This window comes from Leiobunum rupestre, chromosome 1, assembly GCF_980474605.1.
Source record: "Leiobunum rupestre chromosome 1, qqLeiRupe1.1.hap1, whole genome shotgun sequence".
Classification (NCBI taxonomy): Eukaryota; Metazoa; Arthropoda; class Arachnida; order Opiliones; family Sclerosomatidae; genus Leiobunum; species Leiobunum rupestre.
Window position 1 is genome coordinate 26,510,964 of NC_143384.1, and position 144,179 is coordinate 26,655,142.

At 37.2% G+C, this 144,179-nt stretch overlaps 2 protein-coding genes and 1 long non-coding RNA gene across 4 annotated transcripts; 2 read left to right on the forward strand and 1 right to left on the reverse strand.

The window, feature by feature from the left end:
- Positions 1 to 3,081: 3,081 nt before the first annotated feature.
- LOC149961987 (uncharacterized) lies at positions 3,082 to 56,247 on the forward strand. 2 transcript variants are annotated; one of them, XM_090173137.1, is made up of 5 exons: positions 3,082 to 3,165; positions 4,123 to 4,456; positions 5,008 to 5,228; positions 6,187 to 6,452; positions 55,844 to 56,247. In XM_090173137.1, the coding sequence occupies exons 1-5, from the start codon at positions 3,127 to 3,129 to the stop codon at positions 55,875 to 55,877; spliced, it is 894 nt and encodes a 297-aa protein (XP_090029263.1). In that variant the 5' UTR covers positions 3,082 to 3,126; the 3' UTR covers positions 55,878 to 56,247. The 2 variants fall into 2 exon arrangements, with proteins under 2 accessions (XP_090029263.1, XP_090029204.1); XM_090173078.1 differs by lacking the exon at positions 55,844 to 56,247 and adding an exon at positions 7,446 to 7,687.
- Positions 46,665 to 50,790, reverse strand: LOC149961988 (ATP-binding cassette sub-family C member 1-like). Its single transcript, XM_090172970.1, has 4 exons — positions 50,680 to 50,790; positions 49,090 to 49,415; positions 47,909 to 48,103; positions 46,665 to 46,843 (listed from the first exon to the last, which is right to left on the reverse strand). The coding sequence occupies exons 1-4, from the start codon at positions 50,686 to 50,688 to the stop codon at positions 46,723 to 46,725; spliced, it is 651 nt and encodes a 216-aa protein (XP_090029096.1). The 5' UTR covers positions 50,689 to 50,790; the 3' UTR covers positions 46,665 to 46,722.
- Positions 56,248 to 60,351: 4,104 nt separating the features above from the next.
- On the forward strand, positions 60,352 to 69,965 carry LOC149961989 (uncharacterized). The gene is made up of 5 exons (XR_016480617.1): positions 60,352 to 60,506; positions 60,561 to 60,634; positions 69,590 to 69,619; positions 69,674 to 69,826; positions 69,883 to 69,965. It is a non-coding gene; the product is annotated as an uncharacterized LOC149961989 (long non-coding RNA).
- The last annotated feature ends 74,214 nt before the right edge of the window (positions 69,966 to 144,179 follow it).

The window sequence follows — 144,179 nt, forward strand, 5'->3', positions numbered from 1 at the left end:
TGAAAACCATATGCAGTCACAAAAGGACGAAGAACTCCAATTCGTAGCCGAAGATGCGCTTGATTAGATTAGTTTTTCATATTTTATTGTCTTAGTTTGTATGATAGTTGTTAGAGAAATAGGTGCACCATCGAGTAGGATTTCATTTTAGAAGTCCGTTCAGATAATTAACAGTAATTTTCAAAATTAACCATTTCATGGCAAACTTCATAGTCCTTCTTATATTTAACATTTAATTCAGTAATTAATATTATCGCAGGCCCCATTAGTGAAAGTCTTTTGTATCTGTAGCGTAGGGTTAGTAATTCAAAGTTAGACGCACGTCGACTTTTACTTATTACTAAAGCCTATTCTCATACTCAAGTGCTACAATCTTCTTTTTTCGTTTTAGATAGCGAAATTCTCTTCGCGGTACTGATGAGCTTCAAATATAGCGAAACCGATCTACCGCTGAAAATTCAGGCTATTTTAGGGCCCGTTGCAAAAGTCATTACGAAAAACCTAGCCGATTGGCTAGAAATCGAAAATCAGCTCGGTCGTTAGCGGATCGCAAAACGACATTCATGTACTAGCCGACGCGTCTACTTAGGCGTTTAGCCCCGCTTACTACTCAACAAATGAGAAGCTGTTATTTAGGCGGAAAAACCTATGAAATTTATAAACAAGGCCTAATAAATCGTGAAATGGGATGCGGTAAGAAGTACAGCAGCCACGAGCAATTTACCTAGGGCTGGGAGGTTTCAGCGGTTGGCTCTGGTTTCAACAAATTAAAGACAAATGGAGAGATCTTAAAAGTAGAACTAAAATGTGAGCACAACGTCTTCGAAAGAACCTAAAAAAACGGGAGGAGGTAAGCCTAAGCCACCTTTAACCCCTTTAGAAGAACGCGTGGCTGCATCAATTGGTGAAAATGCCCTTTATGGTATTGATGGTGGTTATGACAGTTTCCATAAAACGCAGGTTAGCTAGCGCTAAGGCCAAAACTCCATGACAGCTAGCTTCAATTAATAAAAATGCGCGTTAGGCCTAACGTATTTTTTTTTGCGTCGCCCCTCGCAGTCATAGCGATTTTGTCCTATATATAATATATATATATATATTGAAAACCAACCCTTACTCTACGTTTCGTGGTGACACAGGGATTTTTTTAGAAGTTAGTCCTTAATATTATTCAAAATTAAAAGTCCTAAGCATTAATTGAGTCGTTAAACCTTAGAAAGTTTCTGTCTGGGTAAAAAACGGGTTTCTTCGTCTTGAACCGTGGCAACGAAATCTTTGGCAGATAAAAATATGGATAAATGAACATGGCCTGTAATACATACATACATACATACATACAAACATTGGCATCTTAATAAGAATAATAGAATACACCTGCCCGCCAGCGCACCGTACTACAAAAATAAATAAGAATTCATTAAAATTTCAAGGTACGCCGTCGCCTACCACCTTGGCGCCGCCACTGTGTGCGTTTAAGTATGCACCTAGCTTTATATTGAAATTATCTACTCTTTCCATTTTAAAGCCAAAACCATTAAATTAACCTTCAAAGATAAAACATGCATGTGGAACTTTAGAGTGGGTAATTAGTCCCAAGAATAGGTCAAATTCCAAAATTAGCACCATCAACTCAGGTCAGTTCGTGGTATCTCCTAGAGTAAGTGACATTGCTATTGTTCTGAGTACATCCAACACTCGGATTGGAGGTAAATAATTAGTTAAAAAAATCTAGCCATTTATTTAAAAAACCTTCATAAGAAACTGATTATTTATCTAGACGTTTTAGGGTGCACGTGTACCTTGTACCATCCCTGACGTTGTCACCGGGTTGGTTTTACGGTTTGGACTCAATATTTTAAGGGGACCCCAATTCTTCCGCTCAAAAGATGTGGAAAAAATTACATTTTGTTTTAGGTTTCGAGTGGGAAGGAAAGGGGAACCAGCACTCGCAATGCACCTAGCGCCTTAAGTGGTATAGAATGCTTTCGTCTGATACGATTTTAAAAACTTGTAACGTCACCCAACTTAAAATAAATAATTAATTAATTTAGTAAAATATATTGTAACAGTACAACACCTCAATTCAAGAGCCACTAACCTCAGAGAATTTGGAAGATCCGATTTCGGGCCTCCATGTATAAATTTAATACGTTTTAATTTACTACACATGAAACTCTAACCATGAAATTGTAAATTACGGATAGTTCTTAACAATGCCGAAGCGATTGCTAGCGATGTTAATAATAGAAGTAAGGATTAGAGCACAACTTCAATTGCCTATTTCACTGCAAATTAAAGCAAGTGTCGGCTCTAGTATAATTGCGTTCTTTATCGACAGTTGTCGCCACCGTGCAAATTTAAACAAGTTGATTAGGCACATTACCCAGCATAATTTACCATATGACGTGGCCCAATAGCATGCCTTTAGGTCATTGGGTAATCGTAATCACCTATCAGAAAAGACTATCTGTAATCACGCGCTCATTCGACCTCGCCTTGAAAATAAACAATAACCCGTTTTTGAAAGTCGATACTAGGTGGAAGCACCTTCCCGGCGATCTGAGGAACCATAGCCATCTTTGATATATAGACCCAATCAAAAATAACGTAGGCAATGATAGAGCCGACACTTGATTTAAATTTCACTTTAAGAACAGCAAAATACACTTCGAGATCAATTTATAGTCGTAAAACGATCTCAATTTGATCGTAATGTCCTTTTAATTTTTTTCGAGCTTTCTTATGTGTTCTGAAACTTTTCGGTGATCTAAATGAAGTATTTTAGTATGTTAAAAACACGTGCCATTTTAAGATCAGTTCTAGGACACTCAAATATAAAATGTCATCTAAAAGTGAAATATTTATAATCTTACTATTTTTATATTTTTACTTTAAATAAAAAATTTCAATTATTTCCTAAATTAAAAATAAACTTATAAATAAGCTCTAAAACAAAGATGAATAAAAATAATGAAGTTGCCAATTTATATTTTCATAAGTTTAGTCGCTTAGGCTTAGAAATAAAAGTGACGGTTGTGGGTTTGCTACCGTTTGAATTTACTTCATTTGAGATTGAACTATTGCGAATGCACTTTGTAGTAAAATTTAGAAGTTACAAAATTTCTAATGCTTTTCAGACTAGTTTACACGGAGGGAAGGAACGCTGTAAGTACTGTTTTCATTTTTAATCGTATAGCCGCCAGCAATATGCGCAAATAAGCACGCTTGTCTTTCTTGTCAATATTGGGGACAGCTTGAAAGGGCTTCCAAATTTTGAATAAAGGTCCCGATTTGCGCCTCCAAAATTCGAATAATTTCAATTTCATTGAATATGTTCATGTTCTCGATATACATAAATACAATATTTTCTACCCTAAACGTGACAAAAGTCGTCGAAGTTTGTACGGTAACATTCCTTTATTCAGAAATTTGTTCGGTCCACACTATAAAAGAACAAGATCAAAAATGAAATTTTCGTGGAATGAAAAGTGTAGTGATTGTCGCATAAATAAATAATCGCGATACTTGTTTTACCGTGGATGTATTGCCCCCGCGGTTCGGAGAGGAGGTATTTCCCTCTCTTGTCTCTTTCTAAGCGCCCGCAAACTGATACCCGTGCTGTAGTTGCTTCTTATTTAGGAACGCGACAATCTACCAGTTTGTAGTTGCTCCAAGATCCACGTAAGTAACCGGACCATAATGTATAACTTCGCTTACGCTACACTCATCATTAAAGATAAATACCTTTTGACCTTCTGGGTAACTTTTCAGAGGTTCACCCTACGTTGAAGGTAGAAGAAAATTAAGTCAGTCTTTCCATATCCTGTTAAAAAGTGTTAAGCTATGCCACGTAGCACGTGGACAACACGTTTTCAGAAAGATGTTTCAGAGCTCTGAAAAGATTCGGACCACGTCTACGAGATAAATCAAACGTCATGAAAATGGCTCCCTTTAAGTAGTCAACAATATTAGGAAAAGCTTTAATCGACGAGTTGCAGCCTTCGCCCAAAAAGTAGATAATTGTAAAAAAGCATGGAGGTGCTACTAGATTTTCCCTTTGTATTTCGTATACTTACAAATTCTGGGTTAATGAATTAACTAACCCCGGGATATATTTATTAGACCTGTGACGTTTATTTCTCTTGGATTTCGGTGATGACGGATTTGGAGGAATATTTAATTACACACGGGAAACAACTAACTCAGCCATACCAATGGAATTTCAATCATATCTACAGCTGTTTGGATGAACAGAAAGAAGGAAATGAGAAGGTTATGCTGCCTCACCAAGCCTTGGATCGAGCCAACTGGAATCTGCTGCTGTTCTGCTTCTTCTCGTTGGCCACCATCGCCGCCTTCCTCTTCCGCGGAGGAACCTCGAGAAGCAACTGGTTCAGGTCCATCGCTGAGAGCGCCTTCTTTCTATACTCTCACCTTTTCGGCAGTCCTTGTACTGGTACCGTTTCAATCAAAACTATAATTTGTGTTTACAACATTAAAAAATTACACTTTTAACATCATTAGCAGTTTTCTCCATTACTGGGACATTAGGTTAATAAGGCGTTCAGTTTTACGAAGCTAAGCTGGTCTACATGACCTATTCACTTTTAAGCCATAGAAATATAATAAATGGAATATTATTACAATCAATGACAACTCAATATTTGACTGTATTCAAAGGATGGTTTTAAAATCTCACAGATAAATGAGTATAAAATATTTAACATCTGTTCAAACATTCAGTCCCTTCTATATCAAAAGGGGGGAGATCATCAGGTTGACTGAAGGTTAACATTAGTTTCATTAAAGAAAGTATTCCACTCACCTTTTGCTATTTATAGCATTAACTGTGTTTTCTCAGTAACAGGGAAAGCAAAGCTAACGGTTCAGTTTCACGGATTATTTGCTGTCGAACAATTTCCTATCTTATTCCTCCGGCGGGAAATGTTTCTCATTTTCAGAGGCATCAAAAAAGGAAAACTGAGATTTGTTTGGTTTTACTTATAGCTTTCGTCGGAGCTCAGCATCGTCGCAGAGTGTCCTGGAGACTGTTCCTGTCTGGATGGCTTTTGGGTGCCACTTTCGTTTTACAGAAATGTTACCTCTGTAATATGAAGGGCGAAATGATGACAGCAAAAATAAAATACATCGAAAGCATACAAGACGTTTACAACAGACCCGATATTGATGAATATTATGTCACCGGTGCAGTAACCTACAGGATGTCGGTAATTTACCAATAAAAAAATGTCACGAGCAGGATTGGAAATAAGAGTTATCCTGTATCAAAATATTTATCCCTATTTAAAATTTTTCTGATCATCAGTTTTACGTTGAATAATAGTAAATTTAAGGTACCAATGCTTTGATAAGCAGTTTTCACAAATGCCAGTTTAAGTAGTATAAAATAGCAAATTGAAAAATCACTAAAAATTAGCGTTGAGATCAACAAAAAAGTTAAAATCACATTTAAAACGTATATCAAATTTCGTATAAGGCAAGGGACTGATCACTGTCCGTAATTGGTGTAAACGCCTTCAGCTTTGACTGTACTAAAGTGATAACGTAATCGATTACATATTTAGCACTACCAAAGGCTGTACTCGCTGAAGATAATTAAAGATACATTATTGGATTACTTTGCACTAATAAGGGGAATAAACACTATTTTGAGTGAACTCGAGCCTAATTGAATAAATACGTCGTAATTTTATGTATAATACAAATATTTGAAAGATATGCTGTGATAACTGCCGATGAATTTGAAAATTTCGATATGACATTAGCTGAACAATATAAACAGTCTTTTAGATTTCGATAGAAATACGATGCCGTTTTATAAAATGGCAGATAGAAAAATAAATCATGGTGCGATAAGTTTTGTAATTTGTAGCAAAATTTCGTCGGATTATATTGGAAAACCTATTGGGCTAATTCGGTCGAGACAGTTAATGAAACCTAGAAAAATTCAAATTAATCGACGAATAATTGCGGAACTTATCGAACCATGAGCAAAATGGCGTCGGATTTCTATGAAAATCTATAGTAATTATTTACTCGGGCAGATAATGTAACGTAGAAAATTAATTGGATTCAATTTATGATTATAATTAGTTTATATTCCTTTGAGTTATAATTTTGTCGTAAAATATTTGCCAATCAAAAACAGATTTCACCGTTTTATAGGTAGCGTTCAAAACAGAACTAAAAAGATTCCTTGGACCCTCAAGAATATTAAACCGTTCGGTGGGTCGACCAAATTTTGGATTCGAAAAAATAATTAATAGGAAGTCGGCTTTTCTCGCGGGGACGAATTTGTATCCCTTTCTCGTTAAAGAAAGCGTGTGTTGCCAACACATTTACCAGAGCAAGAAACATTACTACCCGGAGATGGCCTCGCTTATTTTATCCGTCAAACTGCCATTTCTCATCCAGATGAAAATTCGATATCGGTGAGTATTTATCATTCTCAATATACGCCTATGTTGGGAGTAATACCGTTTTGGATTCGAGACGTTTTAGTTAATGACGGTGCTTAGTAAACAATGATCTCGATCTAGAAAGTTTCTAATATATGACAATACAAAAATTAAGAACAATTATTATGCCTATTTTATAAATTTAACACTGGGGCACACTTGTCCAGCTGTCGAGGGAAGAGTCTAGGGAAAGTAGCATCGGGTATTTCTGTGACCTCTGGTTTTTCACATTTTCGGTGGTGCTTGGTGCTTTGTTGTGGAGGTATATTCACTAAATCTGTTACGGTTTTCCGTGAAGAGCGCCTTGGACGTCCTATTTCCTTTAAAGCGTGATTATCAATGTATTCGAATCTAGTACGTTACAGCATAAAGTAAATACAAATCTTGAATTTGAAAATTTCAAATTTTCTTAAACAAGCGTCACAATCAGACAGTTTGTAAAAATCAGGCACTTTAAACAAACTAAAATTTTTCGAGAATATTCTTAATTAAATTAATCGATTTTTATGTACAGTTCGTATTCAGTCTAACAAAGTAAGTGTGATTATAGGGACCTTTGGTTTCGATAAGCTCCATTTCGGACCATCTTATTTGGTTGTTTGGTTGTTTATTTAATGAAATCCCTCTTATTGCATAGGCTTGATTACTTCGAAAAATAATCTAGTATCATTCGTTAAATGATAATATTGTGATCATCTAATTTTTGTTTGAAAATTTTTATAATTTCACTAAAGATGGAGAATTGTAAATCCCGATATTTACCATTGTTTTAAGTTCTCGTTAATTAGTTTTCAGTGATCGAAGAATGGTTTTCAGTTTAGATTTTATAATTTTCATTCCAAGTTTAACACGGAGTTTTCTGAGCCACCATAAATATGGAGTGCCACCCTTATTATTATTAACTTTCGGTTTAATGGGTTTCAGGTTCAAATTTAAGAGATTCAATTTCAATTTAACGATTTTCAGTATTTCCAAATACGTGGAGACCCAACAGAGTCGAATAATAGACAGGTTTGAACAACAATATATTGAGATGCTCAAAATAAACTCGCATATTCCGTCGAAACGGATCACAATGTTCTTCTTGAAGCCCGTATTCCGGGTGTTGATTTGTGGGATAGCGCTCTCGATCATCGTCTTTTGCCTCGAAATGACTCTCGGACATCCGACCCGAAAGAACAGAAAATGCGGCCCAGCACAAAGATAAAATTGGCTTTGGAAGTAAATTGCCACAAAATCAGAGGCAAAATTGCATCCAGACAAATATATTTAATACATATATCTAAGTGTGTTTTGACTGCACTTCTTACTTAATACCCTTATCAAAACAAATAAAATATTTTTAAAATAGTTCACAAAATAAAATAGTGATTATATTAATTATCCCGTCACCTACCGAGTAAAAAAGGAACTATGTTTTAATGAGATTGAAGCTGTTGCTTAAAAACTAATTTACAAAGTGTACGTCTTGTAATTAAAATGCGCCAATCACTTCAAGGGCACTTGAAAGAGTAGGAATAATAGCAGACATAGTAAGGGTTCAAAAAGCCGCTTAAAAATATTACAAAAATATATGACAATCTTATTCATCACGGACCATTGTCAAGCAAATTTGACTCTTGACGCTTTGAAATTGTAGAGTTTAAAGAATTTTCAAAATACACTTTTTCACTATTGTAAACGCATCATTTAATATTGGCAATAAGAACTTATTTCTAATAGCGATTTCCACTGTGAAGCTCCGAGAGCACCCCGAAATCGATTTCGACGTCACAGCTCGTGTCGAGATTTCCAAGGATCGTGGTCGACCCAGTCTCCCAGTGAAATACAACCTCGTTTTAGGAGCAACTCTCGGGGCGAGTATTTTCCAGCGAAATACGCGGAAAGTCATGGCGGACAATAATATTGAATTCCATAAACTTTATTAATCATCCATGGTTAGGCCTAGGCGTAAAGAAGAACTTACTTCATTTTCAGAGTAGGAATAAATCACATCCTCTATTTATCATATTATTTTAGGCCTTTATACTATTTCCGGCGTTTGCCTTAAAAGAATTGCCTCTATTTCTTCGTCGGAACTATCCGAAGACGATTCTATAAACAAATAAGCATCCCGAATATTTATTGTCCTATCTAGTTCCGCCATTTTTAAAAATCACGAAAACCCCTCGAAATCTGTCGATCCGTAGAATTTCTCGGATCAAAATTTTCGCTCTCAGAGCACTCGCTGTGAGAGCGAGATTGCCAGTGGAAGACACAGATCTCGCCACGAGCTGCTCTCGATTTCCCAGTGGAGGACGAAATCTCATCACGAGCGCTCCCGGAGCGCCCGAAATCCCCCAGTGGAAATCGCTATAAGATGTAAGAAATCTAATAAGCGCTCATTCTACGTCAAATCGACAACTCATTATCACTCGATTTTAATGAAATAGTCATTGACGGTCAAATCTTAAATATTAAAGGAAATAATAAAGCGGCTGTAAGACAATCGCCATTTGAATGGTGGAGTTGCGGAGTGGTTAGCAACGAGAGGAGCCCAGCTTGTGGTCGTTGTTGAAATCTCGAAAATTCTTTTCGCGCTTAGTTTGCCTTAGTGAAGGCTTTTACCCAAGTGCTTCGGTTTCCCCTTTCCGTAAAACCTTGTTACGAATAATGTTCATAGTGAGGAAAGGGAGCTGTTGGCATGACGGGCTCGCCACCACCCTCATGGTCACCTGATTTAAAAGTACTGGGGCCTTGGGTTTTACCTTAGATTACCTTATATAGGAAATACAATTTTAACGGGATCAAGATTCGTTTAGGCAAATAATTTAGTATATCAAATTAAAGCCATATTATAAGCTATTGAGAAATGTATTCAATTAAATAACCCGAAAATTGTTTTTGAAAAAGTAATAGTTCAACTTCGAAAATCGTGGTAAATTGTGTTAAGAATAAATATAAGATATTTGTTGAAATGTTTGGACGTTCAAAAATCGACTATTCGCGATCTTAAAAGAGGGGCTTATAATCCAAGGTATATAATTTAACAACCACTTAATCATTAACCTTTTATATCAGAATTGACTATTACTTTGTTAATAGTGAACGTAGTGAAAATGTCATTAAAAATGTTTAATCTTTGTTTGCGTTGAGTGTTCAATTTGAGCATATCTGAAAAGAAACGTTTTATAAATTTACCATAAAATCAAAATAAAGTTAATTATTAGAGAATAAATTAAAAGTTGTCACTGTCAGCATAAATCTATAACAGGGATGCCCATATGTATTGTATTTTTTAATTGGCGATCCCAACCCTGAAATTAGTCCCTCGAGTTTTTTGGTTTCCCCTTCCCATAAAGACTTGTCGAGGTTAACGGTAATAGTTAGTGTAGGGAGCTTTTGGCTCGCTTGTCATGAAGGGCTTACCACCACCCTCCTACGCATTGTAACCCGGCCACCTGCCAAAAGGCATTATAAGTCGCTATGTGACTTAATTGGGCCTAAGGTTGTGCCTTGGGTATTAGCCTAGTTGATTATTAGTGTCCCAACCGAACAAACAAACGGGAATTCTCTTTCGAGCCGACACTAAATATCGTCAACAAAATGGGTTACACACTGTTAAGATTTTATTCCGGGTTTCATTCATTAAGTACTGTAGTTAGCAAAGTTTAATTAAACATGGTCAGTTGTTGTTTATAGGTATTAATATTTAAAGGCTTATGCTAAACTGAAAACGAGAAACTGAGAGTACCAAAAGGTTTAATAATAAAAATAAAAGTATAATCAAAATTAAACGTTATGAAAACCAACATAATTCGAAGTACTTCCCTTCGCGACTATAACACACTATTAATCTCGCGATAAATATAACATGCAGGTAATGGGACATTATTATTATTGTCATTAGTTACAACATAATTGTCCTTTGTCCAGTTTGATTATTGTGCTAGTGGAAAATTCTAAATTTTCTGACTGATGGGTGGGCGCTGATGCGGACGACATGATGCGATGTCCTTTTAAGGAGAAGGTGGCATTTTAGGCACACCTGCACTTGACCACACGCGTGACTCTTGCTAGCGTGTTTTTAGAATCGGCGTCTCTTTTTCAGAGCACCCACATTCGTCCTCGTTAAGAGGGGCAGAGACTAGTTCTATCGTCTCAACTCTCTCCTGGCTCCACGATCTTCTCTCTCTTTGGTGTCAATTTTGGTCCTATTTTTAATAGCCCTGGTCATGTAATCATTCCCATGTTAGCCACTTACAACTCACCCACGCTAACTTGTAAATTAAATCTCACCCCAATTAAGCTTACGAGTCCTTTACATCAACTACATTTATAGTGGCACTTTTGGTCTCTGTTGGATCCATGGTGCCCTTTTGGATGTCTAAAGGTCTAACGTCAACGCCGCACACAAACATCGCAGATAGGGAACACAAACACTCGACGAACAGTGGACACAACAATAAAACAATGCTTTAAATAAAATAAAACTGGTTTTGGTTCTCACTTGGCACTCTCAGTCATAAAATGGGGGTGGATAAACGGGGTTATAATCAAGATTTTAATTTGATAATACATATTAATTTAAATCCTGTTTACTTAATCACATCATTTCAATTATTATTATTATTATTATTTTTCAGTGGCGTAGACAAGGGGGTTGTCGAGGTCCAGACTCTCTCTCTCATTGGGCCTAGCTTTGACTGTACAACATTTTCACCCCTTCTCGACCCCCTCTTCTCATTCAAATACTGAGACCCCCCTCGGTCGAATTTCTGGCTACGCAGTGTTGGATAAAATATTTAATTTCGGTATTTAAAAAAATACTCAAATGATACTAAATGCTCCTACGGTATAGTATTTGAAATATAATACTAAATACCCACAGCATAAAGTATATAAAATAAATACAATACATTATTTTAGTATTTTAAAATACTACAATACTCAAAATACAATGATTTCTTGAAAAGCGGGAAAAATGAAAGACTGTTCGAAAGATTGAAAATATTCCACTTTTATGCGCGATTAAAAAGATTGTCTCGTAAAGCCAGGCGCTCACTGCTCTTCGTAACGTCTCCGTCCTACCTTTCATAAGGCTTTGCTTCGTAACGGAGACAAACCTTGTGGAAGGCAGGACGGATACGAAACGGAGAGCCAGTGGGCGCCTAGCCTTAGTCTCGAGTCTTCGCTACTCCAACGCCACCACGTGCGATAAACGGTATTTTTCACGAGTTTGTGCGTGAATATGAATTAGGCGTATTTCCTCCGCTTGATGGTGTAGTATTGGTTCAAAATACAAAAAATGTATTTAAAATAAAATACAAAACACTTAAAAAGTATTTGAAATAAAATACAAAATACAGAAAAAGTATTTAAAATACTACCCATACTTACTATGTAAGTTAATGTTTAATTTAATCTTCCTTTTGAACTAGAAACAAGACTTTTCTAATGTAGTCAAATGCATATTTATAAAATTTTTTAACTGGTAAACATCAGAAGAGCCAATGCACTCCCTGCCCCACCCGAATCAAATTTCTGTGCATATGATAAATTCCCTATTGAAAATATAATGGTTTTTTAGTATCCGCCTAATTTAGTAGTAGTTACGATATAGCGACCTCTTTTATGGCGTTAAAAACCTACACTTTAAATATTTTTATAAATGATAGCTTTGAAAATACCACTTGAGAAATAATCTTGATAGTCATACGAGAAATGATATCAGTAGATTAAATTCTGATTATAATAATAATGGGAATTTTGAACGGCTACTTGTTCGCAATTCCAGTGGTAATACAATGAACTAGGGCCGTAAATTTGTTCAGCAACCAATTAAACAAATGAAAAGAAAACATACAAAAAAATTAACCTTCCACCCCTTAAAAAAAGGAAACTGGCTTTAGAAAATCAAATATCGTTTGAGTGTCGTCAGTGTCCTATAACTAAAGCTAATAAAAGTGTTACAGAAGCCCGGGATTTAGAAATGACTTTACATAATTAGAGAAATTCAGATGAATCTTTGGGTTTATTAGATATTTCCTATAAAAGAAAAACAAATTGTCATTGAGAGTTCAGAAAACTTTGTTGGTAGAAAAAAATGCTAAAACGCGAATTTGAAGATGGACCAGGAAGATTTATTTCTAAATGTTACCCCAAATATATTGTATTAAAAATTATTTACAAATTATTGTCTAGGAAACCTTAAATTATAAAGTGAAAAGATTTGATACATTATGTAAAACCCTATCTATATTACATGTAAGGAAGTTGTTGATCGTTTTCCTGTAACTGTAAAAGCTGATCATTTGGTTGATTCATTTGGCGGTAAAAGATATCACAATGCTACCAGTGAATCGTATTTTTGGGAAAGATCGTATCAACCATGCACAAATATGATGGATGAAAAACCACTTGTATTGATGTGAAGGACGAGTATATAACATACTTCCTCTTATTGTAAATGCTGATGAAGGGAATGGTGAAAAATGGAAAGAAAACAAACATTCTTGGAATTGTGGCGCTATTTGTTATATTAGGCCTGTGTCTGTAGAATGAATTGTAGAAATTTTACAGACAATATGTAATTCCAAAAAAGATGTTTGGCTTGCAATATTTAGCACTATTGACAACAGTTCTGTTTCTCACCAAGTTTGAATGGGTCAACCACTCTACTGCCTTGATTTTAAGAAATGTCGAGTTATTTGACAACTCTGAGGAAATAAGCTCCACATTTTAGTGCGCTTCGTATTCTTCTAAAAGATATTTACAAGGCTTAGCTTGGTCTGACCTTTATCAAAAACTGTGTCTGGCTATTAAAATAGGTAATTTTGATAAGCTAGAGTGTCTAATAAAGTACATTGCGTCGTTCAAGATAGGTTTACGGAAAGCGAATATTTTATCTGACTGTGACGTAGTGCAACCTTCATTAGAAGAGGATGGGGCTGCACAATGGACCTCTGGTCCTAGTGCTAGGTTGGGTCTAGCCCAACCACCCAAACTCTTACTAATAATAATAAGAAAAACATTTGATATTCGATTTCATGGTCTTAATCATGATTAAGACCAGGAAATCGAATAAGGATTTGATAGTAGAGCCTTCAAAGATTCAATTATTGGAACATATTCCATTTTGCAAGGTTTTTTCCATTTATCGATGCCAAGATTAATTGTTACTGGACTTACATAGCTAAATTTTTCTTGGAAATAGGTTTTTCTTCAGTATTCAGTTTTTAAAGTTGAACTTAAAACAGAACCAGCTATGAAATTTTAGGAAAGAAGAGTTTTAAATTTATCAATTTGGTCATCAGTGGCATTAATACCAACCTCTCTGAAAATATCATTAACAGAATTAAAAATAGATTTCTTCTCAATATCACAAATTTTATTCAGTTCATTAAATATTTCTTGAACTGTAATAGATGGAATTAAATTTTTTGCCTCTAGTTTAAGGAGAAATTGTCATAATATTTCATTTGGAACACTTTTATCAAAAACACAATCGGATGAGCAAACTATATCTATATTACTACAACTAGGTTCTGTACTTCCCTTATAGAACTATTTAATGCTTCAGGACCCAGCTCAGCAATTTCACTGAATTGATGACTCCTTAAAACACGAGCTGTAAATGTGCTGTTTAGTGTAAAAAGACGAGTACTTTTATCATCACAGAAAGGACAACTAAATACTTATTTATTTCTTAAATGCCATCTCATATGATCCCTAAGCTCTTTCGTCGAAGAAAAAAGTTTTTTACAAAGGGAAATGGAACATTTAAATAAGTGACTATTAGTAACTGTAGTTAACGACACAGCTTTTGCAGAGTGATGTCTGCTTATATGACTAGTTTCTCTAGACACGGCACTGAAGCTTCTCTTACAGTTCTTCACAATACACATAAAACTGACATTAGGAGTATTGCTGTGGCACATGTAGTGGGATAACAGATTGTTCTGAGATGAGAAAGCTTTTAAACACATTGAGCACATATGAATTTGGTAATTCATTTCACATGTATAAATATGATCACAATTTAATGTAAAGTTAAGTCATTTTGTTCTGAAGATGAGGAAATTTCACTCCATTTAATTTTCACAAAAAAATTAGAAGTTAGATTTTAGATAGACAATTGAAAATACTTTAAAAGTATGGTAAATAATATTTATAATAGTCAGGACAACTTTGGCAGATCCAAACTCGAAAAGTTCCTTGTGGATAAATTCTAATATGCACTTAAAATATACACCTTGGAAAATCCAAAATATTTAAAAACCTCAATAGATGAAAAAACTGACAATTCAACTTAATTTTCAACATCTATGCAATATTTTTAAAGCACCACCTACAAATTATAAAAAGGAGCGTACTCGCTAGCACCTCTTGAAAGAAGAGCTCAAACAAGTCATTATCGCAGAGGAAAAGCCAATAAAAAGTCATTCTAGCAGAGGAAAAGCTAAAAAAAAGTCTAGGAATGCGACATTGGCAAATCACCACCTACAAATTCTTAAAAGTAGGAGAGGTATAGTAGGAATATCATTTATTTGTCGCAGTATTTAATGGGTAAAAAACCCAGACAACCTTTTTGGCTATTGAAGTAATTTTATTCACGAAATGAAAGAGCTTAAAAATAGTTAATAAACGTACAATAATAATATTATACAGCTAGGCTAATACCAAGGCACCACCTTAAGAGTCCCTTTATTTTGAACAGTATTAGTAAAAAAACGCCAAAGGCCATTCATTATCTTAGGTTTAAGGGAAGAACTGCTTTTAAACACAATCCTAAAGGATTTGTGGGTACTGGGTCCACGTACAATGTAGCCGATGTCACCGTATTCCACAGAACTCTACAGGGTGTTACGGATAAGAGTACCGAAACTTTCTATATGCTTTCTATGGGTGATTCGTTTCAGAGATATGGGTTCCCAAAAAACTGCCTAAAAAACGGACACAGCCTTAAATCTGGCAAACAATATTCTTCCTTGAACCAAATTGTTTTCATTAAACTATCAATTGTATCTTTAGATTAAATAATTAAAATCGTATCAATAAATTAAAATGGCTTGTATTTGTCTTCAATTTCATTTTACTTCTAAAAGGACATTAATGAACTTTTGGCACTTGTTATTAAAGTTTCTCGCCTCACGGATAAAAAACAATTGATATTTAATGAAAACAATTTAGTTCGAGGCAGAATATTGTTTTCCAGATTTAAGGCTGTGTCCGGGTTTTTTGGGTATTTTTTGGGAGCCCATATCTCTGAAACGAAGCGCTTTAGGACCCCTGTTTATTGGACATTTTTTTACTCATAGAGACTCATAGAGACCCATAGAATGCATATATAAAGTTTCGGTACTCTTATCCGTAACACCCTGTATAAGTATAAGGTTTAGAAGGGCCTGGGATATCTAAATCGAAAGAAAATATAATGCCCTTGGTAGCTCGTTATGAATTTCGGACTTGGTTTAAAATTCCATGTAAGTTAGTACTGATCATTTCTGAACTACGTTTTTGATTTCATTATAAAATAAAATTTTTCATATAGATTAAAGGCCGATTCGCGGGGCCCCACAACCCCCATACCCACTATTATTGATGCAACGGTTCCACTTTTTCGATTATCTCGGTTCCGGATCCGGTTCCGGTTCCGACATTTTTAACCGATCGGTTCCGGTTCCTATACGGTTCCAGTGTGCTTAGTATTAATTAAAGTTAAAAACAATTCAAATGAAGTTAAAGATAAATAAAATCCACCACATTTATTTATTTAGATTACAAAATTTGTTTTTGATAAATTATATTTTAAAAATAGTAGTTTTCTCAGTGACGTAGCTTTGGGTTCGGGGTACTCCCGTGAAACTGTTTTTGGGGTCCCTTATAATCATTAAGGCCGAGTCGCGATTATCGCCATCTAGAGTTAGGGCTAACATGTATCGCCTTCTACAATTAGATTTAACACGTACTTGCATGTTAAATATATAAAATGCCCTTACAAAAATTTCATGGCTGGAATTTAGCTGCAGGACAGTCATATTACAGACTGCCAAAGCCATTCTTTTATAATCTGTAAATAGTTTGTAAGGGAACTGTTATTTGGCTGAAAAGTGATTAATTTCAGCCACTTTGTAGTCTGCGATTTACAGACTACAGCAGCAAAAAATAACTTCATTACAGTTTTGTTGAAGTCTAAATACAGCTAAATAGCAGCTGCTTTACAGCAAAATTACAGTGAAAACAGACCTGTACTACAGGGCCATTGCAGTCCCATTACAGATATTTTGCAGCTTACTTGTAGTAAACTTGCAGCGCTAAAGCAGTGAAAAAATAGTTTCATTACAGACTTATTGCAGTTCAGCTACAGATAAATAACAGCCCACTTACAGAAAAATGAAGTAAATAAACAGAATTGTATAAGTGATATTTCAGGGCAAATGCAGTCCCGTTACAGCTATTCTGTTTGAAAATGTGATTTTTAAGAAATAAAAACAAATGAAATAAACATTATTTTATTTAATGCTGGCAGTTTTATAATCTGCAAATGCAGCTTCATTACAGTCGTTTGTGAGCCATAAAAATATTTTAGTTATATAAGAACTGATTTTGCAGCCAACTTTCAGTACTATTACAGCTCATATAAGACTATATTTGTAGGCTATTTACAGTCAAGTTGCAGAATTCATCAAAGCAATTTTTTAATTTATTTTTAGGCTAAATTACAGTCATATTACAGACTTTGTGTTATTGCAGTTAAAAATCTGTAATTGAAGCCCAATTATAGTCTCAATTTTTTTGTTAAATCTCAACTGTAATTACAGACAATCCCATCTACTTGGCAATTTACGTTTTGGACTGTAATTTGACTGTACTCCATTGCAGTTCATTGCAGACCAACTGCAGCTAAATTTCAGACCAGCAGCCATATAAAAGCCCAACTGCAGCAAATATACAGCCATAAATGTGTTCGGGTTTCGCTTCTTTTTTTCCAAAACCAGGAATTAATGTGTTCGCGTTTCACTTCCTTATTTCCAAACCAGGTATTAAGGTGTTCCCGTGTCGCTTCCTTATTTCTTAAACCAGGTTAATCGAAAAAAAATTGTTTTAATTTAAATTTTATATTTAAATTATTTTAATACATCGGGGGCACTGTGTGTACTTGAATGTCCATGGTATCATGATTGGAGTGAAGATGAAGTCATTTTACGCAAAAATAATTCATTCAGAACTGAAGATGATGAATGGTACCAGTTATTCAAAGGATTAACGTTAAATATTTATAAGGGGATCAAATTTCCATTGCACTAAATGCGCCTTTTTGTGCCAAAGCACGATGTAAAAATAAGTTGGAAACTGGATTAGCGGGCTATTGAATTGTTACTTGGTAAACTCATTCTTAAATAAGAAAATTGTCTTCGATGTATTCCTTTAAAGTTTGCACGTCAACGGCAGTCTTTAAGACACATTGACGAAGCCATGACAATTTCTTCTTTAAACTGGCCCAGAAGTTAAAATTATATTTTGGAAGAAACACTATTGAATCGATTAAGAGTATTTCGTTGTGCAATTTATATTTTTGCACATCTAAAAAATAAAAAAATCCAAAGTTCTACTCAATTTGGTTATATTTTCGTCTTTAGACATTGAAGGACAGGAATTCGTTGTTATGAATGTACACTCTTTTGAATCGATTAAGAGTATTTCGTTGTGCAATTTATATTTTTGCACATCTAAAAAATAAAAAAATCCAAAGTTCTACTCAATTTGGTTATATTTTCGTCTTTAGACATTGAAGGACAGGAATTCGTTGTTATGAATGTGCACTCTCTTTTTCATATGACCAAGAGATGTTAAGGCTTATGGGAGGCTAGTTGCATACAGTGCCTTTTCTTTCTAACTCCTAAAGAAAGCACTGAGAACCCCCAATAGAAGATAGCTGGTTTAAACTGGAATCAGAAGTTATTGTTGTTGCTCGTGAAATCTACCAAGATGGAGAAATGAAAATATACATGCAGTACCTAACTTCCAACCAAGTGGGTAATTTATTGGTTTATCCTGAAGAATCAACCGAGTTAGGAATTGTTATTGGGTAATTGGGAACTGGATCCACCATTTTTCCCTAGACTAGTTTAATACAGATATTTTTACGATTACCAAATGCAGCTTAAAACTTAAATATAATTTTCATATGGAACATATCATATTATTTCAGTACTGCACCATTCCGAATAATTCAATATTCTTTAAGATTAAAGCGATTATCATTTAAAGAGTGTAAACCTTTGATTAGAGTATTGTACTTTTAGCGTCAACATAAATCAGATAAAATATATTCTTATTTAAAAATAGGCGTAATCTATCGTAGAAACAAGAAGGTTTAATCACATACAATATAAATTTTCCAATATTGTTCCAACGTCCGAGGGGGAGCCAGCTCCATCTCGGAATCAACGCTCGCCGCCCTGACGTAACAACTCGTCACTTTTCACCAACAGAAAGTAGAGATCCATCTGCCACCTCTGACCATCGCTAAATACGACGGGGATTACACCAACTGGAAACATTTCTGGGAAGAATTCAAGGTCACCGTACGCGACAGTACAAAAATAGATAAAGTAGATAAATTAATTTACCTAACATCCTACTTAGTTGTTTAAAAAAAAACAGATTAAGGAATACAGAGTTAGCAATGCATTCCCATTTAAAAAACCTCAGAGAAATTCAGCTGGTCACTAGTTCCAGATGTTCCCGCCGTAAATCAATTAATAATCACTTGCGAAGTTAGCGTTTTGAGCTTAAAATCCATGGGATAATAACGCCAATATCGATATTAACCAAGCGAGGGACATAGAATTAAGTAGTTACAACAGCGAGTTGGACGTACTAAAACAATGCACAATTGAATTTAACCCTATTTACAGAACAAGTTTATCAGTAAAATATAATAAGAACTAATTTTAATGAAAGAAATATCTACAGATGGTACTTGTATTTTTCTCGCTTACGAAATACTTGCCGCATCTTTAACCATCATTTTATTTCAACACTCGCCCTTGATGAAGATACCGTAGAATAGCTATATTCGACAACTGGTAGTGGACGACTCGTACACTTCCTGTGGACGTTGTGACACATACCGGATGAAAAAGACCAATTCCGTCCAATTTCCAATATCATATAATGACTCGCACACCCAGGAAATCAATGACTGCATTAGGAATCGTAGATGTACAAATATCCACACCAATAAAAATTGTATTACCAAGAAGTGAAAAACTTACCATTCCCAAAGTACAGAAAGCCACTTGACTACACGGCAGCTCGTATATCAATAAATGACCGTAGACGGAATAGTTAGGGCTCTTTATAAATAAAAACAAGCGAACCCAATTGATGAACTGTATTAAACATCTTAATCAGTCGAGAAAACGTTTAAAATAAATTACGAAGTAATGACGTACCAGTTAAAAACCAGACCAACATAAGTGTAAGAGCACGATGTATTTTCTTCATAAATGAACCCTTCTACTTGAAAACTAATACGCTAAACACACAATAGATAAAAATATACGACTGAAAAAACCAAATAAATTACAAAAAACTAACGGGTTCTACCCTTTAACCATCTTATCTGCTGACTGCACTAAAATAAGATTTGACCTTCAAATTTTCATATGTAAAAAATTGAGACTTTAAATACTATATATATACTCTTCCGCTTAGGCTGACCTTATAATTTTCAATAAACCGTAACATGTATCGGTGGTTCGGTGGTAGAACACTCGCCTGTCGCGCAGGAGGGCTTGGGTTCGAATCCCGCGTGATGCGATCGCAATATGATACTTAGACGATTACCGTAAGCAATTAGTGGGAACCCTGCCATTCGGACGTTGAGACGTTTATCGTTGCCCTCAGCACTCGGTCTGTCCCAAAAGTCAGTAAGAAAAAGTAGGAGAGAAAACACCCATACATACTAAACGCATACACAACAAACTCATCACCCACAACCGCCATAACACAAATTCAACATTCCCACACTACACATAAAAATTACAAAAAACTATTTTTCCAATAAAACTGAGTTGAAACCGTCGCGACGGTGAGCGTTAACGAAAAAAAACAACCGCACCCAACCCAACCGCAAATCACCGGTTACCGCTCACCGTCGCATGGTGGTTTTGCCTCCATTTAAACTGTAAACACGGTTTTTGACTTTGCCCCGGTAACGCGTTCGCAGCACACAGACACAACGACACACAGACAGATAGACACGGTGATTGTAAAACCCCTACTAAGTATACCTTAGAATACAAAAGAAATAATCTTTAGGAAAGTGGCAGATGTTTAATCTGTCTGCGTTTTAATCACAATGCCGAAATTTGTAGGTCATATTTTAAAAATTGTAGTTTGTGAGAAAAATGAGTCGCACTTAAAAGAACCCGAAAAGAAAATAAACACACCCATGGTACAAGCGATAGCCATAGTGATTAACCCTTCACTCCAGCAAAATAGAATAAAAGTCAGGTGCGTTTTGGATGGGGGAGTCAGATATCGGTAATTGAGGAGGCACGGTCGAAAAAGCTTAGATTGCCCGAAGTCGGCCGACAATGTTTAGATATTTAGAGCCGGAAACGGTTAATTGTCGAACCGTGCGGGTTAAGCCACAAAATAGGGAATTCCCCGAACAATTCATTGAATTCATAGCCGAAGAATCGCCTTACATTTTCAATTAAGTATTTAGCATGGGTTGTAAAGAAATTGAGGCATATATGGAATAGAAAGGCCTACAAATTTCAGACGACCCGTCTGATTTGATTAACGATAGAACCGAAATAGACATCTTGATCGAGGGAGACATATACTGGAAAGTAGTTAGAGATGATATTGAAAGGTTTAGCGAAAAGGTGGTATGCGTAAAAACTATATTTGGATGGGTACTACATGGTCCAGTGGGAGAACCTACAAATCAGATTAGATTAGAATGCATCGACAAAAACGGTAGATGACGCGTTACAGAAATTTTTTGACCTAGAAACTATTGGTATCGACAGCATAGAATTAAAAGAAACTTTAGATGACGAAACCGAAATAGCTTTTTCCATGAAATCAAATTTAATGGAGAACGGTACGTTGTCAAACTGCCATGGAAATGCCAAAAAGAATTATTGCCCACCAATGAGCTCTTAGCTAAAAAACGGCTTCTGGGGTTAATTAAAAAAATTTAGAGAGACCCAGCCTATTTTAAGAAATACAAATCTGTAATTGAGGAACAGATTGAGACGGGAGTAGTGGAAACGGTACACAATGAAGATATAGATAACCGCCACCCTGGGACTTACTACGCGCCTCACCAGGGGGTGCTTAGAAATGACGCGCTAACAACCAAGCTTGGCGTAGTGGGGGACTCGTCCGCCGGTAAACTTTCCCTTAACGAGTGTCTAGCCCCCGGACCTAGCCTAAATCAGGACATACTCCTACAAGCTTTAGGTTTTAGAACTCGTAGAATCACCATAGTTGCGGATATAAAGGAAGCATTTCTCCGAATGGCGTTAGACGAGGAAGACAATGACTCTACCAGATTTTTTTGGGTAAAAGAGGAAGATGGGAAAATAGTCCAAAACAAATTCGAAGTACTCCGAATGACACGGGTACCCTTCGGTGTTACCTCCAGCCCCTTTCTTCTCTGGTACACATTTAAATTCCACCTACGAGCGACGGAAAACCTAGACCCTAGAGAATAACAAAAATTAGATAACGACTTATACGTCGATGACTTAACTAGCGGTGTAGACAACGTAAAGGAAGGTTATGAAATATCCGTTGAAGCCGCGCGCGTTAGTTTTGCAAAAGGCAGGCATCAGGTTTAGGAAGTGGGGAACTAGATCGCCAGAGTTAAAGAATCTTTGAGAAAACTACCCTACCTCGGAAGGTGGAGAACTATTTGAAAAAGAAATAGATATGAAAGAAAGGTAAGTCTTAGGAATTAGATGGGACCCCACCTCGGACACCTTAGCCTATAATTTATGTTATTTAATAAAAACCCTCGAACATCCCAAGTTGTCAAAAGGTTGATTTTGAGTGCAGTATCGAATATTTTCGATCCCATGGGGTTAATATCTCCTTTCACAATTAGAGCAGAAATATTGTTTCAAAAAAATATGGATTGTTAAAGTACATTGGGACACCGACCTTGGGGAAGACTTAAGAAAATAATTTGAAAACTAGGCCGGAGAGGTATATTACCTAGAAAATTTTAAAGGCCTAGGATTTCTTCTGCCAGTCACCCTTGAATTTTTGTTACCGGCCGTACTCCCCTTGCATTTACGCTTCCCGCAAAACAGGTTTTTAGAAAAGGTCCGCTCTCAAAATTTTGGTTCGCATCCGCGCATTTTCTGCCAGCCTATTGACACCCCGCTGGCTTTCGACAGCGAGCGTTCGCTCGCCCTTTCTCTAGATTTTCTTCCCCAGGCCAGACAATACAAAAGTATTATCTTATCGCCCTCGCGTTAGTATCAGGTGGAAACAGATCGGGGATAGGAATAACATTGACTTACTCGTGTTACTGATCACAACGAACTAAATCCTTTATTAGGTGACTTGAATCACTTGATAAAGGCAATCGTTCTGCCACGAATTCTGCGTTTACTTGTATAGGGTAGTATCGCTCTGTAGCTTTGGGCTATGGCTGCCATTTTGAGGGCAGTTTTTATTTATATGAAAAAGTATGGGTGACGTCGACATACGATATTATCTAAGTATGCTGGAGTTTATTGTTATAACCAAAAATGTATTTCCTTATATACATATACATAACAGTGTAAATTCAATCAATCAACTAATCCATAAATATAGTAAAAAAATATTTTATTTTGATGAACATTAGTTGAGTTACATCAAAGTTACTGCCACTTGTGGCCCATATACGGTACCCCTTCCAAATTAGGATATAATCTTCTGACTTTTTCTAATACGCATTCAGGAATGATTTCTCTTCGATGGTAAACGTTCGTAAATTGGCTCCTCTCAGTTCCTTCCTCTTTTTCGTCAAATATCCAGAAATAACCGCACATAGTTTTCCTCCTTTTGCTATTGCGTGCGCTAGCTGATCGACCATTGCCTAGCCAAACGTTAGGTCGTAGGGTTACGCAAACGTTTTGCAAACAACGAGGGCATTCTATAAAGAAATGTAAAGTAAATGAAGGAAATTCCGTGAATATCAATAAAGTAAACCATGTCACGTAACAATTAGGGAATATAAAATGATTATATATATGCCAATGTTTTCTTACCCACGACGGTTTCTGACATGATTATAATTTGTAACTTAATGATTCAGTCCTTTGTTCTGAAAAGAACAACTAATTTCCAAAATACTTTCTATAGCGCGTTATCCCCTAAGGCTGGATACCAAATATATGTCGCAAGAGCTCGCTAGGAATCTACAGGGTTTTCCCTTGGGCAAAGTGGTAAACCCGTATAATGAATTGTATAGGGTAGCGAGGACAATGGACTAAATTCTTAGAAATAGAAAGACCTCCAACCTTTTCTTGAAATGAACCTTTCCAAAATACTTTCACCGAGAAAAAATATAACATTATGGTTTCGAACAGAGAACGAAAAGTGGATTTTTCAACAGCGGTGGAATGAAGCCAAATTAGCGAAAAAAGAGATACCAGTTAGTGAAATTATATTTAAAGTGGTCAACATTTTGTTGCGCAAGATAGCTACGAATTTCCTAACGTTTCTAACCACTTTCACACCGAATACTCGACTAAATTAGGTCTAGCTGTCTCATTCAAAAATGAAGCTCAAAAAAGCGAATTCGAGCAACGATATAATAATGCTAGAGCAATTCTGAAAAAAAAAACATTTTAGCGTTAGCGAAATGTTCCCAAGCTGTTTAAATTATTTCTTCATTAGCGATGAAATTATTTTAAATCAGCTTTCTACAGCTCAACAGGAAAATGACGACACGAGCGATACCGTGATATACGACCAAAGTGTTTACGAAAATGATGAAAGACCACTTAGTTTCTTTCCAGTTTCAGGAAACCGCAATTCAGATCTGTCTCTAGAAATAGAAAGTGAAACCTCTATATTTGAAGAGAACCATTACACAACTAAACGAATCATTGGGAGATTTAGAAATGGAAAGTGAAACCTCTTTATTTGTAGAGAATCAACAACAACCAAACGAATCTTCGGAAGAAATAGGTAACGATTACATAACAAAGGACCGAATGGATGGGAAATTCTTCGTTGGAGAGGTTGCATCAATTTTTAATTTAGTGACTTGTGTTGAAAGTCACGCGAGAAGTTGCGATTGTCCTTTCGACCTATTCAATGAAAATATAGGGGCCACGTCCTGGAATTTGTTTTGCATTGCGGTAAGCATCACGAAATGATGTGTGCAACCTCGTCTAAGATTGGCGAATTATACGCTGCCAATTATAGACTGAACCTCGCCTATATTGCCAGCGGAATGTTAGCTTGCCAAAATACAACAAATTTACCAAAATAGGTAAGATAGGAACTACAGATAGTTCCGATTTTTCCGTTATTCAAAACACCATAAAAGTGGCAATTGATGTTGTACTCATTATGTCTACCTCAGAAGCTTTACACGAAGAGTGAGAAAGGACCAAAGACATAGACGGAGTTAGAATAGAGACAGACGCCAGACACGCCCAAAGAAAAAATTATTTCCACACCGACGTTGTGGCACTTAGTATGGAAACTCAAAGTGTTGAACGTCCAAAATGTGTGTAAAACAGACGACTTATGCAGCCAGCGTCACGAAGTCATCGGCGCGCGTCGAATTTATGTACATTTCGATAAACTGAAAGTCGCGGTTGGTGAGCATGCGCACGACCGAAATTTATCCATAAATAAAATGGTGCGGGAAGAACGTTCGAAAACGCACAATTCTAATGATATATGGCACGTGGCTAAATCCATCGGAAAAGAGTTGTCAGTCATTGTCATAAGTCCACAAAAACGTCACGGAGTTACCTGGCACAGCCAACTCTCCGATAAAGCCGCGCCAACAAGAAACCAATAAAACTGGGCGATGGACCACTGCATAGGAGACCCAGATGTTTTGAAGCGATTACTTCTCAATATCGTAGCTCACTTTCAAAATAATCACACGGAATGCTATGAAACGTCACGACAGTCGTTAGGGGTGTTAACCACTGAAAATCGTCGTTATTGTAAAAATTCGTCGTTAGTGAAATATTTAGCAATTCTAAGGCGATCGGTACGGATAATAGTCGCTAGTAGTGACTGAAAATAGTGGGTAACGTAACGACTGGTTTAGAGCAGTCTTTAGCGACGCTACCCACCGATTTTCATCATTTTCAAAATGGCAGCGAATAATTTGAGGCTTGAGATTTTAGCTTTAGCGGCAGAAGATGACGAAAATGAATTATTTCGACGTGATTTTCGTCGTCAAAGAGTATTGAGAGATAGAGCTCAAGCCTTTGAACTCTGTGATTATCGATTTTAACGGCTATTTCGAGTCAAGAAGGATTTAGTGTATGGTCTTACTGAGAGATTGGCGGATCGTTTGTCCGGGAACAATGCCCTGGCATTACCTGTTGATATCAAGGTATTATATTACTGTCTTATTTGCTTCTAATTTATTTCAACGTTTAAACGTATTATTTTTCTTTAGATCCTAATTGCTTTGCGTTTTTACGCGGTTGGCTCATTTCAACTTGCTGTGGCGCAAGATTTATATCTTGCAGTTGGTCAGCCCACTGTAAGTCGATGTGTTGCACATGTAAGCCGAGCTATTGTTGACATAATGATGCCACATCACATAATTTCCAAAAACAGATGCGAAGCAATTGGAAATTAAAATAGGTTATGTTTAATGATTTAAGAACCATAATTAAACAAATGAACTAAACTATAAGATTTAATAATTATGGATTTAGCCAAGTAGCGGGATTCCCAGGAATAATTGGAGCAGTGGATGGGACACACATTGCTATTGTTGCTCCACCGACTACTGATGAAGACTATAGAGAGCATTTATATGTTGATAGGAAAGGCTTCCATTCCATAAATGTGCAACTTGTAAGTTCTTAAATGTGAGTAATATGTGTACAATTATCATAAACGGCTATTTAATCTATAGATTTGTGATCACAATCTTCAAATTTTGAATACAAATGCCAAATTTCCTGGATCAGCTCATGACTCTCACATCTTTAAGATGTCCCAGGTTTCAACATACCTTGAGCAGTCGTTTTTAAATGGAACAAAAAACTCATGGCTACTTCGTAATATTAATAGAATAAATTCTAATATACTAATATTAATAAACGTTCTTAATATGCCGAAGACAGTGGCTACCCATTACTCCCATGGTTGTTGACTCCTATAGTTGGAGCTCCAGAAGAATCCGCAGAAGAACACACAAGCTCACACTAAGACTCGTTGCCTTATTTAGTGCTGTTTTGGTGTCCTGAAGCAAATCTTTCGCTGCCTTCTACAACATAGAACACTCCATTATCACCCAACTGCTGCGGCACGAATTATCTATGCATGTTGTACATTGCATAACATCCGTCGAGATGGGGACCACCAGCCAGAAGATGACGAATTCTCTGATACAGATAGTGATGGAGGTGAGAGCGACGAAGAAAATGGACCTAGGCGAAATCATCAAGGCAAGAACGACGACGAAGGGCTATAGATGTGGATGTGCCAAACTACATTCTAAGAGCTAATGAAAATTGGCTGGCCCCGGGCCAAGCAACTCGCAATCTAATTGTCAGAAGGTTTGAGAGACCAAATAGATAAGTTTCTTGAAACAAAAGGCTTTTATCAAGGCCATTAAATATATAAATAAAAATAATATATTAAGAGAACTTCCTTAGTATTAATATATTATTTTCATTCATCTATTTAATGACACTAGAAGTTTGAAAATATTCGAACACGAGCGTATTTACCTGCTTCGACGTTGCCTAATGTCGGCAACATTGTAATTAATACAATGGCTAAAGGTACACGTTTACTTGCACCTAAATTTTAAAATATCAGTATATAACTAATAGTTTCCTTATCCACAGTCAACCTACTTCCTATAAAAAAATTAATAATTACCGGTATTATTTGAAGTACAATTATAAAACTGTCTGATAATAAACCAACAATAGCGAGTATTTAAAAGCATTTTATTAAAAAAAATGTAATATTGTTGAAAGACATAATTGCGGTGTGGTATACTTATTCTTTTGGTTGAAAGTAACTGCAAAATGGATCAGCTATTCTAGTTACTGCATCAGCAATTTGACGAAGAAGCTTAATTTTTTCATGCTCAATCTCTTTGATGGTTTCACTAGCTTTTGCATAGTGCTCAGTTCGTGCTTAATATATCAACCCTATATATGTATTTTGTTTTTAAATCAAAATATTTTTCAAAACTATTACCCTTTTTTTAGGCCTATTGCCTTCAGGTGATGGTGAAGATCTCTTATGACTAGAGCTTTTGACAGTGTTTGTAGCATCTGCATCTGAAAATTTACATAATTAGTACACAAAAAAAAGATTGGTTAATTAAATTAAAATATTACAAACCATTTTGTGTTGATAATGATTTTAAATAAGCTTACCAATTACAGACGAGGTTGTACGAGAACCTACTTCAGTTTCAATGTCTTTTTCATATACTAAAAAAAATGACTGGCCAATTGACCCTTTAATGCCTTCGGCTGGAGAGGTGCTAGGCAGTGACTCTTCTTGTTCACTGAAGTTTGGTTTTGATGACCATTAATTAAGGGTGAACTATGTTGAGGAGGTGACCCTAAATTATTAGGAGAGTAAACAAATTCATTCGTAAATACGTCCAATCTTTCTGTAGCTGAAGATTCCGCAGTCTGAATTTCTGATGGTGCTGCCAGTGATGATACTGTCCTACCATTTCCACAATGCTGTAATTGATTTGGCATTAATAACTTTTGAAATGAAAATATTTCATTACAAATTGCTTCTGTATTTAAGCATGAAGTTGATTCAAATACTTACGAATGTCTCATTATCATCCGAAGCGAATCCAGCCTCGACAATTTCAGGATCTCCTTCCACACAAATTGTTCCAACAGAGCCAATAACCTACACTCAATATGATTAAGATCAATATCTTTGGGTCGTTGACCACCACCCGTTGGCTTTCTTTTCGCCTGCCCGCTTTAGATTTGGTATCCGATTTCCATTCGATCCATTTCTGAAAATAAAATGTACTTGATCATTCATTTCGATTATTATTTAATGAAAATCTATACATACTCGTTTCCAACTGGCACCGTCTTTGTTAGGTCCAGCACCGTAACTATTTAACTTTAAAGTTATTTCTCCCCACAATTTCTGGGACAATCGTTTTGTGAAGCTATGGCTAAATTTCCCGGATACTAATTCTTTGTGAATTTCCATGAATTCTAACAGATTAATGAATTGCCTTTCGGTAACTTTAGGTGCAGGTTTCGGTCCCATTTTTGAAAATTTAAATCTTATTTGAAGAAGAAAATCCGAAATACCTAGGCTAAACAATAAGCTAAGAAAGAAAGCACACGGCCGTCGTCTGTTGAATCACGTGGTTTATTTTAACGAAATTATATCCGATAAAATACAGCTCTTTGATTGGCTCGTCTATCTCACGTGATGCAAAATATTTAGGACGAAAAAAACACTAAAACTCCGGTGGTAATCCCAAGTTACCGACTTTTCTCCTAACGACCATCCTATCGACTATGCTTAGAATACGAAAATTTTGATCGGTAAAATAGTGGTTAATATTTTAGTCGGTAAGGTAGCGACTATCTCAGAATAGGGCCCCAGCCGTTTTCAATTATTGCACAATGGTTTTTAAATTCCAAACGTTAAAACCGAGGCGGGTCCCAAAGGCGGGGAATTCATTTCCTCGCCTTAAAATTTTCGTTGATTTCAAAAGTAGATTACGAGTGAAATAATTAAGGGAAAATTATGAAAGTAGTCTTAAATCAAACCTGGAAACTTACTAACAATCATATGAAAAATTCATAGTTGAGTACAAACACTAAAATTATTAAAAAGTCTCAGAACTGCAACACAGTTAGGAAAACCAAGTCCAACCAATTTTCCCGAAAATTCGTCCGCTGAGACCGAGGGGTCCGTCACTTCGAGGAATCGTGTACGAGATTCCGAATCAAGGAATTTGGAATCAAGATTCTTGATTCTGCTAAGTTTCTAGACTCTAGCCAGATTCCGTGATTCCGCCATGATTCCTTAATATTCCGTGATTCCACTCTTGATTCTTTGATTCTTATTTGATTCCGTGATTCTTGTTCGACTACACACTTTTACAAGGTTCCTTGATTTATCTATTCGCAAACCAAAATCAATCTAGGTGTTCGAATATTATAGAAAAGGCGGTGTGACTAGACAAATGACCAATTAAAAATTATCTAGGTTAGTTTAAAAATTAAATCAAAGGTGTTCAGTTGAGGATCAGTGGTTCACTGGACCACTAAATAAAAGGGTCCCACTGGTGTTTGAAAAATCTAGCCCGAAAATCGAGTAGCAGGTGACTTTTCATTCCCTGCGTCATACATTCGCGCGCGAAATTGTAATAATCATTGGTTGGGAATAATACTAGAGCCCTAGTTCAAATTTTCCCCATAGGCTTTAACACAGCATTAGTGAAGATAGGAACGAAAATCATGGGGGGGTTATCAACTACGACAAAAGCCACCTATGAGCGAAAAATTCAACTATTTAAATGAAAAATTCTTCGATGGCCCCTGCCGCCACCTATTAGCGACTTTGTGAACTATTATTATTTTAACTTTTGAATTGAGAGGGAAAGCGACGCGTTTTTAAGAAAAATTTTGAGAACGCGTTTTTTTTAAATTAAAGTCATGTATATCTGAAAACTCTTTATTAACACAATAAAGGTTTCTTTTGTGAGTTATTTACTATTTTGTTATAGATTTTGAGTGAAATATTAAGCATAATGGGTAGGAAATGCGCAGTTTCGTCTTGCGAAAATAATGGAAGAAACCAAAAAAAACCTTGGCATAAGTAGGATCAGCACTAATATTCCAAAAAAATAGAAGACATTTTTATTCAAAATTATTTAAAATTACAATAAGGTTTCCAGGTAAAGTGAATCCTTTGATGCAAAAATGGCTCAAAGCCATTGGAAGATCAGACTGGGTTCCAAACGCAACAGATTCAGTTTGCGGTGATCATTTTACAGAGGAAGACTACAGGAAAAACACCACTTTTATAATGCTTACAAACACCGCAACACCTTCACTTTTCTTAAATACAAATTTTAGAGCTGGCATGGTACTATTTAAGAAGAAAATAAATTATTAGACCATTACTTAGATAACTTTTTACAGAAAACATACAGTAGAAAGTGGGGTGGCGGAGTGGTTAGCACTTTCACCTCACAGCTAGTGGGCCTGGGTGAAAATCCGGAACCACTCCTTCTGCGTAAAGTTTTTATCTTCTCTCTCCACTGGTTAAAGGGTTTTCTCCCGAGATCTTCGGTTTCCCCTTCCCATAAAACTTGCTGAGGTTAACGGTAATAGTTAGTGTATATTCTTTATTATTTATATTCATTATTTATTTATTTATATTCATTATATATTTATTTATATTCATTATTTCTTTATTCATATTCATTAATTATTTATTTATAATCATTATTTATTTATATTCATTATTTATTTATTTATAATCATTATTTATTTATAATCATTATTTATTTATATTCATTATTTATTTATTTATATTCATTATTTATTTATTTATAATCATTATTTATTTGTTTATATTCATTATTATTTATTTATAATCATTATTTATTTTATAACTTGATACTCCAAACTAGTGTATATGATATTAATAAAAATCACTCAAAAACAACGTTTTTTCGTACACTATAAAACTCTTTAATTTGCCTTAAAAGAGGCGCGTGACATGTTTCGGCATTGGCGAATTACGCCGCCGTTTTCAAACGCGTACAAAATCGAATGACATCGAGCACCCGCTCACCGTTCGTCATAGAGCCATAAAAAACACATTTTATTTTTTGTTATATTAATGCTTTATACATAGACTATTTATTACCTTCTCTGGTTGAGGACAAATTTCCAGAAAGTTACCAACTCGGGGCTCGGGCCTAAGTCACGGTTTAACACCTTGTCTTTAAATTTCAGGATATTAAACGATTCTATAAAATTGAGTTCTGTTTGAAATTTAGATTTGTGTATTAGTTCTGTTTCGTCCCAATTGATTAGGTGGGATGGGTTTTCTTTAATGTGTAGAGCTAGAGCTGATTTATCTGATTGCTCATTGGCAGTGCTTTTTTTATGTTCGTTCAGGCGAGTCAATAGTCTTCTTTGTGTTTGTCCAATGTATAGCATATCACAATTACAGTTGATCTTATATACTCCACAGTGATCTAATTTACTACGTTTGTCTTTTAAATTTAGGAAGGAACTGCCAATTTTATTCAACGGTTTAAATGCTACCCCCCATTTCGTTTCTTTCACAATAACATTACTTATTTTTGACGAAATACCAGGGTAGTAGTGTTATGTTATTCGGCGTAAAGACTTGTTTTTTTGGGACTCTAAAGTTGTTGCATTGGTGATAGTTATTTTATTATTGAATTTTTTAGTGGCGCGGACAATAATGTTAGGGTTAAACCCTCTGTCAACGGCGATCTGTTTTAAATATTCTAGTTCTCTATTGAGTGCTTCTATCGAGTTACATATATTAAGGGCCCTAAAAACAAACGTGTAGAAAGCCGACATTTTTTGACTAAGTGGGTGTGCCGAAGTTACATGGGGTGGTGTACACACTGAAAAGGGTTTTCTAAAAACAGAAACTTCTTTTTTGTCACTAATATTTACTTTTGTGTCTAGGAAAGGAAGGCATTTCCTGTTGTCGGTTCCGTATTCGATTGTAAATTTAATACATTGGTTAAAATCGTTAAGGTTATGAAAGAAAACTAAAAAACTTTCTTCGCTTCCACCCCAGACGACAAAAGTGTCATCTACATACCTTATCCATAGACGTAAGTCTATGTATAGTGTATTGAAAAGTTGATTCTCCATGTCCATCATGAAAATTTCGCACAAAATTGGTGAAAGAGGAGATCCCATGGCTAAGCCTTGTACTTGTTTATAGAACTTATTTCAAAACGTAAAAAATGCATGACTCACGCACAGTTCTGTCAGTTTCAGGAAGTCTTGTCCTATGATGGCTGGTACACTGTTTCTAATTAGTGTTCGTTCTAAGGCTTCCAGTGCTTGTTTAACAGGTATGCTTGTGAACATTTTACGTTTTGAAATAAGTTCTATAAACAAGTACAAGGCTTAGCCATGGGATCTCCTCTTTCACCAATTTTGTGCGAAATTTTCATGATGGACATGGAGAATCAACTTTTCAATACACTATCCATAGACTTACGTCTATGGATAAGGTATGTAGATGACACTTTTGTCGTCTGGGGTGGAAGCGAAGAAAGTTTTTTAGTTTTCTTTCATAACCTTAACGATTTTAACCAATGTATTAAATTTACAATCGAATACGGAACCGACAACAGGAAATGCCTTCCTTTCCTAGACACAAAAGTAAATATTAGTGACAAAAAAGAAGTTTCTGTTTTTAGAAAACCCTTTTCAGTGTGTACACCACCCCATGTAACTTCGGCACACCCACTTAGTCAAAAAATGTCGGCTTTCTACACGTTTGTTTTTAGGGCCCTTAATATATGTAACTCGATAGAAGCACTCAATAGAGAACTAGAATATTTAAAACAGATCGCCGTTGACAGAGGGTTTAACCCTAACATTATTGTCCGCGCCACTAAAAAATTCAATAATAAAATAACTATCACCAATGCAACAACTTTAGAGTCCCAAAAAAACAAGTCTTTACGCCGAATAACATAACACTACTACCCTGGTATTTCGTCAAAAATAAGTAATGTTATTGTGAAAGAAACGAAATGGGGGGTAGCATTTAAACCGTTGAATAAAATTGGCAGTTCCTTCCTAAATTTAAAAGACAAACGTAGTAAATTAGATCACTGTGGAGTATATAAGATCAACTGTAATTGTGATATGCTATACATTGGACAAACACAAAGAAGACTATTGACTCGCCTGAACGAACATAAAAAAAGCACTGCCAATGAGCAATCAGATAAATCAGCTCTAGCTCTACACATTAAAGAAAACCCATCCCACCTAATCAATTGGGACGAAACAGAACTAATACACAAATCTAAATTTCAAACAGAACTCAATTTTATAGAATCGTTTAATATCCTGAAATTTAAAGACAAGGTGTTAAACCGTGACTTAGGCCCGAGCCCCGAGTTGGTAACTTTCTGGAAATTTGTCCTCAACCAGAGAAGGTAATAAATAGTCTATGTATAAAGCATTAATATAACAAAAAATAAAATGTGTTTTTTATGGCTCTATGACGAACGGTGAGCGGGTGCTCGATGTCATTCGATTTTGTACGCGTTTGAAAACGGCGGCGTAATTCGCCAATGCCGAAACATGTCACGCGCCTCTTTTAAGGCAAATTTAAGAGTTTTATAGTGTACGAAAAAACGTTGTTTTTGAGTGATTTTTATTAACATTATTTATTTATTTATTTATATTCATTATTATTTATTTGTATTCTTTTTTTACATACTTTATTTTGTTTTAGTGCAATTTATTCTTTTAAAATTATCTAAATTATTTCAAAATGAAAAATGATTTACCAAGAAACTTCGTTGTTTTGGTTTTTAGCTTTAAATTATAATAGTTCACAAAGTCGCTAATAGGTGGCGGCAGGGGCCATCGAAGAATTTTTCATTTAAATAGTTGCATTTTTCGCTCATAGGTGGCTTTTGTCGTAGTTAATAACCCTCCCATGATTTTCGTTCCTATTTTCACTAATGCTGTGTTAAAGCCTATGGGGAAAATTTGAACTGGGGCTCTAGATAGTATTATTCCCAACTCAATGAATAATTCGAAGGCCGGTGTGGCCTTTAATTCAACTTGGTCAACGGATACCTATTAAGGATCAGCTCAGGTATTTCAGGGCACGGGGTCGAAGGCTAAGTCGATGGTCACTGCCACTCACTGGTTAACTTTAAAAAGTTCCTTATTTTCCACCCTGTAAAGGGGGTCACTTTATTTTCCGTCCGCATGAAATTCAAACCTCGCCTTCAAAATTCCCAATTCGAGCCAACCAAATTGTTATTGATTGTAAATACGCCCGAGAATACGACGAGCCAATACGCTCGGTAATACGAATACGATTCAGCTATTGCCACGTTCGCACATACGCGTTTCGTCTTAAAAGGTTTCGAAGCTCTTCAAATCGTTTTCGACCATATGTGTGAACCTATTTAAATCAGAGAGAATTTATAATAAAACATTCTAAATTATCTCTGGTTAAATCGCTTAAAACCGTTTCAAATCACTAAAAAAACCGTTTTCGGACCTTGAAGCAAATGTCGGCTCGACGGCAAGTAGCTCTTTTTTCAACAGACGTCGCTATCGTTGACACCAAAACAAGATAGTTAAGTTACATTTTGACCCAAAAGGTGATAATTATAGGTACACCTCGCGTTGATTGGATCGTCTGTAAATTGGTAAATAACATAAATTACAGCAGTTATAAACAATATTTTTACATGTGATATATAATTTAGGTTAAAGTCCACTAAATACAGTATAAGTTGTTTAAATATAATACTAAACAAAGGCTCTCTGACGACATTATCATTGGGGGGGGGGGCAGAATAACGTGTAAAAGGTTAGTGTATATGGCTGGAACCTTCACATCATGCAGACAGGAGAGGGACTCATTCACTACAATACAACCAAGTAATACAAAAGGCCCAAACAAATGTCCGAAAAGAGTTATAGTCAAGCTTGAATGGTTATACGTAAAATGTCACAGGTGGCCGCATTTCATTGCCCGGAACTCCAACATGAGCCGGACACCACAGGAGAGTTATGGGCCACTGGTATCCATCACAAAGGTCGTGAATGATGGTGATCACCGGGTCCGTAGAACGAGAGTGAAGCTGCGTTAGAGCGCTTTTCGAATCCGAGCCAATAACCAAAGTTCCTTGGAGGTTGACCGACGCGTAAGACAAAGCCATTTGAATAGTGAAGAGTTCGATCCCATTTATGGGATGACCGGAATCCACAAGACGCGTCGCGCCGACATTGATAGCCGCACCCGCCACACCCGAGCCCTCAACCAACGAACCGTCGGTATAGATGACTTCAGACAATTGTATTTATATACCCCGTGCACCGCCTAAGCATTACAGGGGTTTTTCATAATTTTTCCCGGCCGAGCCGTCGACCTGTATACAAAATTAGGAAACACTTTCTAAAAGACGTACACAAACAGATATACACCCGTATATTTGTACCACCTACTCACGACTCACTCGTGAGTTCGTCAAAATTCACAGCGATATAACGCATTACGCGTTCAAGATCGTTGATCGTTTCGTTATCCAGATTTCGAAGCCCATCCATTTGAAGGGGTCTTCTTATCAAATGATTCGTTTTGAGACAATTACGAACATAGTTCTCTGAGTCTGCTTCCAGAGCACCGCATATGCTTTTGGGCGATGCAATATGACCCAAGTTGAACAGGTAGAGTGGGAACTTACCGTGTCCACTTAGGATTTGCGTCAAATAGTAGTTAGTATTGAAACTATATTTGACCTGAGGAAAGTACTTTTTAGTTACTTTACCTTTCTCACTAACATCCCACGACTCCTGCCACCTTTGAGTCGTCACCTCGTAGAGCCACCTTTTAATCACCAAATTTGTTCACTTCATTTCCTTCTCCTCTGGAATTTCGATTGCTGACTTTGCAAGAAAGTAAGCCCTCTCATTCCCTGCACATCCCGTGTGCGACTTTGTCCAAGTAAAAGTGACTTGCGTCACCATCCGTTTCAACACCTTACGGATATTATGACATAGGCCATGACTGTTTTTATGATTGCATACTGCGTTGATAGCAAAAAGACAATCCGTAAAAACCGTTGCACCATCACCAGGACGTTGACCTTGCGTCCTTAACCAGCAAATACTCTCATGTATTGCTAAAAGCTCCAGAGAAACCACATCCACCTTACCATTAATGCGAGTGACCTCGTTATACACTTCTACACCATCCCTGTACACAGCAAATGCCATCCCGGCACCTCTACTGGACAACGAACCGTCAGTAAACACCTCTACCCCATTACCATTGGTAGTTGCTCTTTGATGTTTATGATACCCCTGACCGCTGGGTGGTCCTCCCATGGGTCACCTGGGTAGAGGTATTTACTACCTCGATGACTGTAGCGTTCTTTCCGTGAGGTTCTAGAGCCGCGAGGAAAAGTTGTCACAGCATATCCGAACTGTTATTCTCCTTAGCGGTAGTGAGCCAAGTCGAGAGAATCGTCTCGGTGGGCGGTTGCGTGACGGCGAACCCTTGAAAGACAAATAGCGACGGGAGGTATTGAAGAGCCAGCTCAGGTTAAGAGCCTGTGCCAATCGCCAAGCCCTGAGGAGGAATAGTAAACGTCCCAATGGGAAGCAATGTTCCAAAGTCTCGAGAGGAGACAATCCATCCCTCAAAAAGGATGTGTAGTAAGAAAGAGAGTCCGCCGAGGCGCACGGAGCGAGGTTGAGAGGTCCAACAAATCGCTTCTGAAGCACAATGGAGGAAGCACTGCTTCCGCCTCCATGAGACTAATGGCCAAGGATGACTCTGAGCCATGCATTTTGAGCCTTGTCGAGCTTAGCAAGAGCAGTGTAGGTGGCTGACACATAGAGAGAGCTGTAATAATCCATCCTGGACCGAATGAGATGGGTGTAAAGCAGTCTTAGCCCCCCCCCCTGTCAGTGGCCGAAACCGCCCTCAAAATATTGAGACGCTCCAGAGAAGTCGAGATCAGCCCGTCGATGTGGGTCGCCCATGAGAGATTGTCGTCTAAAGTAACCCTTAGATATCTGTATGACGTCACCCTCGACAGGATATTACGTCCTAGCTGAAGTTGAAGAGCTTCCAGAATTTGTTTGACCTTGGATAGAACCATGTATTTGCATGTAAGCGGCTGGAAGTTTAAACCCCATCTTTAGCCATAGGACGAAACCTTGTCCAGGGCGACCTGCATGGTCGTATATTGACGCTCGAAGTTCCGACCGCATATCCAGGTAGCGATATCATGTGCGTGTTCACCTTCTTCGACCGCCCTGGGACATAGCAAGGGAATCCCATCCACCATGATGCTGAAGAGGAGGGGACTTACCGAGATGTCCTGAGGGACGCCCTGCTTAACCATTGACTCGCTCTTGGGAGATACGATCTGTCAAGAAGCTTTCCACCCAGCTAAGAAGGTTGCCCTCGAAGCCGCAACGTTGGAACTAATAGAGGAGCGCGTGGTGATGAACACTCCCGAAGGCGTCTTATAGACAATGTTGCTTGGTTGCTAAGGCACACTGTGCCACCCTAGTCAACCGGAAAGCATTATCCGTCACCCGCCGACCCTTCCGGAAATCTCGATCGGTCTTTGGGTTGTTGTAGAAACTCAGTAAAGCTGTGCGGAATGTCTGAGTAGTATTTTTGATAATAAGATTATAAATGTTGTCCACGCCCAGAGCCGTATTGCGTAACCCGGGGATGACCCCATATGGTTCCTGTGCCAAGAATGGGGCATTGTACATGGTGGTAGGTCGCGCGAGTAATGGTTCACGGACATACACCGGCGGGGGATGTATGTCGCGCCAGCTGAGGATGCCAAAAACTCCACAACCTTTTTCTGTTCAGTGAGTATTTCAGCACAATTATGGAGCGTGAGGAGCTTCCAGGGGCGGCTCCCTGTTTTGCACCACCTAACCTGGTGTGTGCATGTAGCCTGTCGCATTAGGCCCTCCAACTAGCACGCTTCGTGTCACTAATCAGTCGTTTATAGACAGCCTTCTCCCTTGTGTAAGCAACCTGGTCCAACAGGAGTCCCAGCCGCTGGGCCCTGCGACGGGTCGGACGGACTTCCTTGGCCTTGTTAGAACAGCGTTCATCCCACCATGGAGACTGACGAGCGCCCCCCGCCCTTATTGATAGGAATCGTAGCCAGGGCAATCTGGCGGAGAAGATTTTCCACATAGTATACTGATAACGGAGCGTCCCCCAAAGTGTCATCCAAAAGGATTCAAAAACGTTTCCTGTCCACCGCTGGATAGTGCCAATGCATACCACTTTCCGTAGAACGTGTAGTGTGTGCTAGGCATACGAGGGCAAACCTCCGGTGTGAACTTCGGAGGGATGGAGGGCTTAACTTTAATTTCAATGAGGCCTTCAAATCCCTCCGGAGGTTTGCCCATGTATCATGCTGGGTCACCTATAAAAATAGGGAGATGATCATTTGTTCCTCGGTTTAAGACTGTCCACGGGAGGGAGATAGCCAATTTGTAGCTTACGAAAAGCAGATCGAGGGCAGCCTCTGGGCCCCGAGTTGGGCGGCGGTTGGCGTTGAGGTGGTGTTGAGGAGGACCAGAGGGTCCTGGGCTTCTAGCTAACTCTGCTGATCCGTATGACTACTACCCCAGAGTGTATTGAAATCGCCTAGGATAATGGCTGGTGTGTCAACTCCTAGGAGAAGATCGTCGAAAAATTGTCTTGAGGCTACACCACCCGGTCATAGATGTTAAAAAGCGTAATCAAGCCTGTGGTAAAGCCGATCTTAAGAGCAAGCGCTTCCATCCCGACACATCCCGGGGAAGGAAGCTGTACCGTCGGAAGAGACCTAGCAACCAGAATCGCAACGCCGCCCCTGGCGCGGGAGAAAAATACGGTCCACGCGGAACACATCATAAAATCCAAATTAATAGATGGCACCGAGGTCTCCACTAAAATCGCTTATTTTCGAAGAATCGGATAGATTCATGGCCATCTCTAATAACAGGGGCCTTTTCATAATACAGGTCACAATGATAGAGCTGACAGTTGCTGTGTGACCGAGGCTTATGACTGTGATTCCTTAAATCAATATTAGATTCCGTGATTCGAACGAGATTCCGTGATTCGTATGTGATTTATCGATTCGAGTATGATTCCAAGATTCGAATATTCCCAAGATTCCTGATTATATTCTTGATATTCGGAGTCACGGAATCAAGGTCCGTACGAGATTCCTCGAAGTGACGGACCCCTCGGCTGAGACTCAGTTCGTGTCTCCGCCGTTCGACAGAGCCACTTAATTTTTGTACCCCTACTCTTCTATGGAGATGTCCGCTCCTATTGACTGAAGGCAATATCAGTCACGTGCTTCCTCCATGGTATATCCGTCAGGTGTAAGAGGAAAGGATTTAGTTCGTTGTGATCAGTAACACGAGTAAGTCAATGTTATTCCTATATCCGGTCTGTTTCCACCTGACACAAACGCGAGGGCGATAAGATAATACTTTTGTATTGTCTTACCGGGGGAAGAAATTCTAAAGAAAGGGCGAGCGAACGCTCCCTGTCGAAAGCCAACGGGGTGTCAATAGGCTGGCAGAAAATGCGCGGATGCGAACCAAAATTTTGAGAGCGGACCTTCTCCAAAAACCTGTTTTGCGGGAAGCGTAAATGCAAGGGGAAAACGGCCGGTAAGAAAAATTCAAGGGTGACTGGCAGAAGAAATCCTAGGTTTAAGATAAATACACATTATTTTGAAGGAGCAAAAGAGGAAATCACAGGGTTAGAACTGCATTGCTTCTGCGACGCCAGTAAAAGGCGTACGCCAACGCAATTTACATTAGCTTCAAAACTAAATCGGGACAAATATGTCTAAATTTAGTAGCGTCTAAAGCTCGAGTAGCGCCTCTAAAACTAGTAAAAGACCAAGATCTATCTCTGCCCAAATTATAATTAATGGGCTGCTTTTTAGGAGCGAGGCTCACTAATTATGTTAAATCAACCCGTACAAAAATCATCTATAGAAAATCTATAGAAATATATAGAGGTTTACACAAACATCTATATATTTCTATAGATTTTCTATGGACCATTTTTGACCGGGAACATTTGGCCCCTCTCTAGAAAAAATGTATTACTGGACGGATAGCACCATCGCCTTAGCTTGGACGACCGGAATCGCGTAAAATTGGAAACCGAGCTAGCGAAAAAGCAAACCTTAACCGACATCAACGCGAGGGTTCACTGTCCAGGCATACAAAACCCTTCAGACTTTCGAACAAGAGGGATAAAGGGGGAAGAGTTAGAAAACTTCACCCTTTGGTTTAAAGGACCCAAATGGTTAGGGGGAGCTCGAACACAACTGGCCAAAACATTTTCCACCGTTTCCCATGAAAGACAAAAAGTTACGTCATTAGCTCTTAAAACTAAGAAGAAAATGGAATACATAAAATTATTGATTTAGAAAAATTTTAAGAGTATCTGTTTACGTTACGCGTTTTGTCAGTAAAAGAAGCAGGCCCATAACAGCCGAAGAACTGAGATTAGCTGAAATTACCTGGATTAAGTCCATTCAATCAGAAATTTACGCACCCGAAATAAACGCAATAAGAAATGGGGGAAAACTGGACTCCGATTCTAAATTAATCTCGCTTAGCCCTATCCTAAACGATCAAGGACTTCTATGCGTGGTTGGCCACTTGGAGGAATCGTCCTTTATGAGTTATGGTGAAAAACACCACATACTGCTTGATAAAAAAGAAAGATTTGCAAAATTACTTATGATCAGAAGTGACGAAAATGTGAAAACTCCACTCTTACAAGTAGAGTTTTTAATTAGGGAGTTGAGTGAGAAAAGGGAAGGGTAATACCACTCGCCAAAATTATCTCCCAGTTTTGCCCAACTCTGTCCGCGGGTTCAAATACTACCCCAGCTTTTACAGTGCTACAGAGGTGTTAACAGTTTTTTTTACCTTAGCATGCCTGTCAAGTAGAGCGTAGCGTTATATAGTCATTGCTAGCGAGGCAGCGACTGCGAGGTGAGCGCACGAAACACACAGACGGGTTAGTTAAAGAAAGGACAAGATTTTCGATGAAAACCGCAAAAAGCGCGGGGCAGCATTTTAGACAGATTTAATCGGCGTCGCGCTGGAAAATAAACGGTGGCGACGGCGGCGGCGGGCCGACTAAATTTTAAAATCGAGGGCGGCGTAGAAAAAAAATCGGCGTCGACCGCGCGTACTTCGGCGGCGTTGGGGTCTATGGTATAGTTTGGAAATATATAGTTGAAAGAGCCGCCTTCAACGGTGGGTGGTAGGAAATTTAAGGGAAATCGACCTCACTTATCCTGAAATTCAAACCGCTGTTTTAGAAACTGAAGCCATTATTAATTCTCGCCTCATCACCTACGTATATAATGACGTAGGTGAGCCCGCCCCACTGTCCCCAGCTGAAATTATCATAGGACGCAGATTAACCGCTTTACCACTATTAAATCAAATGTAACACTTGGAAATTACCAAAATATTAAAATATAGAGATTCGATAACAAGTAAATTTTGGAGTAGATTCCGAAAAGAATATCTATTAGGTTTAAGAACCGCACACCACGGTGAAACCCCTAAAAATTGTGATAAATAAAAGAAAACGACGTTGTACTCATTGTAGACGATAGACTAAAAAAGCACATGTGACAACTCGGTCGCGTGATTCAAATGGAAAAGGGTCGCGATTCGAATTATAGATGTTGTATAGTTAAGACCGCAAAAGGGTCAACAATTAAACGATCAGTAAAGCACTTGTGTAACTTAGAAATAACCGATGACGCGCACAAATCTTAAAAGGACTAATAATAATAATCAGCTAGGCTAATACCCAAGGCACCACCTTAGGCCTAAGTCATCAAGCGACTTTTGAAGCCTTTTAATTCAGGTGGCCGGGTTACAATGCGTAGGAGGGTGGTGGCAAGCCCTGCATGCCACGCGAGCCAACAACTCCCTACACTAACTATTACCGTTAACCTCCACAAGTGACCTTTCTAATCAATATTCAGGTATTATAGGAGTGTAAAATAATCCGGGTCATGTTCTGTATAACAAATTAAGCATTGTATACCTAACGCTAATTAAAATGTAAAAAAATAACTAATAACCTACATTTAAATAGTAGCCCCTTTTAAGCATTTCTTGTTAGTATATTGTATTCTTATAGTGTTAATGCCACATGTATTAAAAACTTTGTAATTCGAATTTTATACAGCGCGCGATAAAAAAAATGCAAAATTTTAATTACGTAATATCGCGCTTTTTGAGATGCAATAATAATAAAAAACGGTTAGACATTTCAAATATTCAAATGTTAGCGGTTTAGCTGATTTTGCTCTCTCCCAAATTCGTTTAAAATTAAGTTGTTTTATTAAATCCGAGCCCTAATTCTTCGCTGTCGATACCCGATAGTAGGTCATAGTAAATAGTCATAGTTCAGCCATCGCAAACTAACGTAGAACCACATATTAGCATTCTTATCCAATTGTTTTCAATCCTGTTTGATAGTATAAAAGTAGCTATCCCAAATATAAGAACAGGAATATTAAGAGAAGAAAATTAGCAGGAGGTAAATATTGAACTTGAGAAAAAAAGATTTCCGATATTCTACAGTCGAGATACGACTGGCCTGACCGTTCGTGGAATCCGTTGCCACTTGCCAGTCGCCTGATTGATATTCTCTTCGCAACCATGTTAAGAATTATTATTGTATTTGTAGTTTATTGTTTTTTGGAAAAGCTCTGTTACCAGCATCTAGCGTAGATCGTGATAGATCGGACCACGGGTATTTTACATTGTTGTCATGCCGCACGTAACCCAAATACCAAAGGGCGCCGGACACATGCGCGCAGGCTCCGAGTGTTCTTCTAGCGCCTGACTTGCAAGTACAATAATATCCCAATATTGGACCCTCGTCATCAGCGGCTTCTTCGTCCCCTCCATCATCGTTGACTCGATAGGAAATCCGCAGCTGATACCTCGTTGCATCCCTAAATCTAGAAATTATCCTTATCCTTTAAAATCCTGGTTCGCCTAGCATTTCGTCGAATTCAAAAACCTCTGCGTTTTCCCGCTGTCACTTATCTTGTATATATGACGACACTAGTTTTATTTGATAAACTCCGATGGTGAGATCTCTTAAATATTGTAATGGCAAACGCGGAAATCCTAGCTAGTGGTTAGGTCTTAATGCCACCCATTGTGCATTTCTTCTTTTAAGTTGCTCTGCTTCAACTCGGGCTTCAACAATTTTAACCCTGTCGGCCTTTTCAATAATAAATCGCGCTCTCTCAACGGTCGCGTTCTTCATTTCTATGAGTGGGTGGTATTTATTAATTATTGCAGCAGCAATACGATAGAAATGGCCTATATTTAGCACGTGCGCCATCGGTAATATACCGGAAAACAGTTAAAACTTACTTTTGATATGACCATTACGGGCGTCAATTATCCATCTGGTAATTGTAATCAAGCGAGACGCGTTAGCTTCTTCAGTTGGCTATATTACTTTTTTAATTGTATCAAAGAAAAATTGATGGGGGGAGTCAAAAATTGGGTACATCAATCTTTTGTTTGTTACAATTAAAAAAGTAATATAGCCAATTAAGTTATATAAAGTGTTATAATATATTATGTCTCTATCCAATCTGATTATAAACTTAAAACTTACTGCTCTCTCCACCTTATTTTATAATGCAACTGAATAACGATACTGATTAACGGACCTGATTTACTGACGTGTTAACCGGACCTGAATTACTGACTTGATTACCTGACCGGAACCTGAAACTGATTGCGGACATTCCTGACGGACTTAATTACCTTGTTACTCAACTTTTTGAGAAACTGGAGAGAAATGCCGAAAAGAAATAGAGGCACGTGCTTTACGTGTCAATCAATGATGGTCAGGCAGCAAATTGCAAGGATTTATGGGGAAGGCAATAATCATAAACGTGAAATTGCGGTTGGAAGGCGTCATGCGGCAGGTCTGCCACATGTTGAAGTTACCGAGCATACGCGTATTTGCATCAATTGTAATAGATCAATAATTGATGAAATAAGAGCATATGAAGAAAACCCTTCCTGTTTAAAAATGAATGTCTTAACTTAAAGCGCGTGTCAGACACGCGTGAAATGCAATGCACCCAGCCTTTCCATTGATAGCAGAATTCACGTTTCCCTTGCAATAGAAAACACTAGATGCCGCCCGTTCCATCTTGACGAGAAGGGTAACATTTTATCTTTATTACAAACCGTACGAAATTAAAGGAGACCAATTACAACTTTTTTAACGAAATTGCGATCTGCGGCCAATAATTGTTAGGAGTTGAATTTAGATATTATAGTAGGCAAAATACCAGTATGCCCATATATATCTAACGTGCGAAAGTCGTTAATGCAACGATTTGTACCAGATAATCTGAGTTTTGGGGCTATCATTAAAGATGATTTTATTCAGAGACATAACGCCTTTCACAAATGAACTATACAATCCGCAGCCTGATATTCCTAGAGCCATTGCTTACATGGATGTTCGGAACGTATTGCGATATATCAAAAAGCATCAGTTTTAGGGTTCTACGGCAATATCAGCTAAGTTATCACTTTAATAGCTGAAAAACAATTGGCTTGATTACTATATTAGAGTACTTTGTCCCTTTTGTAGTTGATACATACTAAGCACAATATTAGATATATTGGGTGCTTTCGACGTTTTGAAATATCTTTATTTTTATTCAATCAAATTTAATTTTATTTGATTAAGAAAAAAATACCATGATGTTAGAAGGCTACTTGTAAGCCCTCTTTTAAATATATTTAAATACAATGTAATTTTTTGTTAAATCAACGGTTTTTATTATGCACAATATTTAAAAATAATATATTTAAATTTATAAAATTAAAAGATTATAAACCAAAAAAGAAAATGCACTCAAGAAATATTTATAAAATCAATAATTGATCGAAACAGAGGAAAATAAAAATTATTTTTTACATATGAGCCTTATTCCCTTATAATTACATTTTTTTATTAACATTTTAAATTTTAAACTAGTAGGGGCATTTTGTATATCTGGTTTCCAAGAAATATAGGCATTAGCACCATGGTAAAACCATGATCTTAGTCCAGTTTTACACTAAGGAATTTTTAAACTTTGTGAAATGTTAGGTTTGGTTCATTTAAACCCATTATAAATATCGTTTTATAATGTAATTAGACTTTCTCGAGAATAATGAAATTGCTGTTTGACATTTAGAATATTAAAATTTAAGAAAATGTGTTTGCCTTTTATACCAAATTTATTAAACGCTCATGTGTTACACTGTCGAACGCTTTGCGCAAGGCTTAGAATAACCCTTGCAAATAAAGTCTATGTCTAAAGTGTCCAGGATTTTTTTATAAATCCTTGCTAGAGCATTCTCAGTTCCACAGTCGGATTGGAATCCAATTTGATAATCTGATAATCAGTTAAATATTTTTTTAGCGAAAGAATTGTGTCTAATAAAAAATGCTTTATTAAAAACTTTGGCAATAAACGATAGTAAAGAAATTGGTTTTTAGTTTGTAGGGTTATTAGAATCTAGTTTTTTTAAGTTGGGAGAATAACAGTGTTTTTCAGTTTTTTGGGTACTTCCATTAACGGATCACTACTATTCCAAACATGAATCTCTCCAAGTAGGATACCAAAAAATAACGAAACTTCTAATAAAGTTTCGCTTTTAACGCTCATTGCTTTACAAAAACTTAGTAAAAGAACAGTACTAATAAAATCTTCCTAAAGAATTTTCAATGTTTTGCATAACCACAGTGGCCTATATGTATCTCACGCAAAACGAGCTTATGTTCAAAGGAATAGATCTCTATAGATTTCGTATTTTTGAAAACAAAATTCCTTGATATTTAGTATAAAATATGCATAACTAATAATTTTAATTGTTTAAAAAAAATCTTACATAAACATCCCATATGATTTTCAAAGGAATATTCGCCGTTAGAGTTGTTAAAGCAGATGTTAAAAAAAACTTTAAAAGGGATCTTGGATGAATGTTTAAGGAGAAAGACTCAACTGATATTCTAGATTGATTTTTAAGAAAAATTTTATAAAGGTTTCGATAATCGGTTTAAATAAGAATAATAACATAATCTAAAACACCAAATTATTAAAGATTTGGCTATAACGCTTGATATTGAAAATAGTTTTGTCAGAATGATACAGTTTTAAAGAGTTTTATATTTAGATATTGCTTTGAAGTTCTGCGTGTTTTGATAGTTCAGAAAACCATGACTTGCTATCTCTTTTAAGATCATGAGGAGCGCCAAATTCGACGATTTTCCCTTGAGAGAGAACCATCACCCTGAAAATAAATCCATATCTTATTCAACTGTGAAATGAATTTTTAAATTTAAAAATTCGGATAGTATAACATAATTACACTCTGATTAATTTTTGCAATTTTTATTGTTATTGGCCTACGATTTACGGAGTGAGTGGCTGAAATTATTTCATTTGGAAATATCATGTTACCTCTATAGCCGCACTACCAGACATTTTGTATTTTATAATTATTAATTTTGGCCTTTAATTTGTGAAAATGAAAGTTACTTTAACATGTTTAGTTTCAAAACCTAACGATATCTTTTCCAGCTCATGTGATTAATATATTTGAATATGGAATTTTCCAAGTAATGGAGCCCCCGTCTAAAAATCTTAAAATTAAATTTAAATAATTATTTCTCAAATCATGCCTGATAGTTTTTCGAACATATCATTAAAAACAATCTCAAACCTTTTTTTAATTGCATAGGTTATGAAGATACTTAAAATATGTTAAAATATATTCATTTTTCTATGAGAAATCACAATGAAAACCATCAAAGTTCGATATACTTAGTATCTGGAAAACCTTAAAAAGTAAAACAGCCCTTTTGGGATAAGTAGCCAGCACTTGGCTAGATGATGCAAAATTGAATTGCTATCGGTTGCTTGGTATATAGTTACAGTTCAAACAATTATATCGTCTTTTACGATTGGATGAAAGCTTTTCCCAAAATAGTTTCATTTAGCAAGGGTGACAATTTTTTTCAAATGTCTCCAGTTTACTCCAGAAAGTTTATTTGAGTTTGGCAGATTGTGAAAATACTAAACGCGCGTTGCCCTGTGGAACACCAGAAACATTTGGCTATAGGACCGTGCTTTGATTGGTTCCGCTTGATCACCGCGTGCGTTCCGCATATAGTTGCAAGTTGACTTTGGATTAGTGTGGTTCCTTAGGTAGTAACCAAACTGATGATGATTCAAGTTGACGCGCGGCAATATGTCTAAGAAATCTTTGAGATTGTAATTCTTGAAATAAAGTGTATGTCTTTGTTTTAAGGATATTCGAAGAACATATTAATAAGTCAATTGCGTGTATTTTTACCTGTCGTAGTCCATGATAGTGTTTATTCTATGCGCAATGGTGATTATTGTGCAAAATTTAAATTGGTCCCGAATTGTGGCTTGAATGAGATTGTCCGTTTCCATGTCCACAGAAGCCGTCGCTTCATCCATCATCAAAATCTTCGTCTTCCTTATAAGCGCTCTTGCCAAACAGACCAGTTGGCGCTGGCCAACGCTAAACACATAAATAAATCTATCCTTATTAATAATTACTATTTCGTTGTTCCCAATATAGATGAAACAAACCATCATACAAGTTTGAATTATTTCATAAAATTTTGAGTCATGTGACAAACAATTTCATTAAATGATAGACCAAAGAATTAATCATGATTTTTACTATAGACGACTTTAAGCATAGCTACACCAACTTAGCCTCTAGAGCCCAATAATATTTATATTATTTTACCGAATAGTAGGATAAAATAAATCGATGAGTGTGGGGTAACAGCTCTGTATTTGAAATAAAGTAAAGTATTTAAAATAAAATATTTCAAAATTCAATGATGGGCATTCTTCAAAATTTGGTGAAAACTCACTCCACCTCATTCACGTTTCTAAAATTTTATACTGAAACTCATCTCCTCTAACCACCGTAAAATAACTTTTTATCTCATCTCATCTCACAGAATTTGGCTAATTTATCTAACCAAGCACACACTCCCACTAATTTTGTTGAAATTCTTATCTCATCTCAGATCTTTTTCCGTTTATGGAAGTCATAAAATATCTCCTTTCAATCTCCTCTCTCTGAAATGCTCATCGACTTTTAAGTTTCGCCGTTTGTTCCAGGTTAAGGTACTTTTAAAGAACAATGAGTTTTAAAAGGCAAAACATCCAGTGAACTTCAGTTAGTATGTAGCGCCGTTCTTCCGGGTACTTAAGTTCATATAATCACCTAGATTGAACGTCGCTACATTGAAGAATTTCATAGGCGTTAAATGATTAATATCAAATAGTATGCGTTTAAATATGAAGAGTTTAAAGTCGTTTGCCACGCGGAATATTACCAAACAAATCTGGTCGAAACGCTTTCTGGTAAGAACTGGTGAAATTTCGCTGAATGAGTTCCAAATATCCCTTTTTTAAAAGTATTCCCAAACTGCAGACCCGTATCAAAATCGTTATTCACAAAGCTAAAAATTCTGAAAAAAATCTGACCTTAAATTCTGTCCACCTTCCATCATTTCGTGATTTAACCCATTTGTGTACGTCTTCACGAGAGTTTTCAAATGAGCTAATTCTAAAGCTGTCCAGAGTTCGTCGTCACTGTTTAAGTTGAAAGGGTCCAAGTTGAATCTGAGGGTTCCGGAGTAGAGAACAGGATCCTGTGGAATGATGGTGATTCTGGATCTCAGATCGTGTAGACCCAGTTTGCTGATATCTTGCCCGTCGATAATAATTTCTCCGTTTGCTGGCTCAATCATCCGAAACAGAGCCAATGCCAAAGAAGATTTTCCAGCGCCTGTTCTTCCTACCACTCCAACCTATTAATTAAATAGATATTGCTTTGAATATCTTGGAAATGCTTACAATCTTTGTAATTTTCATAACAAAGGTCACAACAAAGTAAAAAACAAATGTGAAATTATACAGGGTGTTTCGAAATGCTCTGACTGGACATTTTTTTCAGAAACTGCAAAAGATGGAATTTTCATGGTATTATTTCTAGTGTGGGATCGCTTTAAATCCTTAATTTCAGAAATATCAGAAATAATTTCGGGTTTTTGTAAAGAATGATTTTTCACCGGTAGGTGCTAGAAAAAACGTTTAAATGATAAAGTTGTAGAGTGCTGTTCAAAGATATGCATTTCATTGGAAAATAACACTTTTTCACGAAGATATGAGCTGATGATAAAACAATCTGTCCATAGGGGCCAATAGCCTTCGCATTTTGTACATAAATGATAGAAATGTCTTAAAGATTTAATTTAACAATTCATTCGAATAAACATAAGAATTTTACAAGTGAGGTTCTATGATACATCCGTTTGCCGCGATACATGTTTGGGCACGATGAAGCATTTTTTGAAAAGTGCGTCTGATCATATCAGGAGTGAGAAGTTCGAAGGCTGCAATGATTCGGTGACGCAAATCTCTGGTGCTTTGATGAACCCCCACAAGAAAAAGGCCTTAATTGGCGTTTTGGTAAATTACATGTACATTTTTTAAGGAATTTAATCTTTCAACGTGATTTCTTTCATTTACGTACAAAAATTCGATGGCTATTGGCCCTTATGGACAATTTCTTTTCATCAGCTAATATCTTCGTGAAAAAGTGTTCGTTGCCAATGAAACCAGTTTCTTTGAACATTTTCTACAGCACTCTACAACTTTCTCCTTGAAACGGTTTTTCTAGCACCTATCTGTGAATTTTTTTTTTACGAAAACCCGAAATTATTTCCGATTTTTCTGAAATTTAGGATTTAAAGCGAACCTACTCTAAAAATAATACCCTGAAAATTTCGCCCAGTCAGAGTAATTCAAAACACCCTTTATAGCAAAATCAACTATTTATATTTCAATATTATTTGGGTTTAACAATTATTTTAATTTTTTAGTTTTGTTTGGTTATTATAAGCTACTATTAAAGAATAGAACGAAAGACCATTATTTTTTGAAGTTTTTAGCAGGTTGACAGATAATGTTAAGTGTTTGTTTTCACAAAAAATTAATTTACGGCTTTCAGTGGTTCTGTAGACCATGCATCTTAAATCTTAATAATAATTTTTAAACTACCTAATTACTTACTTTTTCCATTGGATTAACAACGAATGATATGTTATTTAAAACCAGATCCAGTCCTTCTCGGTAGCGAGTTGAATAATTCCGAAATATAATTTGACCTTTCTCAGGCCATTGTTTCGGTAGACGCGCTTCTGGTCTATTCCAATCTGCCTGTTTGGGACAAAAACGTCCATGATATTATACAGCCATTAATACACTTTGTGACGCTTGTACTCAAGACTAATTCTTTGTTGAGTACTTAACTTATTGTTTTGTAACATACACATTTTTCCTTCAAAATCACGCGCATCTTTAACATTACTGATCAATAATGAAAATGTGCAATTTATTTTATTTACTAGAATGAAACGTTTCCGAGATCTTTCAATTCCAAATGGAATTGTCGGGCATGGGAAGGCCATTAGTTTTCAGATCCGTAGCCCATGTGGCATTGATAAAAAATAGTTGGAAGGTACCTTGAATTCTGGCGAAGGAATGAATCTGACTGGGGTTCGTCGCTGCTTTTACGGCGTCGATTAGTTCTTTATTTGAGTATGGATAAATAGCGGAGTCGATTAAAATACCGTGTGCGGCGGTAAACTTCTTGTTCGTCGAATTTGAAGTATTCGGCTTCGAGTGAATAACGTATTTTTTTTGTTGAATGCGGTTTGGGCGATTCGTGTTGGGTTGTCGTACATTCCTAGCGGCGATGTTGGCGAAGGATGATCGGTTCATGTTGGTTGAATTCAAGTTCGAGTTGAGTGGGTTAGGCTTGGCGGAGTCCGCCGAGATAGAGTCGGGTGGCGCGAGACCTTTTGAAGCCATCGGCGCGAGAATTGAAAGTTGAAACTCCGCGCGCGCGCGAAATTAAAAACTTTCAGAAGGCACGAAGCCTAAAAAGCCGAAAAATCGACTTTTTCACGAAAACTAGTTTTCCGAAAAACGCTCGGAAAACCGAAAATATCGGTCCTTTTGGGAAAATTCTTTCACCCAAAGGAAGCAGAAACCTTCACGAACCGGAAATATATAAAAATAAAGCCGTTACGGCACTTTAAACTATAGAAATACTCTTAAAATCGGGAGCGTTTTTTAACAAGGAAGATATAGGAGATCTTCCTTGTTTTTATTGAGAGATAGGGAAACTAGCAATGGTACTATAGGCAAAGTCATTGACATTATCTATACTTCCACCGATACTCGCGAGTATTTAAACGAGTTGCCACTTTGGGTGCTTGTTAATTTTCCAACATACTCAGGTCCGTCGTTATACAACAATCTGATACCGATCCCACCAGTCACCGTTTCGTTTAAAAAGGGGGCGGCCACTTGTATTCGTAAGCAATTCCCACTGCAACTTGCTTACGCAATCAGCATTCATCGTTCCCAGGGCTTAACACTTGAGCAAGCAGTTGTTGATCTCGGACCCAACGAATTCGCTCTCGGCATGGCATACGTTGCCGTTTCGCGCGTAAAAACATTGGACGGCATAATTTTCGATCCTGGATTTAAAGGCCTAGGTTTTTTGCTGCCTGTCCCCCTTTAAATTAACTTAGTGGAGCACAAATACCCTGGTGGTAGGCCAACCGCTGAACATGTTGGCCTAATTTAAAGAGTGACAGGCAGAAGAAAACCTAGGCCTTTAACGTAGAACGACTTTTGAAAGTCAATAGTGAGACCGGGCTAGCTTTCAAAAAAAAAGAACTGGAGAGGCTGAAACTACTATGATATGTATGTCATAAAAATAAAAGTTATTACCTTAATTTCTTTAAATGTGTGTTCAATATTTGAATTATTTATATTGTCGCTAGCTCGTCAGGCCCGTACATGAGGGGCGCCAGGGGATGCTCAGCACCCCCAAATGAGTACTTGAGCATCCCCAATTTACTAATTTCAAAGGTGGGGAGATAAAAATGACTAAAGGCATTGGCACCCTCAAAAAGAATTTGAGCGCCCCCGAGTTTTGACGGCTGTGTACGGGCCTGTAGCTCGTTCCGCTCAGGTTTTTGTCAAAAATCCCCGTTGGGGTTTTGTGACGCCCTAGTATTATAGTTGTTTTAGGTTATGATTCAAATGAATTTGGAAAAAATTTGCTATAGCTTTTAAGTATATTTTGCACGATGATGGATACCAAAATTTCAAACCTAAATTTAGTAAAAGGTTGCTCAATGAAAATTTTTCACTCGTTAACATATTCAGTGGGTGAACAGAAGACTTCGCTCTCAAAACACTGAAGCTTCCATCAGTCCAGTAACTTAACCATATGCAAATTTTTCATCAGTTCAATTGAACCAAAAACATTTTCTACGTTATTAGTACTTTGCACAGCTATTCTGACTTGAACCTGGTTTTTTAATGCTTGTTGAATTAAATGGATAAATTACTTCAGCTTTTATATAAATTATATAGGTAGGATAGAAAAAAATCTTATTCAAAAGCTAAAGTATATTTTTTTATTTAACACCATCACTTAAAAACAACCTTGCCCAAGTCTGATAAGCTGTGTTGGGTAATTTTTCGATTTAATAATTGTAATTCTGGAAAAAAAATTGCATGCAATTAAGTTATCACATTGAAAGAAGCTTCAGTGTTTTCATAGTGAAATGTAAGGGAAGTTGACTTTAAATATAGTGGAAAATTACCTTTGTTATTCTATGTTCACCCACTGAGTAATGAGTATGGTAGCAGATGAAAAAAATTAATTAGCCAAACTAATACTGTAATATATGCAAAGTTTTCACTCAGAATCAAAATTATTGAATCCAAAAATATTTAGCTATTTTATTATTACCCTACAGAGCTAGTCAGACTTAGGGAAGCTTGTTTTAAGATAAATTAAAAATGAATTTGGAAAAAAAATAGCTTGCGCTTTTAAATTTACGATACAGATTGGATCACATTTAATGTGATGATTCTGAGTGAAAAATTTGCATAAGTCAAAGTTATTGGATTGCAGGAAACTTTAGTGTTTTCAGGGTGAAATTTAAGGGAAGTTGCCGTTAAATATAGTTGAAAATTATCTTTTCAAAGTCTGTGTTCACCCAATGAATATGTTAGGAAGTGTAAAAATTTCATTTAGCAAGCTTTTATTAAATTTTATTTTGAAATTTTGGTATCCACCCTGTATCGTATATTTAAAAGCTCAAGCATTTTTCTTCCAAATTCATTTTAACCAAATCTTAAAACAAGCTTCCCTACACATAACTGAACCAAGAAATATTTATCTACGTTATTAGTCCTCTACACAACTATTCTGACTTGCACTAGGTTTTTAAAGTGATGGTTAAATTATAATCAAAAAAATAAATTATTTCAGGTTTTATATAAATGATATAGGGTGGATCCAAAAAAATCTTATTTAAAAGCTGAAGTAATTTTTTTTAAATTGCACACTATCACTTAAAAACCACCATGCCCAAGTCTGATAAGCTGTGTTGGGTAATTTTTCGATTCAATAATTGTAATTCTGGGAAAAAAATTGCATGCAATTAAGTTATCACATTGAAAGAAGCTTCAGTGTTTTCATAGTGAAATGTAAGGAAAGTTGGCTTTAAATATAGTGGAAAATTATCTTTGTTATTCTATGTTCACCCATTGAGAATGGTAGCAGGTGATATAAAAAATAATTAGCCAACCTAATACTGTAATATATGCAAAATTTTCACTAAGAATCACAATTATTAAACCCAAAAAATATTTCGCTATTTTATTATTACCTTACAAAGCTAGTCAGACTTAGGGAAGCTTGTTTTAAGATATGGTTAGAATTAATTTGAAAAAAAAATGCTTGAGATTTTAAATGATACAGGGTGGATACCAAAATTTAAGAAAAGCTTGCTAAATGAAATTTTTTCACTTCCTAACATATTCAATGGGTGAACACAGACTTAAAAAGATAATTTTCAACTATGTTGAAAGGAAACTTCCCTTAATTATCACCCTGAAAACACTGAAGTTTCCTTCAATCCAATAACTTTAACATATGCAAATTTTTCACTCGAATCATCACATTAACTGAACCAAGAAATATTTATCTCTGTTAATAGTACTCTACACAGCTATTCAGACTTGCAAAGTTTTTAAAGTGATGGTTAAATTAGAATAAAAAATGGTATGTAAATGATATAGGGTGGATACAAAAAAAATCTTATTTAAAAGCTGAAGTATTTTTTTTTAAATTGAACACCATCACTTAAAAACAACCTTGCCTAAGTCTGAATACCTGTGTTGGGTAATTTTAAGGTGGTTACGTAGTTTTTCTCTTCAATAATTGTGATGCTGGAAAATAAAACTGCATGTAATAAAGTTATGGCAATGAAGGAAGTATCAATGTTTTTACAGTGAAATGTAAGGGAAGTTGCCTTTAACTATAGTTAAAAATTATCTTTGTTAGTCTATGTGTGACCATTGGGTATGGTAGCAGATGAAAAATTTTATTTAACCAACTCAATACTGTAATATATGATTTTTTTAACCCAGAACCACAATTATTGGACCAAAAGATATTTAACCACTTTTGTATTTTAAAAAGTTGGCGAAATGAAAATTTTACACCTGATACCGTATTCAATGGGTGAACACAAACTAATGATGTTTCTTTTCAGCTACTTTTAAAGGAAACTATTTTATTTCACTACGATAACTTTAATATATTCAATTTGTTTTGCCCTAAATCACAATTATTGAATCCAAAAATATTTAACAACCCTTTTATTACTTTACATAGTTATTCAGATGGTATCAAATTTAAAAAAGCTCTAGCGTGTATACCACCAAAATGTCACTTATTTTAAAATTTAGGTTATTGTTTTAAAACCTCTAAAAACCACCTTGCCCAAGTCTTGAAGTAGGGGATTACATTTTCTTTATTCAATAAATGTGATTCTGGGTGATATGTAAGAGAAGTTGCCTTTAAATATCTTCAAAAATTATCTTTCTTAGTCTGTGGTCACCCATTGAGTAAGCTAGGTGAAAAAAAACAATTTAGATCCCTTTTTAAAATTGAGTTTAAAATTTGGTTATCTATTTAAACGTTTTTACTAAAAATAATTGCAATTTTATTTTAATCACTACCGCTGAAAGATCCTACCTAAAATCTTAATGACTATGCTTAATGTGCATATGTTTTTGGTTCAATAATTGTGATTTTGTATGAAGAATTTCCAGTTATTAAAATTATTATATTGTTTAGCAGCAGTACACTCATAGAAGACATTGAACACTGATGAAGAGTTTAATTCAAATTGAAAAACATTTTGGCTGAATTTATTAAAATCAAGATTGAGAAATGGAAACAACTGGATTCCAGGATTTGACTAAAGTTTCATCTCGAGTATCTCCATCAATGGCAATCAGACAAGAAAGCTGAAGCTGATAATTTCAAAAAACATCAATTGTTAAATTAAATTAAAGGTCTATCTTTTTTCTGCCTGTTACCCTTTAAATTTACTTCCCTGCCGCACAAATAACGTTTCCTGCAGTTGGCCTACCACCAGGATATTTGTGTGGCAGGAAAGTAAATTTAAAGGGTGACAGGAAGAAGAAAACCTAACCCTTTAAGTATTAAATAGCATAAAATTATCGTTTATTATTTAATTTCACCGAAATACAAGTGTTAACGAAAGTTGACAGATTTTATTTTATTAATTGATTTGAAAATTTGAACTTTAAATTTTATAAATTGTATAGGTATTTTTAGTGAAAAGAATCTTGGTGAGGTGTATGCACTTTTTGATGTTTTAAAAATTTTGTTCACATAACCTGATTTGATTAAATTGCTGTATCATGTTATTCAAATAAAAAAGTTCATCAATAATTTAGTTTTATCTATTTAAATTTAAAATTGCCATTCATGTAAAACTATCATGTAGTAATTAATATTTTGAATTAATTTTGGGTAGGCCTATAGCCCCAGCATAATTTTTGCGACAACAGGATAATAAAGTTCTATTGTTAAATTACCGTAAACGTAATGGGAAATTTAATGTTGGAACAACAGCAATTTAAAATTTACTGTTAATGGTACTTTATATTTCTCGTGTCTAGAACAGGTTTTTACTTGCTACGTTTACATGAAAACATACCTGTAATTTTACAGGAATTTTCCTGGTAATTTTCTACCATTTAAATTCCAGTAAATTTTAACAGCAATTTTTAACAGTGTAGAGCGTTTAATTTAAAGCATTTAATTTATTATTCCATAAGTATTACGTCACGTTGGGTAAATTCCGAAGCACGAACGGTTCAACTCTGAATCTTGCATAATAATGAGACATCCAGGCTGCTTTGACTTTTTCCTGTAAAACCAAGATAATTTCAAAGATGTATTTAAATTTGCGATGACAGTTTTCAAATCGAATCGTAAACACAAAATTTCTTATTCGTGTTTAAATTGTAAATAAATAAAAAAATCACATCGTAAAGATCTAACCTTGAAACGTTCTAGTAGAATTTGACTGTTGTGTTTGATTACCGTTTTAGCGTTGTCGTTCATGTCTCGCGGATTAATATGAGGTTTGGTTTTACGATTACCTGTAATTTTACAGGAATTTTCCTGGTAATTTTCTACCATTTAAATTCCAGTAAATTTTAACAGCAATTTTTAACAGTGTAGAGCGTTTAATTTAAAGCATTTAATTTATTATTCCATAAGTATTACGTCACGTTGGGTAAATTCCGAAGCACGAACGGTTCAACTCTGAATCTTGCATAATAATGAGACATCCAGGCTGCTTTGACTTTTTCCTGTAAAACCAAGATAATTTCAAAGATGTATTTAAATTTGCGATGACAGTTTTCAAATCGAATCGTAAACACAAAATTTCTTATTCGTGTTTAAATTGTAAATAAATAAAAAAATCACATCGTAAAGATCTAACCTTGAAACTTTCTAGTAGAATTTGACTGTTGTGTTTGATTACCGTTTTAGCGTTGTCGTTCATGTCTCGCGGATTAATATGAGGTTTGGTTTTACGATTACCACATCAAAGACGGAGGAACACCTTTATGCCGTTTCAATTAAAGCTCCACCAAAATTATTTTCGCACACAATTTCAACGTCAGTTATGTCCATCGAGAAACTAAGAAATCTCCAAATATTTTGCATTATATTTATCTGAAGAGTTACGCTTTAAGAGTCGAACGCATTGAGCTCATCAACCGAAAAGTAAATATACTTTGTCTTCGCTCTAGTTATTTCTGTCATTGTTTTGGAAAATATAAGTGCTTGGTAAACGAAACTTAACTAACGTTCAAAGTTTTATTAAAACTTTTGTAGGGCAAAAACCATTACTAACTTTTACATTACGAAGAGGGGCTCCCAAAGACGTCGTTAATAACTATCGCCAAAACCATTAACAAAGTTAAATAGAAATTTCTACTGTAGTCATCGTTAGTACAGTATAATTCTTGTTTTGTAGTCTAATGTTTTGTGAAAGTGCTATTAAATAAATTTATAAACTTTGTGGCTCAAATTTAGTGTTAGGGAAGTAGACAGTTATAGGTATAAGTTTGTCTGTGAAATATGTGGTAAAACGTGGGCTCTATTAAATTATTTTAAGTAACATCAACGTGCTCATGAGATCAATGCACCTGGCCCTTTAAATTCTACGATTTTACCTGGCACACAGTCTTCCGTCCCAATGCAACATTCACTACCGTTTCCTCACCCATCTTCCACGATTCAAGTCCTCCAACCTAATCCAACCTACCCGAGAACTTTCGCACCTACTCCACCAACCCTTGCCACATGTCCACCAGTTTGAACAAAATTTGTCGATGGTAGGGTGACAAGAGCTAGATCAATCTGTCCTGGAATTACCCACGCGTTTTTTCCAAAACCATGTAATCGCATAACTATGTACACAAAGCGCAAAAAAAATATACGTGGTTTCAAGAGCAAATAGGGGAGAATGTATCTCTACACCGAACGTGAAAAAATCCTCCAGAATAGCTGTCGTCGTCGTCCCCCCCCCCCCGCGCAGGAGCCTCTTCTTATTTTCATGAGCATTTCGTTTTTGTTACCGTGCGCTCAAAAAAATAGTTCGTTTTTAATTTTAATTTAAAACCGAGTAAATTATTGTTTTAGGTAAGTGATATATTTAACATCAAAAGGCGTGTTAAAAGTAAAAAAAATTTCTTTTCAAATACGAAATTTAGATCAAAGGTATATATCAGTAGTATAGTACCGTCTTCCTGGATACGCGTGGGGGGCGTGGCTACCGCGCCCACAGCTGCGTGATGGCGGGGAATGAAGCGTGGAATCGCGTTGCCTTCCCCCCTAGGGCGCGTATCACGCGCGCGTGACCTGAATAATTAATGAGGTGTTAATTAATGACCTGTCAATCAAGTAGGTAAGCAAGTGTTTTAAAAAGGGTGAATATTAATGAGCGTGTTTTACCGTTATGGGTCATTGACCTGTTATTTGGATAGTATTTTGGGAATTTAACATGTGTGTAAGGATCAACAAGTAGTTACACTTGTTTATTATATGTTTGAATATTAATTTTTGGCGGGAAAGTGTAAGCGTCACGTGCATAAATCAACAAGTGGTGAAACTCTTTAGGTTTATTAATGTACACTTATGTTTGACATGAATATTAATATATGGCTAAAGTTTGTACCTTTATAATTAACCGTTAGGGGTAATTGACCTGGTAGCTATATGATTAACAACTCATTTTTGCGCGAATTTAATATGTGTTTCGGTTAGAAAAGCGCGGGAAATTGTAAGCCTCGATTAACAAGTGGTTAAACTCTTTAGGTTTATTAATGTCTGACATGAATATAAATTTTTGTTCTCAGCTTCAGAAATATAAAGAGAAACCATAGACCATTTTTTATGTCTAGTCACCACAAACTCTATAATCAGTTATGAATGCCTATTGAACTTAATATACCAGATGACCATTTTTCCATAGGAAAGCGCCGCGTGGTTAAACTCTTTGAAAAGGTGTATTAATGTACAATTATTGAATATTTTCGGTTTGCCCAACACCGAACCATATATCTCTAAATATAAGACTCCTTCAGATGTCCAGAGTCTAAGATCCGCAATGTCCAAATATTTAGTTGTTGAAACTCTTTTGACTCCCATAGAACTCGTATTGAATTCATTATACCAGATGGCCATTATTCCTATTATACAAAGCATAACAATAAAGTTTACGATAAATAACTTAACATTTTTATATGGACATTTCGAATTTACCGCGCCTCCACGAAAATCCCTACTTTCCAAGCGCACTAGCGCCATCTATTGTACTAAATCACTACCATAAAAATATGTTTTCGGGCTGTTAAAAATATATAAAATAAATATCAGTCTAATTTGTTTAATATATACCAATATTAATAACACTTTATAATTAATATAATATAACATTTAACCTAACCGATAATTTTAAGCAACTCGCCTCCCGAAAAATTGCCAAAATCTCTCCTTTCCAAGCGCACTAACGCCATCTATGTATTACGTTGCAAGATTACCATAAAAATATATTCTCGAACAAAACTTTTTAAAATATATAACATAAATATCAGTCTCATTTGTTTATTATATACCAGTATTAATAACACTTTATAAATTACTATATTTTTTATATATATTATTTAAGTTAGATGGCGCCACTTTCTTCATCCAGAATCTTAAGCAACGCGGTCGAAATCGCCATTCGCCATAAGAAAGTTAAGCCAGGAGTATTGTTAAGACAATGTTTAAAGTTTTGATCGTTTTAAATAGGGTTTCGGGCACTCTAGTTTATGCTAATGGGAACTAAATTGTGCTAAGTATCTAACCGCGTAACTTTTAACATTTTTAAGATTTCTAGGAATTATATTGGCCGTATACTTTCCAGGTAAACTTTTAGGCTTATAAATGAACATTTTTTTAAAATATTTTAACGTTCTAGGATGTACGCCATTACTAACGGCCATTGGTAACGCTCAACGAACAGTAACGTACTCATCAATGCCATTTGACAAGGTAAAAAACTATAATTTTGAACTAGTATTTTGTTTTTTTGGGCCGTATATATATATTGTATTATTCAATTTAAATAAGATGTAGTATTATGATAGAAAGATTTATGGGAGGTCGGGGGGGTTAAACTGGGTACGAGGCCTCGTCAAAAAGTTTCTCCAGCGCCACCAAGTGAGACGTTTTAGAACGTATGTCGGGGAAACATTAAGTTGGTTTAAGGTTAGCTTTACACACATTTTTGGTGGAATATTTTAAAATAATTTGAATGCTATTATAAGTATATTACCATGTCGAGAGGGATTGTTGATTTTTCATAAGGAACGTAAGACTTTTTATCAGAAACATTAACGAATTGTGAGAATACATGGAAAAAATCCCGTCTTTTTATATCAGTAAATCCAGGAAAAACTGGAAATCAGAATCAGGTTATCGATAACTAGAGGTGAATAACCCTATAAATTAGAAAGGAATGTCATAGTATATAACCAGTTGTTCATATCGTATCTAATTAAAGTTTACGCGGTGGTTCAGGCTAGTGGCCATATTATTTTTGCAATGGACGATCTATTTTTAACATTACCGAGTAACGCTTCGAGCGATTTATACCCGGAAAATACAGCGTCTACTTATAAAGTAAATTTAGGACGACCTTTAAATGTACCTTCAAATTTTGAAGTTGGAATTAGCGAAATTATATTACCGCCAACATGGGAAAATATTACAGAAAATAACCGGTCATTTTTAGCAGTTTCCACGACAACCGTTAAAAACGTGCAACCGTTTACATACTTTAAAATATCAGTGAAAGTGGGTAAAATTGAAGCGGAGAAAGACCAGAATGGAAATATCCTTCGATATAGTGTCGTGCGAAAACTTATTGCAGCGCTTAATGAAAGTTTAAAAGAATTCGGGCTTGATAATGAAATTAAAATTGAACTCCACGCGAAACCAAACGGGCTCTGTTGGAATTTGATAACCACCAATAACTACCATATTAGAATTCCCAATGGACCAATTAAAGAGCTTCTCGATTTTGAACCTAACATAAATCCCTATTGGAAAGACGGGTTTCATATTGGGTCATATTTTTGTACGAAACCCTTGGCTGGTTATATAAAGTCCTTGTCGTTAAATAGCTTTAATTACATTGAAATTAGAAGTGATAATGTACAAGACGCCGCGTTTAGAGTCGAAACTCGAATCGATTATCAAATACCGACTGGTGCTTACTCGGGTGTCCAAGACATTTTAGACGCAATGATGTTAACCTTGGATGAGGAAATAAGGGATAAATTTAAATTAACCATAAACCATAATGGATCCGTTCACATTGGAGCCGCGGCCGGGTTTGCAATTATATTTCATTCATCTGAGAAAGGTCTCGGTGAAATGCTAGGCTTTACGCGCTTTAGTGAACTCTTAGCCAATACAGATAGTCTCTACGCTGCTGATTTATCAATGGGAGCCAGAACACTATATATATATTCAAATTTAATATTCCCTCAATATGTAGGTGATACGTTTGCCCCTTTGATGAAAATAATACCGCTAGCTGGAAATGATAAACCGTTTGAAAAATCTATTATTTTTGACAAAATTGATTACTATCCTCTGAGAACGAATAATACAGAAATAGTTGACATTGACATGAAAACGGATTTTGGCGAAACAATAGCCTTTATAAATGGTAAAAGTGTCGTTAGACTTCATTTGAGACGAAATGGCCGACAGTGAAAGTTATTTCAAATATTACCGCGAACAATATGGTAGCGGACCATTTTTTGCCGGACCTGTTTATCAACGGGGGAGAGGCGTGGGCGGAATTTTTAAAAAGCTGATAAAATATATAACACCCATTATCAAACCCGTGACCAATGAGGCTTTTGGAGTAGGCAAGAGATGGTGGCAAGATTTAAAACAAGGACATGACCCTAAAGAAACGTTAAAGAACAATTTAAGAATCGCCGGTAGCAATTTATTACATAAAGCGGCTGATCGATTAACGAGAAATCAGTCTGGCAGCGGCTGCCGTAAACGACGAACGGGTCCCATAAGGAAACGAAAAAAAGTGTCCAAGCGGAGAGTTACAAAAAGAACCAAACTTGACTTTTTAGGATAATAATGGCGGTTTACGAGGGAATGCTAAGTCAGCTGGATATTTTTCAACGCCCATTGGTCAATACTAATGTAATTTCCACAACGGAAATAAGATATTTACCAACAAACAATTTATCGGACAATGGCCCTCTGGAATTTTTTATTCCCGCGTCGGAAGATTTATATATGGATTTATCAAAAACTATGTTAAAATTGAAACTGAGACTTTTACATAATGATGGATCGAATGTCCCAGCCGTTGAAACAAAAGTGGCACCAACGAATAATCTTATAGGGTCGCTTTTTAGTCAATGCGATTGTTACCTCGGATATACTTCTACCCAGTCCGCGAATAATTGCTATGCGTACAGTTCGTACATTGAAAAATTAGTCAACTATGGAGAAGATGCAAAAAATTCGCAACTCCAAAATGGCCTCTTTTATGTGGAGTCCACGACCAAGCCATCGGAGATGTGGTTAGATACGATCAAATCAGAGCTAAATGGTGCGTTAAAGCGAGGCTCAAGATCAAAAGAATCGCAATCCTTTGAAATAATGGGGCCTTTGTCTGTTGATATTTGCAAAATTAACAAGTTTATGTTAAACCAAGTTCCGGTACGATTTCGTTTAGTTAGAAGCCCGCGTCTAACTACCGTCATGTCTATGGAAGCTGGCAAGGATTATAAATTAGTTATAGACCAAGCGTACTTGTACGTGACAAAAGTTAAAGTTAATCCTTCAATCGTATTGGCGCATGCAAAAATGCTAGAATCAGATATTCCAGCTATCTATCCCTTAACGCAAACGATTGTTAAAAATTTTAGCGTAGCTAGAGGCCTAACGAGTATAAACCGCGATAACATCATTTTAGGTAGATTACCGAAACGAGCTATTGTGGTTTTTGTCAAGGAAGATGCGTTTATCGGCTCATTGAATACTAATAGTTTACAATTTGACCATTTAAACGTGACCGATTTGTCCCTCTCGGTGGGTCCTGATCGTTATCCTCCCGATGGGTTCCAAATGGACTACGACGAAGGGAATTATTGTTTACCTTATCAGAGTCTATTTTCCGCGATGGGGATCGATGGGGCCGACCGTGGTAATTTCATAAGTTTTAAAAATTTTAGATACGGGTATAGCATGTTTCTGTTCGATCTAACAAGCGACAATAATGCTAGTGGGGATTATTTGTCTCTTAGAAAGGACGGTAGTTTACGACTCGATGTGCAATTTAAAAACGCATTAACCCATAATGTGCCATGTATAATGCATTTTGAATTCGATAATGAGATTTTGATAACACGCGATCGCAAAGTAATTTATAACGCCGAATAAAACCCATTTAAAGCACTTTACCTTAAACCGTTTAACAGTTCCTCGCGCGCAATCGTTCAACCATGTCACGCTCTCATTATCTCTCTGATAAACTGGAAATTTTTCTTTCAAATGACATTCCGGGTACCGATCTTAAAATTAAACGCCAAGGGCATAGAAAATACGTTTCATTTAATCTTAACGTTTGGGAAAACTTATGGACATTTTCCGATGAAATTGACACATTCTTTGACTTGACAAAACCCCCAACCCGATTTCATAGTTGGCTAACCGATTACGTAAAACTCGAAGGATTTATATGTCAAAGAGGTAAATTTATTGATTTGCGTTCGCACGTCCGCGGAGCTAATGACAAGTATAATGTCTTGTACTCGACTTCAAACGGTTTTGCAATGTGTAGAACAAGCTGGGAGCGGTTAAAAATTATTCGTTTAAGTCTTAATACGGAAATTCAGGAGATAAAAAACTGTTACAAGTGTATGAAGAAATGTATTATAGACGAATTAACCGAGATTCTAATGTCGTTAACGGGATCCTGTGAAAATACAGCTTGCTACTTTCAATTGGCTCATGACATTACGCATTGGTCTGAAAGGCTTGAGGCTAATGTGAAAAGAGCTCTTCCTCTGGTCAATTATCAAAAGACTAAATAATTTTAACGAAAACTACCCACATTGTTCTTTAAACATACATAATTTATTTCATGCAATGGTTCACGATGTAAATGAAATTATTACAGAATTTTTGTTTTAATAAAATGGTATAAATTTAAGAATATGGTTTGTTTAATTTTTATTACAAGTTAAAAGGTCAAAGCGCGCGGCCATGAATAAAACTATAGGGAAGGTCTATTACGATCCTGAAAATCCAGGGGGATTAGGCGGTGTCAAGCGATTAGAAAAAAGTTTGCCCTTAATTCCAAAGACAAAAATTCAAAAATGGTTATTACATTGCATAGAGACCGAAAGCTTAAATTTGCACGTACACCGACATACGTGACGTCACTGAATTAAATTCATCAAATGGATTTAATAGTTTTGGACGAGTTGAAACCGGATTATAATTATATTTTAATTAACATTGACGTTTTATCGCACTTTTTATCCGCGTTACCTTTGAAAACAAAGAGCGGGAAAGACGTTCTACAGGCACTCAAAAAAATTCACAAAGTTAATAAACCCATGAAAATTAATACGGATCAAGGGAAGGAATTTCTTAATAAGACCGTACAGGATTATTTAAAAAAGATCGATATAAAACCTTTTGTAAGTTACGGGGACATAAAATGCGGAATCGTAGAACGCGTCAATAGAACTCGAGAATAAAATTTACCGTTTAATAACTAAAACCAAGAAACCAAATTTCATTAAGGATTTACCGAAAATTGTTAGATCGTATAATAACAGTGTACACAGGTCGACCGGGTTCAAACCGAGTGAAGTAACTGTTGACAATGAGCATTTAGTTTGGAAAAATCTTTACGGTAAAAAAGCAATTAGGGAAAAAGCTAAATTCAAAGTCGGTGAACGTGTTCGATTAACAAAAGCCCCGAAAGCGTTTACTAAAGGCTACAAGGGATACTGGTCGAAGGAAGTGTTTACTATTAAGAGAGTGATTAATAGACCTCGTCCTCTTTACGTCATACAAGATAAAAATAAACAAGTCATCTTGGGTTCATTCTATCCCGAAGAACTACAAAAGATTCTATCATGAATACTAATCAGCTTGATGAATTTTTGAAATGTGATTATAGAACGCGTCCATTTTATATTGGTACATTTTCCAAAGACGCGATTCCCAAAAAACCGCCGAAACAGAAAACGTATTGTTTTATTATAAATACGGACGATTCGACGGAACCAGGTACTCATTGGGTCGCTGTGTTTATTGAATCGGGAAAGGGATAATTTTTCTGTTCGTTTGGAAATTCGCCTGTTACGTACAATTTTAACTTGGGTCATTTAGCTAAAAAGTGGGTATATAATAAAAATATTATCCAACCGATTGACTCGGAAACATGCGGTGCGCAATGTTTATTTTATATCGTATGTAAATGTTCGGGGTATACTTATAGATAAATATTAGATATGTATAATGATACTCTATATATCAATGACATAATCTCGTTATGGAATATGTGTCTGCATTTAATGAATCACGAAAATACATATTGCAATCAATAATTTTTTTATTGTATCAATCTTTCCATTTTTTAAGAGGGCTTAATGCGCGACGTCAGTTTTTAGGTGTCGGATAAGGTTTGCGAACATTTAGTCTCCTCTTCACGTGCTTTTCATTCGTTTGTAAATATTTATCCGAAAATGGTAGAGACACAGCCTCCGATAAATTCTCCATGCTTTCAGCCGATGGCCTGTACGTTGCGTCGCTGTCTCGTGTAGTACCCGTCGCGCCTTCAGACGTATTGAAGAGGTTCCTTATGTTACTGGTACTTTCGGAACGGCGTGGTGTACTACTTGAAAGAGGATCAAACTCGCGGCGGAGTGCTTCATGGACGGCTTCGGGAATATTCGGTGTTGACTCCGCTATCAAATGATCCGGTAGTAATGCCGGGACTGGGGGAGTAGGTCGAAGAGGGGGTCTCGGTTCCGCGTGTAGATAAACGGGAATCGGATCGGGAGAAATCAACGTAGTACTGAATGAAACGGGGGAACCGCGAGAGACATTTCTCGGAGAATTTGTTGGTGTAGCTACGGGACGTATCATCTGCGCCGGTGCGAGAAGAGGGGCCACGGGCCGTATAATCTGCGCCCGTTATTGTCTCAAAATCAAATTAACATAGTCGTTTCTCATTTGATTTTATTTCTAATGGGCGGACGTGACACTCGTTTTTGGGATGCTCAATTTTGCAAAAAGCGCATTTGTTGTCGCAATTATGATTACCTTCATAGTCTTCCCCGCAATTTAAACAGCGCCTTAAAACCTGACAGTTTCCTAGTTCTACGTGTTGGGAGAAACAATTTGGTTCGGCAAAATACCGATTACAGTCATTACAACGGGTAACCTGCTCTAAACTAGGGTGGAATTCCGGGCCACGACAGCGGCGGCATTTAAGATTGGGTCCGCAGTCGTGGCTCTTTTTCTGTTTGATACTATGTAACAGGGTAAGACAAAATTTACAGAAAGATTGCGCTCCAAACATGGCCGAATAAGATCGTACGACGTGGGTGTGGTCTTTAATTTTTAAGAGGAAATTTTTTTTCTTTAAAGGGCCCAATAAACACTTTATCGAAATCATCGTCCGCCGAGATTAATATAATTTGGTAGTCGGGTAATATATTTTGGAATCGGTTAATGTCTATTATTTCTACGGAACCTTCGGGAACCCCCGCTAGGGCGTGTAATTTTTTAGCTTCAATTTCTTGTTCGGGTTTTTTCCCGTTTCTAATTGTCTTTAATTGGTATTCGTTAAAACTAGCACCCTGTCCTAAATGTTTTAAATGCTGATAGTCGGCCAACACTCTTCCCACCGCCAGGGCTCCCGTAAAACATAAATTGTCCGTATTTCTAATGGGGATAAATGTGTTACCTTGGTTGATATACTGATCTAGACATTCATAGCTTCTTGTTCTAACGGTGCGAGGGAGACCTCTCATAGGGGTATCTTGAAGAAATATTAGGCCGAATCGGAGGGGTGAATCTAGATAAATGGTTTTTACGGACTGAGCTACCTTTTCAATCCCCGTTAGAATTCTCTCAGCTGTCAACTCATTGATATTCATTAATTGGAAATTTATTGGATCGTGCAGCTCATCGAAAATTACCACCACCCTGACGCGCGTGTAGCCTAAATTATCGGCCGTAATTCTATCTAATATTGATTGGAAAATACGGGTCAGTTGGTTACTGATATCCGCGTGGTTTAATTTGTCTAAATTTTTAAAATTACACTCGAATAGCATAGATTTACACCTATACTTCCGAGAAGAACTGGCAATGATTTTATCTATTGAGTAAAAATTTTTAGGGTTGAAACGGGTGCTAAGATCGAGGGCCATTGTTTTTTTAAAGTCTTGCGTAAATATTTAATACGGTTTGAATCGTTGTCGCGACGTCGTAAACTTCGCCGGAATTCTGCAAGTTTAATAGTTTTTCGTAGTGACGTCCACGGTTCTTGTAAACTAGAAGTTCACCTCTCCTACCCGCTAGAATTTCAACCTTCTCGTTTCTTAGTTGATAATCACCTTCTTCATAAACTATCTGTTCTAGATACTCTTTAACTCCCACGCCGAATCTAGTTTGACGCAAACGTCGTCTTTCGTCGCGGTTGGTCGATCGCTATTTTTGACGTAACGCCTTACGTCTAAATACAAGTTATTTTTGAAACTTGCAATTTTTATCCCGAAATTTTTATGGCGGGAAAACTCTACGACTATATCCGTCCAGCCGTCGTCTACTGGCTTAGATGGACCGGCTTTAGATGGACCGGCTTGAGATGGACCTGGTTGAGATGGACCTGGCTTGGATAGGGTGCTTTTAGGTGGCTCATCAACTGGTTTGAATGGTGATTGTTTGGAAGGGCTATCGAGTACCTCGTGGCATGTTAAATCTATGATATCAGGTTGATTCTTCGGGATGTCTACTTCGAAACGAGTTTTCTTAATATTTACTTTATTTCCGAAATCTAATCGACGACGGACCTTATTGACCTGGGAGCAGGGGGTGTTTCGGATTAGTTCTAAAAATTAAACTAAATTAAATGGTGTAAAAATAGACTGAATTAATAAACTATTACTTTGGGGTCAAAATCCATCGTGCCAGAATAATTTCCTAACAATAAACGGTCATTTAAAAACGGTAATTCCCCAAATTTTAAAATGTAATTACAATTTCTTCAAGTCGAATGCAAGTTGTGAAATAAATGCAAATAAAGTGCGTCCCTCTATTTATAGTCGCAAAACCCCCTAGCGGGACGCTTAGGAACTTCTATAACACATGCTAATTTATCTAACGCTTTTTATTAATACATGCGTAATTTTTCGTAATAAACAAAAATCCCCTAGCGGGACGCTTAGGAACTTCTATAACACATGCTAATTTTCATAACGGTTTTAGGTACTCGTAATTTTTCGTAACGGTTTTTTATATCAACATGTGGTAAATAAATCGCCTAGCGGGATGCTTAGGAAACTCCATTTTCTAATGGTTTTGTAATAATTTTTACGTACTCTATTAACGTAACGGTTTTTTTTAAATAAATCAATGTTTTCTCGAGAAAAATTCCATACACGAACTGAACCTCGAGCTATCGAAATAGTAAATCAAATATTTGGGTTAAGATTACCGGGTATAAAAGGCGAGATTTTTTATGTTTTATCACATTTCGTTCCTGAACTACAATGTAAGTTGTTAAACGTCTTAATACGAACCTTTTCAAAAAAAATAAAATTTAGGGCCTCCAACACTACGGCAGAATTTATTAAAGTAGTGAAGGGGAGAGGACGCGGAAGTAATGTACTTTTGATAATATTCTGTAACAAGTAATTGATAATTATTAAATTATAGAAGAAAACGCGGACCTAGGACCAGTTCGAAGTAATTATTTTCTATTTTATATTATACTTTTATAAAAAAAAAATCTAACAATAGGACCCGACACGTTGCCACCACCGTCCACGCCTTCGGACCCACCAACACCCGGGAACTCCCCAACGCCCTCGGCCTCTCCCACAATTCCATATCGGGAGATATTGATAAACCCATCATTGTCGGAGGAGATCCGAGTGCTGGACTTGAGGAAAGGTAATTCGTTAAATATATTTTAATACGTATGAAATTATAATATGAATTTTTTCTAGCGCCGGGGATCAAAATCATCGTGGAAGGGGGTAATATATTCAACATGTTTTATTATATTAGAAACTAATTTATGTAATTTTAGGTGGCGCCCTTAAAATTTTAATTTAAAATAAACTTTATATTTATTTTTGTCTCTTTCTTAAGCTTAACGCACGTTAGTTGTATCATATAAACTATTTTCATGCAGATTGGTTAAAACGTACCATTCCTAATAAACCTTAACTTGTTAATCGAGGCTTACAATTTGCCGCGCTTTTCTAACCCAAACACATGTTAAATTCGCGCCAAAAATGATTTGTTAACCATATAGCAACCAGGTCAATTACCCCTAACGGTTAATTATAAAGGTACAAACTTTAGCCATATATTAATATTCATGTCAAACATAAGTGTACATTAATAAACCTAAAGAGTTTCACCACTTGTTGATTTATGCACTTGACGCTTACACTTTCCCGCCAAAAATTAATATTCAACCATATAATAAACAAGTGTAACTACTTGTTGATCCTTACACACATGTTAAATTCCCAAAATACTATCCATATAACAGGTCAATGACCCATAACGGTAAAACACGCTCATTAATATTCACCCTTTTTAAAACACTTGCTTACCTACTCTAGTTGATTGACAGGTCGACTAATTAATTAACACCTGTGCTCGTTACGCATGAGTGCACGCGTGACAAGCGCCCGAGGGGGGAAGGCAACGCGATTCCCCGCTTCATTCCCCCCGTCACGCAGCCGTGGGCGCGGTAGCCACGCCCCCCACGCGTATCCAGGAAGACGGTACTTTACTACTTATATCGTCACGTGTTTGCTTAAAGAGATCCTTCCATAGACTTTAAGTAAACGATATTGTAAATATGCTGAATAGGGAGACCTCGATATTCTGATTCCAAAAATATATTTATATCATATATTTAAATTAATTATATTATTTAACAAAATACTTTTAAAACCAGTAATTTCGTCGACGCGCCTTCTTTCGGATATGTGTGTAAGCATGGCTGTAGATTAAAACTCGCCGCGTTTTGCTTCAAGGTAAAGGTAAAGAAAAACATGAATAGGAGCTTTGGTACTAAGATAGTAGTTTTAACTCTGCTTTCTGAAATAACATCCGTTTCCACATCCCGCTGTTGTTGACAGGTGTTATTTCACGTTATTTCCAGTTGAAAAGTTTTTAATAATAACTTACTGTCATGTTATAGATTTTAGGGTCTCATATTTTTTTGAATTTGTATTTGGTGAGTTAGTTTCAAATACGAGTCTTATTTATATTATTTCGTATTCCGGGTATAATATTATGGCATTTAAGCCTCGGTCGTCTGTCTCGAATCGCTGTGTAGGTCCAGGTTGCAAGAATGATAGAACAAATAAAGGCGTTTCGTTCCATCATTTCCCAAAAGATGTAGAACTTAGAAAACAGTGGATTTAAAATATGGGTGTTTCTAACTTCGAATATAAGCCATATATGAGGCTTTGCTCAGAACATTTTACATCTGACTGCTTTGAAAAACAACATTCAGTAGTAGCACTTTTACAGTCTCAAATAAGAATCATGCTAAAATGAGGAGCGATTCCCACAAAATTTATATATTTAGAACAAAATCCACATGATTCTGTCCCACTTGACCCCCAAGTTTCAACATCAACTGCCAAACCAACACCACCTTTCAAAAACCAGAAAACTTAGGTAAGGTGGCCTACATCTCCATATATGACTAAGTTTAAAATAATGATAATTTTTTAATTGGAAAGTATCACTACTATAGTAGAAACAAAGGTACTGCCACTCAAACAACTCATCTAAAAGTGTTAGGGTATTATAAGGACGGTGCAACCCAGTGTGTTGTCAGAAAAAATAACACAGGTAGGTATTGTTTTGGGCTATGAGAATTTTTTACTAATTACATGAATTGAAAATATAACCACTAGCGTGTCAAGCTACCCCATCAATGAGTGATAAAGCTAGTCAAACAGATTTTGGTTCTCCACAACCATTTGAATTTTTAACAAGTCAGGAGGTAAAAGACTTTTTGGATGAGGAGCCTGATGAAGGATAATATATTAATCCTTTAGACACTAGTTACACTCCATCAGAATTACCACAAGATGATGTTAAGGAGTAAGTTAAATATAGATATAGCTCCCTAAGTTCCAAAACAAGGTAAATCAATTTATACAAATTGCTTTTTTGAAAAACCAATCCAAATCTTCTGTCCCCATATTATGTAATTAGAATTTTACATTATTATGGACTGATGTTGGATACACGATGATGATGTTGTGTTTGGACAATATTAATTGGTTTAATCATCCTGGCCTATCTTAACTTGGTAAAAATTTACCATATCTCCCGGATTTTTTTGGAACAAACGGTAATAATTTTTATTATAAAATGCTTAGAAGTGTAGAGCAGTCTTAATTTGTACTGAAAATATTTAAAATAATTAATTTTTAAAAATATTGTTGAATTAATGTTTTTGCATAATTTTAAAAAAACTTTAGTAAAATTAATTTATTTGAGATACCTCGTTTTTGAACTGAGGTTAAATGTATAATTTATATAATAGTTTTTCCATACTTGCATGGTCAGAATATTTACTTTAGATCCACAAAATTGTTATCAAGAGAAAAAATACTTTGTGTTTGAAAGTACAATACTACAGCTCTTTCAGTTTTGTTTCCAATGTTTATTACCGTGCACTGTTAGTACTAGTACATTTGGATCCATGTTGCAAGTAGACGCAGTTTGTACAAAGTTTATTCAAATGTTTGGCAAAGCCAACCTAAAATTGGCCAAAAATCTATGGGAAACATTATTTTAGCAGAATCTATATTATTTTCTGGACTAAATCCTTCACAAGCAGTACGAATGTTTGACTTTGCACGAGTACAAATGTTTAGTCAAAGTACATTTTTCAGGATTCAGCGCTGTTTTTTATTACAGACTATTAGAGAAGTGAATAATTTATTGAATTGAAATATGTTACGCAACCAGGGGATTGTGCACCCTACAAAACATTACTTCTTTTTATTAACAGAGCCTTATAGGTACAGTCTGTTAAAAACGTTTTTGCTCGTGGGATTTGTTTCGGTTTTTCCAAATTTAGTCTTTAAGGAAGTGACGTGGGTAAAATACGGTTTTATTCCTGGGCAACTCATAACTTTTTTCATCGCAATGCAAAAAGTCCGAAAGTGCACGTGCTGAAAATAGGCAAAAACACTTTTCAATGGGGCCAACATTTGAAAAGATACGGGGATGGGACCAGCACCATTGGAAAGATCGGCCTAGACTTATTTTTGTAAAGTGCAAACGGTTTCTTTCTAAACCGAACCATTCTAATGTTACGGAGCTTCGAAAATCCACCTCGTTAAGGGATAGTCCATAAAGGAGGAATTTCCCTTGATTTATTATTAAAAGCGCTTACTTTATTTACTCAAAGCTTATTAGATTTCACGCATACGTTTTTATCTGAGGAAATACGATAATTTATGAATAGCAGGAAGCTACTGTGCACCATTATGACAATCACATCCTCCTTTGAGGGGAGAATATATAACTTTACGTTTAAACAAGTCATCATCCTAACGATTTTCGGTTCGCGAACGTGAACAAATTCTGCAAAGTATACTAGGTGGAGCTGCAGTTTCCATTCCTGGGGTCTAAATTCTTTGACCTTACCATTCACAAATACGATTTTTAACGTTATTATATTGAAACCGGATAAGCTTTTGGGGATGACTTACGCTCTTAAAGGTTTCTCTAAGACTGGACGATTTTGCTGGAAAAAGGAAATAAACTTAAAAAATAGTAGATACAAATATAAGACAGAAAAACCAACAATACCAAAGATTAGACAAAAAAGAGCGTAATCTGGATCAGTTAAAAACAACAAAAAAGCGTATCCGAAAAAATAAACCTACTGACAATTAAAGAGTTTAACAACGTTATTGAATAATATATTACAGATTTATAACACAACGTAAAAGGAAACAATAACACAGCGGCAACGAATCAATTTTATTAATATTTAATAAAATATAAGATTAATATAATTTATAAATATTTAATAAAATATAAGATTAATATAATTTATAAATATTTAATAAAATATAAGATTAATATAAGTTATAAATATTTCATTAAATATAAGATTAATATAAGTTATAAATATTTCATTAAATATAAGATTAATATAAGTTATAAATATTTCATTAAATATAAGATTACTATAAGTTATAAATATTTCATTAAATATAAGATTAATATAAGTTATAAATATTTCATTAAATATAAGATTAATATAATTTATAAAAATTTAAAATGATGTAGAATAATTTATAGTACCTAACGTTGGTGGCTGAGTGGTTAGAGTAAATCTCTTGCACGAGGCAGACCCGGGTTCGATTCCCGGCCGGCGCCAAAAAATCGCAAATTGATACTAAGTCGAATACCGTGTACAACTGGTGGAAACCCTGCCATTGGACGTTGAGAGGTAGCATTACACGCAGCACTCGGTCCGTCCCAAAGTCATTAAGAAGAAGTTGGTGAGAAAACGCCGATACAAACTCAACAGACTCAACATCCACCACCATCATAACACAAACACATCCAACTCCACACCTACAACATTCACAACACGAACTCTCAACATTCACAACAAACTCCACACCCACAACATTCACAACACGAACTCAACATTCACAACAAACTCCACACCCACAACTTTCACAACACGAACTCAACATTCACAACTTACGCATAAACATTAGAATAACGAAATATCCAATCAAACTGAATTAAAACTGTCGCGACGGTGAGCGTTGACGAAAAAGACCATCCAAACCAAACCCAACCGCAAATCAATCCGTTAACGCTTACCGTCACACGGTGGTTTTGCCAACCTTTAAACTGCTAAAACGGTTGTTCGACAGCGTACGCAGTGATTACCCTTCGCCCCGAAAATGCGTACCCGTTCGCCGGACACACCCACCCACCCACAGACACGGTGATTGTATAATTCCTCCAGGGTACAAAGTACCCTCGGAGTGGTAAAAAGGGCTGGTAAGGCCCAAATGTTATATTTCAAATAAAACACTATTTTGAGCTAAGTAGAATTTTTTTTTAAATCCTAGGCACAAATTTTGTCTTTCACATTGAAGGATAATAGACTTAAAAGCCCAATTTCACACCAATATGATAGCTTCACCATAACTAAAATATTGGTAAATACAACTGTTCAATCTTTTGGTCTCTTCGTGTAACCAGATGAGAGGGAAAGTTACGGTATGGCGAATGAAATTATCAGTCTGATATCTTATTTCATTCGCCATACCGTAACCAAAAGACTCTCTCTGCTTCCCCCCCCCTTCCAAAATCGCCATAATTTCTTATCGTTTCCAATCGCTATAATTTTCATTCGCCAGAATTAGTTTTCCTAGCGCAGATTTTTTGAGATTGGCTTTTTCCCCTTTGCTTATCCCCAATGCTTATCCCCAATCGCCATAATTTCTTATCGTTTCCAATCGCTATAATTAGTTTTCCTAGCGCAGATTTTTGGAGATTGGATTTTTACCCCTTTGCTTATCCCCAATCGCCATAATTTCTTATCGTTTCCAATCGCTATAATTAGTTTTCCTAGCGCAGATTTTTGGAGATTGGATTTTTACCCCTTTGCTTATCCCCAATCGCCATAATTTCATATCGTTTCTAATTGCTATAATTTCCAATTACCCTATTTTTTATCCCATCCCTAAACTCTATATTTGCTATATCATTCGCCAAATTCTCTATGCATCAACCCTCGTTACCCATAATTTCGTATCGCTATATCACCCCCTACCCTCTTTGTTCACCCCATTAACCATAATTTCTGATCTCTAGGCAATAAAAACAAGTTATTTTAAATAAAAAATTTTATTTTAGAACTTTGTATACATGTTAGTAGGTACTATCAGATATTCCATTAGATGGTTATCTTGTACATTACACAATGAAAACAAATTAAAGTAGCTAAGTTTACAGGTTAATTGATTATCTACGAGTAAATTAGTAAAATCTTGTAGCACTTCCGAGGGTGATTTAAAACAGCCAAAATAAGATTTTATTTATGGTACGAGTTAAATTGATCGGGTATAAAAATAAACCCTCGAAAGGTTTACCATATAATAATTCGTGAATTTTTTTTAAGGTTTTTAACAATAACTAAACACATGCATTTGATTACATTTTTATGCTCGTTTAAAAGATCTATTTGAAACCGAATAAAATAAATTTTTTTTCGAACTCACCGATTTCGCGAGCTCCCAGATCCAGAACATGGCCGTAGGCTGAGTTCAATTTGATGGTGTTGCCGTGATAGTCGATGATGTTGTGGGTAAGCGACGAGGCTCCGGTTTGCGTAGCGGCGAAAAGTTCTTCCCAAAGAGAGAGTAGATTGGTGAAAGCCTCGGAGTTCAGGAACAGAATATTTCCGTTCGATTTTTTGAAGAAAATCACTTGTAACTTTGATCCGTCGAAACCAAAAGAAATGTACACTGATCCTCCTAACGTGATTTTTATGTTGATACGTCTTTCTTGGGCTCTGCGTTTGGATACGGTATGCGTCTCGGCTATAGAAAATGAAAATGTTAAGCCTTTGCCTATTGAAATAGTAGTAGTATTAATAAAATAATGCTTACCAATAGAACGTTTTTCGATGTTTACGGTAAACGAAGAGAGCAAAGCGGATGCACTTCTTTTCAGTTCAGCGTCTCGGAGAGAAATGACGCGTGGGAAAAATAATCAGTTCCTATCTTGTCGCGATTAATCAGTCTCGTGATCAAATCTACAACTAATGATTCCCATTGTTTGACGTCACTTTGTTTACATGATTACGACTAATCCGATATTATATATAATCCGTTTAAATCGTAATTTATCTATATAATTGTAATTAATTCGACATTTAAAGGGTTGAAACGAACTACCTTCAGCAACTTGTATAAATAATTTAATTTAAAGTTCTAACTTACGTATTTGTAGTGTCTAACAGCAGTATCGTCTGACATACGAAGGACAGTCACAAACTTCGTCTTCTTCAGGTACAGGTGAGAAGCTTTTATCGATGATAGTAGTGGCTTTTGGCGTAGGTGGAATGTCCCATTCTTGCGAGAGATACTTTTATTCTGACGGTGAATTATCCCTTGACGGACAGCGTGGGAAGGAAATGGCGTGTTCAAGTTCTGGTACGTCTCCAGATTCCCAGTTTCCTAAGACTCCATGGCACTTGTAACATCGTACATCCTCTCCACGTTGAATATAGTAGAATCCAGCCTTCGCTAGTTTATCTTTAGTGACGTGCGGGTTTTTACAGTGACGAAACATTTCAAGTCGATACGCTTCATTTTCCATAGTTGATCTAGACAAAATACGTTCTATAGTTTCAAATGATACATTCACTAAGCCTACTAAACCAAATTCTCTCAATATGGTTAAATTTCTACGCTAAAATTCTCAATATAAACTCTTTTTCAATATGCAAATTGTTTGGAAAATTGTCTAAAATATATATATATAGTTTACTACAAAATAAAAATAGTAACTTATTTTCTACGCTAATCTTACCCCTACACGACCTAATTTAGGCCTCATTTTCTGTCTAATATATAAAAGAGCACCTAAAAATTTTATTTTAAATATAATAAAATAGAAACTTACTTTTTTCTCTTTGACGGTCGGAAACCCTAAGCCTATGCCGTAAAATAGAGCTCACGAACGGCTAAAAGCGGAGCAAAAACTGCGTGACCTAAAATGACTGAAAGAAAGAACGCTAAGTGGCGTGTAGATAACGAAAACTAAACCTACGAATTGATTCCCATGACTACACTGACGTCATATCTTAAGTACCAGTGGAAAAAACCCATTGTTTGACTCACATAATTAACCCAGTTTAATATCTAAAGTGGAACCCATAGTTTGACGTCACATAATTAACCCACTTGAATATTTTGAAAACACAACATTGTTTGGAGTCATAATTTTACCCACTAGAATATTTGGAAATAACCAAGCAATCTCAATACAGTAAGCCTAGGACTAACTAAAGTTACTAAACTAAACTAAAATATGGTAGTGGTCTGCATTAATTATAGTAGTTAATTATTTTTCTCATATGTTTAACCCTAGTCCTAAATTTACCTAATGTGTAATCCGCTATGCCTAGTTTGTCTTACACACTTCTTCTATATGATAATTATTTTATTGATTTGCCTAAAACAAAATACTAAAATTCATTTTTAACCCTAATTCAGATTCCTACCTGGTAAGCCTAAATTTAATATACTAAGTATAATATGCCTTAAAGTTCAAATACTGTCTAATACAATAAACATTAATTAAAAATACTTACTTTGTATGTACAATGAACGCTCCAAAAGGCTGAATTTCTAACATGGAACAAGACAGAATTTCTACTCAAACCTTTCCGAATGTAGCGTCAAATAAAACCAAGATCTCGCTAAGTCAAAGTTCAGTTTTCTTATCAATCGTACGCGCGCGCACGGAAAAATGAACGAGTCACGTGAGATACGGTACGTCACGGGAAAATAGGAGAAGTGTTATCACTTGAGCCCTTTTATCATTATATTTATTTATCTATGGATTATTTCAAAGTTTCGATGGCGCCATGGTACTAAAAACAGTAACCCGAAACTAAAATATGGTAATAGTATGCAATAAAGAACGCAAAACGTATTTAAAGGCTTTATTATTTTCGATCACGTTGGTTCTTTTTCCTCTGATCTCCTAGTTTCTGCCTCTGTCTTTAGTATTTATAAATATTTTCCTATCCATAAACCATTTCCTAACTGGTGGACTTTGTTAAGACTAAAATGTTACTTATAATAATACGCTGAAATACATTTTCCAATACGTAAAAAAATTAAAGCTAGACCTAAAAACCCGTAAAGTGCAAATAGCTAAGACTAAATTTCTAAGCCTAACCCATAAAAGTACATTTTCCATAAATCATATCCAAGAAATTCATAATTAATATTTACATAAATAATTATTTTTTATATAAAATCGTACAATTCTATCAGAACTTAAACCGGAAGATTCAGGCATATAATTTCCAAATACACAAACTTCATTTGGAGTACTAATATTTATACTCACACAATTATATTTCGTACTAACAATTTCACCATCTTTTAAACTTTCAAATACTTCCAAGTGTTCGTCGCATATTTTTGTACTTCTCAAGGTGTTAAAGAAAAATTGGTTCACACCAGAGGAAACATTTTTCAATTGAAAAAGCATTTCACTCCCCGAAACTGTCACTTGCTGACAATGTGTAAAATTGGGCTTACGGGATTTCAGGTAATTTAACATGCACGATTTTCCTTCATTTCCATCTTTTCCTATTACAAATATTATTTTTCGGTCTGAGAGAATTAAATGTTCCAATAAACTTTTCTGCCATGGTCTAAGTTCTATATCTTTGTTTATTCGTTTAGGGGTTTTCATTTGTTCCACCCAAGCACTTGTCAAATTTCCAAAGAGATGCGATGGTAGTCCAGATCGAGCAACGGCTTCTGCGCGGACTCGTTGTTTATCAATTTCCGCTTCTACTTTGCCTAAGTTTAGTTTGTGAGGGTTTAGACTGCAACGTCTAATATGTCGACTCAGTTGTGATTTAAACGATTTATTGCACGTTGTACACGATGTACGTTTACATTTATGGGTTCTTAATCTATAGCTACGTATTCGTTTCTCGCAACTTGGACACTGAATATATTTGTTTCGACCCATTTGGAATATATTCAAAGGAGACAAACACGTACGTTTTACTCGAACCGAGTCTATTCATAAACTCTTCTCGATTTTTGAGGGGATCTCCGTATATAAAGTTTAAAATGTGTGTTCTGAGGGTAGAAATAATATCAGCCCTATTTTGATTTTCTTCCAAGTTAAGTGTTTCAGATAACGTTTACTTATTCCACACCTTCCATCCATTTTTTTCACATTAATTTGATATAACCTTGTATCTTCCTACAATTCAGTTTTATGCTATGTACAATTCCCTTATTCATTACATCATTCCAAATTTAGTCTAATTCATTCACGGGCGTTGATCTTCTGAAATGGATATTCCAATAAAACCTTTTTCTTATATCATCGCTTCTGATTAATCTGAATGTTGTCAATATAAAAAACATCATATGCTATATTTAAATATAAAGGATAAACACTGCTTAGGTTAAGGATAGATTGAAATGGAATATTTAAGTAAATAAGCATAAATTTCAGAGGGTCTTTTCCTCCAAAATATCTAAAAGGGCAAGTACATTCTCGTTAAATATACAAGTTCTTTGGAATAAGAGACGTTTTAATCAAAGATAAGCCAAGTTTATACCTTATTGTCATTAGTTCCATAACAAGAACCACGTTGTAACGTGATAATGGCTACCCCTCCCTATCGAGAATTTTCGGCACTAAGAAATTCTAGGTTCCTATGTATTATACGGGTTTTGACAGATTGATATTTTAAATATCCGTGAAACGTAAACTTATCAAGATAAGAAATGGCATACAATGAGATTAGATAACTAGATAACGATCATTGATAATAAAATTCTAATCGTGAATCGCTATACCTGTAAATCTAACATATATTTTTTTACTAATAATAAAAATATTTAAGAAACATGCTATTATTTTTAACATATATAAGACAATTTTTTGTTAAACGCTATTTCTTTTAGTTAAACACTAATATCAATTTCTGAACAAACTCTTTCAGTTTATTTTAGTTTATTTTTAACAGCAAAATAGTGTATTAGATATTGTTTAAATTAATTTCAAGTGAAAGGGTAGTTAAACTTACCACGCATTTCCTTAACACGTAAGCTGGTGCAAAATCGTTTGATAGTTTCACTTACTTTATTTCTATTTTCAATAATGAGCTATTTTGATTTTATATAATTAATGTTAAATTCGTTATTTTTAATAGAAAAAATGTTGCAATGGAATTGGAAGGATTGACTCGTGGTCTTGCATACTTGATTGAAAATGAATTGGATATTACTTCCATAGTTACTGACAGACATACTCAAGTTCGAGCTTTTGTTTAAAAAAAAATATCCAAGTATAAATCATCTCTTCGACTGTTGACATATGGTTAAATGTAAGTTTTGATAAATTTAAAATTTATTTTTTAATGTAGTCAAACTTAATTTTTTAAGCTTTAAAACAAAAAATTAATGCTGCTGCCAAAACCAAGCAATTTTCTGTTCTAAATCAGTGGAATAAAAGTATACAAAATCATATGTATTGGAGTGCAACCTCTAGTAATGGAAATTCAGATTTGATACAAACTAAATATTTATTGGTACTTCGTACGTTACGAATAATCATTCCGGACATGGTGAACCATTTCCAAAATGTATCCATGGCAACCTTGAACAAGTAGCAAAATGGGATTGGCTTACTCCAGGTATTTAATAGGCTCATGTGTTAAAATTTTCCAATAATTGAAAAATTATTACCCTGTAGGAACTCTAGTGTTTGAAAAACTTTCAAAACTGGTCAATGGTTACAAAAAAGATATTGTTCAAATTTCACCAGAAACACAAACATCAAGTGTTGAAGCCTTTAACTCAGTTAATTGTAATTCATTTCGCACCAAAAAATACTCATTATTCATACCTGGGAATGCAAGCCAGGTAATTGGAGCTAACAGTCACTTCAATAAAATCAGACATAACTTGTACCCCCCTCTCCTTCATGAAGGTACTAACAGAACTTTGGAAGATAAACTATCGGTTAGTGGTTTACAAGAAAATCACACAATCCCAAACTCTATATTCAATTTTTATATAGATTTTGTTAAAATGCTTATTTCAGTATTTCTATGATAATTTAAAAAAATATTTATATATTTTTTCTGGTTAAAGAATGTTATTAGCTGCTCTTCATTACAATTAAAACTCAGAAAAAGTTAGGGCCACAAAAAAAGATGGTACTCTCAAATGGAATGTGTATTTCCCAAAAGCTAAGAAGGGGGAATACTCTGTGTCGTGAACAGCGAAATAAAAGACGCGAACTTTTCCGACATAAAAACCGGTAAACCTTTTTCCTCTTATTTCAAAACAGAACTGGCCGTTAATTTATTTTTACACGCGCAAAAAATAACACCTTTTTTAACAGCAAACAAAAACTCACTTTCACGCGCGCGTGCGCTATATAAACATTTGAAAACGAATATAGGTACCTGTACTATACAAAATTACGATGTGTACAACCGAACATTCCGCCAGCCTTGAAATAACGAATTTCAAATGAGATAGTAAAAGTCCGAAAAGTTACATTTGCATACATAAATAACCCTTAGTAAACAGTTTGAATACAATTAAAATCAGTCTAGTGGTAACTGGCATAATTTAACTACGGGTCTTTTAAGTGATTTGTCAGAGGTTCTGACAGTTACGACGCGAACTTGATTGTCTTGTCCTGGATGAAGTTCAGTGATTCTTGCCATTCTCCACTTGGTTGGAGGTAAACCTTCATCTTTGAGCAAGACCAAGTCGCCGACTCGTAGATTCGGTTTTGGTGTAGTCCACTTTGGACGTTGTTGAAGGCGAGAGAGGAATTCATTTCGCCAACGGTTCCAAAAGTGCTGCAGTACTTGTTGGCCCAATTGCCAACGTGACAGGCGGTTGACGTTTTCAGAAGTGAGATCTGGTTCGGGTATTGCGGTGAGCGCATCTCCGATTAGGAAATGTCCAGGTGTCAACGCATTGAAGTCGTTTGGATCCGAGCTTAACGCCGTTAAAGGACGTGAATTTAAGCAAGCTTCGATTTGGCAAAGAAGCGTTTGCATTTCTTCAAAGTTAAAAACCATGGTGCCAAGAACTCGTTTCAGATGATACTTGACGGACTTCACCCCGGCTTCCCAGAGGCCTCCAAAATGTGGCGCTGCAGGCGGGTTGAAGTGTAAATTAATTCCTTCGTCTGCGAGCCATCGTGACACTTGATCGTTGTTGTTTGTAGAGACTATGAATTTGATGAATGTTTTCATCTCTCGATCGGCTCCTGTAAAGTTGGTTCCACAGTCGCTGTAAATGTCGGCGCATTTTCCTCGTCGAGCAACAAAGCGTTTCAATGCTGCCAGAAATGCTTCGGTGGTCATGTCACTGACAAGTTCAAGATGAATTGATCTTGTGGTAAAGCAAGCGAAGACGGCAATGTATCCCTTAAACCTGAAGTGACTTCGTCCCTTCATTAGTTTAAGGGTAAATGGTCCTGCGTAGTCGACTCCACACTTCAAAAATGGCCGAGCAGGATTTACTCTCGCTGGTGGTAAATCGCCCATAAGTTGCTTTACAGTGACTGCCTGCTGTCGTACACATGAAACACATCTTCTGATATGGAAACGTATGGCATCACGAAGACCGACGATCCAATAACGTTTCTGTAAGACAGAAGTTAGTAGTTGAGCACCTCCGTGAAAATGTTTTTCGTGCTCGTGTTGTATTAGAAGTTCTGTTAATTTGCTCTGTCTCGGTAACAGTGCCGGATGCCTTTGTTCGTATGGTAAGTTGGAGTGGCAAAGTCTGCCACCAACTCTAAGAATCCCATCTTGATCGATGTACGGACGCATCGAAAGGATTTTACTTTTCCGTGGTAATTCCTTGTTTTGTTTAAGGCAAGCTATCTCTTCGTTAAAACTGTTGCTTTGGACGACCCGAATCCAATGGGATAGCGCCTTTTCGTTCTCTTCCTTCGATAAAGGTCCAGTAATCCTCAATTCTGTCGCATTTCGCGAATTGAAAACAAAACGTAGAATGTAGGCGGTGATATGAATGAGTTTTTTAAGCGCTGAAAATTTGGAAAGGAGCGTGAAATCCATTTGATGATGTGTTACTAAAGAAATAATTCGTCTTTCCTCGGATAAACATTCATTTGGCTCTGAGAGTTCATGTAGTTCTTGCGTTGTTGCGGCGAAAATAAGGCACTGCGGTCCATGCAACCAGAGACCATGATTTCCCAGTTCGCTAGCGGATATTCCTCGAGAAGCGCAATCTGCAGGGTTGCTGTCTCCTGAAATGTGATGCCATTGCGCTCTCGGTAGTTTCTCGTGGATTTCTGACACTCGATTGGCTACGAACGTTTTCCAACGTTGCGGTGGAGCTTTCAACCAAGCTAGGACGATTGTTGAGTCCGACCAGCAATGAACATCAGCTATATCCAATCTCAATGACTCCCTGATCAGTTGAATCAGAGAAGCCAAAAGTAATGCACCAGATAATTCCAGTCTCGGAAGTGTGATTTGTTTGAGCGGAGCGACTCTTGTTTTCGCAGCGATCAGTTGTATTTTGATTTGTCCGTTGTTATTCACCGTCTTCAGGTATACGGCAGCTGCGTACGCTTTCTCCGATGCGTCACAAAATCCATGCAGGCTAATGTCTGTAGCATTAGCTTGCGAAATGTGCCGTTGAACCGTAATGTTTTCAATTTCTGGTAAATCGGTTCGAAACGACCTCCATTTAGCTTCAAGTGGTTGGGGAAGTTGCTCATCCCAATTCAATTTTAGCTGCCACAGTCCCAGAGGATCGAATATCCTTGCTGTATCCGAAAGAATCGTACGTTTAGTGATTGAACTTCTTGACGCTGGAGAAGTAACCATAAACGAGAAATTATCAGCCGAAGGAGTACAATATAGGCCGAGAGTCTTGACTGATTCGTCGTTCTCGATGCATAGTGGCTTTTGTAAATCCTTCATGTTTGCTGGTAGTGTATCCAATAATGCAGCTTCATTCGACGCCCATTTCCTTATTTCAAATCCTGCTTGAGATGTAGCTTGAATGATTTCTGACTGAAGTCTTAAAACGTTCTCAATCGTTTCGTCTCCTGTCATTAGATCGTCCATGTAGAAGTCATTTTATAAAGCCGAAGATGCCAACGGAAGTGTCTCTTTCACGTCATGGCCGAGTTGCTTCAAGACTTTAGTTGCTAGGTATGGCGCTGATGCGGTTCCATATGTAACCGTTAGCAACCCTTCCATAAACTGCAACCTTGTACCTCTTCGTGGTGGAAGGGAGTAACAGGTGGAGGGGCAACCCTTCATGCAGGCCAACTAAGGCTCTGCTTCTTCCTTAAGCTAAGGTGGGTGGTATCGTGCTGAGGGCTGAGTGGTACCGGGGAAGCGAAATTACGGTATCGTGAACGATCCCCTCGGGGAACCAGGCGACACCCCGTTGTATTTTAGCCTTCCGCCCGGACAGAGGATTAAGGGCGGTGACCTTCTACTTTCCTCTTTTCTCGTGGGATCTTTTATGTATTTCAATAACAAAAAACCATCGGGCAAGGGTCTGCCTTTGACAGCACCCTGCTCTAGCCAGGGGAAGGGTGTATCTCAGGATACTACCCTCCCTTCCACAAGTTCAGGTCGTGGGTCTGTCGTGGAGGATACCGAGCCCATGGTGCTAGGGTCTGCCTCTGGCAGTACCCAGCATCAGAAGCCGGAGTCTACCAAAGACAGTACCCCGACGGAGGGAAGCAAGGTAAGTGCTTCCAATGCTCGTACTCGCAAGAGGAACAGGCGTCGTAAGACAAACAAGAAGGTGGCAGACGACTCTCCAAAGGGTAACTCCTCTTCTAACAAGAGAACAAGGGAGTCAGATCAAGACTCTCCTAGCTCTCAACAACAGGCTGCCAAGAAGTCCAAACCACTAACCTTCAGTGAAGCTGGGGGTTCGATGCGGATGGCCATCATTAAAGAAGGCTTTCCCTCGAACGGCTTAACCGAGGCAGAAATGGGCACCATCCAGCGTGGAGTTCTGGAGAGGATTGACGGGATACCTTCGGGTAACCCTCTTCCTCAATTCCTGCAATTCCAGCTGAAAGGAGGTGCCCTGGTTTACCTGTGTAAGGATGACTTCACAGGTAAATGGTTAAGCCAGGAGTTCGACCGCAACGAACAGGTTCTCCAGGGAACGAAGCTTTTGGTAACAAAAGCCAGTGACCTGCCGAAACCTTTTAAGGTCGCTCTCCGTACAAGGGACGTCTGGACGAAGGACCCTAAAGTGCTCCTCAGGCGTCTTCAAGCCTTCAACGGTGCGCTGAACACCAGCCGCTGGAAGGTGCTGGGCAAATCCGAGGAACCGGCTGCCATCCGTTGGATTTTTCTAATGGATGGTGAGTCGGTCAACGCCATCAAAGCGGCAGGATTTGCCGCTCAGACAGGTTTGGATAGGGGTATCTTTAAGATACTCAGTCAACCAAATCAAACCTCAGTCGTAAGTGCTGTAGAGGGTGTGGATAATCCTACACCTATTAATGATTCCAAGTCTAACGACTCGCTAATTTCAGGACTAGAGGACCTAGAGCCTCTGCTCAGCGATTACTCGGAAGGGGATACGCTGACAGAGGACATCAAGAACCTCAGTGTCTCGGACGGTGAAGAGGTCCAAGGCATGGTGGCTCAGCCAGATGGAGTAGTGGTGGGGGAGACTGGTGGTACTAACCTAACCAGCGGGAGTGGTGTGGTTTCCACACCCCCCACTGGAGGGGGCGGTGTCACTGGTCAACCTCCAATCTAGGCCCGTCGCCATGAGCATTAAGGTGGTGCAGATAAATCTTCATCACTGCAAGGCAGCCTCCGCTGTACTTTGTCGAAGGCTTGCTAAGGAGCAAATTGATGTTACTCTTATTCAGGAGCCTTGGATTGCCCGGGGTAAAATCCTTGGTCTTAATAGTGCAGGTAATATCTATTATGACCATAATTCCGTTTCTCCTAGAGCTTGTATTTTGGTACGCAAGGACATTCATGCCCTTCCGCTCTCAATCTATCACTCTAGGGACACTGCTGTGGTTAAAATCATTTCCCCTTCTGCTGATGGGAATGATGAACTCGGGCTGGCTTCTGCTTACTTTCCCTACGATGATGCTCTGCCCCCACCATCACAGGAGGTGACCAATCTGGTCAACCACTGTGAGCGGTCGGGAAAGAAACTCATTATAGGTTGTGATGCAAACGCTCACCATGTTATCTGGGGCAGCAGTAACTGCAACGATCGTGGTGATAAACTAATGGAATATGTGGTTAGTACGAAACTCCATATTCTTAATAGGAACAATGAACCAACTTTTGTTACTCGTAACAGAAGTGAGGTCATTGATCTCACGCTGTGCACAGAAAATGTCGCAGCTCTTATTAATGACTGGCATGTGTCTAGTGAACCATCACTGTCGGATCACAGACACATTTGCTATACAGTCAGGATGAAAGTGGTTCAGGTTTGTACCGAACTTCGTAATCCCAGGCGAACTAATTGGCCTGGTTTTAGGGATGATCTAAATCTTCATCTGAAGGATGATAAGCCTAGGCTGTCATCGGTGCTGGATTTTGATTTGGCTGTTGATCGCATGCAACATGCCATTATCGACTCCTACCACCGTAACTGTCCGGTGAAGTCTGCCAACCAGCCAAGGCTAGTTCCTTGGTGGAACCTTGAGATTGGCAGGCTTCGCAAAGAGTCTAGGAGGCTCTTTAACAAAGCTAAGAGGTCGGGTGACTGGGTTGCCTACAAGCAAACCCTCACTGCGTACCATAAGGCCATCCGCGAGGCCAAGAGGGACTCGTGGAGGAATTTCTGTGAGAATATCTCTGATATTCCTAGTACGGCAAAGTTAATGAAAATTATGGCCAACGATAAGACTAAACATCTTGACACTATCAAGTTGAAAGATGGCAGTCATTCTTCGTCGGGTAAGGAGACTCTAACTCATATGTTAGATGTACACTTTCCCGACTCCAGAATTACAAACAGTACTGATTCTGACCCCCTTCCTATTAGGATTGCACGTACCAAAAGGGAGGACTGGGCGGTGGCGAATAAAATTGTCACGCACTCGAGACTTATTTGGGCTATAAAGTCTTTTAAGCCCTATAAGTCTCCGGGGCCGGATGGGATACTTCCCATTCTGTTGCAGGAGGGCATTGACGTTGTCTGCCCAATTCTGAGTAGAATCTATAGGGCTTGTATTGCCCTTGGATATATTCCTAGCACCTGGAAGCTTTCTAGGGTGATCTTTATTCCGAAGCCAGGGAAATCTAACTATCTCGAGGCTAAGGCTTTTAGACCAATCAGTTTGACTTCTTTTTTTCTAAAGATTTTGGAGAAATTGGTAGACAACTATATTAGGGGAGAGGTTATTTCTCATACACCTCTCTCGACGGCTCAGTATGCCTACCAAAAAGGCAAATCTACTGAGACTGCCCTTCATGGCATAACCAATTGCATTGAAAGGGCTATTAACTTTAAGGAAATAGCATTAGCTGTGTTCCTTGATATTGAGGGCGCCTTTGATAAGGTGTCCAGCGCAGTCATCATGAAGGCTGCTAAGCGCTTTGGCATTAATGACACTCTGTGTCTCTGGCTCAAAGCTATGCTGACGAATCGTGTGGTGGTATCCTCCCTGCTCGGTGAATCCCTTATGATCTCCACCAGCCGTGGTTGCCCGCAAGGTGGTGTTCTATCACCTCTGCTGTGGTGCCTGGTTGTGGATGAGCTTTTGGTGAGGCTAGACAGGGATGGGTGCCGCTGCTTCGGCTATGCCGACGATATCGCCATCATCTTTACGGGAAAATTCCCCAACACTACTAGCGATTTAGTGAGAAGGGCTCTTGCATCAGTGGAAAAATGGTGCAGGGAAGTTGGTCTTACGGTTAATCCTAGTAAAACGGTACTTGTTCCTTTTACTCGTAAAAGGCTGCAAAACTCTTTTAATGATATCTCCTTATTTGGGACTATTTTGAGGGAAAGCACGGAGGTGAAGTACCTTGGTGTTATTCTTGACAACAAACTAACGTGGAAGCCTCACCTTGACTGTGTAGTTAAGAAGGCCAAGATGATACTTTGGAGGACTAGGAGTGCAGTTAGCAGGTCATGGGGGCTTAGCCCTAAAGTGGCCTTCTGGCTGTACACCATGATAATCAGACCACTGCTCTCTTATGCTGCAGTGGTCTGGTGGCCAAGAGTCCGAATTAAGACTGTGCAGAGCGATCTGCGCACCCTACAAAGGCTGGCTTGTGTCAGCATCACAGGAGCTATGAGAACAGCCCCAAGTGCTTCTCTAGAAATTCTCCTGAACATTCTTCCTCTTCATCTTTTTATAGAGGAAGCTGCTGCTATGGGAGCCTATAGGCTCAACCAGAATGGTTGGTGGAAGGCGAATACTTGGGATAATAGCCACACCAAGATCTTTCGGGAAATTTCATGTCAGTTACCTGTATATCTCATGGGTTCTGATTTGATGACTACGAAGCTGCATTTTAGTAAGTCCTTCAATACTTATTTTCCGAGCCGTACAGAGTGGGCCAATCATAGTACCCTCGGGGCCAGAGGAGAAATCGTCTGGTTTACCGATGGGTCTAAGACCCGCTCTGGCTCAGGTTTGGGGATGTATTGCCTTACTAGCAATCTTGGCTTCTTTGAAAGCCTTGGTGTCTATGCTAGTGTTTTCCAGGCGGAAATTGCCGCTATCTGCTTCTGTGTTGATTTTTGTCTTAAGAAGAAGCTTCATGGCAAGGTTATCCAAATTTATTCGGATAGTCAAGCAGCCTTCAAGGCTCTCAACCAGTTTCAGGTCTCTTCAAAACTGGTTTACAGCTGTTTGAACCTCCTCTCGGAGCTAGGCACCAATAATAAAGTTCAGCTCTATTGGGTTCCTGGCCATCGGGGGTACTATGGTAATGAGAGGGCCGATGTCTTAGCCAAGAAGGGGGCAGAGGCTGGGTTCTTTGGTCCTGAACCTGCCGTTCCTATCCCCTCTAGCATAGTTCGCGGCCTTATCTCTAACTCCATGACTGACCGTCAACTCAAGCTTTGGCTTGAGATGGATGGCCAAAGGCAGGCTAAAGAGTTTATCTCGGGCCCCTCTAGGCAGAGAGCTAAGGAGCTGCTCTCGCTTTCCAAATCTAATATCAGGTTGGTCATTGGCCTACTAACAGGTCACTGTCTCCTTAACAGACATCTTCACCTGATTGGAATCAGTGATGATCCAATCTGTAGGGCATGTCAGGCTGAGGAGGAAACCGCCTCTCATGTGCTTTGTAGGTGCGATTACTACGCGGCCCAAAGATTCGAGCATCTTGGTATGCATCAACTGGAAACTTCTGATTTCTATAATATGCCGGCCAAGAGGATTCTCCGTTTTGTGTCGGATATTGGACTTTTTAAGTCTTAAGGTTCGGGTTTTGCACAATGGACCTCTGGTCGACGTGCGCGAACGGGCATTTCCAAAGCCCTTCACCCCTTCATCAATAATAATAACCGTTAGCAAACGGTATTCGAGCAAGGGTTCGTGTGAGTTGTTTCGCCAAACAATTCTTTGAAGATCGGAGTCGTCTGGATGTACTCTAATTTGACGAAACATTTTGGCAAGGTCTGCTTTCATTACAATGCGATGTTGACGAAAGCGAATAAGGAGGTTGACCAAATCATCTTGAAGTTTTGGCCCCACTAGCAGATGATCGTTTAGGGAAACTCCAGTTGTAGATTTGGCAGAGGCGTCGAACACCACACGAACTCTCGTGGTGGTACTGTCTTCTTTGAATACCGCATGATGAGGCACGTAGTAAGATGGATTGGTTTCGATTTTTATTTCATTCGAGGGAATGAGTTCCATATGTCCAAGGGCAATGTATTCCCCCATGAACTTGCGGTACTCCTCATAGAGATTCGGGTTAACACGTAGACGTCGTTCTAAGTGAGATAATCGACGGATTGCCATTTGTTTAGAATCTCCAAGTTTTGGTGCATCGTTTATCTTTGGTAATCGTACAGTGAATCTTCCTGTAGAGTCACGTGTATGTGATTCTTCAAAGTTCTTTTCACATTGAATTTCTGTTGGAGATAGTATTCTTCGAGGCTGGATGTCTTCTAGCTCCCAAAGATGTTTCAAATCTGCTTCCAATGTACAATGGTGGACCTTTATTTTCGAACTTCTTCCGGCCATCAGCAATGGACCGGAAACTGCCCATCCGAAAAGAGTATTAAAGGCACCTGGAAGACCTTCTTTCCCCTTGCAAATGCCATCTTGTAAGAGCTCTAGATACACGTCAGCACCTAGTAAAATATCCACTTGTCCAGGGCTATGAAAAGTTGGATCAGCAAGTGCTAAGCCTTTCAAGTGTAGACAATTTCCAGGATCGAACGGACTGTTAGGTAAATAATCCGTGACCTTTTTCAGGACGATTGCCTCGACGATGACCTCCGACGTGTTAATGATATTTGACTGAATATTCACCATGACACTGCCTTGAGAGGTGTTCATTCCGGTTGCTCCAATTCCGTCAACTGAGATGTTGAAACGTGTTCGCTTCAATCTTAGTTTCCTCGTGAATTGTTCCGTGATGAAACTGGCTTGAGAACCCGAGTCCAGAAGCGCTCGGGCTGGATAAAGTTGCTCGTCAAGTCCCTTGACTTGGACCATTGCGGTTGCCAAGATAACTTGGGTTGATCCAATTATTTCACGAGATGGGCATGAAACTACACCGGAGGTTGCCTTCGTCTTCGTTAATTCCTTCTCTTGATGTAGAAGTGTGTTATGTCGTGCGTTGCATTTCCTACAATGACCAGATTTGCAGTCATTGCTTTGATGACCGGTTCGTAAGCAATTGAAACACATGGCACTCCTCTTGACCATGTTCCAACGCTCGTCCGAAGATGCATTCAGAAAATTGGTACATTTGTATACAGAGTGTGTTTCGTTGCAAAAGTGACACGTCTCGCTCAGAGCACCATGATGAGCCTTTGTACTCGGTCTCTGATGTAATGGAGGCTTCGACTTGATTGCAGTAGTTGTAGGCGGAGCTGCTGCTAAGGCTCTGGCCCGTTGTTCAAGAAATGTAACGAGATCCTCGAAAGTTGGTCTTTCGGTCCCCCTCAGGGAAAGTTCCCATTGTCGGCGAGATTCTGAATCCAGTTTTTCCTTTACAAGATGAAGTAGTATGGAGTCCCAATGTTGTACTGGTTCTTTGAGAACCTTGAGCGCCCTTATGCATTCGGCGGTGGTATCGATGAGCGTTCGTAAAGCGGATGAAGATTCTTGGATGACGTTAGTTTGACTGAAGAGACGTTTTACGTGTGCATCGATGATTTCCCGGGTATTGTTGAACCGATTGTTTAAGATATTTCAAGCCTCCAGATAGTTAGCGTCAGTTACCGGAATAGATTGAACGAGGAGCGCTGCTTCGTTTCGTAATGATGACTTCAAATACTGAAACTTCTGAGCTCCGGTGAGCGATTCGTTGTTGTGTACGGTGCCCGTGAAGAGATCGTGAAATGGAAGCCAATCGACGTAACCACCGCTGAATGATGGAAGTTCCAGCTTCGGTAAACGTACATCACTAGCTGGTCTGACTTGTCTCACTGGAATGTTTGCTGCTCTTTCATTCGATTCAGTGACGAGTAGGATTGTCAGATCTTCGAGTCGAGCGATTAGGGGGTTGTATTCATCTTCGTGATCCGCGAAATCGTCGTCGTCGGGATCGATATTTGCAACTACGGCATCGTGAACCTCATCCAAGTCTTTCGATAGTTTTTCCACCTTGTCTACATACAGCTTCAAGGCGACGTCAGATAGATTCGTTGCTGTTTGACCCACCGCATTTTCAATCCTGGTGATCTGTCCCTTGATAGCTGCTCTTCTTCTCACCAGAACATCCATGATGACTTATGTTGATTCGTTTACGATCGGGATATGATCGATGGTTTAAACGGTTTCCAACGGAGAATCCACGCTAATTTTCACTGTCTCTCACGGAAAGATAGCCGATTCGATGATTAGTTGAGGAACATAATCAAGTTGACGAATGTATCCGGCTCGACGGACCAAAAAATGTCGTGAACAGCGAAATAAAAGACGCGAACTTTTCCGACATAAAAACCGGTAAACCTTTTTCCTCTTATTTCAAAACAGAACTGGCCGTTAATTTATTTTTACACGCGCAAAAAATAACACCTTTTTTAACAGCAACCAAAAACTCACTTTCACGCGCGCGTGCGCTATATAAACATTTGAAAACGAATATAGGTACCTGTACTATACAAAATTACGATGTGTACAACCGAACACTCTGTGAAACCTATAATGGATATTTCAACATATGGTAATAATGATTTTAAAACGTTTTAAAACTACTCATAAAAAGTTGTATTTATTGGTAAATTTGAAATTCAAAGGATATATAGATAAATTGTTCGTAAAACTACTTGAGAAAGCTAAAAAAACTTACGAAGAAGGTCGTAGAGAGTCATTGGACAATCAACCTCCCGTGTCCAAGCCATTGTCTTCTAAATATAAGCAACTTGACAAAGATGAAGCTATACAGGCTTACAATGCCGCACGAAGATTTGTAAAACCTACTTAATTACAAATTATTGGACCAGAGTTTAGGATTGATTTTATGTACATAACATTTATAGATTTAAATAATAAGATAATGTCTTTTTCAAAAGCAGGTTTTATTAAAAATTAAAATGTATTAAAAGTAATTTACTATATATGCAAGTTATATACCATAAACAGTTATTACATCAATTTAATTAACATTAGCTTCACTAAACCCATGATAGTTGTCAGATGGGAATTCTCTGCGAACTTTATTTATAACACAGCTAGGAATAGGTCGGCTAGCTCGACGACCCAATTTCCTGTACATCCATCGTGTGTAGAGTTTGTAAACAATAAACCTGAAGGTTCTAATAATATATTAGTAATACTGATAAATGGTATTTCATAAAGTGATGTATAGTTACTAACTTTTTTACGTTATTTGGATCAGGTTGAAAATTATTTTCCATAAACTCATCAAACAATATTTCTAGTATATTACGCCTCAATATATCTTCAAAAGGTTTGGTTTCTATAATACATTGATAGTCACCAATCTTTTGTATTACTTTGGGATTTGGTGGAAAATCCCGACCACAAAAGCTTTCTTCAATTGTGGGCATGACAAAGCAATTTCCACAGTTGCACCTATTAGGAAAATTAGGAAAAATTCACTGCTAGTTCAAATTTAACTATTAATGTTACCGAGACCAATATCATGGACATACTATATTTTTCTAGCATTTGGTAGTGGTCTCACAGAAATTACTTACCAATTTGTGTTACGTAGTCGATGTCGTCCAGCGTCTTGTGGGGCATCTTCACCTTGATTTTCATTAATATTTTCCGAGGGCGATATTTTTATTCTGTTGATCATCAGGAAGCAAAGGCTCAAACTGATAAGGCTGTATTCCAAATACTTCATCCTCATCTGCTTCATCACTAAGCCCTAACACATCTCCATCCTCAATTTCAGGTTCATAAATCGAAAAAGACTGAAAAGAATCGTTACTGCTTAGTTCGCAATTAAACGATTCCGAACTAGAATTGGTATTAGACATTTTCTATAACCTCAAAACCTGCTTCGGTTTATTAGAAACTTCTGAAGTTCTGATAATACTGTTTAATACCTCGCCCAAACCCTGCCACCTAGGAGCAACAAACACAAGGAGAACGCAGCTAGCCTTTAAACACGCTAACGAAGGGTTGTGTACGAATTTCATTGGACGGGCGTCACGAGCCTTTACGCTGAACGTTTTACCGGCGAGGGAGAAGACAATTTCCGAATTTTCCCCTTTCAACGACAGCAGGCGCTAAAGCGTCTAGCCAATGAAAAATGTACAAAAGAAAATCCACGACTTTTGACGGGTTGCGTTCTCTTGTGTGGGGTGTTGCGTTTGTTGCTCCTAGCTGCCACTTATAGCAGATAACCAGTGAGGACTAAGCGGTCCTCCTAAAGTAAAATATTTTGACAGGCAATGAAATATGTAACGCCTGGGACGTCAGTGGAGTTGCTGCAGTGTGGCCAGACTACACTCTCACCGTTACAAGTAAAACAATTAAAAATGATTTTAATGTAATTTTAACTAAAGGCATATAAATTAGTAATTAAAGACTATATTATATATGAAATCACCCTTGGTTCACTATCGACGGTTTTTTGTGGAAGTATCTCTTTAACTTTGTAGAAGTCTGACTGCCTGGAGTTTTACCGTTTTACGGTTTATGTTAATTAAGTCCAAATGGAAACGCAAGGAATCTTAATGAACCCAGTCATTTTGATAAATAATTTTGAGGATGATATTGTTGAGTTACACGAAAGTTAAATTTACAGGAGCATAATAGAAAAACTACAAAACAGTGGTGCGTTAAACAAACCGTGTAACACTTAGTGAATTATTTATAGACTTGGCCCATGGACAGTAAATTAAGAGGACAGGTTTTCGATACCCTTCCACAGTGCATTTTATTTCCCCCGCGTATCAATCAGCTCGAGGTCGTTTGTACCACGTGATCTTAAAATTTCAAAATGGCAATCTAATGCGGTTGATATTGTTACGTAATTTTTTGCGCTTTAAATTTTAGTAATTTTTAATTTTGGTTTTTTGATTCCATAAAAACTATCAACAGATATTTAGTATATCATATTTAATCTATAAAACTCGAAAAAATACCTTTGGGCGTAAAAATATACTTCGTGTATATCTTTTTTCTTTTTTTGAGCAGTATCGTCCACTCTTAGCGATACTTGTTTTTTTTTTTTCAAATAACCTTGGACCACTCCCTTAGTGTGATTGGTTTACGGGGGCTAAAAACCAGGCTTTTTACTGATCCTCTAAAATCTACTATCCATGCTTGGCCTGAGCAAAGGCCTGAGCTTATTTGGAGATAGTTTCTTTTTTCTTTTTTTAGTTTTAGATTTGGAATAATTTGGTGGCCGTGTTTCATCTTACGTGGTGGCATATCTTTCAGCTTAAATCATTTCCCGTAATCACCGTAAAACAAGCTAATAACGAAATATATATTTATAAAACTACCGCACTCTTAAAACCGAAATCTGGGTTCGAATCCCGGTGTCGCCAATAATATAAATTATTTTCGCCGCTCCATCTACCGTGCAGTCGCTTTCCACGATGCCAACGCCAAACAAACGACACTTAACGACATTCCGTCCATAGCAATAGTCCCACTTCGATATATACAGGGGGTTTTTTTGCTCGAAAAAGTAATTTTTTTTTCAAAAACTATGTTTTCTAGAAAGTTGAAACTTTTACTGTACATTATACGTGCCGGGAGACAATTTCTACCAAAATTGCATCTAAATCGAAAAATATTTTCACGTTTTTGACAATTTAAATTTTAACCGCTAGTTGCTATCACCGAGAAAATTGTCACCGAAAACGTACAAATGGCGTTGGCGCGAAAAATTATCACCGAGAAAATTGTCACCGAAAACGTACAAATGGCGTTGACTTGAAAAAGTGACAAGTTGGGCAATCTAAAAAACCTTTTTTTGAACCATTGGGAGCATAGTGTAACTTTATTAAAGTCAGAAATTTGTTAATCTGGTGTTTAATGCAATAAATACCGTTAAAAAATCGAGGATACAATGGCGAAGAAGGTATTACACGATTTAATTTCGTAGGATGAAAATATTTTTTTTGAAAAAACCAAGAGACATTTTATTTATCTACTTAAAAACAAAATTTATATGTACGTTTCGAAAATACCACCTTCGGATGCGATGTAGGCTTGGGCGCGAACAATCGTATTGTCGAAGGCGGCTTGAATCATTTCCGGGGTTACTTCCCGGCAAGCGCTTACAATTCGTTGAAGCAGCTCTTCAAGGGTCTCAACCGGAGTGGCGTACACCTTGTCCTTGACGAAGCCGCAAAGAAAGAAATCCAACTTAGTCAGATCGGGTGAGCTTGCTGGCCAGTGTACGGGCCCGTTTCTCCCTATCCATCGTTGTGGAAATTCGTTTTTTAGGTAATCTCTCACGGCTCTGTGGTAATTAGGCGGGGCACCGTCTTGCTGAAACCACAGTCTTGCTCGTTGCGCCAACGGCAGTTCGTCAAGTTGTTGTCCTTGCTCATTTCTCAAGAAATCTAAATAACTCTGGCCATTTAGATTTTGTGGTAAGAATACTGGACCAATTAACCGGCTTCCAACAAGACCAATCCAAACATTCAAGCGCCTAAATTGAAATTGTGTGAATTTGTGTCTTCCCAAACATTATTATTTTATTGATTGTAAGGGCCGTCTCTTGCAAACGAAGATTCATCCGAGAATAGCATGTTGCGGAGGAATTGTGAGTCGTCGTGCACGGAATTTAGCAGCCAGTTGCAAAAATCCAGCCGTTGTTGAGCGTCTCCATCTCGTAAACCGTGGTGAAGCGTCGCTCTGTAAGGATGGTACTTATGCCTATGTAAAATTTCCCAAATGCGAATTTTACTGCAAGTTAACTCCTTACTCGCCGCGGCACAACTACTAAGTGGGTATGCTGTAAAATAGACTAAAACGGTGTTTTCAAAGTCCAAATCCCGCTGACCAGGCCCACGAAATTGAGGTTGTACGTTACCATACTGGTGAAAGTCATTTGCCGCTCGCCTTACAGAAGTTATGGGTGGTCTTCTATCTGGATGTCGTTGCTCAAAGATCTCACTCACTCGTCGTAGATTTCTTCCACCATCCGCGTAGTAAATGGCCACTAGTTCCGCACAATCAGCTCTGGAATATTGAGGCATGATTTTTAAGATTGATTACGACAATAATGTTACACAGTACGTATTACAGTTGTTTAAATACTAAATAAATTTAAGGTTTTTACTGACCTTTAAACCTGTGGTATATTTATCTTCTCGCCTATCAGGGTTAAAATAGGTTTCGAATACGACTAGATGCAAACACAGGCCTATTAGATTAAAAAAACTAATAGGAAAAGTCAAAAGCTAAATAAGCCAGATTGTGGTTTCAAAAAGAGTGCCACGCCTCATGACCCCCGAAATGTGAAATATTATATTTCAAAACGATGAATAGGGTGAAACGGTTCAGCACATTGGCCAGCAAGGTCACCAGATCTTACGTAATTTAAATCGCCATTAATAATTTAATTAATTAATTTAATTTCTTCGCCATTATCTCCTCGATTTTTCAGCGGTGTTTTTTTTTTTTTTTTTGAGAGTGACACGCAAAGTGATGTCGGCTAAAAGCCTTAGACACCAACACTACAAATAAAGAGGACAAACAGTCAAGGCAACAAAAAACTCAAAACCGCTGCAGGGCACGCAAGAGCCCCGACAACAGTCGAAAATACCCCGGCTGCGAACAGCCGGCCGGAAGAGCAGAAAAAGACAACAACGAGGGCAGAGTACCGCCAAAAGAGGCCGGTAAACCAACCCCCACCAAAGCGTGAAAAAACGCCGTCCGGGCCACCGCCGAACCGGGGCAAAACAAGACAAAGTGAGCCAAATCGCCTACAATCCGACATAACGGGCAAAGGGGAGAAGAACGCTTTCAGCGGTGTTTATTGCATTAAACACAAAATTAACGCTCTACAATTTCCTCATTGACAATTTTCTTAAAGCACCTAGCGGTTAAAATTTAAATATTCAAAAAACGTAAAAATACTTTTCGATTTAGATTCAATTTTGGTAGAAAGTGTCCCCCGGCACGTTTAATATACAGTACAAATTTCAAATTTCTATAAAACATAGTTTTTGAAAAAATAATAACTTTTTCGCGCAAAAAACGCCCTGTATATATATATATATATATATATATATATATATATATATATATATATATATATATATATATATACAGGGTGTTTAAATTTTGGATTTTAAAGACTCATGAGTGACCTTAAAGACAAACGCTGCAAGTCAATAGTTCACCTTGGCATACCCACAGATAATGTGAAACTGTATTTACACGAGATGTTATTTCAATCTGATAGTTGCTCGACTTTTATTATCGAAGGTCTTATAGTCAAATTTATTTGGAAACATTTCAAGGTGAATATTAAGCTTTCATTATGGTCACTCTTTGGAAGAAGTGCGTCACTTAGCCTCAAGTGAGGAAACACCAAACACCTTTACGTAACCTGTTTAAGAGTAAAACCTGTGTACATAAAAATCAGAAAGTAATAGTGCTATAATCCAAGTATGCCCAAATTTCCAATATTATTGAAGGTCGCGAACGCCATTTACTAAAAATCATACATTTGGGCATCCCTGTTATAGATTTATGCTGATAGCTAGGAGCAACAAACACACAAGCAGAAGGCAGCTAGCCTTTAAACACGCCAAGGCAGTATTGTGTGCAACTTTCATTGGACGAGCCTTTACGCTAAACGTTTTACGGAAAGTGGGAAGACAATTTTCGATGTGTCCCCTTCCGCGCCTTGTTGAGCTTGCAATGCTTTGCATTAACCGTAGACATCTTGGATATCCATAGCTGGATGCATGGTTTCCTTTGAAAGATGTTTCTAAAATTATAAAAAAATAACTTTGTTTTTAATCCCAATTAATTAAAAATATTACCTCGCAATTGAAACAACCAAAGAAAACTAATTCATCGGTTGTAGTAATTACATTTTGTTGTGAAACAGTTAAATCTTCGCCAGGTAATGCACGGACTTCGGTTGGTGCTCGGTCTTCCGGTGGCGTACGACATTCGGGCGACGCACTGCCTTCGTTTGGTGCACCGTCTTCGGGTGATGGGCGATTTTTGGGTGACGCTTTGCCTTCGGTTGGTGCACGGTCTTCGCGTGACGGGTGCCCTTCGGGTGACGCACTGCCTTCGGTTGGTGCACGATCTTCGGGTGACGGGTGCCCTTCGGGTGACGCACTGCCTTCGGTTGGTGCACGGTCTTCGGGTGACGGGTGCGCTTCGGGTGACGCACTGCCTTCGGTTGGTGCACGGTCTTCGGGTGACGCACTGCCTTCGGTTGGTGCACGGTCTTCGGGTGAGGCACTGCCTTCGGTTGGTGTACGGTTTTCGGGTGACGGGTGCCCTTCGGGTGACGCACTGCCTTCGGTTGGTGCACCGTCTTCGGGTGACGCACTGCCTTCGGTTGGTGCACGGTCTTCGGGTGACAGGCGATTTTCGGGTGACGCACTGCCTTCGGTTGGTGTACGGTTTTCGGTTGACTGGCGGTCTTCGGGTGACGGGCGCTCTTCGGGTGATGGGCGGTCTTCCGATGGCGCGCGGTCTTCGGGTGAAAGACATGTATTTACTGCGGTTATAGGAACCCTAAGAGTCGTGTCATATCTAAAAAAAATTACAAATAAGAATTAGAACTTACCTGAATTCAATATTTCGTCCGGTGTCATAAGTTTCGTGGTGCCTTCATTGAACTTTATGTGGGATTCCAAAAACTCGTCGACTCTGATTGGTAGTTTTCTATTTGAAAATACACGGTTTTTAAGATTTCCAAAGCTACTTTCTACACGCGCGCTATTCTCCACAGAATTAGGGGAGTTAAAATGAAATTTCATGACCCCAGACCAGAAGGGAATTAAACGTGCCATTTTTTGAATGTCATGGACTATTAAAGGGGAAAATTGTTCGTTTCCGATATTGCCCTCTTCTTTGGGATATTTCAATTCTTCGATGCATTTTACTTTTATATGTTCAACCCAGCTTTCAAACGAAGACTTTGGAATAATTTCATTTATATCCATCATATCTACATCAGGCGGGTCGTCAATTGACATATTTTCGTCGTCAAAATAGACTTCACCGGTGGCTATTCTTCTATGTAGCCACTGTTTCCTCTTGTCACATGTTGTAGGCTCGGACGTCACTATACTTAGACCTTCGGTTTCACAAAGTGCTACCGTAAATATTGCTTGTAGAATCTGTCTTAGGTCTAATATATCGTCGCACTGCACTGCCTGCCCTAACGCACGTAAATAAAACTGACGAGTGCGTTTTATTTGAATTTTAATACCTTTAAATTGCGTCATGTTTTTTATAACGTGCGCTACGTCGCAACGAATATAACAACTCAGCAGTATGTCCTGACCGATATCGTGTGATGGAAATAGGACATTCCAGCATTTGGAGATATAGTCACTTAAGGAGCAACAGTTTGAAAATGCTTTGGTGACGGCGTGTAAAAGATCGAGCGACATATCTGTTACAACTTCATTGGGAACCGCGGCTCCTGACCTAATCCACATTGATAGCCATCCGTAAATTGAGTCGGAATTGTGACTTTCAGACAACATGTTGCCCATAGAGTATTGCTTCTTCGTTGAGGAATCATTAACTGTAATTTCGTAGAGGAAAATGGCGCCACTCTTCACTCCCCAAGGTCTTCTCAGCTTTTTAACTACCCCACCTGTGGCATCAATGGAAATTTTTGATTTTCCAAGATTGTTTTTACAGTAAGCTCGATAGATACAAATTTAAGACGAAGACCAGTAAAAAACCCTAAATTTACAATATCCTAAATCTTTAATTATTCCGCTAAACGGACGAATACCCATCATATGGTAAATCGCTTCGACGATTTCGTTGAATGGCGTTAAATTTCATTTCCTCTTCGGCTCGTAATTTCCTATGCGTGATTACTTCATCGCGTACTTCTCCAGACAAATGTCTCTTAAGGCTTTCTGAATTTGGTTGATTGTATTCCCCTTTGTATTCACATTTGACGTGCACCCGGCTGTGTAATGGCGGCTCCGATTCAATAACTCCCACGAATACCGATAGGCATTCTTTGCATTTTCCATTTATGTAAGCAAACACACCTCCGGAACGATGGACTGAAGCTCTTCTGAATGTAAGTGTGCAAGCAGTCTCGTGTGTTCGAAAAAGTGCCTGTATATTATATGCGTCCAAGTTCCTGGCTTAAAAACGGATCTAACTTTCCGTTCCGCTTTTCCATATACAACCTCCCGGGGTGCCATTTTGGCGTATTCTTCTTCGGAGAGAGTCATTGTGAATTGGTTAATTCTTGTTTTACTATTTCCTTCCGCTATTTCTTCTTCGCTATTTACATCTGAGGATTCATGCGAAGATTCAACCAATTCGGTGTCTACATGAATTTCTTCGGAACAATTTTCTATGTCGTCTTCTGCGTTTTTATTTAATCCCAATACTTCCCAAATTCCGTATCGGTTTTTTTTAACAAGGGTACAAGGCATTGGGAGTGGGTAAACCACCTAATTCTTCACTAACCATTTTCCATACTGGAGATGACTTACCCGTTACACAGGAATTATGATAAATTTTTGAGGATAACTTTAAAATCGTTTCTTTAATTCGCTGAATATCAGCTTCAGATTTTTTCTTACGACCGACCGTATTTGTAAAATAATATAGGAATCAGGATAACTAAATACTTGTAGAATATCTTCCGGCACCTTGTAAAAAATAGCAGACGACAGATTCTTTAAGTAAATTAGCATTTCAGATGTTGAATTTCGATAAGCAGTAGCACTCGCAATAAATTTGAGTACTTGTTTGGAAAGACATAACTAACTTACTTCCAATAATATACCTTTCTGGCAAGGTTTTAAAAATAAATAAACGGAAGAATCTTTTAGTAAACTAGGGCAGTAGAACGTATGTTTGATTTCGCTATGTGAATTAACAGGCTAATTTTCTTGTACGAGCTTGAGTGCAAAGTCTGTAAGTTCGTTGTTGCTTGGTTGCGAATATTTAAAATTAGCGACGCTAAAACAACTGTGGACGATTCTCGCCATCTATTGACCAGTAATGAAGTTCCGCGTATGTGTATTATTGTTACACATTTTCCAGTCCGCACTTAGGTTGAAAATTTTAATATTTATTCTTTGGCAACCATGTCACCGCTTCGCGATTTCAAATATTCTCCTTGACAAATACTGACCATTACTTCCTTCGATAACGGTTGATTTTATTTAATAAATACTGTATCAATTGTAAAAAAAGATCGTAGCTATAGCTATAGTTTCAGCTAAACTAGCAAATTGTTAGGCCTTAACATTGTAAAATCTGTGCTTTTGGAGAGCACCACGCTCTCCCCGATTTACGTTTTAATCGGCATGCCTCGCCCAGTCACGTGAGCGATATCCTAGTAACGGTTATAAAAAATACAAACTTTCAACCAATACCAAGGTCCCTTCAGCTAGCGATCTGAGTCTAGCAGTTCTAGCTTGAAGATTTAATTTCAATTTTTATTTGTTTTGAAAAGTCGTGTTATTATTTTTTAAATATCGCATTAGACTATATCGTATATTTACTTTATTTTGGAACTAAATTAATCGAATTATCGAAAGCAAAAGTTTAATTTTGCGTATTTTTTAGATAATTATTTTTCATCATGGCGGAGTACAACCGAGTGCTTTGTGTCCCTGTAAGGAGGCGAGGGGGGAGGCATCTTGGAAGCCCGCAACCATTTACCCCTCAAATAAGACGTCGTGCGATTGGACCCAAGTGCTAGACTTTCTTCCCCTATTTACTTTTGCTTACAATTGTTAGACTACACGATTTGGAAAATTTAGGCGCCTACCGAAATACGGTTTCTTGCTGCCGTACTCAGGGGTTAGGAAAACTAAAGTCTTATTTGCATAATACTTTAGAGTTTACTAGTAAAAACGTTTATTTACACAAGGATATATATCTAGTTACAATTATTTTACAATGCGCACGGGCATTCCTCCAAGGAAGAACCTCAGATACGAAGGGGACTTGGAGGCAAGCCGCAGCGAAGCGGAATAACTTCTGCCAGGACTCCAAAGAATTATCACAGACGACCTTGTTAATCACACTCGACAGAGCCTTAGAAGCCATGTTTCGGGCCCCTTTTGGGATACGACGAATGACGCACCTGGTTGATTGGAGCAGGTTGTTAAAATATTTTGGGAAGGCATTTTAAAAATGTTTAGTATTGTCAAAAAAACGAACGGTGAAAAAGTACTACACGTGTCCGGTTGCACCACGGAGAAGAAAGAAACAGAAGAATTAGCTACATCTAAACGCCCAATACGATAGAAAGTTTAACTCGCGTGACCGGATGCCCCATATAATTTACTAAAACACGAAAAGGACGAGAGCCTAACTAGTGTTTTATCCATGGCCTAACCTTAGCCCTCTGTATTAGAGAAGGCCAGGAAATTGAATATCCCAAGGTGGCGGCAAAAGCTAATAACTAATGAAAGATTTTCCGCTAGGTGCCGCTGTTTGGAGGCCTAAATTAAGGTGCAAACTTTAAACATATTAAAATTTTAATATGTTTTTAAACGAGTTTGAAGACAAATTCTTGACCTATTATTGTTTATTTAAATTCTTTTCCATTTTTCACCTATAATAGATATAATATTTTCAATATTTTTTTTGGGCATGACAGTGCCCTCTGACCTCAAGATAATGCTGGGCCAAATAATGCCATCTAGTGGATGAAGCCGTCACATATTATTTAAGTGGCCCGGGAATTTTAAAAAAATATATATTCCCGATTTCCTGGCCTTCTCTAATACAGGGGGCTATGGCCTACATGTAACCGGCAAAAACAAAGTCATTAATTACACGAAAAATGATGGAGCGAGGTAACACGCAGTCCGCGGACAAAATATACTCAAATAATAGTCCTAGTCGCAAAATTTCGTTTTGAATACGAAAACATTTGAGAGAGTTGGCCGTTTTCGGTCTATCGAAATCTGTCAGCCTAGTCTGCCTTCCCGGCCTGTATCTCCACACCGAAAAGGGCCGACGATTACGCCGCCGTATATATTTTACTAAACTGATGAGCGGCTTTTTGATCGTTATTTTGAATTATCGACTAAGACTATATCGATAAGTTTTATATATGGTTCATTATCTACAAGCTTTTTAGTATTTTCGTGGGCGCTGATCACAAATATGCCGGATGCCAGAGCGAGAAAGTTGGGAATTTTAAGTTATGACGTCATTAAGATGGCCGCCGGTACCATAAAACTGAACTGGGTTTATCTCCAAAACGCCTTGTCCAAATCATGGCCAACTTTGACACGTGCTGTTCGCGCTATAGCGGCAAACACAATCGAGAAATGTCCGATGTAATCAAATGAGCAGAAAATCTCCAGCTAGGTGCGCTGCACCCTACAGAAATCTTTCAAATTTTAGTGTAGGCTGAAGGCGGATAGTTCAAAATTCTACTATTGAAAACAAGTTTTGCTAGTTTTAAAATGTTTTCAAGATTACAAAAATTAAAAAGTAGTAAATAATTTTTAAATACTAATAAATTATTAATATTACCTTGCTTTAATTTTAAGACTTTCGAAAACCTTTTCAGAAAAAAAAATTTTCATTATACAAACATCGAATTTGCATAGAGGCAATATACCAAATCTGTGAGGTTGAGGTGCCGAAATTCACCAAGCGGGAAAATCCTTGTTCATAAAATATAAGACGATTGGGCAGGCCGCTATAGCAGCGAACATCGCGTGTCAAAGTTGGCCAGGTCCAAATCTACCGTTTACGATGTCATTTGATAGATATTGAAATTTTGGGATTTTTCATATTGCAGTTGTAATAAATCGCCTATATCTATCACCAGGGGCAGTGTGATATGTTTTTAAACAATTAATGGTGAATATTTAAAAAAATGGCTTGTAATATCTTTTTTAAAAGCATTTAACGACTTCATTCCGATGATGTTAAGTTAATAAAGTATTATTACCTGCTGCTAGGGGGCGCTTTGATATTTTTAAGCCCTGAAATGCGATCCGTACAAATAATATGTAGGCTTCTAATATCTGATTTAAAAATATTTGGCGACCGTTCAGTCATTTTGATTATTTCAACTTAAAAAAATTATTAATATATCTTATTAAGTGGCGCTGTTGAATTTTGAAACTCCTTAGTATATAATGTAACATATATCAAATATACATAGAGGTTTTTAGGTACCCCACATCTTAACAAACAACAAACTTCGGTTAATTTACTTCTGCTTCTGCTTATACTATGATGTTTTCAAATACAAAATATTGAAAATAAAATACAATTTGCTGGTCTACGCAAAGATCAGCTATCCTAGCTTAATCAGTCTTTGGGAATGAAAGATTTGGAATTGGTTCTCAAGCCTTGTATTATAACAGGTTTTTTATATGACATAATCGGTATAGGGTAAGGACTTGAAATTAAAACGATTCATATTCGATTCCATCAATTTAGTATTTTCAAAAAGGTTATTCAAAAAGATAAGGAGTTAAGAAAATTCGTCTTAAAGGAAGCCGAGTGGAATGCATTAGGAACACTTTTAAATTTGCTAAAGGTTAGTAACACCATAAGTAACATAATACTATAAGTATGACCATATAAATCATTACTTACTAAGGACTGACAACACTCCGCGAAATGAATCGGATCACATTTTAAACTTTTTTTTTGTTTCTGATGTACATGTAGTTCTGTTCGAATTCGAGACCCAAACGCATTGTGGTTCGTACATAATACCGTAAAGATATGTTTTCAACGAATTTCCGGTTTAGAATACTGCGATTACGCAATCACCCCGCGACAGACTATCATTAACCGACATCGTTCACTGTCATACTTATGTTTATTATGTTACTTAGGGAAACACCAATAAGGTAGTTAGGTAAATAGAGTAACTGAAACCGAAGGTTTTCAACTCCCTTAAGCCCCATTTTCATGGTCGCTAGTAGCGGATAAAAATCGTCCAAATTATCTTCCGCCACTCGCAAGCATGAAAATAAACATAAAATATCCGTTTGAAACAGATCGACGCGGAAAGTGAAAAAATGTGTAGCTGAAGCCGATTTTGACGAATTTTACCCGCTACCCGCGATCATGAAAATCGGGCTTTAGTCCTCATAGCGTCTCTAGCGACCTCTTTTATTACTAAGGCTGAGCGAATAACATAATTATCAGAATAATTCGGTCAAATATTGAGACGAATAACCGTCTCGATATTCGCTTCACGCACCTTTTAGTAAAATCGAATAACATTTATATTATTTGGTCCTTAATTTTCAGTAAATAGTCGGCGAAAATTTTGGTAAATAGTCGGTGAATACGTTGCTAAATAGTCGGGGAATGGTTTGGTAAATAGTCGGGGAATAGTTTGGTAAAAAGTCAGCGAATATTTTAGTAAATATTCGGATCATGTTTTGGTAAAATAGTACTAGAGACCCAATTTCGGACAATAAATAACACAAAGAAAATAAATTTTCTTTGATAAGAAAATATTTTGGTTGGGTTATCAATAATTAAATTTTTTTTAAATGTTTTGGAAATGTTTAATTTCATTCACGTTTTCGTTGTTGGTTTAAAGAATAAATTTGTCTGACCAAATTTGCTGGGCTTAATTTGGCTATAAGCAGATAATTGTTTTCTTTTCACCGACATTTTTTTCACGATCGAAAACGCAACGTTCTTGTCCAGGTCTATTTTTTTAAATAATGTTAATGCTTTATTTAATCATACCAAGTTAAATTTATTTTTGTTCTTTCCATAAATAATTGGAAATATCGTGGATAATGAACACAAATCATCGACCTCTACAGGTTACGAAACCATATAAAAAATACATGTTTGGTCCTTTAAAAGATTTCCCACCCATGCACCCGGACACTCTTTTGACAATTGTCCTCTACACAAAGAGATTTATAAAGCTATGGGTTTTTATTTTATCACGTTAGCGCTGACATGCTGTAAATTCTGGCCAAAATTATAAAAAATGTACAACTCCAAAGCCGGTGCGGTGCATATTTAAAAACGGGTGTTGCGTAATAGTGCCTAATGATGTGCTAGTTTTCAATTAAAAAGGTTGGGGTGCGGGCCACCATTTACATGACCCGCCCATATAGGAAAATTAGTGTATTCTGGATGTAAATATTAAAAATTTTGTAACTTTAAATCCGGTGCGATGCATGTTTAAAAACGGGTGGTGCGTAACGGTGCCTAATGGGTGCCTAATGATGGGCTAGTTTTAAACTGAAAATCCTCGGTGGGCGGGCCACCATTAACATGACCCGCCCATATAGGAAAATTAGTGTATTCTGGTAAAATTATTAAAAATTTAATAACTTTAAATCCGGTGCGGTGCATATTTAAAAAAGGGTGGTGCGTAACGGTGTCTATTAGGTGCGTAATGATAGGCTAGTTTGAAACTAAAAATCATTGGTGGGCGGGCCACTATTAACAAGACCCGCCCATATTGGAATCATTGTTCTTTCTAGCCGTCCTTTTAAAAATGTACGTATTTGGGAATCCGGTACGGTGAATATTTAAAAAAGGGTGTTAAGTATCGGTGCATAATGGGTGCCTAATATTAGGCTAGTTTTAAGTAGAAAACTTTCGCTGGGCGGGACAATTTCAAAAATCGTGTATCTTTGAAACCGGTACGGTGCATATTATTTTAAGGGTGGTGCGTAAGGGTGCATATTGGGTGCCTATTGATGGGCTACTTTAAAGTTGAAATTGTTTAGGGGCGGGTCACTATTAACATGGCCCGCCCGTTTTCAAAAACCTTTATCTCCGTAACCGGGATGGTGCATATTTTAAATCACGTGGTGCCTAACGGTGCATAATTGGTGCCTATTGATAGGCTAGTTTTCGGTTGAAATTTTCTAAATGGGGGTGCCACCGTTAACTTAGCCCGCCCATTTTCAAATCTAAATTTCTTGAACGCAAAGTGGTGCCTATTTCGTAACTGGTGGTGCATATTAGTGCGTATTTGGTGCCTTTTTATAGGATATGTGGTTTTAATTTTGGTTAGTTGGGCGGGTCAAGTTAATTGAGGTTCTAAACCGTCTAACCAACGGAAACTGTACACAATAAAATGCATGAATTTAGACTGGTTGCCTTCTCCTTGTCTGGGGTGTTGTGTTTGTTGCTCCTAGCTGACTGTGACAACTTTGAATTTATTGTCTAATAATCTTTACTTGATTTTGCTATCTTTTACATAGTACATTTATTTGAATTTTCTTTGCCTGATTTGCACAATTCTAAACCTCAACGTAAACAAGGATTAAACATTTTTAAAGACATTTTCACCACGTTCACTGTTAACAAAGAAATCGTCAATTCTGATATATTAAAGTTAATAATTAAGCCGTTGTTAAATTAGATCAGTTAGATAATAAGCCAGTCAATTAAGGTCGCAAATAGTCAATTTTTGTACTTTCAAATCATTTTAACAAAAATCTTAAATTTAGTCTTTACTCAATTTACTACTTGGGATAACACAGCGTCAATGTGAAAAATTTTAGTAACGATTTTCTAAGTAGAACTGTAACTTTTTTACAAAAAATTTCTTGTTATTTAATTTAATATATCGCTCAATAGCTTTTAATACGGCATTTTATTTGATATACTACTTTATTTGCCGTAACTAATCTTGATCCCTTTAGAAAAAGTGTCGTTCATAATAAGGTAAGCTAAGCTAAACACAAAGCGCCACCCAAGGCTCAAGTTCCTTTGAAATCAAGTGACCAGGAAGGTGGTGGCTAGCCCTTCATTCCACTGGAGTCAACAGCTTTCTACCCTTACTATAACCATTATTCTCAAAAAGTTTTTATGGAAAGGTGAAACCTAAGAACTCGGATAAAATCCCATGAACTAAGGGAAACTATAAGCACGGAAGGAATTTCTAAGATTTCAACAAGGGCCACAAGCTGGGCTCCGCTCGTTTCTAACCACTCTGCAACTCCACCATTCAAATGGCGATTGTCTTACATCCGCCTTATTATTTCCTTTAATATTTAAGATTTGACCGTCAATGACTATTTCATTAAAATCGAGTTATAATGAGTGGCCGATTTGACGTAGAATGAGCGCTTATTAGATTTCTTACATCTCAGAAATAAGTTCTTATTGCTAATATTAAATGATGCGTTTACAATAGTGAAAAAGTGTAATTCGAAAATTCTTGAAACTCTACAATTTCACAGCGTCAAGAGACAAATTTGCTTGACAAGGGCCCGCGATAACTAAAATTGTCATATTTTTTGTAATATTTTTAAGCGGCTTTTTGAACCCTTACTATGTCTTACTTTTTAACCGAAAGATGACGGGATAATGAATATAGAAATATTCAAATTTATCGGCAATTATCACAGCATATGTTTTACAAATATGTGTATTATATTTAAAATTATGACGTATTTATTCAAATTATAGCTCGTGTTCCCCTTATTAGTGCAAAGTAATCCAAAAATGTAATTTTTTTTTAATTATTGGCATTTTTTAAGTTTTATTTTAAGTTGTAAGAAACATTTTTGGTTGCCATGGCAAAACGGAAGCCCAACGTTAACTTTTCCCTGTAACTTTATCATTATACATCTAGGTCAATCGCTAAGAACTACATCGGGTCGTCTCCTTGTTAGTTAAGAATTGTAAAAAGTGTAGGTTCCCTATAAGTATCTAATCTTACCAACCATAATTTAGCGCACTATTGTTGGTTAATTCTTAAAAATTAAATACCTACCTATGGGGCCTTACGAGATGACATAAAGCTGTTCTTAAAGTGCCGTGAAAGCGAACTTCATGATTTAATGTTTTTATTTCTGGTTCACGTTCGAAATGCAATTTTGAGATCACATCTAACACGTAATTAGAACAAGGCACATAAAACCGAGGGGATCATTACTTCCTTTCATCCTCTACACCGATTTGAGCGAGTACAGTCTTTGGTAGGGCTAAATATGTAATCGATTACGTTAGTAGTTATGTGCGTATATGATATATTTAACTTATGTGTTATATTTATAATCAAAAGGCGTATTAAAAGTAAATTGATATTTTCAAATACGAAATTTAGATCAAAGGTATATTTCGTCACGTGTTTCCTTAACTTTGTAGAAGTCGGCCTGCCTGGAGTTTTACCGTTTTACGGTTTATGTTAAGTCAAAATGGCAACGCGAGTAATCTTAATAAATCCCGTCATTTTGATAAATAATTTTGAGGATGATATTGTTGAGTTAGACGAAAGAGAAATTTACAGGAGTATAATAGAAAAACCACAAAACAGTGGTGCGTTAAACAAACCGTGTAACACTTAGTGAATTATTTATAGACTTGGCCTGAGCAAAAGCCTGGGCGTATTTGGAGATAGTTTATCTTTTGATTTTTAAGTTTAGATTTGGAATAATTTGGTGGCCGTGTTTCATCTTACGTGGTGGCATATCTTTCAGCTTAAATCATTTCCCGTAATCACCGTAAAACCAGCTAATTACAAAAATATATTTATAAAACTACCGCACTCTTAAAACCGAAATCACCTACGTAAAAATTAAAAGCCAAGAAACCAAGGGTTAAATTTCTGACATTTTAGCGCGCTTTTCGTAGAAAACGAGAGATAAACCTATCCCAGACTACCTCGGTCAGCACTATATTCCTAAATGACATTGTACTCTTGGTGGTTTTGGAGATAAAGGCGTTTTAGAAAACATTTTTAACAAATCCCAAAATCTGCGAACGCGGTGATTACACTTTGCCCCAGAACTGCGAACGCGTTTCCGCAGCGAACAACAAACAGACACACACACACCCACCCACCCACCCACCCAGACAGACAGACACGGTGATTGTAAAACCCCTCCTAGGTTACATAGTACCTTGGAGAGGTAAAAATCATACGTTTGGGCATCCCTGTTATAGATTTATGCTGACAGCTAGGAGCAACAAACACACCAGCCCCACACAAGGAGAAGGCAGCTACCCTTAAAACACGCCAAGGCAGTGTTGTGTACAACTGTCATTGGACGAGCTTTTACGCTAAACGTTTTACGGAAAGGGGAAAACACTTTCCGATTTTTCCCCTTCCGACGGGAGCATGCGCTAAAGCGTCTAGCCCACGAAAACTGTACGCTACAAAATACACGACTTTTTACGAGTTGCGTTCTCCTTGTGTGGGGTGCTGCGTTTGTTGCTCCTAGCTGACTGTGACAACTTTGAATTTATTGTCTAATAATCTTTACTTTATTTTGATTTCTTTTACATAGTACATTTATTTGAATTTTCTTTGCCTGATTTGCACAAATCTAACACTTAACGCGAAAAAGGATTAAACATTTTTAAAGACATTTTCACGACGTTCACTATTAACAAAGTTATCGTCAATTCTGATATATTAAAGATAATAATTAAGCCGTTGATAAAAGAGATCAGTTAGATTATAAGCCACTCATGTTAGATCCCATATAGTCGATTTTTGTACTTTCAAAACATTTTAACAAATATTTTAAATTAAGTCTTTACTCAATTTACTACTTTGGATAACCCAGCGTTAATTTCAAAAATTGTAGTAACGGTTTTCTAAGTAGAACTGTAACTTTTTTACAAAAACATTTCTTGTAATTTAATTTAATACATGGCTCAATAGCTTTTAATACGGCATTTTATTTGATATACTACTTTATTTGCCTGAACTAATCTTGATCTCTTTAAAAAAAGGGTCGTATATAACAAGGTAAGCTAAGCTAAACCCAAAGCGCCACCAAAGGCCCAATTCCTTTTAAATCAAGTGACCAGGAAGGTGGTGGCAAGCCCTTAATTCCACTGGAGTTAACAGCTCTCTACCCTTACTATAACCATTATTATCAACAAGTTTTTATGGAAAGGGGAAACCTAAGAACTCTGGTAAAATCCCCTTAACTAAGGGAAACTAAGCGCGGAAGGAATTTCTGAGATTTCAACAAGGGCCACACGCTAGGCTCCTCTCCGCAACTCCACCATTCAAAAGGGTCTAGTTGGAAATTTAATTTTAAGATCTGACCGTCAATGACCTTTTCATTAAAATCGGTAAATCCATGGTTAAATGAGTTGTCGATTATAAGTGGAATGAGAGCTAAGTGTTATTAGATTTCTTAAGAACTTATTACTAATATTAAATAATGCGTATGCAATAGTGGAAAAGTGTTGTTTGAAAATTCTTGAAACGACTATATAACGAATAAATGCAATGCAATTTCAATGCGTCAAGAGACAAATTTGCTCAACAATAGCCCGCGATTACTCAGAGTGTCGTATTTTTGTGCGATATCATTTAGCTGCTTTTGGAGGGATTAGTACAACCAATATTGTTTATGTTCTTTCATGTGCTCCTTCAGTGATTAGTGCTTTTATTTATTCGAAACGTACACTTTGAAGCTGTTTCTTGCTAATGAATTTACAATCTCATTACAGAAGAGTTCCTTTTTTATCCGAAAGATGATGAAATAATTAATACAATAACTATTCTATTTCGTGGTACTATACTAAAAATATATTATTGATTTGGAAAAGGGTAAGTAGTGCAGTCAAAACATGTGAGATAAATGTATTAAATATATTTGTCAGGATTAAATTTTGCCTCTGTTTTGGTTGCAATTTACTTCCAAAGCCAATTTTCTCTTTGTGATAATGAATATAACTTTATTTCGTGAAACTATCCTAAAAATATTTTTTTTTAAAAGGGTATTAAGTAAGTATAGTGCAGTCAAAACATCATACGATAACTGAATAAAATATATTATTCAGGATGAAGTTAGGGCTCTGTTTTGTAGCAATTTACTTCCAAAGCCAATTTTCTCTTTGTGCTGGGCTGCATTTTCTGTTCTTTCGGGTCGGATGTCCGAGAGTCATTTCGAGGCAAAAGACCATGATTGAGAGCGCTGTCCCACAGATCCAAACCCGGAATATGGGGTTCAAGAAGGACATTGTGATCCGTTTCGGTGGATTATGCGAGTTTATATTGAGCACCTCCATAAATTGTTTATCAATTCTGTCAAATATTCGGCTCTGTTGGGTCTCCACGTATTTGGAAATACTGAAAAAAATTAAATTGAAACTGAATCACTTTTATTTGAGCCTGAAACCCATTAAACCGAAACTGAATAATACTAAAGGTGCTTTGAACGTCCATATTTAAGTTTTCTTAATGAATACCACGTTAAACTTGTTAAATATCGGGATTTACAATTCTCTTTTTATCGTATTGGAAAAAATAAAAATTTATAAAACAAAATTTGATAAACATAAAATTTTGAATTTTAAATTTTAATATATAAAACAAAAGATACTGGAATTTATTTCAAAGTATTCAAGCAATTAGAAGGATTTCATTGAAGAAAAAATCTAAAAAATAGTTAAGGCTGTTGTCGCGCTAGAGGATGGATGGACGGACAACCAAACAACCAAATACCATGGTGCGAGATAGAGCTTACCGAAACCAAAGAGCCCTATAAACACCTGGAGACTAAATACGCCCTGCACATAAAAATCGATTAATTTTATTAAGAATATTCACGAAAGAATCAGAGCTTGTTTAAAGTTCCCGAATTTTACAATTGGCTGACTGTGACGCTTATTTAAGAAAATTTTAAATTTTCAAATTCAAGATTTGTGTTTACTCTCTGCTGTAACGTACTAGATTTGATTACATTTCTAAACAAGCATTAAATGAAATATGTCGTACAAGGCGTTCTTCACGGAAAACCGTTGCAATGTTGGTGATAATACCTCCACTTGAGACAAAGCACCAAAAATGTGAAAATCAGAGTCAATAGAAATACCAGATTTTATATTCCCTCAACTCGTCCCTCAGCAGCTTAACAGGTGGTGCCCCAGTAAAAAAAAAAATTAAAAGATAGGCCTAAATATTTTACTTATTTTTTACTGTCATATATTAGTAAAATTTCTAGATAAGATTTTAAAGGTACACAGAAAAAACAACGTTTAATTTTTAAACACTTGATTTACAAATTCAGGCGTTCTAAATATTTGCTGATTCTTCTGACGTTAATGCACTAAACGTAAAGGTGTTTAAATCCTAAATAGCTAAAAGCTTAACACCAGAAAATCTTGAAAAAAAACCTTAGAAACCTAGTCATTTAGCAAAATCAACATAAACTAAAACACCTGTGCTTAGATGTCACAAAACGGCTCCAGTGGGATATAGATTTTAAACAGCTTCTGTAACAAAAGGCAAGGCTTCCGCTAATCCCGCTATAGATCCAACTGCGCCGAGGTAACCATTAATTTTTCTCCTTTCCCATGCCGATTCGAACGAGCATTTTCCGATAAAGAAGAACCATGTTTTATCCAAAATCGAATGGACGCAAATTGGTTGCGAAATTGAGGAATCACACACTGAATCACGACTCAAACTTTTTCACATGCTTATTTGGCTTCACCTATTCTGTTTTTCTAAGTTGCACTACCTTCGCGAACTGCTTCTGGCAGCCATTTTGAAAGTTAAATTAGTCCTTTAAATGTTTAACTTACGTCGCTGCGCTAACTCTAACCTATCTTAGAGCGCGCGCTAGCTTCGCGAAGAGGTTCGTGCAAATAGTGCGTGCCAAGACTATAATAATAAAGCTTAGTTTAGTGACGTAAGATAAATTTTCAATACATTAACCCTTGCCCCCGCTTCCATTTTTACGGGGATAATTACCACGGAGGAAGAAACTACTATCCTGGAGAAGAAAATCAGGGGCCCGAACAGCTGCACAAATAACTTTTGTGCCTAGTAGAGTGTCGCCACCTATGGATGAACGGAATAACTATTACTTTATAAAATTTCGTAATGGCTCTCTTAAAATATGAGTCGTAAGAGGGTACGAACCAGACGTAATGCCTGTAGACTAGCCGAATATCGTGCCGCACTTCGAACCAGCTAGAGGTATCGTATTTACAATTAGAAGTTTCATTCTCAATGTATCGTATTTACCTCTCCAGAAGTTGTTTCTTCCTCCATGTTATTACTGTTGTGAAAACCAGAGGGCGAAAGCGTTACTTTAAAAAAAAAGGTTTACACATCTCAAAATCGCAGTCGTCTCTTTTATACTTTCCTCATCGGATCGGCGATTTTTCTTTAAAGCAACTGTCGGCTATATCATTGCCACCTGCTTTATGAAAAGGGCCCTAAATGGGTTAGAGTGTGCAATAACTGGTAGCTTTACCGGAGAGTCGGGGTCCGGCTCTTGTAACCCATGAGGGCGGTGGCGCACTGGGAGATGTTAGCTCTGATCAAATGGTCCTATCTCCACCTCCGACTTCGGTCAGGTTTGGGCTGGATACTGAACTTCGGTTCAGGCTAACGGAGAGGGTCCAGGCCGACTGGCCGCCTCGGCGGATTAGGTAGCCTGCTGTGGGGCGGCGGGCCTCCATATGCGGGCACGGCGGTCCTGTTTCCTGGCCTTTTGGGGCCCACCGGGATCTCCGGTGCCAGCTGTGGCGGGTTACTTGGGCTGCTGTGTGCTCGTCGTTCCCCTTTAGGAGCTCTCTTCAAAGGGTTTGGCTCCTTACCTACGTAGGTAGGGTGTCGGCTGGAGTTGCTATAGCATCCATTCTAAATCCGACTGCTGTGTGCTAATTTGGGATTGGTCCACCCATTGCTGCACCTTCTGCTGGGTTGAGTGGCTTGCGTCAAAGGTGTGACCATCAGTAGTAGGGTTCTGCTACCCATGCTGGATTTGTCACCTGTCCGGGCTAGGTGGACGCTGGCGTAGGGCACTATGATGATAGGCCTCCGGTGGTATGGTCTCTGTTACTAGGTACACCGGGCTATAAATTCTGCCACACTGCATTATGAAAAGGCCCCTGTTATTAGAGATGGCCATGAATCTAGCTGATTCTTCGAAAAAAAGCGAATTTAGTGATGAGCGTGGTGCCATCTATTAATGGCAAAAGTAGTTAAATTCAAAATAGCGAAATGATAATGTTAGTCCAGGGAAATTAGGATTTTACCTAGAACAAATTAGAGAAAAGCAAAACTCAACGGGGAATGTGTTCGATAAATCGAGTTAAAAAAGGAGAAAAAAGTTTTCCAATGTTGGAGGGGTGGAACCCCCCAAAAAATGGCCGCCATCTTGGAAATTTCGTTTTTTTAGATTTTACGGCGAAATGGCTAAAGATAGGTGAAACATCCCCCACTCCCTGTTTTATGGTGCATACGATTCCGCATCGAACAAGGCATTCCGCATCAAAGTCCGACCAGGCATTAAAACGTTATTACTACAAATGTACGACGGCCATTTTGGAAATTTCGTTATTTTGGATTTTACGGCGAAACGGCTACCGATAGGCGGAAACATCGGTAAGTCTTTATTGCTAAAAATTACAAACCCTATCAAACGATATAGTGCACATTAACATCCGTCAATTCAATCAAAATATATAACTCAAAATAATACATGGCATTAGTTTTGTTGCTTATATTATGGATTAAATATAAAAAATGTGCTTAATTTTTTTATTCATCTTCATCGAGAACATCACTTTCATCAAACATTTCAGAATTTGCATTTAAACATGATACCCCATTTCACTCTTTGCACATTGCAGAACATAACATTCCAAATTTTTTGCACTAACAGGATTTTCCGCAATTAGTAGTCTTACACCCACAAAATATTAAATTTAATATACGGTTTGGAGCTGGTGGTCTAACTGTGTGAATTGGATTTAAAACTGCACCTTGCAATTTCCATCCCCATTCCGGAGGGTTCAAATCATTTCCTATCCAATGCTGAGTTTGAAGGTAGACTCTGTATAGGTGTTGTTCTGTGGCATCTATGGTTGGCGGTAACGACGCCAGATCAAATCCACTTTTTATCTCTCCGAGGGGACTATTTCCCCTAGGAGGGGTTATACAACCACCGTGTCTGTCTGTGGGTCTGTCTGTCAGGCCTGCGAACGCGTTCGCATTTTCGGTGCAAAGTGTAATCACTGCGTACGCAGTTTCTCGAAGGGTTGGCAAAATCACCGTGTGACGGTGAGCGTTAACGGATTGCTTTGCGGTTGGGTTTGGTTGGTCTTTTTTCGTCAATGCTCACCGGATATTTCGTTATTGTTATGTTGTAGGTCGTGAACGTTGAGTTCGTGTTGTGACTGTTGTGGGTGTTGAGTTTGTCTTATGATTGTTGTGGATGTTGTGTTAGTGTTATGACGGTTGTGTGTGTTGAGTTTGTGTTATGATGGTTGTGGATGTTGAGTCTGTTGTGTTTGTATAGGCGTTTTCTCTCCAACTTCTTCTTAATGACTTTGGGACGGACCGAGTGCTGAGTGTAATGCTACCTCTCAACATCCAATGGCAGGGTTTCCACCAGTTGTAAACGGTATTCGTCTAAGTATCAATTTGGGATTTTTTTGCGCCGGCCGGGAATCGAACACGGGTCTGCCTCGTGCAAGAGATATACTCTAACCACTCAGCCACCAACGCTTGTTTTACGAATGAAATTATGTTGATTTAATCTTGTTATTAAATAGAACGAAATTTCGTGTTCCATTTAAATTATTGCATCGAAGTAACTCTATGCGTATTCTCTGTTGATTAAAAACGAAAGCGCCGCCCAGGTTTCGAACCCGAGCCCTTCTGCATGACAGGTGAACGTTCTACGACAGAACCACCGATAGATGTTACGCTTTTTTAAAAATTATAAACTCAGCTTAGCGGAAGAGTATATAAATGGTTTTTACAGTAAAATTTTTTTACGTATGCAATTTTATAGGTCAAGTCTTGCGCAGTCAGCCGAGATAAGAGGGTTAAAGGGTAGACCCTGTGGGTGGTCCACTTTGTTAGTTTTTTGTTATTTATTTACGGGTTTTATTATCGACCTATATATAGTTGTGTTAATGCAAAGTCGATAATTTAACGTTTATTGCTTTAAGAGCTGTCGGTTAGTAAATTAGCTCTCTGTGCTTTGTTGATGGTAAGGTTTTTGCTTCTTGTAAATATATTTGGTGTGGATATTTGGATATCTACGATTTCTAACGCAGTCATTGTATGATATTGGAAATTGGATGGTATTGGTCTTTTTCATGCGGTATGTGTCACAACGTCAACTGGAAGTCTACGAGTGTTGAAATAAAATGAGCGTTAAAGATGCGGCAAGTATTTCGTAAGCGAGAAAAATACAAATACCATCTGTAGATATTTCTTTCATTAAAATTTGCTTCGTATTATATTCAACTGATAATCATGTACTGTAAAAAGGGTTAAATTTAATTGTGCATTGTTTTAGTAAGTCTAACTCGTTGGTGTAACTACTTAATTTATAATATTCTGAATAAATCAAACTCGTCTCAATTATTTAAATTAAAATTAAAATTTTATACCGGGCGGGATTGAACCGAGAATATGTTTTTAGTAAATAACTCTGAATTGCGGAGATATCTTTAAGGGTCGTCTCGAGAAATTAATACCACTAGGTACCATTCTTCCGAGGAGGCTTGCCAACTTGTTAAAATTTGTTTTGATACAAATTTATTGTTAAGTAAATATCTATGTCGGTTCGAACATTGAGTTTTCTGGGGGGCTCCATAAATTTTTAAAATAATTTTTTGTCCAGCTTCTACAAGTTTCTCTTTTTCGGTGGATTGTCGGTTGAATAGCAAAGCGTTGAAGATCAAGTCCGAATTTTCTCTAAACAATTTTAAAATGGCTTTTTTGCCTTTTTTGTAAAAGGCGGAAGTAGTATCACACCCAGAAAGAGCATGAATAAATGGCAGTGCCTTTGTTACTATGCCCAGTTTGGTTTTTAGACTTAGTATGTCAGTAACTTTATCAGATTTAGAAGATTTTCCTGGACGGTGCATGTAAATATTTCCTTCAGTAGTGTGAAATAAAAGCAATACCATTATGTCTGTATCTTCTGCAACAACGTACAATTTGTTTGTGATTGTTTGTGCTTCAAGGGCTGTCGAAACTAAAAGTGTATCGGCATCTGATACAGCTTGTACGCTTTGAATATTTTCCTTTTCTAACTTTTCTTTAAGTTTATTAATGAAGTTTTTTTGTTTACCATGTTCCCTAGAAAGTCCGACTGACTCACTGTATTAACCGTTTCCGTATTAGTAACTACTAATGAGGATGCCTTTTTTCTTCTTATTTGTTCTTGTTGTTTCGTAGTAGGTTCCGTCTCTTCGTATCCGTCAAACACTACAACCGAGTTCGAGCCGTAGTGGCATTTGATGGTAGGTTGATGGACGTTGCCAAACAACTTTGTGTAGTAGGTGACCACCGTCGATCACGAAGGTGGTATTATCATGCTCGGTAAAACCATTCTTTGGAACCTCAATTACGTCCAGTGCACTTAAAAGAGTTGACTTAGTTCCTTTTCTCATTAAGCCATCAGCGAACAGCGACGTTGGGTACGAAGCTAGTTCATATTGAAAACATTCTTCTAATTGATCTGGAGTACTATTTGTACATATGATTCGGTTAAAGAGCTGAATGGGGTTTATTTGTACGTCTTCGTTATGCAACCGAATGGTTTTGTTATTTGTCATAGACAGAGTGTTAACTTTGTCGTTTCTTTTGAACTTGATATCTTTAAAGCTTTTGCCCCAAGCGTTACTCAGCAAATGGTCACCTATTTCTTTTGCTCTTTCACAATTGATATCATTTTCTGCTACCTTTCCACTAGACAAAGAGACTAAGTGTGGATAATTTTCTTGACTAAATGGCCAGTGACTTTCGAACCAATTAGTGAATTTCTCCAAATCCAACTGGTCCCGCGAACGTCTCGAAGACCTAAAATCTTTATGTTGTTCGCTACTCTCGAACTGAACGCCTGTAAATTCTTCTAGGTCATTGCTTATTTCGGAGCGGTAGGACATAGAGCAAACCCATTTGGCTAATGAACTATCGGTCAATCCTCTACCATGTGTTAATTCGCTAGGTTGCTTAAATTCTTTCATTAGGTTTTGTTCGATGACCATATCGGTCCATGTCCCACTCCAATTTTTATTAGTGAGTTTAATTGTGAACATGCTTTTTTCAGTAAATTTGTAATAGTCATCAGTAGACATGTTTTTTCTTAATTTATCCATTTCGTACAAATAAAGAAGGGATGATTTAGTGTAATTAAGGTGGCCAGTTGAGAGAAAATATGGTATCATTTCAGATATACAGGTGTAAATTCCATATCCCCGTTCGTTCGGCGTAAATAAATAGCTTGATAAGATCTACCATTCTTAGGTAATTTACCCAAAAGTTTTCCAGTGCGTCCTCTATTTTGCTAATGCAGCGTTAAATAAATCGTTAAAGTATTTCAAGCGTTCATTATCTAGATTTTCAGATGTTGGGCTGTTGAAGATCATTCCAATCAACTCCAAATCTGCTGCTTCGAAGTTCAGTTCTTTCAGAATTAAAAGTGACAAAGCCTGATAGGTAAGTAGATGCGCTCTTAGAGCACGTGCGTAAGCGTGGCCATTTATCATATGTACCACGGTATTTTTAGCGTACACCTCCTCCCACAAATCTTCTAGTCCACTACAACTCATGATGTTGCCAATAGATCCTAAATAAGACATAATAGTATGAAAACCACCCAAACGTGGCGTCACGCTACTAATTGAATCAGATAATTCAGCATTCTCGACTAGCTCAACGGCTTTGAAAAATAAGGGCTGGTCGAAAGTCACTATGCAGTGTTTTTGTTTCGTTCCTCGCAACAGTTTATCGCATATCGTAAGGCAGTGTCTATAGTACTAAAATCGCTTGGGTTCTCATTTATAAATGGCAGGGGAACCACTTTACTTTGATTATTCAAAGAAGATTGAACAGTAACTGACATATAACCGATCCAGGATACTACTTGCGCATCAGGAAGAAAATTTCCACAGAGCCATAACATATATTTAATACATCAATTTCTATAAGGATACCAGAGTTATTAATTGCGTTTTCGTAGCGGTTAACTTCGATGTCCCCAAATTTATTATTATGGGGCTTGCGATAATGCTTGATCGAAATACATCCAAACTTTCCCACATCTAACGAGCATTCAGAGCGTTTTGGCCGAGGTAGGTTTTCACGTACTCTCTCACTCTCTCTCGGGGTAACGCAAGCTATACCACCCATCGAGTGAAACGTGTTGTGGCCATCTATTGTTCGCACATTAAAGTCAGCATTGTCAAAGACGTATTGAACAAATGCCTCGCTTTCATACTGAACCACTGTGTTCACTGAAACCACCGACTCGAGCTTAAGTAATTCCTTGTACGAGAAACAAAAACCTAACTTGGAAAGTAATTCAATTAAATGCTTAGAAGCAAATTTTCTATGAAGGTGAACGCCAAGACCAAATAATACCGGTGACATGAAAGACCTAGCCCGAACTATAGACATTATCGCGTTGGCTATAGCTAATACTCTAATTTCTTTTGTCTCTTTGTTACATTTGGTGGCCAAAATGACGCTTAAAAAATACATTACGGAATTAGGAACTTCATCTTGCCCTCCAGAAATAATATCTTAAGATGACGGATAGTTGCCAGCATCACAATTTTTTAACCGAATATATTCCTTTAATATTTGGGCAGCGGTTTTTACAATACGGGAACGCTCTTCGACCTCGTCACTTTTTCGGCCTTTGTACCATTCGTTATTTACAATCTTATCTAAAGGTCCTTTGAAACATAGATCGCCGACTTTTCCTTGATTCTCTGTGATAATTATACTTTGCCCAAAATAGTCTATAAATCTTGATCATAAGTACTTCTCCGTCCACCCCTCTTTATCTAACATAAATAAAATCGAATTATAAAAGTTAACTTTGCAAAATGACCAATTTGCAGACATGGTCAAAATCGCAAATAATAATCTTTTAGTGAAGTACCATTGCCCCTTAAAGAATTATTTTTTTATGCAATTCGAATTTCCGGCCTTAAAATTCAAATCTCCCGCCAAAGTAAAAGGGTAAGAACAACGACCTTATTCTTTGAAAGAGTAGAGTTAAAAAAGTATCGTGCGAGCACACTCTTGCACTTTACTGAACTTTGTCTACGTCTGCAATTCTGTACTTACCACAGGGAAGATGGGATTCCATTGTTGGAGCAACTCCGGGATAGAAAATTGGCATTTTTCCGTGTGGTTTATGAGAAAGTAACACACTTTCTCAAACGCATCTTCGAGAATTTGATCCTTCGGTCGACCGGGATTGCTTGACTTCATTTTCCCAAAAGCGTCGTGGCAGTTTTTATGGTAACGAGCTTCCTCCGCAACTAAATCTCTGCACGATGATATTCCACGATGAACCTCTATCCCCCAGTCATCACTTCTTTGTTCACATTTAAAAATAATTGAATTCTTTATTTTCAGAGTTGCAACGACCCGTACTGGTTGATTTTTAATTTCCCGTTTTGATATTTGACAGTTTTTACCGCAAAATAAACAATGTTCTTTGAAATTAAATTTTGGTACTACATTTCTGGTCACAATTCCCGTGCTAGAAATGTCATCGGCTCTTCTTTTGACGAAAGTCTCTATGTTTTTCTTACTAATATAGCGGGTGTGACATATATTGTGAATACTAAGGAATTTTTACCCATTTTCCATCGTCACGAATTTTGCTTGCCTGTATTATATTTTGAATTCCTTTCTTTTTAACGACTTTCTATGGCAATTTCTTATTCACTCAAGATTCATCACAAATTATACATACGTCCATTGTAGTGGTTTACTTCCCAAGTGAAATCTGAACTGTCTTCTGCGGTATCGTCCATCTCGGGGTTTGTAGAGTAAATGTAAACAGAGTTGCGTACGCGTGAAAAGGTGACGCGGTCAGTTTCTATAAAGTGTCTACCGATTGAAAAATAAGCCCGGTGGTAGCGGAATCACGGAATCGCTAAATGATAACTTAACGCGTAACGCGAATAACTTAATCGACATTAAATAATAACGACTTGTTAAGAATTGAAAAAAAAGCTGAATTTAATTGAAAGTATAGAGAGGGGTTTACAAAAATTGAATTGGTTAAAACTTGGTTTAAAAATCTCAGAAGGTCTCGAAAAAGGTGTCACTAATAAAAAAAGAGTCCTTTCTCTCTGGCTACTCTCGGAATGAACAAGGTTTGGTTTAACCCCAGCTTCCGGCCGGTCCTCGGGTTTTGTACCCTGGGAGTGGAAACTGTTGGTCCGCTAACGCACGGAGAAAAACTTTCCACGATTTCACCACGGAAAGAAACTGGGGACCATATTGGGGCTTTACAACTATTCTTCGAGAAGCGAAGAATAAAAAAAGGGGGGGGGGTAAACAAAAATGTGGGAAAATACACTTAGAAAAAATAGAAATACCTTTCAAAATGAAAAATGAATTCTCAATGAAATATACAAACTAATTACAAAAATTACGAAATCTTAGCGAAGATTTAACATACTCCCGCCCTTGGACGCCGTTCAAGAAAATTGACTCTCGAGAAGATAGAGTAATTTTACTGGTCTTCTTAAAATAGTCCCGTTTGACACACGTATCAGACACGATCTCACATGACCATCGCGTCCAGGATAAACTTCGTGAACCACGGCCATCATCCAAACTAGTTGCTTAGCTCGGAGCTCTTCTATTAGGACGACGTCGTCCACTTGTAAGGGTTTCGTCGGGGTAGCGTTGGTACGATGGTGTGCTGAACGCAATTCCAGAAGATAATCTTTCTTCCAACGGTTCCAAAATTTGTCCATTAGAGTTTTTCGGTACTTCAGACGTTGCACCAACTCCTTTCTCATCAGCGGCTTGTCGTTTGTGAAAGCAGGGTTGTCAATCTATCCCCGATCAGGAAATGCGTTGGCGTTAGAGGGGATGGCTCATTCGGGTTGTCTGACATAATCTGCTGAGGTATTCCGCGGCGCAAAATGAAACGTCAAAACGCGAGAAGAAATTTATCAGCTGACATATCTGTCACTAGCTCAAGGTGAACGGCATGACTGACCACGCTGGTAAAAAGCGCGATATAGCTTTTCTCTGCACCACGTGTGTCCATTGTACCTGCGAAATTAACTCAAATATTTTGGAAAGGGCGCGTCGCGTTGACTCCTCTACTTGGCAAAGATGCCATGGGCGCGCAGGAAGGTTTTGCACGAAATATTCTGCATATGGTGCAGCTGTGAACCACGTTTTTCACAAGTTGACGGCCGCGAAGAAACCAATAGTAGCTTCTTACTTCCGTTAGAGTATTATTTACGCCTGCGTGCGTGAGTCTCACGTGCTGGTCTTTCACAATTAGCTCGGAAAGTCGATGCGTGGGTGGCAGAATTATGAGATACCTCTCCTGATAGGTAAATTCCGTCTGTCCCAAGCGTCCGCCGACTCGCAGAAGGCCTTCCGGATCGAGGAAGGGGTTTACCGTGTGAAGCTTGGATTGACGAATTTCGTCTCCTTTCGATAGAATTGAGATCTCCTCGGCGTAGCTTTCCCTCTGAGTGGTTTTGATGAGATGATTCTCTGCTTTCACGAGTTCCTCCACGGTCAGCGGCTTGCTTCTATTCTCGTGGCGTATCTTGAACGTACGCTATGATACGGGTGGCCTTCTTGAAGGAGCTGAATCTCTCCAAGTCGATGAGGCTGGTTGGCGGGGACTCGATGATGCTCAGGACTGCGTTTACTGTTGTACTTTTCTTCTCTTCGGCGGCTGCTTCTGATAGGAATTGGTCAGGAATCGGAATTTCTATGTGTTGATTCAAATCGCTGCGTAACCAGGCTGGATCGTGAAACCAGAATTCGCTGTTGACAGGTCTGCTGGATTATCGACTCCTTTGCAGTGGCGCCTTATCTTTGGAGTCGTTAGTGTGTGAATCTCGTTGACACGGTTCGCTACGAAGGTTCTCCATCCTCCGTTTGTTCTCAGCTTTTTGATCTATTGCAGAGTGATAGTTGAGTCTGACCACATGTATACTGACGATGGTTTTTCACTGAAGGTTTTCAGGAGATGGTCCATTAGGTGGGCTCCAAGAAGGGCACCCGTCAGTTTGAGCTTCGGAAGTGTCAGGGATTTCTCAGTAGACTGATTCTCTTCCGAAGACGTGGCTTTTTGCCTCTTTTTCGTCTTTGTTGTTGGTGCGACTCTGCTTTTCGAGGCGACTAGGCTTTTAGCTACGTTTCATCCGTCATCTTCATAGCGTAGGTAGACCACTGCTGCTTACGCTAAAACCTAACTAACTAAACCAGCTTACAAACTTAATACAAAAGTTACGAAATCTTAGCGAAGATTTAACATCTCCTTTAGAGATAAGATTTCAACCGTATATAAACCGCCTGTCATTTGACTAAGGTGTTTCATCTAGCTCCTGCAGTACTTGCAGTAATTGCACTCCAGTACTAATCTAGTAATATTCGTTAATTGTATATAATTTGTAAATATTCTTTTAATTCCATCATTAATAAATTACAAGTTAGTTATTTATAACGTCGTTCATTCTGTTCACTCCTAAATCCCTCAAGCGGCTATGACCTGCGTGCATGTTGCAAACTTCAACAGTTGGTTTTTCTCTGTGAAATAGTTCCTGGCACGTATATTTAACGTGTCGTGAGCGTTCTTATAACTGCAGGAAGTCTGCTAGTCATCCACCACCAGATGCCGATTATAGCTATTCTACGGTATCTTCACCAAGGGCGAGTGTTGAAATCAAATGAGCGTTAAAGATGCGGAATATATTTCGTAAGCGAGAAAAATACAAATACCCTCTGTAGATATTTATTTCATTAAAATTTGCTTCGTATTTTATATAACTGATAAACTTGTACTGTCAATAGGGGTAAATTCAATTATGCATTGTTTTAATACGTCTAAATCACTGTTGTAACTATTTAATTTATAATATTCTGAATAAATTAAACCCGGTTGTTTCCGTTCAATTATTTTAATAATTAAAATTTTATATCAGTCGGGATTGAAACGGGATTACGTTTTCAATAAATAACTCTGAATTGCGGAAATATATTTCTAAGGATCATCTCGAGAAATGAATACCACTAGGGACGATTCTTCCGATGAAAGGTATATTTTGGCTCAACAACTTGTTTATTTTTGCTCTGGTTTTTAAAATTGTTGGTTATTAAATTTTTTCTTGAAGCCCGGAAACAATCGTATGTGCTTAAATATTTATTTATAAAAAATATTGCGCTTTCAATATCAAACTTTATAAAACATGAAGTTAGCCCCCCCCCCTCAAATCTTCAATTTTTTTATAGGAAAAATAGGATTATTTTTCTAAAAATATAGGACTTTATAGAACTGTTTTTAAAAAATTATACGATTTTATAGGACTATATATGCTATTTAAATTACTAACTTTATGCATTTAAAAACAAAATCTTTATTTAGAGAAATAAATCTTTGATTTTCACTTAAAAAATATAACTAAAATAAAACTATTTAATCATTTTATCACAAAAATATACTAGTAGCTAACCATGTTAACAATAAAAAAGTATAGACTAGAATGACTTGGTATAGAAATTTATTCTATAGCTAAATCTAGCAATTTAACCGAGTGGCTGGATTTGAAATGGGCAAAATATCAAAATTATAGGATTTTATAGGACTTTTGGGGGATTTTGCTAAAAATATAGGATGTTATAGGACATTTTTCAAAATATAGGATTTTATAGGAATTATAGGACCTCTGGGGGCCATGTCATTGTGGCTGGATTTTTTCTATTGCTCCGGCAAATTAAAATTAAAATGTATATTGACATTGATAAATATAACACGGGTTTACATCGGAATTAGAAAAATGTTACACCTATAGAGGACGAGATCGTTTTAATGTATCAATTCATTTTTATTTTTCGAGAACTTAACGAGTCTGTAAGTTATACGTGTCGAGAACTTGACGCGTTGTAAAGTTAAACGTGTCGAGAACCCAACGCCTTCCAAAGTAAACTTTTCGAGAACTCAACGCCTCAGAAACCTTTACGTTTCGAAAACTCGACGCGATTACATTTTCAACATAACGAAAACTTGACACGTTGAAAGTTATAATGTTTAGAACCTAAACGTTTCGTAACTCGACGCGTATAAACACCGACACATTTCCGTAACTCCCACAATAGGCGTATATTTAGAATTAGGAATACCCACCGATATCGAATTTTCTTCTGGATAAGAAAAGGCAAAGTGACGGATAAGATCATACACTGCGCATTCGGGTAGTAATCTTTCTTGCTCTGGTAGACATTTTTGCAACATACGCTTTCTTCAACGAGAAAGGAAAACCAATTCGACGGCGCGAGAAAAACCGACTTCCGATTGATTATATTTTTGGATAGATATCTTAATCCAGCTCGTCCACCTGGAGCTTCGTATGATATTTTTGATGGTATTAGGAATCTCTGTAGTTCCGTTCTGGACGCACTCTATAAAACAGTGAAACCTGTTTTGGTTTTTCAAATATTTATCGACATAACTAAAACTCAAAGAAATAATTTATGACGGAGAAATCTTAACTTATTCCAATCATAGATTGAAATAAGGTCAGCTTATTCACTCTTATCGATTTTCAAGGCTATTAAAAGAAGGCGGGAAATTTGTATTTTATATTTCATTAAAGACTTTACTGGAGAGCTTGGTGCCATCTATAAGCGGCTAAGAAGGCTAAAATATACTTTTGGGACCGAATTAAAATTTCCCGCCTTAAATTTCAAGTTTCCCGCCAAGAATACGAGATCTTGACAAATCTCACTCTTCGGGGAAGAGTGCACTCGGCGAGTGACGAAAAGCGAAAGCGAGAAAAAGAGAAGATTTTTAATTGGTTCCACTCACACTCTTGAGTGAGAGTGAAACTCTAAATATCACTAGCGATTTTGCCCATGTCTGGTTATAAGCCGGTAATTGTTAGCGGTAAGATGTTTTCGGTTTTTTCTCTTTCATTTTTCATTACCGTCGGTAAATGGGTTGATTTTTTCTGATTTTGAATAACCTTGTTGTTTGATTGGGTTGTAATTTTATTTAATGCTTTTTCTTGGTATTACCATTTTAATTACTGTGGGTATTTGGATTGACTTTTTCTTGATTCCTAAGTATTTGAACGAACATTGCTTGGTTGGGTTATTATTATATATATTTCTTATGGTAATTTTTCTTGTCTATTTCGTTTATTGAAAGTGTTGATAATGTGAGGGATAATTCATGTCTAGGGTTTTTAATTTGCATTTAATTTTATTGGCTTCGTTGGATGGTCGTGGTGAGCCCATCCATTTTTTATTAGTGCTTTCACTAAAAGTTTTTGTTTTCCGTGTATATTTGATTTTTAAAAAGCTATAATACCATGGGTTGGTTTTTGCTTTTAAAATAGTTTCTTGCACGTATATATTTTACGATTTTTGAGTTCTAATAAAGAATTTATTTTATATTTATCGTTTTTGTTGCTTAGTAAATTTTATATGGATTAAGGTCCAAAGCTGGTTTTTTGCTCTATAGATATTGACATTTGTTTAAGGCAATAACATTTGTAATATTTATTTTAATTATAATTCAAAATATTCTACCGGTCGGGATAAGACCGGGATTATGTTTTCAGGAGGAGTCACTTAATATGGCGGTGAATCGTCGAATGCCGTGTCCAGTAGTTAATACGTCCAAGAGCCAACTCTCCCGAGGATAGGTATATTTTGGCTCGTCAACTTGTTATTGTATTATATTACTTCTCTTAGTTAAAAATTGGAAAAAGGTGTGGGTTCCATATATGTTGCTCACCGACCATAATTTGGCGCTCTATTGTAGGTTGTTATTTAAAGCACTAAGTTTAGGCATAACTCTAAACTACCCCCTTTTTGCTTATTTAGAGATGACATGGAGCTGTTCTATATAGTGCCGTGAAAACGAACTACATGAAAACATGGTTTTTTTGGTTTTTGAAAGTTATCTTTCGGTTCACGTTCGAAACACATATTTGAGATCACAACTAACACTTCATTAGAACAAGGCACATAATCCGTTAACTTTTTTTTGTCTAAACGCATGTGATATTTCACAAGAAGCGCTTCTCAAAGCATTGAAACTTTAAATTTACGATCATTCAACGATAAACTGATTATCAGCAAAATTGTAAATATTTATAAATATTTTGATAGTAGGCGACCATTATTTCCAATTCCGCTCGTAAAATAATTGGTATGGATAAATTACCGACAACAGGGCGAATGTGTTAACGGCGATATAATACTGATCGATATCGGGTCTGTCGTAAACGTCTTGCATGCTTTCGATGAATTTTAGTTTCCCTGTCATCATTTCGCCCTTCATATTACAGAGGTAACATTGCTGTAAAACGAGAGTGGCGCCCAAAATCCACCCTGACAGGAACAGTCTCCAGGACACTCTGCGGCGACGCTCTGTTCCGATGACATCTATAAATAAAACCAAACGAATCTCAGTTTTCCTTTTTTTGATGCATCTTAAAACGAGAAACCTTTCCGGCCGCTGGAAAAAAAAATTCTTATAAAGTAACATGGGCTTCTGGTTTTAATGTAGCTCTTACGTCATTATATTTAACTTTTCCAACATTTGGAGCGCGCTCTTGAGTCACGAGGAGCTTTCTATTTTCTAACGCTCAGGTAAATAGCGCGTGCTAAGAAAATTCAACCAAAGCTCAATCTTGTGGCGGAAGAGCCACGTGTTATACTTCTACTTTTAATAAATTGGAAAATCGTAAAAAAAATTCTATTAACATAGAAAATTGCTTAGAAACCAAATAATCCGTGAAACTGAATGCGTTAGCCACTGCTTTCCCTACTACTGAGAAAACTCAGTTCATGATATAAATTGCAAAATATGGGTGCTTTCAACCTACCACTGCCGATTTTCAGCATCCGCTAGCAGTAATTGTAAGAGTAGATTTTAAATACTTCGTTTAATTAAACTATTGTCAACCTACAGGGATCTACTAAGGTGCTTTCCATTTTTTGAGAAAGAATGTGCTGAACGTTTGGGCAGATGTTTAATATTTAATATTAATTTATCGGTGAAATATCGAAACAATCCTTTGAGCACAGTAAAATTTTGAGATCTCTTTGATTGTAATAATATTCCATTGGTAACATTTCTATGGCTATAGAAATGTATTATTCGTGTAGTCCACCGAAGCTCCGTAAAACTCAGCGTTGGCAGACGTACGAACCGGACCACATTTGTACTATAATTGAACCCTCGGCACGATATACGACCCGAAGGCTGGATCGTATATACGGGAAAAATTTGATCCTACTATATAATTCGATCCAAAGTACGATTCGTGTAAAAACTGATTTCATGAGAGCGGAAACTTTTATATATCTTTAAATATTGTGGTGATTGTCGTCACGAATGGGAAATATTTCAAAAATATTTTATCACGTGTTTTGTCCTACATAAAGGTGCGCTAAAGTATACGCATGGAGAAAACGGTTTATGATGTTAAAAGTGTAATTTTTTAATGATGTAAACGTGAATTAAAATTTTCATTGAAACAGTACCAGTGCAAGGACTGCCGAAAAGTTTAGAGTAGAAGAAGAAGACTCTCTCAGCAATGGACCGGATCCAGTTGTTCCTCGAAGTTCCTCCGTGGAAGAGGAAGGCGGCGATGGTGGTCACCGAGAAGAAGCAGAGCAGAAGCAGATTCCAGTTGGCTCGATCCAGGGCTTGGTGAGGCAGCATAACCTTCTCGATTCCTTCTTTTTGTTCGTCCAAACAACTGTAGATATTATTGAATTTCCATTCGTACGGCTGAGATAGTCGTTTCCCTCGTTCAATTAAGGTTTTCTCAAAATGTATCCATTTCGAAAGAAATAAGTTAGAAACGTCGGAAGTCTGCTAAATATTTTCCGGAGAAAATTAAATCATTAAACTAGAATTTGTTAGTATACGAAATGCAAATGGAAAATCCAGTAGCACCACCATGCTTTTTTACAAGTATGTCCTTTTTGGGTTAAGAAAGCCACTCTTTGATTAGAGCTTTTCCTAATATCGTTTATTTTAAGAGAGTCGTTTTTATGACGTTTGATAAATCTCGTAAACGTAGTCCTAATATTTTCAGAGCGCTGAAACGTCTTTCTGAAAACGTGTTTGGCATAGCTAAACACTCTATAAACAAGATATGGAAAGACTGACTTTGTTTGCTTCTCTGAACAGTTAGCCAAAAGGTTAAGAGGTATTTCTCTTTTATGAATATTGTATGTGTTAGAGCGTGGAACAGCTACCGAACGAAAGGGTAGTGTCACGTTCAGTAATAAGAAGCAAGTACGGAACGGGTATCAGTTTGCGGGCGCCTAGAAAGAGAGATGAGAGGGAAAAACCCCCTCTTTCAATCGCGGGGGCAATGCATCCACGGCGAACAAAACCGCTGCGGTCTCAGAAAGAAAAGAGAAAAATTCAGGGCCAATACAGTTACTAATAGAATATTGTTTTTATTTATCTGTATGTTAAATTTCGGACCCCTCACACAGTTAGTAAGTTAGCCTTATGAAGGGTCTTTCATGCACTTCAGGAAGGAGCAACTCCCAGACTTTTTTATTACAGCATAAATCATGAAAATTCATAAATAATATTTTTATTTAAAAAAAAGTAACGGCATTATTACTTTCCGCAACAATAATTTCATTCCACGAAAATTTTTATTTCGTTTATGTTATTTTCTAATGTGGACCAAACCAATTATTGAATAAACGTCGACGTTTGTCCCGTTAAGTGTAGAAAAATGTTTTTTTTATGTACCGAGAGTATAAAAATATTTAATAAAATTTAAATTATCCAAATTTTGGAGGCGCAAATAGGCACCTTTATTCAAAATTTGGAAGCCCTTTCAAGCTGTGCCAAAATTTTCAAGGAAGACACTCATGAGTATTTGGGCAAATTGCTGGCGGCGATACTGGACGTAGTTTTGACCATTTAAAATAAAATAAAATAAAATCCAGTACTTAAACCGTTCCCTATTTCCGTGTAAATGAGTCTGAAAAGCAGTAGTGATTTTGTAATTTATAAATTATACTACAAAGGGTAGGATCTGATTAATCTCGCCAGCGTCACTTTGTAAGTAAGTTACTATTTTTTCTTGAATTTTTTTGTATTATTTTGTGCTATTTTTATATTGATAACTTTTTGCGTATTGAACGTGATATTGAGACCGATTTAAGCGTATTGAACATATAAATTAAGGCCTACAAAATTGAAAACTTGTTGGTAACATGCGTATCGAGTGTTGAAATTTGGGTCGAACCAGATAAACACGTATTGAAACTTAGGCTTAAAGTTTTGAATAAGTGTGGCACTCTAACTCTGACCAGAAGTCACAAATAAGTGTGGCACTCTAACTCTGACCTAAAGTCACAAAAAGTGTGACACTCTTACTCAGACCAGAAGTCACAAATAAGTGTGGCACTCTAACTCTGACCAGAAGTCACAAATAAGTGTGGCACTCTAACTCTGACCAGAAGTCACAAATAAGTGTGGCACTCTTAATCTGACCAGAAGTCACAAATAAGTGTGGCACTCTAACTCTGACCAGAAGTCATAAATAAGTGTGGCACTCAAACTCTGACCAGAAGCAATAAATAAGGGTGATAAGAAGTAACAAATAAGTGTGGCACTCTAACTCTGACCAGAATTCACAAATAAGTGTGGCACTCTAACTCTGACCAGAAGTCACAAATAAGTGTGGCCCTCTTAATCTGACCAGAAGTCACAAATAAGTGTGGCACTCTAACTCTGACCAGAAGTCATAAATAAGTGTGGCACTCAAACTCTGACCAGAAGTAATAAATAAGGGTGATAAGAAGTAACAAATAAGTGTGATTAGAAGAAATGAAAAAGCGTGATAAGAAGAAATAAATAAGTGTGACACTAATCGAAGCAGAACCCGTATTCGAGTACATTTCCTACTGTTTGAAAGGGGGGAAATTTTGAATTTAGTTTTTCCGAAGGTGGTCAAAATCTGCAACCTGTTGATTATACACTCATTAAGGGGAAACTCAATGAGTATTTAGTACCGAATAAAAGCACTAGATGGCAACCGGGTTTCAATTTCGACATTAATTTTCCCCTATCTTACGCTGTATTGACTTATACGGTAAGGGTGATTAGGAGTAAAAGGAAAGGAGGAACCCTGTAAGGAGTATTAATAGCAAAGGGGAATGCTCGCTGCATTTCAAAGCAAGAGGTTCCTCCCTCCAAACTGAAGACAAATAAGCAAGCTTAGTGCAAAACCATCATCGATAATAACTTATATAAAACCACAAGCATAGTGCGAGATATGGTAACGGAAGAGTGTTTAATTTAAAGCATAAGTTATTTTTTATAAGTATTACGTCACGTTTGGTAAATTCTGAAGCACGAAAGGTCCAATTCTGAATCTTGAAAAATAGTCAGAAATCTTGTGTTCATGTTTATCGAATGAATCCTGTAAAACCAATAAAATATCAAAGATTTATTTAAGTAGGCGATGTAAGTTTTCAAATCGAATCGTAAACACCAAATTTCTTATACGTGTTTAAATTTTAAATAAAAAAAACATTTTAACGTCATTAAGAACTAACCAGTAATATACGTCGTAGACGTAGACTGCTGTATTTAATTATTATTTTAGTAGAATCGTAAATGTCTGGAGTCGGTGTTATGAAACTGATGGACGAAAACCTTTTAGCCATTTCGCATAGAGCTCCAACAAAATTACTTCCACTGACAATTAAGTTCGTAGATAAACTAAGAAATATCAAATTAATTTCCAAAACACTTGGAGCTAATTAAATTTTACACGAAAATTAAATATACTTTGGCTACGCGCTAGTTATTTCTGAATTTCAAAACCAATGATAGAATTAAGTGTTTGTTAGATGAAACTTGACTGACGTTCAAAGTTATCATGAAAACCTTTGTGGGGAAAAAACTAATAATCTTTTATTTTAGCTACACTGCGTAAATTTAACTTGAAAAACAAAACTAAAACTCCGCGAGTTATTAACTATATTTTTACCTCTCCGAGGGGACTATGTCCCCAAGGAGGCGTTTTACCATCGCTGTGTCTGTCTGTCTGTGTTTGTTACTGTGTGTCTATCCTGCGAACGCGTTCGCATTTTTCCGTGCAAAGTTTAATCATTGCGTACGCAGTTTCTCGAAATATCCGCGTTCACAGTTGCTAGGACTGTCGAAGGGTTGGCAAATTCACCGTGCGACGGTGAGCGTTAACGGATTAGTTTGCGGTTGGGTTTGGTTTGGATGGTTTTTTTTCGTTATCGCTCACCGTCGCGACAGTTTCAACTCAGTTTGATTGAATATTTCGTTATTGTAAATTTTATATGCAGGGTGTGTTTGATGAGTCTCTCTTGTTTGTACGGGCGTTTTCTCTTCAACTTCTTCTTATTTACTTTATGGACGGACCGAGTGCTGAGTGTTACGGCAATCTCTCAACGTCCAATGGCAGGGTTTCCACCTATTGTTCACGGTATTCGGCTTAGTAACAATTTGCGATTTATTCGCGCCGTCCGGGAATCGAACCCGGGTCTGCTGCGTGCAAGAGATTTTCTCTATCCACTTAACCACCGAAGCTTGTTAAGCTACGGTGTTTTTTTTCTAAAAAAGGTTGGGCGAAAGTGTTTTAAGCAGTTTTAAAGTTATTAAGAGTCAATTTTTTCTGTAACATTTTTTTATATGTATAAAATTTTCAAATGTGAGACTTGATCAATTTGTAGTTAAATACGAGCGTCCGGGGCACATTCTTATGGCGCGGACGTTTTACCGTTGAGCCATGGCCGTCTACACATCTGAAGTTAAAAAAACAGTAAAACCGGGTTAAAAATAAATGCAATATGTGTTTGGGTGGGAAGATTATATACACCTTACGTAGATGTTTATTTTGTTTTTTAAGTCTACATTTTTACGTATGAAAATTTAAAGGTCAAATCTTGTTTTAGCGCAGTCAGCGGATAAGATGGTTGTTTTTTGTAATTTATTTCGTTTTGTTCAGTCGTATATTATTTGTGTGTTTAGCGTCATTGTTCATTTATGAATAAATATCGAGTTGTATATATCGTGCGCTTACACTTATGTTGGTCTGGTTTTTAACTGGTTCGTCATTACTTCGTAATTTATTTTAAAAGTTTTCTCGACTGATTAAGATGTTTAATGCAGTTCATCAATTGGGTTCGTTTGTTTTTATTTATAAAGATACCTAACTATTACGTCTACGGTCATTTATTGATGATTGATTGATATTGATTGGTTAGTCAAGTGGCTTTCTGTGCTTTGTGAGTAGTTGTGTTAATGCAAAGGCGATAATTTAACGTTAATTGCTTTGAGAGCTGTCGGTTAGTCTAGTGGCGAGTGTTGAAATAAAATGAGCGTTAAAGATGCGGCAAGTATGTCGTAAGCGATAAAAATACAAATAACCTCTGTAGATATTTCTTTCAATAAAATTTGCTTCATATTATATTTAACTGATAAACTTGTTCTGTAAATAGGGTTAAATTCAATTGTGCGTTGTTCTAGTAAGTCTAAATCGATGTTGTAACTACTTAATTTATAATATTCTGAATAAATTAAACTCCGTTGTTTCGTTTCAATTATCTTAATTAAAATACAAATTTATACCGGGCGGGATTGAACCGGGATTAAGTTTTTAGTAAATAAATCTGAATTGCGGAAATATCTTTAAAGGTCGTCTAGAGAAATTAATCTTTATTTAATTAAATTATCGATTAAAAATTGAAATTGATTGAGTTTACTCTGAATTGACGTTGCTACAGAATCTACTTTCATCAATTTTCAAAAATACATTTAAGTTTATTAAGTGATTTAAATTAATTATTTAGAAATACTTTAATTAAATCAGACAACCCTCATGAGTGTAACCCCAACGAAAAACATGTGTAAAGAAGTTAAATATAATAAAAATTATTCAACATTGTTAAAAAATTTCATTATAAAGTTTTCAATTCTTCATTTATAAAGTAATAGCTATTTGCGGTCCAGTTGCCTAATAATCTGGGATATAACATTATTTTCCATAATTACCTTTTGTTTTGGAAATCTAGCTAAATGACTAGCCAGCTCTAGCCCACATCGGAAACTTGAGCACAAGTACCTCTCTCGAGGAATGTCTTTTCTTTTTGCCGTGAATGCATCATTGTCATATTTTTGTCTTTTATAAATAAATTAGACTAAAATTAATGTTTTTTAAACTTTCAATTCCAAAGCCTATAAAACACGATAGCCCATAGCATATGTAACATAATAGCCATAAGTATGACACTTCCTATGGTTTTACGGCTTATTTCCTGGGCGAACATTTTTTCGATACTGACATTCTCGCCCAGCTCAAACTTGGACTTACACTTACATATGATGTTACGAAAATAAAGAAACTGAGGTTAAAGTTTTAAATTAAATTTAGAGTTATTATTAAGTTGAATATAACTTTCACTAAATTGGTCGAACAAAAAACTCTGGCCGGGGACTCGCGTTACTGTCATTAATGGGGTGAGCGAGGTAAGTAATTAAAATGGTCGAGGGATTAAGGGTCTAGGGGTTTTAAGTTATTTAAGTTTGATTGCGTCTAGGGTCATGCATAGATTAATAATTAAAACTGTGGTTGAGGTTTACCATGTATAAATTTAATGTAGCCAAAATAACGTAATAACAGTAAACAAATTAGATATAAAGTTGATTGATCAAATTTATAAGAAATTAATAGGATATATAATAATAATAATCGAATGGTAAAATGTTACGGTTTGTAGAAGTTCGGCCCTGAGGTAGTGACAGGTCTTTGCGGGGACTACGGATTTCCACGGTGGTTTCTTCCAGCGTAGCACTTCACGGTGCACCGTATGTAATCAGATACATATGTTATTTTAAGTGCGCACAGCACCGGCATTGGGACTCGAGAATAGATTCGCGGTTTACGTGGCTGGTGTCTTGTCCCCATGCTCGGCTATCGTTTTCGGAATTATCTCTTCGAAAATGTCCAAGTCCCGTTTTTAAAAGCAGGAGGCCACCTCATCTGTTCGAATGTCTCTGGCTCGGACCAATCGTAACCTTTAAGGTCACACGCGGAAGAAATCTTACGACAATCGCTGACCATGAGATCTGACTCGGGTAGAGCACCATCAAAGGACTTCCCATACACTTCGCCCAAACTATAAATGTCAAACGTGAAGCCAGATCAGCGACTACCATAAATGAATGCACACAGTGAAAGAACGACTGTCTTTAGTGAAGGGGTCCAGGGGCGTAGGAACCGGGAGGGGCAGGGGGGGCAATGCCCCTCCCTAGAATTTTGCTGGGAGGGGCAACTAATGTTATTGCCCCCTCCAACCTTTGGTCAGTTGAAATCTTCAAAAGGCTCAAATTATCATTTTAAAAGCATATACAGTTTATAGAACCTCAACTGTGTTTAAATTTCAGTCTTTTCCCGCCAATTTGCATAGTAGTAAAAAGTAAACATGCATTCGTAGAAGCTACACTCCATTAAAAATTAAAAACCATTCTCCAGACAACTTTTCGTTTATCTTTGCCCCCTCCAACTTCTAGAACGTTCCTACGCCCCTGAAGGGGTCTAAGAAAAGGGTAAGCCTATTAACCTGTCAATCGGACGGCCAGATTGAAAAGGATTTCCAAGAATTAACAATTGACTCTGGGGCAATACCCAGAGTCGTAAATTTATAGCTGTGAGAGAACCAGACTATGGTAAGAGTAAATATATAGGAGAGTCCCCCTGTATGACATTCTGCGATCGAGTCGTCCACTACCAGATGTCGAATATAGATTTTGTACGGTATCTTCATCAAGGGCGAGTGTGGAAATAAAATGAGCGTTAAAGATGCGGCAAGTATTTCGTAAGCGAGAAAAATACTAATACCCTCAGTAGATATTTCTTTTATTAAAATTGGCTTCGTATTATATTTAACTGATAAACTTGTACTGTTAATAGGGTTAAATTCAATTGTGCATTTTTTTAGTTCGTCTAACTCACTGTTGTAACTACTTAATTTATAATATTCGGACTAAATTAATCTCGGTTGTTTCATCTCAATTATTTAAAGGAAAAGTCCAAGTTGGGTAAAACTTGGATTTAATTGAAAGATCATGTTTAAATATACTCAAAAATATCAGTCGTAAAATTGTATCTTTTTTTAATGACGAGAAATTAATTTTAAAACGAGCCAAATTTACCCGCCAAGCGATCTGCCATTTTGTTTCGCGGTGAAGTTTTAGGACTTAAATCACGTGCTGTTCGCGCTATAACAGCGCTCTGTTCCCTGCGCGCGCTTGCTCCGCGTTTGGTCTGCGGTAGGAAGGCGAAAGAAAATGGCAGCTCGTTTGGCGGGTAAATTTCGCTCGTTTAAAAATTAATTTATCGTCATTAACAAAAGATACAATTTTACGACTGATATTTTTTAGTATATTTAAACATGATCTTTCAAATAGACCCAAGTTTTACCGAACCTGGACTTTCCTTTAACAGCAGAGGAAAATTGACAAAGGTAAGAAAAGCTGTCAATGAAATTAAAATTCATTACGCCTAATTAAGCCTTTGCATAATAATCGCTTTTGTTTTTTAGGTATTGGTTTTAATAAAGAATTTTTACATGAAAATTTTAATACTATTCTTAGTAATACTTCAGAATTGTATAAGGTTCCTTTTTTCGGAAGGCCACAACCAGTAATTGTAAGTATTGAAACCATAGGGCTCTAACAAGTCTCATCATCACCTTGGACACACGAAGTAAAGTTTACAACTTGAATGTTCATGTTTTATAAATAATTCAGTAGTTTGTGAATTTAAAATGGTCCATGAAAATGTTATTTACGCTATGTTTATAAACTCTGTAGGAGGCATTGGAAAAAAATTAAGAAATCGAAAATCACAAAGTTGTCCGTTGAAGCCATCGACTATTTATCAATTTTTCAGAACCAAAAACTGGAATACAATTAAAAGTCATAATCTTATTAACGATGATGATTTTGTTTTAGAAATTAAGAAAACGTTAGCACAAATTCCACCATTTAAGGCATTACAATCTAAGGATCAAAACATCATAACTACAATATTTTCTAAACGCCTTTTCAATGAGATCCATTTCAATTACCTCCAAAAGGAAGCAAAATTAGTACCACTAAAAAAGGTTGAAGAAAACCAAAGTAAGGATGAATCAAGTAAAGAAATCCAAAATATTGATCAAATTGCATGATACGTAGTTAACCAAATCATCGGACTTAATGATTGCCCCACATTTTGGGGCAATTACCTCATTAAAAAATCAGAAGCCAAATACGATTTTCATGAATGGAGTGTGAAACAAGTTAGAGGAAGATTACTTTTGATTCCAGCTACAGCAATCAAATGGTTTCAGCATGTTTCAAATGTGATACGGATTTTCATAAACTGCAATGATCACTTTAAACTAAATGAGTCCAGAAAAGATAAAAGGATTTCTGCTTTAGAAAAAGATGGTTATGTAAATCAAACGTGGGACGATCTGTGGGGTAAGGAAAAGAGTAACCTGGATGCCGCAAAGAAAAAGGCCTTTGGCATTCTCATCAACTGTCATCTAAAAAGTTTAACTAGAAGTGTTAAAAATAAATTCCAGGCATTAAAAAAGGATTGCCTCAATTGTAGTGGTATACGCCAAGAACTGCCAGTGTTAACTCAAAATACAAGCAAAAAGAAAGACAGAATAAAGAGATGTTTAATTTACAAAATATCTTGAAAAGCGTCTCTGGCAGCTTTTCTTCGTTGTAATCTTTTGGTTTTGGTCACAGTACAATTTCCATTAGATACTTTCTTAATTAAAGATTTCATAAGTTTTATTCGTTTGGTTGCATGACTATATTGATTCACCGTTGGGTTTTCACCCGATCCACAAGCACCACGCTGTCTCCCTAAATAATTTTCCAAGAGGTCTTGATTTAACCTAGCCTTTAAAACAAAAGGCGCTCACTTTTCTAATAAAAACTTGATAATTTCAATAGTTGAGAAACTGGAATAAGTATAAATACATTTTAGTGGTTTTCAGTGGCATCGCTAAAGGGGAACAGAGCCCATATTGTAAGTGGGTCATTGGGCTGAAAGGGGTCGATTCAGAAATAGAAAAATACCGTTTTTTTTTTCTAAACTATTGATTCGAAAAAAGGACCCTTGTAGTTCAGCTTAGTTTTCATCCTAGCGGTTTTCAGTGGTGTAGCTTTAGGTCTCTGTTACAAAATATCGCCTCCGCTTTATCACTTCGCCATAACGAAATACAGAATAACGACATCGAAAGAAAACCCTATTCTTGTTCCCCTGTCGTTATCGGAGATGTCGAAAAATCATAAATACCGCCAAGGGATTTTCACGTCTACATCCGGTGACTGACTCCTCTAACGGGCCAATAAGATTCGAGCTTTTGATTTATCCTTCATTTTGGCGCTCTTTCTAGATTAATAGCGAATTTGACTTGCATTACATTGTAGTTTTTCTTAAAATAACAATGAGTCGCGCCGCAAAATTAACCGGAGATCAAAAGGTTTTAATTTTAGAATACATGGAGGCTAACAAACGTTTCGTTACCCGTAAGTTTGATGCAAATTTTACAAACGAGACGTACACTCTGTTAAATAAGTCTTCGGCCGTTGTGTTTTTTTCACTAAATTTATGTTTTCTCTTGAACGGAACTAGATAGATGGATGAATCAAAAAGCTTCGTGAATATTTTTCAAAGACCTATCGGGTGACATATCTTGTTCTCGGATCAAAGCGCCACCTTCGTTAAAAACGGAAAGTACCACTTTTGGGACTTATTGAAATAATGTGGTTACGACGCTGAAAGAGCCCTTTTTGGATTCAGCATGGTCGATTCATATTTAGAAAGTGCAAATATCTTAACTATACGACCAACGGTTGAGATGCTAAGGCCATTTGAAAATTTTGTCGAAATTCGCGAAATGCTAATTTACAAAGTGGAACATTTTAATAATAAATTCAATCTTTCACTTCACTCGAACAACTTCCAAAATTAATTGGTTAACAAAAGGGCCTTCCCGTTCCCGTATAAATTAAACTCATCCAAACTCATGTGGAACAATAACAACCCGAAATCGGGTGGCCGTAGAGCCATATGCCCGCACCAGGAGGTCATTTTCCCCAAAGGATACTGTTTGGGCTCTCATTTTGGACAACCAGAGGCAAATTTCGATATTACCAAAAAGGAATGGCCAGCACGTGGCCGCCGAACATAACAAAAAATTCAGTGGCGTTATTACGTCGGAAAATTGGGCCAAGTTGTCCCAAAAGGGCGCCCACTGAAGAAGTGCCATTTCGATACTGAATTTTTAAATTTTTTTTCTGAAACATGCAGTGGTGGCGTTAAGGGTAGGCGAGACAGGTTAAAGCCTATAGCCTACGTTTGTTTTCACTGCGGGGTCACAAATCCACTTGACAGGGGCCCGATGAGGGCTCAGTAAGTCCATTTTTAGGGCACCAAATTAAAATAAAATATTTAAAATAAATGCCAGACTATTTTCCGTTTTTACGTTATATTTAAGAAAATTTAATTTTTAAGTCAATATATATGGTTCCCACAATTGAGGAACAGAGAGCCCACAATTGAGAAACATTATTTAACGATTATTAGCCCACACCTAAAAATCTGCTGGCGCTGCACCCGCCGTCGCACCGGTTCTGAAAAAACATTCGGCATTGTGTTTTAAGTTTTCCCAGGGCGCGTGAAGTCAGTTACGCCACTGGAAAAATGCATATTGCGGCCCGCCCTCAAGCTTTTGAATTTTTGATTTCCGACAATCAAATTACATGTGTGTTTTGTAATTGTTTCTTGTTAACATTTTCTACTATTGTTTCTATTTAAACGTGATTTTCCTGTTTCGGAGAAAGAATTAGCTCGCGCCGCTTCCAACTAAAAGTGTTCAGTATCGGGAATTGATTTATTTTAATTTTTCTTTCCAGCTAATTCCAGTAATGCCAGTTTTAAACTTTCCGTTCGAGACATACTAGGAGAGCCGAAAAGGTTGCCACACCCGCTATCATTTAGCGCTGAATTCCAACACCACAGCAGTTCGCGGTAACGCTTACCAAAGCGGTGTTTCTCCGCCAAACGGTAAAACTCAGACTCAGTGGCACAGCCGAGTCACTCGCTATGACGTTACGCTTTTTAATTCATCGGTGGAAAATGCGTAATCAGCATGCTGAACGTAAACAATCAAAATATCGTCATGTTTTTGAGGGGCATTGTAGGTAGTTTGAGGTAACTTTATCCCGTTGCGATTATGTGTTGCCACAAATATGTCCTCCTCTTTGACGATTTCTTCGTTCAAACGTTTTTAATTGTCGGTAGATAACTACTTACGAAATGTGAAATTTAGTAACGTTGCGTCTCCGTGTTAATTATCTGTCGTTTAAACTCTAAAAACCGGGGCGCGTCTGGTCGCAAAAGACATTATATTACATGTGGTTTTATACATAATAACGATAAGTATGACATTTAACGAGATTAACAACGGGACTGATTTTCATAGTTATTGCAACATCAAGTTGTTTTATCAGCAGTGACTCCCCTAGTGCTCAAAATACCCCATATTTCTGCCTAGAGCTAGGTTTCCTACAGCGCGCGTCGAAAAGCGACACCCAACTTTGAGCATGCTAACGTTTTCACTCACGACAAAAAATTATGTAGCGCTCTTACGTGCGTTGGTGGAAACGCAGCCTAATACTCGGTTTTCACTAGAGTTGGTTTTAATGCACTTTTTTTACGACAGAAAAAACAAATGCACGGTCAATGTTAGGTAACGGCCGATAAATACGTTAGTGGAAACCTAGCTAAGTCCAAACATCTGGTTTCCGATAGATTCACGGAATATTTGGCTTAAATTATAAAATTTAAAAGAAAAACTTTCTCGACGTTAAGAGCCCATTTTTTGGTACGCGTGATTCGCACGCCGGCTTCAAAACAAAGCCAAAGTGACGCGCGTTTCCAAGACGTGCTATCCGATATTAGGCTTAAATTCTTTAAGAATATTCTTTTTTCCAAGGGCGGTAAGTTGCTAGTGCGAGTCGAAGCTTGAAGAGAATATCAGTGTCGAAAAACGTAGTGGTTAGAAAATTAGCATTAAAGCCATAGGAAGTGTCATACTTATCGGTATTATGTAACTTATGATAAAACGTAATTCCAATTTAAACACAGGTGATATTTGAATGCAAAATAAATAGATAAATAATAAATCAAAAAATATTTTATTTTTCATAAAATGGGAAAACAAAACGAAACGGGATATATAATTTACACATTAATAAGGTATATCGTCGCCTCTTTTTCTTAGGCAAAGCCGCAGTCTACGGCGGAAGGAGTTCGTTAGCGCCCGCAGATATTGAGGCGATACACGGTTAAAGGCATCGTTCACCATGTTCATTAAATCGTTGGCGTCGTTCGGTATTCTTTTCTCCATAAAGTTTGCTATTTTTGACCACAAATTCTCAATGGGATTCAGGTCAGGGGAAAAAGCGGGCCAATCTAAGGTCTCGAACCCTTCAGCTTCTAGAAATGTGTTAACCACCCTGGCAGTGTGCGCGGGGCAATTATCGGCCGCTCCTTTTAGTTCGGTGAATGTTTTGAGAATCATTTCTCTGATTTTTGCTCCTGGTTATCCAGATTGTCGGAGAATTTGAGGAACTCTGGAACGACTAAAACATACCTTAAATATATGGGTTCGATATACTAGTTAGAAGTTTGCAATACCTTCTCG

What these genes read in the sequence shown, in the direction of transcription:
- LOC149961987 (XM_090173078.1), top strand. Translation starts at nt 3,127, where the DNA reads ATGCTTTTCAGACTAGTTTACACGGAGGGAAGGAACGCT. An exon ending in ACACGGAGGGAAGGAACGCT is followed by an intron (nt 3,166 to 4,122) that starts GTAAGTACTGTT and finishes TATATTTATTAG; the next exon opens with ACCTGTGACGTTTATTTCTC. An exon ending in TTTCGGCAGTCCTTGTACTG is followed by an intron (nt 4,457 to 5,007) that starts GTACCGTTTCAA and finishes TTTTACTTATAG; the next exon opens with CTTTCGTCGGAGCTCAGCAT.
- LOC149961988 (XM_090172970.1), bottom strand. An exon ending in GAAGGTGGACAGAATTTAAG is followed by an intron (nt 48,104 to 49,089) that starts GTCAGATTTTTT and finishes TTATGTGTTTAG; the next exon opens with CGTTGGCCAGCGCCAACTGG. An exon ending in ACTATCATGGACTACGACAG is followed by an intron (nt 46,844 to 47,908) that starts GTAAAAATACAC and finishes ATTTATTTTCAG; the next exon opens with GGTGATGGTTCTCTCTCAAG.